Here is a 144,179-nt window from a genome sequence, read left to right as displayed (position 1 = left end):
TTCCTAAATTGTTTCTGCAAAAAAACATTGCGGAATATGTTGGACTGTTTCTCTCTCCAACTTGTAACTAATGAAAGGAAAGGATGTAAGCTTTAGGTGAGAGAAAGGAAGCTGTTGGAATACCTGACAACAAATCATCAGGTTAATCCAGACCTCCAGGCCAAGGTTTTTCATGCTTTCTATATAATTTATGTTATTGATGATTGCGTGGAGGACCTTCTCTAAAACAGTCAAATAATCAATTTTAAAGGAAATACTCTCCCTCCTGTCTCTCACATTGTCTATTGAAAAACACGTGTGAACAAATGTTATTCTAAATAATAAATGCAGCATATTCACTTAACAAGAAATGCTGGACTATATTCCTTGTTATATATTGTTATGTATTGTACTGAATACATTGTATTTCTTGTTTTCAAATGTATTTGAAATGTGCTTCTTTTCAACATTCCAACCAGCATGCGATATAGATGTGAGAGCTGCATATGCCAGGATAAACACTGAGTACATCAGGAATGGGGCTTTTAAGAAATGTGTGTGCTAAAACGAAAAGAAATGGGGTCAAAAATAATGGTTGCCGAAAGTGTGCGGATTGAACACGAAACCGAATGACCAATAAAAGAGAAATATGTTGAGAAAGTTTGATTGCATAGAAAGAATATGTGATTATCTAACAGTAAAATAAAGAAAGAGCGAATAGGTTGAGAGTTGAAATTTTTTTTTGAAATATTTGAAATAAAGAGTTGAGAATTTTTAAAGAATAAGAAGCACTGGGTGGACCATATTCTATTCTAATTTATGGATAAAAGGATAAATTCGGATAATGAAACTGAGTTGGGACAACTGATGGGACGGTGGGACAAGGTAAGACGATATATGACGAGCAGAATCCGAGACCAAGCTACAAGAAATAAACTGGAATCACTCTATAATATGTAAATAGATATATTGCTCTTGGGTCAAGTGGACTATACAAGAACCACCACCACCCCCATCTGGTGGTGGGGAATGTGTTTGTGTCTGGATGGTGGGCACATTTCACTATGCACTGTTTTATGTTGTGTGTAATATAAATTTGTTAAAAATTAATTTGAAAAAAGAATAAGAAGCACTGTAATTAGAATGCAGTATTTCAGGCTAATGTTGGCTGGAGAATTCTGGGGGGCGAAGTCCACACATTTTAAAGTTGCCAAGGCTAAGAAATACTGCTCTAGATCAGGGCTGTCAAACTCCCAGTCCACAGGTTGGATGCATCACACATTGGCTATGCTCATGCCCGGTTTGGGTGAAGGGGAGAAAAGTTCAGATACACAGAGGTGGATTGCTCCCAACCGGTGGCTCAAACCGGTAGTGCTGGCGGTTGGAGGCTCTGCCCACCTGCCTGAGATGCTTCTGTACATGAACCATTTAGCAATGGGTTCTAGAACCCACCACTCTCAATATGTCATGTGATGATGCTGTGATGATGTACATTTGGTACCTCTGCTCTTCTAGATCATCCATTAAAGGAAAGCCTTTCTGGTGGACATTTCAATATCCAATGTCATGTCATTGGAATTCCAACCATGCAAAGTTTAGATTAAATCTGATTGAAACAACCAAAAGAAGCAAACTGTTTAAGAGTGGCTATGCCTGCTTCCGATTATGAAAAAGAGATAACGATGTTCTGTCTCTAACTCCACTTAGGCATTAATTATTACATTCTGGAATTGAGAGTTATGTAGATTGCTGGTGATCATTTAAAAGCATGAGTAACTAATTGATTCACATAAAAAAGGAATGTTTGTCCATATTTGTAGGATGCAGTCATATTATCTTTCTTTCCCTTGAAACTGATGAACATTTATTGAATGTACAAACACTGTCATTTGGGCATTGAATTTCATGTGACTAATGCGAAGGTCATATTTCTTAACTGTTGCAAATTTTAGCCCGTGGAACCTTTGACATAAGAAATTGAAATATTAAACCCATAACGTTCAGATATTTTCTTGGTCAACCGATCATATTTCATGAGGTTGAGGATTTTTGCATTCTGAAAATGCTCAATTCCCAAAGTAATTGGTTGGGGAATGGAGAAGAAGCTAGCAGAAAAGTGAATAATAGTTTGAACTGACGTTTGTAGGAGAAGGTACATAATGTCTAGATCTGGATCGTGTTCTACTAAAAATAACAAAGAGTACAGTATTTATTTAAAAGTGAACTTTGTACATTTGGGATGATGTGGTCCCAGAATGGCATCTGATTAATAACACTAAGGCTGACTTGAAAGGGGAAAGACCTAGATAACATATATCTGAAATACTAGGTTGCCAGAGCTGAAAGATGCATGATGCACTCAGAGTGTGGCCTGAAACCTTTATCTTCTCCCACTCTGTAGCCTCCCCGTTGTGGTTAGCTCTGGCCCAGCTCCTGCCCCAAGGACTGTGGATGTGGGGGAGACATCCACATGCTGCAGGCCTGTTTTGCCCCCGGTGGAATCTGATGATGAAGGCTCCTCTGACCAAGAAAACATGAGTGACAGGGAGGAGGAGAGTCTGGCAGACAACTCAGAAGGAGATCAATTATCTAGCTCCTCCTTGGATTCAGAACAAGAGTTAATGATACAGCCACGCATGCGGAGAGCAATGCATAGGCAACAACAACTGAGAGATTATTATCAAAGAAAATGAGGCCACCTGTGGTTGGGTGGGGCTGTGGTACTTAGTGAGGCTGCTATAAATAGCAGCCTGTGGGTTTGGCCATTGTGGAGGATTATCTGATCGTTGTGTTTCGTGACTGCTTTACTGACTTTGACTTTTTGTGTGCTGATTTTTCCCCGCTTTGAAACTAAACCAGAGCAAAGTGTGTTTCACTTTGTGAAAGAAGAAGGACTGTGAATTACCTCACAGCTGCAAGCTAAGTATCACAGAACTGATAAGGACTTGTACAAATTACCAGTTTGTTTGGAGACGAGTGCTCTTTGCTATACCAAAAGAGGGCTTAGTTTAAGTGAATTTTCATTATAAAGAACATTGTTTTGAATTTTCAAATGTGTGTGTGTCTGAAATTTGTACCTGTGAATTTTTGGGAGGAGTCTACCAGAGAGCCCGACAGAACACTCCCCAAATTTCCAGAATAGATTTTGAGTATGCCTGGGGGGTTAAAAACAAATAGAAATTCAAAGAATTGGAAAGGACCATTTAGCTTACAAACCGCTTTGGTGCTGAAATCCACTTAAAATATTCATAAGAGGTAGCTGTTCAGCCTTCATTTGAATGCATCCAGTGTAAAAAAAAATCCACTGTATGCCTGAAGAATTGGTTAACTATCAGAATGATTTTACTATTAGAAAGTTTATTTTTAGCATCCAAGTCAGAATCTGCCCTCCTAAAGCAAATTCTCTGTCTTGGAATTATTTTATTTCATTAATTTTCTTGCTAATTCTCAGAGATTTTAGGAGGTATTCTAATTGTGAAATGTCACATGAGGGTATCATGATGCCATGAGTTCGATTCTTAATGAATTGCTCTCTCTGTCAAGGTTCTGAAGAATCCCCTAATTAAATCATGAGCCTCGAGCCAAGCTTCAAAAGAAATCCCATTATTTATTAGGAGCTTCATGTCAGCATGTTCCTGGTGAAGCCAATTCTGACTCCACATTATTTACACCCTGTTTCTCTTCTCTCCCCCCCCCCCCCCGTGGGTGTGTCATCAATCACATTTGCCAATGGAGCAATTTCACAGGTTGTGAAATGCGCGGAAGCAAAAAAACCCCACCAAAATCTTGCCATAAATAATAAATCCAGAGTCTCAATTGCATTTAGAATAGAATGTGACTTTTCTACATTTGTGTAGCAATGGGATAACAAGAACATCTTTAAGGTATCAGCCCCAGTCCTCGGTTTATTTACTTATCCATCATTTATTTAATTCACTGATGACGGAAGATGTACATAATCTATCAAGTGATGCCCAGGCTTTCCTGCAAAGCCAGTAGATCGGCATATTTTGGTTTCTGAATTAAAGTTGGGAAGAGAGATCTCCACCCTCTGCTTTGTTGCTAAGATTGGCCACTTTTGCTAGAGAGATAGAAATATCGCACCGTTTCAATTATTTAAGAAGCTGTACATTAGTTATTTCCAAATAGCTCCTCAAGCAGACATTGATGCATTTGCATGACTTCCTTGAGCTTTTAGAGACGTAACAAAACATGTTTACTTGTCAAAACCTGAATTCATTCTGACTAAATATGGCAGCGCGGAAGCACTGACATTTCTTTGCTTGTAATAAAAAATAAATTATCAGGTCTATCTGTACGTGAAGCTCGTAAGTAATGGCTTCAAATACAGCTCTCAGCATGTTGCTAGCAAAGGAAATGAAATCCAGTGGATACATTTTTTTAGAAGAAATAATAGTATAGTGGTACCTCTACTTATTAACTTAATTCATTCCGTGACCCGGTTCTTAAGTAGAAAAGTTTGAAAGAAGAAGCAATTTTCCCCATAAAAATCAATGTAAAATTAAATAATGCATGCGATTGGGGAAACCACAGGGAGGATGGAGGCCATTTCCTCCCAGGAGATTCCTAGAGAGGTCCCATGGAGGCTTCTCACCACCTTTTCTGGTCCTGTTTCCTCCCAGGAGATTCCTAGAGAGACCCCACAGAGGCTTCTCCCCACCTTTTCCGGCCCTGTTTCCTCCCAGGAGATTCCTAGAGAGACCCCACAGAGGCTTCTCCCTGCCTTTTCTGGTTACAGTTTCAGAGGCTCGGGTTTGTAAGTGGAAAATGGTTCTTGAGAAGAGGCAAAAAAATCTTGAACACCCGGTTCTTATCTAGAAAAGTTCTTCAGTAGAGGTGTTCTTAAGTAGAGGTACCACTGTAGTAGTATATGAAAATCAGAGTGAAATTGTAATTATTTCACTTTTTCATATAATTTTAAAAATCTGTTAAACTAATGTCGTCTTACAAATAGTCGTGTAATGGCCAAGTATGATGCCACTGAAAAAAAGTAACTTATGACTGGTCCTAACAGCATCCCGTGGATATGTGATCAGTTTTGGGGCACCTAGCAACAGGCATGTATTTACAATGGTTGCTGAATCCCAGACTCACATGGTCACTGTTTGCAATTTTTCCAGACAGCTTCCAACAAGCAAGTCAATAAGAAAAGCCAAATTTGCTTAACAACGGCACAATTCATTTAACAACTGCACCGATTCGCTTAACAACTGTGTCAAAAAAATACTGTAAAATCAGCATGAGTCATTTAATAACTCCTTGCTTACCAATCAAAATTCTGGTCCAATTGTGGTGGTCATAAGTTGAGAACTACCAGTAATTTTTTTCAATTGTTCATGGCATGAAAACAAATGCTAACTTGTTAGGCAAAACCTGACTCAGGAGTTCAAACATAATAATAATAATAATAATAATAATAATAATAATGATAACGATAACGATAACGATAACGATAACGATAACGATAACAATAACAATAACAATAACAATAACAATAACAATAACAATAAAAAAGGAGGAGGAGGAGGAGGAGGAGAAAGAGAAGAAGAAGAAGAAGAAGAAGAAGAAGAAGAAGAAGAAGAAGAAGAAGAAGAAGAAGAAGAACAACAACAACAACAACAACAACAACAACAACAACAACAACAACAACAACAGAGTTGGAAAGGAGGAAGTCTTCTAGTCCAACCCCCTGTTTGGGTGGGTAAACCTACACTACTTCAGACAAATAGTTCTCCAACATCTTCTTAAAACCTTTAAGTATTAGAGCATCTTCTTGCCTTCAACTTCTTCAACTTCTGGAGGCAAGACATTCCACCTATCCATTGCTCTAACTGTCAGGAATTTTCTACTTAGTTCTAACTTACTTCTAACTTTCTCTTTGATTAGTTTCCACCCATTGCTTTTTGTTCTACTCCCGGATGCTTCAGAGAATAGGTTGACTCCCTCTTCTTTGCAACCCCTGGGATATTGGAACACAGCTATCATGTCTCCTCTAGCTCTTATTTTCATTAAACTAGACATGCCCAGTTCCTGCAACTGTTATTCATATGTTTTAGCCTCCAATCCCCAAAGAGCATCTTTGTTGCTCTTCTCTGTACTCTTTCTATAGTCTCAGCATCCTTTTTACATCTTGGTGACCAAAACTGAATGCTTTTGGGTCCACATAATAGTTTGTGTGGTTTGTGAACTGTTGGGGTTCAGTGTAGTTTCTTCAAACCATAGTTTTGTAGCAGTATATTTCAAACTAAGTTTGAGAACTGGATGTATTTTCTCCATTTCTCCTGCTACCTACACCACAGTGGTTTCCATCACTAGTTTTTCTCCATCACTCCTGTCGTCTTTGTTTTGTGCCCGTCTGAAAGCTGAGATCTTCTTTAATATCTTCTTATGTGGAAGAATGTACAAGGGAGAAGGATTCTTATGACTTTTCTTCCCTACCAGAGAAGCCTTGGTTTGTTTGGTGAGAATTTTTTTTACCTTCAATCTCTATTTTAAGAATATTTTCCCCTGCCAATTTCAGCTGATTAGATCCTTAAATACTAGCAAGTGAGCACAAGCAGTAACTCAGAAGCAATACACTCCAGGTTTTAAAATCTCATCACTGCTGTTGACTCTTTGGGTGGTCTCAGCTTCTCCAGAGCTTCACCATCTCCTTCATTTTATAGTACATCTCTCCCTTTGATCTGCAAAGCACTTATATAATCGATCCTCCCATAATGTGATATACAAATACAATAATGTCTCTTTTTTTCTCTTTAACAATCAAACAATGCTTACTTTGGAAAGATGAGATTTGTTTGAAGGGAATGTCTTTTTTTTAAGTTACTTGAAATGATTTATATGATTTATATTCCACTTCTTCCATTTCTTTCTTCATTTGGCTGTAGTTCACCAGTTCAAATCTCACCAGGCTCAAGGTTGACTCAAGGTTGAGGTGGATAAAATGAGTACCCAGATTGTTTGGGGCGATATACTGACTCTGTAAACCGCTTAGAGAGGGCCTGTAAAACACTGTGAAGTGGTATATAAGTCTAAGTACTATTGCTATTGCTATTTGAAGTATTGAGTGGACTTCTTTCCCAACCTGATGGCCATAATTTTTCATACTGCCTGAAATGAGGATAATTGTAATAGCCATTTTAATGATCTCAGACTGACAAAACCTTCATTGCCTTGAGAAGGTTATAGACTAGAGGTCTTCAAATTTGGAAGTGCACAAGTCTTAAAGTTGCCAAGTTTGGGGACCCCCTATTATAGACAGCTGACAGGAATTTTGAATAGGAGAGTTATGCTAAAACAAAAGTGTTATGTTTGTTTGTTTTAACTTGAGTCAGTTTCTTCTGTTTATTTCTAAAACATATTGCTGCTTTCTATATTTAAACATGACAAATAATGCTAGGTGCTTTGCTGAGAAAGTTTTGATAATGACACTTTTTAATAGCATCAGATTTATATGATTGAAAAAGGAGTTAAATATTTGGTTGTGTACGCAAAGGCACACAGAGTTTTATTTGTTTTCTTTGACACTTTTCATACACCCGCCAGCAACCCTTGCAGCTGTTACCTGATTCCGACAGTGAAAAGGCTGATGTGGTGATATGCCAATGGCCTGTGCAGCTGGCACCCAAATTGGACGGTGAGGAGGCTGGAGAGAACTTGGTGCCTATGGGGAGCTTGAGCCAGGGCCTTTAGAACCTCCAGAAGCTCCCATCAGTGATGAGGAAGAATGCATGAGCACACAGAGCTGCCAAAAGGCAGGAATGGTTACTCAGGATGTCTCCTTGGAAGTAAGGCTCCGGGCTAATTGGCCACTCCCCTAGCCTATTTAAGGGATGATGATAAAGGAGCCAATTTGCAGGAAACAACTTTGTTCATATTCCTTTGTGTCTTGACTCCAGAAACATCGGATTGGTTCTTGTTCTCTCTCTCTATCCCTCCCTCTCTCTCTCTCAGCATTTTTCCTGCAAATTGCTTCTGGGCATTTAGCCAACCACCTTAAGATTGCTGTTATCTACAAAACAGTTTACTCAGAATTGAGTTATTATGTTGTGGACCTATTAACTAACAGACCAGACTATTTATGGGACCATCTCCTGCCGCATATCTCCCAGTGGCCGATCAGAGTCTACAGGGTCGGCCTTCTCTGGGTCTCATCAACTAACCAGTGTCAGTTGGTGGGACTGCAGGGGAGGACCCTGGGTCTTTGCAATCAACTACCCCCTGAGGTCCATACTGCCCCCACCCTACAGACTTTCCAAAAGGCCTTGTATGTTGCAAACTTTGGAGACTCCTGTTTAAATTCAGAAGCTGCTTGGAAGGAGCATTTTAATTGCAGAAGAGAGGTGACATTCTGAGTTAGCTGAACAACAGACTGGATAAAAGGAAGGATTCTTATATGGTTCTATGTTTTAGAAGTTTTGGGGTTTGTGCAATATGGGCTTTGGGTTTCTAAAAGGGCTTGGGTGATTCCCATTGTGGCTAAATGACTTTTATCCTGTGTCAAGTCTTGAGTGTGGGGCTGCTTATTCTGATTCTACTTATTCTGTTTTGTTAGCTGCCAAATCTTGCCATGGTGAAATTTCAAAATATCCTGTCTTGAATGGGTTTTCTAGGGATCTGTTTGCCTGCTTGTCTGAATGGAGCCAAATGTCAGGCTTCTACTTTCTATATGGTCATTATCTCATTATCTCTATCGGGCAGAAATGTGGGTTGAGCTTCATGCAGATTCTTTGTTAGCAGCCTGGTTTTTCCTTGTTTTTCTCTAATCCTTTTCTTATGAGTAATATTTTATTTGGGGGGTTGCTTTCCATGGAAGGAAGGAAGGAAAAGGAAGGAAGGAAGGAGAGAGAAAGAAAGTGAGAGAAAGAGAAAGAGAGAGAAGGATGGAGGCAGACATGGAGAGAGGGAAGACTACAGATCTGGCTGGCACTAGATACAGCTTCAGAAGATACTTTGAAAAAGCACAGCAAAAGCTGCAAGGGACCTCAGAGGTCATCTAGTCCAACCTCCTCCTCTCTGGCAAAACGGACTACTAAATTGGCCACACCCAGCCAGTCATATGACCACACCCACCTGAAGCCACACCTGCCTCACCTCCAAGACATGCCTATAAAATAAGCCGCCCTCACAGAACCGGTAGGGAAAAATTTCACCCCTGCTCAAAAGTAAGAATGATAACCAACTATATTATGAATGAATGCCATATCCATTGACCGAGGGATAAAGCAAATTGAATTCAGTTAGATTAATCTCTGAGTAGATGGATATAGATACTATTAATTTCAACTGATATAAATCTGAGTTTGAAACTTGTATTTTAAGTGGCCTTGGATAAAGGCCCACAGTTTTTAGAAATCATTGTATCATTAATTTCAATATATGTAATGCACTATATGAGGAATAATAGTACTGATCTATTCTACATAGTTGTTATAGGACAAGGTAATTTACACACAGTGCTTTGAACACTTCTGTGCAATCCAAGCACTAGGTAGTATTAGTGCTGTTTAAAACCGTATTCTTATATTTTTCTCTGTATCTCCAGATATATAACAATTCAGCAGGGTATATGCAAGTGAAAAAGTCTTCTGAAAGAGAGAGCTGATATGGAAAAGAGGAAGAATAAGAGGAAATCTCTTCAGTATTTAGTTGCCTTGCCAACAATGAATCTCCATAAATTTCACCACGTTAAAAGTTATTGTAGTGTATTCTTTTGTCTCGTAGCATAATAACTCTAACAATGTTTTTTTTTTGTTCTTCTTTAAAACAAGACTTTGCGATAGCCTATAATTAATCATTTAAAGAGCTGATTAACTTCACTGATGTAATCTGCTAACAATTACACACAGTATCTTAAAACTGAAGCATTAATTACACTGTACATTGAGACAGACAGTAATAAGCATATCAGGTAGCTTTGCATATTAGAATCTTTCTTGTTTCTTTGTTTAGAGCAATCCTAAACATGCTTATTTATAAGATATGCTTATTTTCAGGCAAGTTTGCATCAAACCCTCAATCCCTCAAATCAGTTTATAGTTCAATTAAGCTAAAATGCGGTATCTGGATTCTCAAAGATTCCCACTCTTAATGGTTACTCCCATATGATTTATTTTCAGGTAACCAGTCACACTCATTAGCTACCATACTTTTCAGAGTATAAGACACACATGCATTTAGGGGGAGGAAAACAATGGGGAAAATTCTGCCTCTGCTTCCCAGCAAACAGTACAGATAATATACACTGTTTGCTGTGTATTTCCATGCGTGTCTGACCCATAGAAATAGCAAAGAATTGGAGAACTGTACATTATGGCAATATGTTAATGCCAGAAACGTTCGTTCTATAGAAGAAACGAGAAACTGGGGTGTGCTTGAAAAGAAGCTCTAAAATCATGATTTCTGCCTCAAAAGACAATCTGGGTTAGATTTCTGTGCTAGGAAAAGTTTTTGGTGAGCTAATGCATCTGTTTTGAGTAAAATTTTATTTTATTTTATTTTATTTTATTTTATTTTATTTTATTTTATTTTATTTTATTTTATTTTATTTTATTTTATTTTATTTTATTTTATTTTATTTTATTTTATTTTATTTTATTTTATATTTTATTTTATTTTATTTTATTTTATTTTATTTTATTTTATTTTATTTTATTTTATTTATTTTATTTTATTTATTTTATTTTATTTTATTTTATTTTATTTTATTTTATTTTATTTTATTTTATTTTATTTATTTTATTTTATTTTATTTTATTTTATTTTATTTTATTTTATTTTATTTTATTTTATTTTATTTTATTTTATTTTATTTTATTTTATTTTATTTTATTTTATTTTATTTTATTATTTTATTTTATTTTATTATTTTTTTATATTGAGTAAAAAATTATTTATTTATTTATTAGATTTGTATAAAATGAATGGGTGTTATCTAAGGCAGTGTTTCCCAACCTTGGCAACTTGAAGATATTTGGACTTCAACTCCCAGAATTTCCCAGCCAGTGAAGGCTGGCTGAGGAATTCTGGGAGTTGAAGTCCAGATATCTTCAAGTTGCCAAGGTTGGGAAACACTGATCTAAGGAATGGGTGTTATCTAAGGAATGTAGACTGAGTTTGGCATTTAACTGGCCACTAGGATACATGAGGCAGAAGGCGGTCCCATAAGTAATCTGGTCCTAAATCAATGTAGGGCTTTGTAGGTCATAACCAGCTTAAAGTTATTGGTAATTCCTCCCAGCAGAAATGCATCAAAATGTTCCTATCATATAACATTGGCCTAGGTAATATCTTTCCAATTTCACCCCACTCTTTGCTTTGTCCTCCTTCAATGGATTCTCTTTTCAAGAGAAGCAAAAAGCTTTAAAAAACCCATTCATATTTCAACAATATGTTTGTTTTTGTAGCAATATTGGGTAGGTGGAACTGGCTTGTAGTCCTCTCAATTATTAAAGATATTTAGCTTTCACAACCATTCCACTCTTAATGGAATTAAACATTTTGCTCTCCAGGCTGAGAATTATGCTAAATATTGTTCCACTGCAAATGTGCCATTATGCAAAACCTGGTTATTATTAGATTACCAAATGTCTTACTTTGGCAGAAGCTAAAATTTAGAGATCACATTATGCTAAAGCCAAGCCTATGCTATTCTTTTTGCATAGCATGTGTGTGCTGTAGATTGTGTTTCTCAATTTGTCAAAATTAAGATGTGTGGACTTCAGCTTCTGGAATTTTTCAGCAAGCATGACTATTGAGGAATTATGGGAGTTGTAGTCCACACGTCTTAAAGTTGAGAAATACTGCTGAAAATCATTGAGTAGACAAAGACAATTTTCTCCTTTCATTCAGAGCAGGAAAAAGTGACAATTTTACATCTTAAAGTTAGTAAGACACAATATGAATTGATTCAAATACTAAGTAATGTGGATATCATAAAGACCCAAATAACTCCCAGCCATATTTATACACAAAAATACACATACAGTGGTACGTCTACCTAAGAACACCTATACTTATTATTTATTATTATTATTTATTAGATTTGTATGCCGCCCCTCTCCGTAGACTCGGGGCGGCTTACAGGAATGATAAAAACAATATATAATGACAAATCTAATAGTTAGAATCTAAAATAACAATAATACATTTAAAAAGTCTAAAAAACAAGAAACCCCAATATATAAAAACATACATACAGTCATATCATACACAAAAAACTACATAGGCAGGGGAAAATATTTCAGTTCCCCCACGCTTGACGGCAACTTTTCTAGATAAGAACTGGGTGTTCTAGATTTTTTTTTTTTTGCCTCTTCTCAAGAACCACTTACAAACCCGAGCCTCCGAAATTGTAACCGGAAAAGCCAGGGAGAAGCCTCCGTGGAGCATCTCGAGGAATTTCCTGGGAGGAAACAGGGCTGGGAAAAGTGGGAAGAAGCCTCCATGGGGCCTCTCTAGGAATCTCCTGGGAGGAAACAGGGCTGGGAAAAGTGGGAAGAAGCCTCCATGGGGCCTCTCTAGGAATCTCCTGAGAGGAAACAGGGCCTCCACCCTCCCTGGGGTTTCCCCAATTGCACACATTATTTGCTTTTACTTTGATTCCTATGGGAAAAATTGCTTCCTCTTACAAACTTTTCTACTTAAGAATCTAGTCATGGAACAAATTAAGTTTGTAAGCAGAGGTACCTCTGTATGTAGTTTCAACAACTTTCTGTTTTGTATAACCTTTTCTCCAATATAAAGTAAGCAATAATAGATGCATACAAATACTATTTCATCCATGTTCTCTCCATTCCTTTTCTTTATTTCAGCATACAGATTGGGAAATTGTTGCCCCCTTTTCTTATTATACATTGAAACTCTGCATGTATTTTCTCATCCAGTTATTGTTGAGAATTACCTCTCCCAATATCAATCAAATAGATGGAGAAAGTTTGTTATTTAAATGGAGACCAGAGTGTGTAGCATCACTCATTCTCAAAGACTCATCCCAAAAGGTCTCCAAATAAAAAATAGGCAGGAAAGTGCTAGTCCTGTGCACTCTGGATTTAAAAATAAAAGAGTCTTAGAAGCATAAACACTGTGTGTCAAACTGATCTCTCTCTTCTAAAGTACCTAAAAGGGAAATTACATAGAGGTACTGATAAAACTCAAAAAATTAGAAAATCGTGCAAATATTTCTTTCTTTGTTTATTTATTTATTTATTTATTTATTATTATTTATTTATTATTATTTATTATTTATTATTTATTATTTATTATTTATTACTTATTACTTATTACTTATTACTTATTACTTATTACTTATTACTTATTACTTATTACTTATTACTTATTACTTATTACTTATTACTTATTACTTATTACTTATTACTTATTACTTATTACTTATTACTTATTATTTATTATTTATTATTTATTATTTATTATTTATTTATTTATTTCAGTAAGCAACTTAAAAGGTGAAACTTAATATATGAGAGATAGTCATAACATGCAAGGCAAGATAGTTCAAGTCGCGATTTACCATAATTGTGATGATTATGGGGTACAGCTCATGAAAACCCTCAAATCCACCATCTCAGAAAATTAGAATATTACATGAGATCAATAAAACAAGGATTGTACATAGAACAAGATCAGACTTTTGAAAAGTATAAGCATGCATATGTACAAATATTTGTATGGAAATTTATCACCAGAATTAGCCTTCAAAGACTTTTTCTCTACCCTCAGGTGCTTTGGAAAATAGCCTGACTCCGTCTTCTTTGTGGCAACCCCTGAGATATTGGAACACTACTATCATGTCTCCCCTGGTCCTTCTTTTTATTAAACTAGCCATGCTCAGTTCCTGCAACCGTTCTTGGTTTTTTTAATCCTCCAATCCCCTGATCATCATTTTTTGCTTTTCTTTGTACTCTTTCTATAGAGTCTCAACATCCTTTTTGCATTATGGCAACAAAAACGGAATGCAGTATTCCAAGTATGGCCTTACCACACGTATAAAGTGGTATTAACAGCAACATTGTGTTCTGTTGCACTGTCATATGATCCTCAAGGAAGATGAATTGTATAGTAACAAAGTAAGGTTGGGAAAGTTTCTCCTTTTATGGCCACAATATAAAGGTAGGATGCCACAGATAGAAAATTCATGTCAATTTGTATCACTACAGATACCATTCCCCCCCCCACTGGATTTAGTTTAAAAATTTTACCACAGGCCTGCCAGCAAAGAAAAAACTAAACATATTACATTTGCATTTGAGTTATTTGGATCTCCTAGCCATCCTTCCCTCAACTGTCCCTTGGAAAGAGACAGTATCACTTTAAAGCAGAGGTCTTCAAACTTGGCAACTTTAAGACTTGTGGACTTCAACTCACAGAATTCTCCAGCCAGCAAAAAAAAAGAAGAACGGTTGCAGGAACTGAGCTTGGCTAGTTTAATAATTCTGGGAGTTGAATTAATAATTCTGGGAGTTGAAGTCCACAAGTCTTAAAGTTGCCAAGTTTGGGGACCCTTGCTTTAAAGTAACTTTTGCTACATCATTCTACTTAAGTGAAATTTAAAATATGATATCTGATTTATCAGGGACATATTTTATCATTTAAAAATACCTGGGTATAGATGAGAGAAGAGAAGAGGAACGAAGAGAAGAGAAGAGAAGAGAATTTGTAGCATAATATGGTGAGTTCCAAAGTTTCTGAAAACTATAATGCTCAAAAAAAAGGGGAACACCCAAAGAACACATCCTAGATCTGAATGAATGAAATATTCTCATTGAATACTTTATTCTGAACAAAGTTGAATGTGCACAGCAGCATGTGAAATTGATTGTCAATCATTGTTGCTTCCTAAGTGGACAGTTTGATTTCACAGAAGTTTGATTTACTTGGAGTTATATTGTGTTGTTTAAGTGTTCCCTTTATTTTTTGAGCAGTGTATATTATTTCATGCTGCTAACTGAACGTGTTTTAAAGAGTTTGTTAAGAATTGTATTTATTTAGAGAATTCCAACCAGTGATTATGTTTTTTGTAAGAATTTTACTAGCCATGTAGTGTAATAATACTATATATGTCAATCTCTTATATATATGTAGAAGGATGAATGGTAAGATCTGCTAAACCTAAACAGATTAAGGTGCAATCGTATGTCACTGTATCCTAAACTCTATTTTTTAAAAAAGTATATCTTGCAAACTTAAAATCCGACCACCCACTTATCTATAGACACTGCTGTGGAATTAAACCCTAGTGAACTGAGAAGTGCCTAGCTTTTCTGATGTGCTTTGAAAAGTAGTGGGGGCAAGGCAGATTAGGAGGATACTTTTAAGTGGCAGAGATAGAGCGAACTGAGCCTTATACTATGAAAGAAGGGAAGGAATGCAAGCCTCCAGCAAGGCTTAGGATCCTCCCTGAAAGCAAATTGGGGGGAAAGGGAGAGGAGAAAGAAATTGAAACACTGGCTTCTTGAATGGAGAATTTTATGCAATGTCCTTATTAATGGACAACGATGGGAGTTTGCTCATTTGTTATGGCTTTGGTGTTCTTAATGTATTGGTTTTATATGCTCCTTCGCTTTCCTAGAAACATAGAAACATAGAAGATTGATGGCAGAAAAAGATCTTATGGGCCATCTAGTCTGCCCTTATAACATTTCCTGTATTTTATCTTAGGATGGATATATGTTTATCCCCAAATTCAGTTACTGTGGATTTACCAACCACATCTGCTGGAAGTTTGTTCCAAGAATCTGCTACTCTTTCAGTAAAATAATATTTTCTCACATTGATTCTGATCTTTCCCCCAACTAATCTCAGATTGTGTCCCCTTGTTCTTGTGTTTACTTTCCTATTAAAAACACTTCCCTCCTGAACCTTGTGTCTCCCCCCCCCCTTTTCCTTCTGTCCTCCAGGCTATACAGATTGAGTTCATTAAGTCTTTCCTGGTAAATTTTATGCTTAAGACCTTCCACCATTCTTGTAGCCCGTCTTTGGACCCGTTCAATTTTATCACTTTCAGTTAGCAGCATGAAATAATATACACTTCTAAAAAAATAAAGAAAACACTTAAGCAACACAATATAACTCCAAGTAAATCAAACATCTGTGAAATCAAACTGTCCACTTAGGAAGCAACACTGATCGACAATCAATTTCACATGCTGCTGTGCCTTGTGTGCTTTTAATTGCAGTTTTTATGATTCTGGGCTAACTCTGACTAGCCATAAATCTTAGAATGACTTGTGGAATGTTTTAATGATTTTGATGCTGCCTTGCATACCGAAGTTTAAGATTAGTGCTGTCTGCCGAGATGATTCAGTGGGGAACAAAGGAAAGAAAAATAAAGATGATGTGGTGTTTTACAAATATATGCATTTAGCAATCCTTTATTCCAATTATCAGTGGCCTTAGCCAGAGACCAGAACAGTTTTGGTTGAGGAAAATAAGTGAGGAGGAATCTATGTACTATGTATTCAGCTGGCTAACGTCCTTAGTCTGTTCAGTTTCAACACATTATTTTATCCCTGGTTAGGGCTGAACAAGCCTTTTTCAAAGGGAGTAGGAATGAAAACAAGCCTGCAAAGACTTAGGGCAGGAAAAATACCTTCTTTGGAGGGAATAGGAAGCCAGGAAGATCATTAGCACCTAGTTAGGGCTGGGGGGGGGGACTTGGAAAAAGCTAAATTCAGAGTATAAGACACACCCAAATTTCCAGCCTCTTTTAGGGAGTAAAAAAGTGCATCTTATACTCCAAAAAATATGGCAATTGTGGTATACAAGTCAACGAAGCGGTAGAAGTGATGTGCCGGTGCCTGGAGGCTGTTGGGGCCTGGATGGGTGCCAACAGACTCAAGCTCAACCCGGATAAGACGGAGTGGCTGTGGGTTTTGCCTCCCAAGGACAATCCCATCTGTCCGTCCATTACCCTGGGGGGGGGAATTATTGACCCCCTCAGAGAGGGTCCCCAACTTGGGCATCCTCCTCGATCCACAGCTCACATTAGAGAAACATCTTTCAGCTGTGGCGAGGGGGGCGTTTTCCCAGGTTCACCTGGTGCACCAGTTGCGGCCCTATCTGGACCGGGACTCATTGCTCACAGTCACTCATGCCCTCATCACCTCAAGGTTCAACTACTGTAATGCTCTCTACATGGGGCTACCTTTGAAAAGTGTTCGGAAACTTCAGATCGTGCAGAATGCAGCTGCGAGAGCAGTCATGGGCTTACCCAGGTATGCCCATGTTTCACCATCACTCCGCAGTCTGCACTGGCTGCCAATCAGTTTCCGGTCACAATTCAAAGTGTTGGTTATGACCTTTAAAGCCCTTCATAGCATCGGACCAGAATATCTCCGAGACCGCCTTCTGCCGCACGAATCCCAGCGACCGATTAGGTCCCACAGAGTGGGCCTCCTCCGGGTCCCGTCAACTAAACAATGTCGGTTACCGGGCCCCAGGGGGAGAGCCTTCTCTGTGGCGGCACCGACTCTCTGGAACCAACTCCCCCCGGAGATCAGAACTGCCCCTACTCTTCCTGCCTTCCGTAAATTTCTCAAAACCCACCTTTGCCGTCAGACATGGGGAAACTAAACATCTCCCCCTGGGCACGTTGAATTTATATATGGTATGCTTGTGTGTGTGTATGTTAGTATATGGGGTTTTTTAAATTTTTAAATATTTTAATTAATTGGATTATGTATTGGACTGTTTTTCACTTGTTGTGAGCCGCCCCGAGTCTTCGGAGAGGGGCGGCATACAAATCCAAATAATAAATAGGGGAAGGCTAGCTCAGTAGGAAGGCTACTGAGGCTAGCATGTAGAGCAGAGGTCTTCAAACTTGGCAACTTTAAGACTTGTGGACTTCAACTCCCAGAATTCTGGCTGGAGAATTCTGGAAATTGAAGTCCACGAGTCTTAAAGTTGCCAAGTTTGAGGACCCCTGATGTAGAGAGATCACCAGATTCAAAGTAGGACCAAATTTCTACCTTCACACTATGAATGGATTGGATTGTGGATTGTCTCAAGCTCTAACTTACTGGAGGCATCAATCAACTCTTGAGATTGAGATGAGATTGTGTACTAGTTGGGTTTGTGCTGGGGTATGTCCTAATGTTTTTAAGAAAGCAGCAGGAAATGCAATCGCTATATATATTTACCCAAGAGTATATTTGGTGTATCTCAATCACATATCTAGTGCTAGTTAGTCCATTCAGGTATCCCAAAGATAGAGATAACACTTTTCAACCCCCAAAGTTTAACTACATTTCTTGGTTAATATGTATAGAAAAATATATTGGGGAATTGATACTTTCCCTCCCCCTAGGCTTATAATATTTATGCATGGTATGCTAGTATGTATGATTGGTTTTTAAATTGGGGTTTTAAATTAACTTAAACTTAAATATTAGATTTGTTTACATTGTACTATTATTGCTGTGAGCCGCCCCGAGTCTGTGGAGAGGGGCGGCATACAAATCTGATTAATAATAATAATAATAATAATAATAATAATATTCATTTAAAAATTGTTGAGATCTTCAGAGTCCCAAACACACTATTTGTCTGGTTTTTATTTATCATCACTGCTAGTAGTTCTACAATTTCTTAAGCATAACTAGCTGCTGCTGCTGGTGGTGAATCTATAAAGACATTGAATTGGGTAGCTGGGACTGCCTTGGAGGTGAAATCTAGCAGGTTCTGTCAAGTTCTGGAAAACCAGTAGTGGAAATTTTGAGTAGTTTGGAGATAACCCCAAATACCCCCTCCAGATGGCCCCAGATTGGGGTTGAAATAGAGTGGGGAGTGAATGGGGATTTTGCAGTATCTTCCCCCTGCCACACAACCAAGCCACGCCCAGCAATCCACACCAAGCCCACCAAGCCATGCCCACAGAACTAGTAGTTTTTTTAAAAAATGGATTTCACCACTGCCCCAAAACCTTGGCTCACTAGACCTGAAGGATACATATACTCCCTCCTTCTCATGCCTGAGATAAGCATATATCCATCCTAAGATAAAATACAGGAATATAAGGGCAGACTAGATGGATCATGAGGTCCTTTTCTGTCATCAATTTTCTATGTTTCTATGTTTCTATATACTAGCTTGCTTGGTCCAAATCTCAAGCTAAATCCTTTATTGTAAATCTGTAAGTGCATCCAAGAAATTTCAATCAGTAACCCACCAGCTCAGGGGTCTCCAAACTGGGTAACTTTAAGACTTGGGGACTTCCACTCCCAGAATTCTCCATCCAGCTATGTTCCATCCAGTTCTCCATCCAGTTCTCCATCCAGCTATCCAGCATAGAGTTGAAGTCCACAGGTCTTAAAGTTGCCAAGTTTGAAGACCTCTGGTGGTGCAGTGGTTAGAGTGCAGTACTGCTGGCTACTTCTGCTGATCACTAGCTGCCAACAGTTTGACAGATCGAATCTCACCAGTCTCAAGGTTGACTCAGCCTTCCATCCTTCCAAGGTGGGTAAAATGAGGACCCAGATTGTTGGGAGCAATATTTGCTGACTCTGTAAATGGTTTAGAAAGGGCTGTAAAGCCCTGTGACTTGGTATATAAGTCTAAATGCTTATTGCTAATTGCTAGCTTGGGAGCCAGTGTGGTACTGTGGTGAAGGCTGAAACCCATAGTCAACCCATCTCAGGCACAAAGCCAGCTGAGTAAAAAGGAGACAATAGCCAACCATTCCTGAAAAACATTTATTTATTTATTTATTTATTCATTCATTCATTCATTCATTCATTTATTTTTATGCTGCCCTTCTCCTTAGACTCAGCAACAGCACTGTTTAACAGAGCCAGCCTATTGTCCCCATAATCCGGGTCCTCATTTTACTTACCTCGCAAGGATGGAAGGCTGAGTCAACCTTGAGCCGGTGATGAGATTTGAACTGCTGACCTACAGATCTACAGTCAGCTTCATTGGCCTGCAGTACAGCACTCTACCTACTGCGCCAACTCGGCTCATTTGCCAAGGAAACTGCAGGAATTTTGTTCAAGAAGTCTGCAAGAATCGGACAGGTTGACTCAGCCTTCCATCGTCCTGAGGTGGGTAAAAGGAGGACCCAGATTGTTGGGGGCAATATGCTGATTCCGTAAACTGCTTAGAGAGGGATGAAAAGGCACCACGAAGCGATATACAAGCCTAAATGCTATTGCTATTGCTGTTTACTTGGAGATTCGGCTTGGAACCCAATGGCAACTTTTGCTCTTTTAAAAGTTGCATCTAACAAGAGTAACACAAAACTATTGGTTATGGTGACCATGATATTGATACTGATGATAACAGGATTACTAATAAACTGTACCACCATGGGGGGGTTTTCCCAGTTGAATTTTTTTAAAAAAAAGTTTGCTTGAAAGAAAGATTAAACAACTGGCCGATAACAGCCACTTCGATTTAAAGGAAATTCTCCTTTTTGAGCATTTTTATCTGCCCACTATGGGCAAGTATCCTTTCAGAGATAACTTAGAACTAAGGAGAAATTTCCTGACCCTTAGAACAAGTTTTTAAGAAGATGTTGGACAACCATCTGTCTAAAGTAGTATAGGGTTTCCTATCTAAGCAGGGGGTTGGACTAGAAGACCTCCAAGATCTCTATTTTTATTTTTATTATTATTATTATTATTATTATTATTATTATTATTATTATTATTATTATTATTATTATTATTATTATTATTATTATTATTATTATTATTATTATTATTATTATTGTTGTTGTTATTGTTATTATTATTATTATTATTATTATTATTATTATTATTATTATATTGTTGTTGTTGTTGTTGTTGTTGTTATTATTATTATTATTATTATTATTATTATTATTATTATTATTATTATTATTATTATTACAGTCCCATCTTTAACCCTAACTTGCGTTATCCCGTCCCTAATTTTTTCCGTTGTCCTACTGGCCTTTCCGACTTGCGGTTCTTCTTCCATTCGGGATGCGGGATGCGGAGAGGATGCTATTTCCTTTTCCCACTCAAACTCCCAACGCGGTCCTTGCTCCTGAGCCAAAACCGTTATCAGATTTTTTTTCTACCAGGGAAACAAAAAGGGAGGAGACGCTTTGTATGGAATAGGAAGAGTTAAACCCTCCGATATTCCCTCCTCCACAGCAGAGAATCGCTTCGAGGTGCCCGCGTTCACCCCCCCCACCCCCCCACCGCTAGCAACTCTACGAATCACTGAAAACATCAACGAAAGCAACAATATCCGCTTGGCTGGTGGGTTGGTTGGTTGGCTTTGATTCTCAACGTCGGTGTAGCAAGCTGAAAAATTCTTTTTTTTTTAATCCGGAGGAGGCAAAGGGACTTTAGAAGGTCTGTTTCGGAGAGAATGTGCGTTTAGAGACTTCCTTTCATTCCATCCTTCCATTCTCGGCGCAAATGTCTTTTTTTTTTCTCCCCTACCATGGAGAAAGGAGAGGAAAGAAAAGGAAACGTTTAACGTTTAGTTTCTTTTTCTTTCTTTCTTTCTTTCTTTCCTTCCTTCTTTATTTCTTTCTTTCTTTTTCTTCCTTCCTTCCTTCCTTTCTTCCTTCCTTCTTTCTTTCTTTCTCTTTCTTTCTTTCTTTCTTTCATCGAGTGATTGGATTTATATGCAGCCCCTCTCCGAGGACTCGGGGCGCCTTACAACATACAAAAGACAAATAAAAACATCTGAAATCCAATTTAAATTTAAAACTAACTGGTCTAAAACCCAACCATTTCCAATTGTAACTTATCTGTCTGGTTCCGGAATCTTTCCCCACGAGCAAAATATAGTTGCATTTGCTCTGAACGTTTCTTTTCTTTTCTTTTTTTCTCACGTTAATCCCCGAAAAATCCTGCGTTGCGCTAACATTTTTTCCCCTGCGGTCTCTTCGTCAAAAGGAATGAAAAAAAGGGGGGGGAGCCGTAAGGGGAGGTTGGAGCAACAACCGTCCTTCGGACACCCGAATCCTCCGTTCTTGCTCATCCTTTCTTTACATTCATCTATCAAAGCTCGCTTCCTTCCCCCTCTCCCGTAATAAGTCCTTGAAAGTATAGAAAATAACAGTCCGAAGGTGGAGAGAGAGAGAGAGAGAGAGAAAGGAAGAAAGAAAGAAAGAAAGAAAGAAAGAAAGAAAGAAGAAAGAGAGAGAGAGAGAGAGAGAAACGGCGACGTGCTGGCAATCGGCGGAAGCTTTTTAAAAAATCGTCTCGTTTCCAACCAGCTCGCTCCAAGAACAAGAACACACTTGGTTCGTTTCGGCCAGGCAGAATAGAAAAAAAAGAGAGAGAGAAATTGCAGAAAATTCGCACAGGCGTTTCCCATACATATTGAACGCCCGTCGATCGTTATATATCACCGTCGAGCGTCTGGTCAAAAGCTTCGAGGTCTCCGCTTTTGAAAACGTACTACCCGTAAAAAAAAACCCGAAAAAACTCCTTTCAACTCTCGGTACCCTGGAAGGAAGCGGTTCGTTTATCCAGTGTTTTTAATGTTTTGGTGAAAATAGCGGGGAAGGTAGATCAGGATTGCCTCTGGGTTTTATGCTGACGGATCAAGAGGACCGTTCCCCTTTCGGACACAAGGAGTCGCTGTTGCGATCGCATGAAGATCTAACTTTTAAAAAAATCACACACATACACACACAGAGAGAGAGAATAAGGATGAGAGAGAGGAAGACAGAATGAGAAAGAATGAGAAAGAATGAGCGAGAATGAGAGAGAATATGAGCGAGAAAGAGAGAATAAGAGAGAGAGAGAGAATAAGGATGAGAAAGAGAGAGGAAGACAGAATGAGAAAGAATGAGAGAGAATATGAGAGAGAAAGAGAATGAGAGAGAATGAGAATGAGAAAATGAGAGAGAGAATGAGAGGATGAGAGAGAGAATCAGAGAGAATCAGAGAATCAGAGGGAATTAGAGAATTAGAGAGAGAATGAGAGAGAGAATGAGAGAATGAGAATGAGCGCGGCTATAGCAAATGCTGCCCGAGGTGGTGGAAGAATTCAATGCACCTATAGATAATATGCACCACGGAATAAACACGATGCAGAAGTCATGGGGAAGGTTGAGGCTCGCAATACTATAAAAGGATGAATCCAAAGAGTCCCTTGTAAAGACCTGCAAGATCTCAGAGGCGAGTGCGAATGCAGAAACATCCTGCACAGACGCAGAGATGCTACACTTAGCAGGCTTTTTTTTTTTTTACAAACCTGTGTTATTTACCCCCTAACCGAGGAACCGAGGAAGGGGAAAAAATGGAGCGCTCTGCTAAGAAACAAGGCAGGGGCTTCTTAAAGGAGAATCCGTTAAACTGCTGAAATGTGATCGCGGGAATATGGGGCTGCTAGTCATTCTTGAACCAGGTTTTTTTTGGGGGGGAGGTGAGTTAAATAAAGCAAAGGCGCTTCCCTTTCGAGAAGCCGGACGGCTGGCGTTTTCCCCCTATGGTGCCTTTCAGCCGCCCTGAGCCCCACGGGATTGGGCGGCATATATAAATCAATTACATTAAGTTAAATTAAATTTTGAAAGGAGATGGCGGAGGGCGAGATATCCTGCCCGCCTCCACATTATTATTATTATTATTATTATTATTATTATTATTATTATTATTATTATTATTATTATTTATAGGACTTGTATGCCTCACAACATACAATGAAAACAATACGTATACAAATCTAATAGTTAAAAATATAAACTAAAAACCCATTATTTTTTTAAAAAAACAGTCAATTTACTCAATCACGCCCACACTAATGGTCAGAAGGGGGGGGCATATACTATACTTTGTTTCTATCTATCTATCATCTATCTATCTTTCTTTCTTTCTTTCTTTCTTTCTTTCTTTCTTATGCCGCCCTTCTCCTTAGACTCAGGGCGGCTCACAACATGTTAGCAATAGCACTTTTTAATAGAGCCAGTCTATTGCCCCCACAATCCGGGTCCTCCTTTTACCCTTGGAAGGATGGAAGGCTGAGTCTACCTTGAGCCGGCGGTGAGATTCGAACCGCTGGCCCGCAGATCTAGCAGTCAACTTTAGTGTACTGCACTCTACCCACTGCGCCACCTCGGCTCGGTTTTAATACCCCACCCCTCGGTGTTCATCTGCGGGGCTTCCAGGGGACTTACAAGGTTTACACCCGTTTCCCCACCTTTGCCTATTACGGAATCCCTGCTGGGGTTCAGCTTCCTAGTCAGGGAATCCGAAGGGGCCGTTTCTGCACGTGGAGTTGAAAGCTTGTGGGTGGGTAAACTCAGCTGGCATTTATTTTGAGTGGAATTATCTGGCACGAAAAGCCCCTCCTTCTTTGGCAGTGTCAACGTACCAGCCCCCTGGATGTGAGTTCTCCCCCTCCCTCGCCTAAATCATTAGGGTTACTCATCTTGCTGCTGTTGCTTTGCAGACTGAGGCTAGTAACGTGGGAGTAAGGCGGGGGGGAGAGTGTAAGATACTATGGTCCTGTCCCCTGGATGCGGATGAAATTCACCACGACTGCCTGGCCCCCATCCGCCACCGTGGATGCTGAAATCTTGAAATACACCAGCCATAATTTGTTTATAGCCCAACTTCGCCTTCTGACCTTCTCCAAGGATCATTTTCAAAGACGGTCAAAACTGAGTGAGCTCTGCCGCTGGACGCTTAAATTCTTCCTCCCCCTTTTGTTTTTCAAAAGCCGAAGTTTGAAAAGCGGGTTAAGCTCTCCACTGCTTACAAAACCTCAGTAAACAGCATCCCAAACGATGCTGTTGATTGTCTTTCGTTTCGGTTTTAGAAGGTGTTTAAAATTCAGGTGCATCAGTCACAACGAAGGTTGGACCTCACCTACGCATATTATATATACTCCCCCCCCCAAATAAAGGGAACACTCAAATGACACATCCTAGATCTGAATGAATGAAATATTCTCATTGAATGCTTTGTTCTGTACAAAGTTGAATGTGCACATCAGCGTGTGAAATTGATAATCAGTGTTGCTTCCTAAGTGGACAGTTTGATTTCACAGACGTTTGATTTACTTGGAGTTATATTGTGTTGTTTAGGTGTTCCCTTTATAGCAGTGTATATATTACATACTATATCTATCTATCTATCTATCTATCTATCTATCTATCTATCTATCTATCTATCTATCTATCTATCCATCCACCCATCCACCCATCTATATACACACACATACAATATTAGTGTGTCATTAGTGCATATGCTCTCAATGTACATAAAAGAAAACATAGGGAATATATATATAGTTATATATAACATTTAGGTTACTGGAAAACTTTGGGAGTACTGTAGTTGGTAAATTGTGTGATTTTATTTTCTGAAGCTGGACATGAGCTGGATTACCCCGATTTCCCTTCAATCAAGCTGACCCACTCCAGAAAGAAACCCTATACCGACTCTATGCTTTCCTTCTTTGTGGATTTTGAGAAAACTCCTTTGAAAGATAGACAAGTAAACGAGATTGAAAGCACAGATCTTGAAGTCTTGTCCAACCCCTGGGTTGAATCACGCAACTTTTTTTTTTAAAAAAAACCCAACCCTAAACACATTAAGTGTTGTACCTCATGATTCTTGACAAATGTATCTTTTCTTTTATGTACACTGAGAGCATATGCACCAAGACCGATTCCTTGTGTGTCCAATCACACTTGGCCAATAAAGAATTCTGTTCTGTTCTATTCTATTCCATTCCATTCCATTCCATTCCATTCCATTCCACTCCATTCCACTCCACTCCACTCCACCCCACCCCACTCCACTCCATTCTAAACTTTTAGTAATCCAAAAGTCTGCTTAAGACTGAAATCGTTGAAGGGAAGGGAGCCTGGGAGCAAATTGTGTGTGTACGCAGGGGTGGGCTACTTCCAGGACGGGGGAGGGGGACGCAGTGGGGTAGCAAAAATGGAGCACCACCCCAGAGCACCCAATTTGCACTGAAATATGTTGAAAAAAATCTATAAGCCACGCCCACGGTGTGGTAGTCAAAAATTTGGTAGCCCTTCACTGTGTGCACGCATGTATCTGAGTGCCCGCAGGAAAGAGTCGAAACTTAGAATATGAGCTAATACACTTTTATACCAAGGAATTGTCATTTCACTTCTTGCACACTTGCAGGGTGATTCTATGCCGTGTCAGGAGAAATCAACGCCCACCTTCCCAAGGCGAATGCTGGCACTTCCCAATGTAGTGATTTATAAAGTCTTTATAGTGTCACCCAACCATCACTCTGTTCATAGAACAATAGCGCCGACGTGCTTTGTACTTTATCACCCAAAAGGGTCCATCACTATATTTCATTCCAACACGAATCGGCATAGCACCGCGTGTATTTTTCTACCCGTGTTTAGGATCAGGTGGCATTAGCCTTACTAAGTGATGAAGGTTAGATCACTAGCCTCGATGTAAGACGCCAGGGGTGTTTCCACACGTAGACATAAACACGGGTTCACACATTGTCGAGAAGTCAGTATTAATTATGGGGACAGAAACAGTCTTGCAACATATTCACCCTCCCTGATGCAGAGGGGTCCCCAAACTTGGCAACTTTTTAAGACTGGTGGACTTCAACTCCCAGAATTCTTCAAGTTTCCAAGTTTGAAGACCTCTGTTCTAATGGGAAGCAGAAATGGTGAGAGTACTTCCAGGTTCCTACCGCCGGCAAAAGCAATAGCTGGGAAACTAGAAGTACCAATAATATGTTTGGTTGGGGAAAGGAGCCGCCAGGTTCCAGTTTTCCTTCAACGCAGGAAAGTCAGCGAAGGCAATTTTTCAGCCTAGTTTTTTTCTCTTCGTCGATCTTACTCTTACACCATGAGTAACTTCTATTGAAATTCACAAGGAGGGATTGTTACCTGCATTAAAAAGAGTTAGGGGGGGTAGAGTGGCAGGGAGTTGGTGGGGAAACGCACAACTTCCAAGTGCTAAACACCTGCGAGCAGCTGCGGTTACTCCCACCTTCCTTTTGATGTCCGCGCCGCTACTACGAGAATGGGGAAGCCGCAAGGAAGAAAGGAGGCAAAACTGAAGCCTGGACGGGCAGCAGAATCCAGCCGCTGTCAATCGGAGTCTTCGCCTCAAATAATAATTAAAACAAACAAACAAACAAAAAATACCGAACCCGCCCCCCCCCCGGAAAAAAAAACAGCGGGCGAAAAATCTAAGCGGCTCTAAGCCTTGATCGCCCTCTTTTTGCGGCATAAATCAGATTGCACGGCTTTTAATCCGCCGCCCCTCGTCCTCCTGCTCTTTTCCCCTCCCACAGTATTTGATCAGTCACCTGATCCATGTTTCCTTCTGCTTCCCCCCACCACCACCTTCACGGCCTGCCTAGTTCAAAAGGAGAGGAAGCTGTGCGGAGAAGAAACGTCTCGTTTCTTTCTTTTTCTCTCCCCTCCCTCGCTCCCCCCCCGAAAAATAAAATAAAAATCCTGCCCGACTTTAGGAAGGGTGGGGGGAGTGAGAACGAGAGAGAGAGAACGAGAACGAGAAAGAGAATATGGGAGAGAAAAAGAGAACGAGAGAGAGGGAGAAAGAATGAGAAAGAATGAGAAAGAGAGAAAGAGAATGGGAGAGAGAGGAAGACAGAATGGAAGGGAGAAAGAGAATTAGAGAGAGAGAAAGAGAGAAAGAATGAGAGAGAATGGGAGAATGAGAGAGAGAGAATGAGAGGGAGAGAGAAAGAATGAGAATGAAAGAAAGAAAATGAGAGAGAGAATGAGATAATGAGAGCGAATGAGAAGGAGAATATGAGAGAGAATGGGAGAATGAGCGAGAGCGAGAATGAGAAAGAGAGAAAGAGAGAGAGAATGAGACACAATGAGAGAGAATATGAGAGAGAAAGAATGAGAGAGAACGAGAAAGTGAGAGAATGAGAGACAGAATGAGAAAATGAGAGAGAATGAGAGAATGAGAAAGTGAGAGAATATGAGAGAGAGAGAATAAGAGAGAGAATGAGAGAATGAGAAAGAATGAAAAAGTGAGAGAATATGAGAGAGAAAGAGAGAATGAGAAAGAGAGAAGATGAGAGAGAGGGAATGAGAGACAGAATGAGAGACAGAATGAGAAAGAGAAAGAGAGAGGCAGCTGCTTGCTTTAAGCCAATGAAAGGGGGGTGTTGATGCAAAGTGGGGGGGGGAGTAGAAACGGATTAAGAATGTGTGTGCGCGCGCGTGCAAGGGTGGGGGAGAAAAGAGAAATCAAAAGTTGTCTCCGGTTCGTTCTTCCTTCCTTCTCCCCTTCCCCCCAGTACTTCTCCGCGGTCTGTCGCGGATCTCTCCAGCCAGCCGCCCCGGAGGCCGGGCTCGCCCCAAAGCCCCCCCTCCCTTTGAAACACGATAATCGGAACAGCTGCTTCTGTGTTCCCCCTCCGGCCAATCAGAAGACGGCGTGTTTTGACGTCCCCGCGGCCCACGCCGGCCAATCAGGAGCGAGCGGGAGCCGGAGCGGAGAAGTTTTTGAGCGAAGGGATCAGGGAAGGAGGAGAGGCTGGCGGCGGCGGCGGCGGAGGCGCGGAGAGTTGGCCACGCACCGGGCAGAGCTCTCACTCTCACTCTCTCTCACTCACTCTCACTCTCTCGCTCTTACTCTCGCTCTCTCGCATCGTGGACGGCGGGTTCCTTTCCCACGGAGCCGTTTCTCACCGTAGGGCAAGAAAAGAAGGGCGTCCGTCCATCCGCCCTCCCCCGAGATCGATTCCCAGCGCGGCAGAGGCGGCGGAACGAGCGAGCATCTTCTTTGACAGCATCTTCTCTCCACCCACCCCCATCATCACCACCGCATCCCCGGTCTCAGCCTCCACGGGGCAAAGAAAAAAGAAAAAAAAAGGCAGAGCCGCCGGTTGATTTGTTGATTTATTCTTATTCTTTTTATTTTTATTTTCTTCCACCCTCTCGGAAAAGTTCCCCGGCGGACGCGGAGCAACCATTTCACGGTGGACACTACTATACCCTCCTCTGGCAGACATGGGCGATATGGGCGACCCACCGAAAAGTAAGGGGGGGACCCACGGTCGCCTGCGGGGGCTTTGGGATCGGTTCTTAAGCGCTTTTAAAAGAATATATTTTATTTGATTTCTCTCGCACTCGTTATTTTTTTAAAAAGGCGAAAGCAGCGAAACGTTTTGGAGCGAGGAAGGCAAGGGGTGGCCCAGCGCCTGTTGCCGAGCCCTTGGCCTCGGGGGTGATGCTTTGGAAAGGGATGTGTGTTCCCCAGTGGGGGCTTTTGGTTTCCGGGGAGGAAAAAACCCGGCGCTTCTGCAGCCGGGGGTCATAAGGCGTTGAAAACCGAATTGTGGCGGGGAAAACGCCTCGTCCCCCTCCCCGGTGCCGAAAAGCTGTGGAAGATCAATGAGATCCGCAGAAGGATCTGGCGGTCTTGCCTGGGGTGCGCAGAGGGTAGTCTTGCCTGGGGAGAAGAGGGGAGCGAAAAGGATCCCTTTGCAGTCACAGCGTCTCAATGACTTTGCCAGCTTTCGGATGTCTAAACACCCCCCCCCCTCCAAGTATCCCATTTATTTTTATTTATTTTTTCCCCTCCCCAACAATGGGAGATTTTTCTCCACCACCCAATTTGATTCGGGACCAATTCCGGGCTGCGGTCGTACGCCACAGCTGGGAACTGTTGTCCGACGCCTCCCACTTGAATCCAAGACTTTGGACCCAAAGGGAGAACAAATTGTGGGGTGGGGGAGGGAGCAAACCCCACAAATCAAAGCGTTCGGGCTGGGTTGTTGGCTTCCCTGGACTTGCGAAAAGCCTATTGCCCGGGGTTTACGTGTTCCCGACCCGCTCGTCTCCTTCTTGTCCCCCCCCCCGCACCAGCCCCGAGTCCAAATCACCGCCGTTTGAATTGCTTGGAAAGCGGGGAAGAGGCTCAGCCTTATTCACACACACTGAGGGAGAGAGAGAGAGACAGACAGACAGACAGACAGACAGACAGACAGACAGACAGACAGACAGACAGACAGACAGACAGACAGACAGACAGACGGGTCTTTGCAACTCTACTTTTAAATTTTGCGTCCCCCTTTCTCTCTCGGCCAGGAAAGCGTTTGATGGAGACAGGCAGGCAGGCAGACTGACAGACGGACAATTCTTTGCAAATCTACTTTTAACTTTTGCGCGCCCCCCCCCTCTCGGCCAGGAAAGCTTTTGATGCAGACAGACAGACACACAGACAACCGCATCCCGATTGCGCTCCTAAAACGCCCTTCTCCTCTTGCACCCTCCCCTCCCTCTCCTCCTCTTCCTCCCCCCCCCCTTCTCCTTGCCCGAAAATGCAACGCGTTTCCTAAAGACCCAGCTAGCCAGCCAGGCTCAGACACGGCGGGGTTGACGGGGGACTGAATAAAAGGCGTTTATCTCGGTGGGGGAGAGAGAGAGAGAGAAAGAGGGAAAGAGAGGGCGAAGGCTCCGTCAATTATGTCTCTTTTCTTCCTGCGCCTTTCAGAAAAGCGGCTGATTTCCTTGTGCGTCGGCTGCGGCAACCAGATCCACGACCAGTACATCCTGCGCGTTTCCCCCGATTTGGAATGGCACGCGGCGTGCTTGAAGTGCGCGGAATGCAACCAATATTTGGACGAGACGTGTACGTGCTTCGTGAGAGATGGGAAGACCTACTGTAAGCGGGACTACATCAGGTAAGGGGGTCTTTCTTTCTTTCTTTCCTCCTTCCTTCCATCCTTTCTTACCCCTTCCCTTCTTCCCTTCCCTTCCGTCCCTTCCTTCCCACTTCCGTCCCTTCCTTCCTTCTGTCTCTCCTTCCTTCTGTCTCTCCTTCCTTCCCTTCCTTCTTCCTTCTCTCCCTCTCTCCTTTTCTTCTTTCCCTTCCTTCCTTCCCTCCCTCCTTCCTTCTGTCCCTCCTTCCTTCCTTCCCTCCTTCCTTTTCTTCCTTTCCTTCCTTCCTTCCTTTCCCTCCCTCCCTCCTTCCCTTCCCTCCCTCCCTGTTTCCTTCCTTTCTTTCTTTCTTTCTCTCTCTCCCTCCCTCCCTCTTTCTTTCTTTCTTTCTTTCTTTCTTTCCCTCCCTCTTCCCTTCCGCACCGCTCTGGGAGTTATGGCGACTGTAGATCCGGGGAGGGGGCGGTTGGGTGGGGGAAAGAGGTCGGGCGACATCCGCGCTCGGTTCGCTTCCAACCAAGGCTTTTGAGATTCTCCGGAGGTTCTTGCAGGCGAAACCTTGAGTCTTAACGGGGGGGGGGGGGGGGGGGGGGGGGGGGGGTTTGTTGTTTCTTGGGGCGAAGCGACTTCTATTTTATCCCTTCGGAAGCCTGGAAAGAATGTGTTGAGCAAGGTACACGCAGTCCCTCTCTCTCTCTCTCTTTCTCTCTCTCACACACAAACACACACACGAGAAGTCTGAGGCATAAGCATATCCCGTGGTTAGAGAGGGGGGGGGATAGTAAACAGTGAGGAAGCAGGAAGATAAAGAGATGCAGGTAATTATAGAGTGATGGGTTTCTCTTCCTTTTTTATGTTTTAGAATTTTTTTAAAAAAAATCTGTGTGGGGTTGTTTAAAACGTCCCCCCTTTTAAAAAGAAGCTCTCTATCAACAGGCCGCTTTGGAAGCGCCTGAGTAAATACGCCTGAGTAAATAAGGATTTTAGGGGATCAGTCAGACGCCGGTTTGTAGGCAGCTCTCAACCTGGAGATCTTAGCCTGCGTTGTGTGCATTGACTTCCTGGGTGACTGAAGGAAGCAAACTCGAGGCCGGCTGCTTTTTGCCGTCGTCAGGATTAACTCCTCGGCTTTTAAATGTACGAAGGTGGGGAAATAAATTGATCCCACCTCGCACCTTCAAAAGGGGGAGAAAAATTGATAATAATAGGCCTCCTGGGTGGAACGAGCCAAACAAAAGCGTCCTAGAACTAGTCTACTTCGGGTGTTATATTATTTATTATTATTATTTATTATTATTATTATTATTATTATTATTATTATTATTATTATTATTATTATTATTATCAACACAGCAAAACGAGATCAGTATTTTTCGTATTTCATCATCCGTGGGGCACTTCCAAAAGCACCTAGAACTGCGTGATGTAGCGGCTTATTATTATTATTATTATTATTATTATTATTATTATTATTATTATTATCATTATCATTATCATTATCATTATCATTATCATCGTCGTCGTCGTCGTCGTCGTCGTCATCATCATCATCATTAATATTAATATTATTATTATATTTCCACCACCACTAAATTGGCTGGAAAGGTTAATGTACGAACAGGGGCAGCGCTGTCAGAGAAGAGCTACTGACACTGGTGGGGTTTTGGCCCCCAATCTTCATTTAATAAAAGAAGACCCAAAGACCCACCAAATATCTTGAGAATCCGAATATGATGAGAAAGACGTTGGGGTTTATTTTACTCTGCCCGGTTTTTTTCTCCCCCGACTGTTCTGATGAGGTCTAGTTTGAGGCGCGAGTAATATTTAGGAGTTGGGGGGGTGTAGCTGCAATTTGTCGCCCTTCGGATGAATCCAGCCCCTCCCCTGAACTCTCGCTAATTAAGTGTATAATTGAAATGAGGTGGTAGTGAGTAGGAGGAGGGAGGGAGGATGTAAAAGGTTCTTCCCGCGAGGGAACTGGGGGCGGATTTTTTCCCTATTTTTCAGGAAAGGGCATTTAAGGGAAGGAAAAAAATAATAACAACCACTTCCCTCGGTATCCATTCTAGCCAGGCCCCTTCTTTACCTTTCTAAATAATAATAATAATGATAATGATGATAATGATGATAATGATAATAATGATGATGAGAATAATAATAATAATAATAATAATAATAATAATAATAATAATAATAATAATAATAATAATATAACCACCGATGCGGAGGATGTTTCTTCCCCCAGCCATTTGGAAGAAAGGTAGAGGACAGTAAAAACCCCATTGGTCGCGAATACTAAATAAAATAAAATAATTTCATTAAATAAAAGTCAGCTCTATGCTATAAAACGTAGGGGTGGCTGGAGAATCCCACACAAAGACTTCGTTGGCAGGAAACCCCCCCCCCCCACCTTAGGTAGGTCTACTCGGGAGGCGGACATTTTTTGCGGGGTTTACTCTCAGGTAAGCTCCGTTGGGTAGGGTTACCACAGGCCTTCATCTTTTTAAATATTAACCCTTTGGGGCGCTTCTGGGACTGCCTCTCCTCCCTTATCTTATCTGCCTTGATGAATTGGACAGAGGAGATCAAATTGCCCCTCAGCTGTTAGCGAACAATCGCTACATTTAGATAATGGAAGCGGCTTCCTTTCCTATACCTACCCTGGGGGGGGGGGGCGGGAAGGGAAATCTGGGAGCTGATTATTTTTTTTTTATAAAGAGAAAAATAAATTCCTGCTGTTCTGGCCACCGCTCAAACTGACAGGTAAACTGACAAATAAGTAGGATTTTTTTTTCAAGAGAGAGAGAGAGAGATAAAATAAGGAAGGAACGAAGGAAGGAAGAAGGGAAAGAAGGAAGAAAGGAAGGAAGAGAAGGAAGGAAGGAAGGAAGGAAGGAAGCTTTTATTTTATGTTTCAGGGATTATTATTTTTTTTTTGGCGATCGAAGGGCAGGGTGAGGGGGTGCGGCTGGGATGAGGAGGAGAGGCGAAGCTACTGTGTACCCTCGGTTGGGTTTGATCTTCCAGGAGGTGGGGGGCAAAGGTTGGCGACTTGAGACGGGCCTGCGGGCCGAGGACACAATCCAGACGGATAGGAGGGGGAGGGGGCTGTTTAAGGTTCCCTAAACCAGAAATGGCAGCAGGAGGAGGAGGAGGAGGAGGAGGAGAGGAGGCGCCCGGTGTTGTTTTTTTTAAACGGCGCTCAGCCTTGGCGGTGTGCGTATTTTATTTTTATTTTTTTCCCCACCCCCCGGTAGCGACTTTTGGCTGGGTCCGAACTCTTCTCTCGGGGTTTCTTTTTTTAGATTCCCCACTCCTCCCTACAGTCTTCCACCGCCCCCCAACCCCCCCCCCCTCGCTTTACGACTTGGAGCTGCAATTCTGAAAGACGAAAAGGGAGGTCGCAGGCGAAAAGTTCTCCCCAGCCCCGACATTCGCCTCCAGAAAGGCCGGTTAGAGAACGAGGTCCAGTTTCCTCGCTTGCCCGCCGCGCTTCCCTCCCGAAAGTCGGCTATAAAAAAAGCCCCAGGGCTTCGTATGGTCGTCTTCTTTTGGAAGGCTACGGCTGCATAAGGCGTCTTCAGAATCCGGGTCTTTCGGAACCGGGGGGAGAAAATAAAATAAAATCCGGCGCTGGACAAAAGGGAATAAATAATTTACGGAACAGGCGCGGTTATCTCCCGGCTATCTATTTGCTTGCTTTAATAAAAATAGAAACATAGAAGATTGGCAGAAAGGGGCAAGAAAAAAGACCTCATGGTCCATCTAGTCTGCCCTTATACTATTTCCTTTATTTTATCTTAGGATGGATATGTGTTTATCCCAGGCATGTTTAAATCCAGGGACTGTGGATTTGCCAACCACGTCTGCTGGGAGTTTGTTCCAAGGATCTACCACTCTTTCAGTAAAAAAATATTTTCTCCCGTTGCTTCTGATCTTTCCCCCAACTAACCTCAGATGGTGCCCCCTTGTTCTTGTGTTCACTTTCCTATTGAAAACACTTCCCTCCTGAACTTTAATAAACATAGAAACGTAGAGCAGGTTGAAATCGGAAGTCAATGCCCCCGGAGCCTTCGGTAGTAGGATGGTCCTAATTCCCTTTTTTGGCTCGGGATTTACAGCATTCAATTCGGTCCCCTCTCTCTTTTGCAAAACTCTTTTTACTTGAAAAGCCAAAAACCCGATTTATCTTTCCAACTAAGGCCAAAACACAGGCACACGCCAACAACCAATCCACACGTTATTTCGGAAATGCTTGCTAAAGTGTTAAGTCAAGTTCAAGGGTCTGGATTGAAGCCCATTTGCTTTAAGAGGCTTAGTTGGTGGACTTGGAGGGTCTTGCCGGCTCCCAAGAAACGGTTTCCGACGTGGGAGGGTGAGGGGTGGGGGTTTCCACTCTTTTTTGCTCTTTCCAGTAGTTCATTCCTGGCCCAGGGACGAAGTGAGTTGTGTCAAATCTTTCTTCGCTAAGCGGGGGAAAAAACAGCCGATAGTTTGGAGCTTTGTTAATTCTTTTATTATCCATTATTATTATTTTTCTCTCTCCTTCGGGTTTACTTTTAAGGAGAGAGGTTGCACAGTGATAAGATAAGGAACGGCTGAGAGAGATACGAGAGCAAAATAGCTTGAAATAGATCTATACCAGTCTCCCTTCTTTTTCATTATCAGCAAAAACACACAAGCATATAAGACATGTATATATGTAAATGTATATGTATGTGTGTGGATAGATAGATAGATAGATAGATAGATAGATAGATACGATAGATAGATAGATAGATAGATAGATAGATAGATAGATAGATAGATAGATAGATAGATAGATGATAGAGGGATATACTGTATAGAGAGAGGGAAGGAAGGGTGTGGGCCTGTGAGTAAATTGAGCAGCATTATATAAGACCAACTATGTCTTCAATGGGGATTTTAATATTCTGACGACGTTAGTTGGGGATTAACGAGAAAGTTTAGTAATTTTAGTAGTTTTTAATAAATTTTAAAGGTTCTGGAGATGGCGATGGCTGCTGCCTCTTCATTTATAAATACACCTGGAACTCACATTTTTAGGACGATTCTTGGCATATATATCTTGGCATATATATCTTATAAGTAACTATGTATATAACTATATACTGTAACTATATTATATGTATATAATTTTCAAATTCAGCAAAAACATGTGACACTATATATATGTATATATATATACATACTATATATATATACAACTTAAATATGTAACTATATGTGTGCATGTATGTGTGTGTATACTGTATATATATACATATATAGTATATATACTGTATATATATATACATACATACACACACACACACATAGACACACACACACACACACACACATACATACAGTTACATATTTTTGCTGATAACTGAAAAGGGAGGTGAATTATAAAGTGAAATATATATATATACTGTACCTGCGCCCCAGATCTACAGGGAAATTATACTCAGTGGCGAGCAAAAGGTTGCCTTTGCAAAGCACTCCCTAACCCCATCGCTGGGTTGAGCGGTGCTCCAAGAGGTTTGTTCCCTGCTCTGGAAGCGCTTCGGATCTATTTTGGAGGGAAACTTCGATAAGATTCGGTGTATGGTTTTTCTCCTCCTTTCTGGAATATAAACTCAATAAATATCGGCGCCGAGGCAGAGAAGGCTGAGCTAAACTCCAGATTCGTTTGCGCTCGCGGATTAGTCGGGAGCTTTAAAAAAATTTAAAAAATAAAATATATGAAATATAGAAAGAACCGAATTTGGATGGGTGGGTGGGAAGGCTGGTGGGCGGGCGTCCTTGAACTCGCGGAAGGAAAACCTTAGCGAAAAAGGTAGGCCTCGCCACTCGCTTTGCCAAATCCAGAACCAGGAAGCCCCGAGAGCCGCCACAAATCTACAAATTAATAAACCAACTTCAGGATTTTTTTGGGAGCGACAAATCAAACCCATTCAAAAAGGTCAACCATAGCGCTTTTCCTACGAATGGCCACGTTCAGACCTGGTGTTTTGTTTTGTTTTTAAATTATCCCTCTTGAGTCTTAATCTCCAAAACAAAGCATTCCCCCAAATACACGCGAATGTCTGGCCTTCAAATCCCGTTTCTGGCCCCATAAAACAGGAACGTTTCCGCTTCGGGATTTTTGGTGCCGGCGCGAGGATCTTGGCGAGGATAGCATGGAAAGGCTTATGGTTTCTGCGCGTCCTTATAAAAAGAGGGTGAATTAGAAGCTCCGCAGAGTTTTGCTTTGACCGGGGTCGGCCCAGCCAGAACCAGCATGTTTGCGTGTTTTTAAAGGATGGGGTGCGTTTTTAAAAATATATATAAATAGGACTCTACACTTTAATCTCCCTCGGTCTTCATCGGTCTAGACCAGTTATTTTCAACATTTTTTGAGCCTCGGCACATTTTTTACATTTACAAAACCATGGGGCACATTGAGGGGGGGTGGCTAAAAAAAGTTTGGACAAAAAAATCTCTCTCTTCCTCCCTTTCGCTCTATTTCTCTCTCCCTCTTTTTTTCTCTCTCTCCATCCCTCTTTCTTTCTCTCTTCCTTCTTTCCTCTTTTTTGCTCTTTCTCTCTCCCTCCCTACTTCCCTCTATGTCTTTCTCTCTCTCTCTCTTTCTTTCTTTCTCTCTTGTTTTCTCTCTCTCTCTCTTGCTCTTTCTTTCTCTTGTTTTCTTTCTCTCTCTGAGCTTCGCGGCACACCTGACCATGTCTCGCGGCACACTAGTGTGCCACAGCACACTGGTTGAAAAACACTGGTCTAGACTCCAGAATTAACCTTTAGGTGATTCCCTTCCTTGCCACTCACTGAAGAAGATCCTAGATTCCAGGAATCTGTAGAGTAATTTTCTCCACTGTTGGAGAAAGAGACAGGCACACAAATAAATTACAACATGTGTGTGTGTAATACTACATATATAGTACTATTTTACTACATGGATAGTCAAATTCTTACCAAAAACATAATCACTGGTTGGAATTCTCTGATTAGGTGTCTAAATAAATACAATTCTTAACAAACACTTTCAGTTAGCAGCATGAAACATGATTCACTGCTCAAAAAAAATAAAGGGAACATTTAAACAACACAATATAACTCCAAGTAAATCAAACTTTTATGAAATCAAACTGTCTACTTAGGAAGCAACACTGATTGACAATCAATTTCACGGGCTGTTGTGCACATTGGACTTTGTACAGAACAAAGTATTCAATGAGAATATTTCATTCATTCAGATCTAGGATGTGTTATTTTTTTAGCAGTATGCGTGTGTGTGTGTGTGTGTGTGTGTGTGTGTAAACAGTATATATGTGTGTGTACAGTATATATCTACAGTATATATATATACATGCATACATACATAGACATAGATATACATAAACATATACATATACATATACATATGTATATGTATGTGTACATGTACAGTATATGTATATGTATATATGTACAATATATATTTAATTTGTTTTCCCAGATTTTCATGAGTATATGTATGTAGATTGTTGTGAGTTCGGGTTTTTCCCCCAGTATAATATTTTGAGTGTCTCTTGTGTGTCTAGGAAGGTAGACTACTAAGATACATATATGTCTAATCACCCTGGTATACATATATGTAAATGTATTTTTTTTAAAAAAAAAAATCTTCCCTGGTACAAGCTGTGAGAAGGAAAACCTGTAGTCTCTAGGGGTTAATAGGAGACTGCCCAGGTTCAAACCTTAGTAAGGGTACAGCTAGCTGATGAAAGCAAAATAGTTTGAAATAGAACTACTGTATTCTAGCCTCCCTACCTTTTCATTATCAGCAAAAATATGTTATACATATACAAAGACAAATTCCTTGTGTGTCCAATCACATTTGGCCATTCTATTCTATTCTGTTCTGTTCTTTAGATAATTAATTAAAATTGCAACCCCTTTCCAAGCTTTCTTTCCTTGCCGGGAGAGCAGTACATCGCCGCTGGGTGCTTTCTTCAAGCATAGAAGCACATCAGCTCCAAATCTGGGTTGGGGTCCACACTTTGCCCCCTCCATTTAAACAGGGGAGAGAGTCAGCTGGACGGATTTAATAGAAAAAGGTTGCTTTGGACGAACGCCTAAAAAACGCGCGGTGTGATGGATCGGGTCAAAAATGCAAAATAAAAAAGGAGGATTGTTTCGAACAAGGGTCTGAAATAAATTAATTTTCCTCCCTCTCTCCCTCCCCCCCCCTGTTTCCTTCCCACCTTCCCCCTTCCCTCGCCTCTCCCCCGGCGGAACCCGAACCTCAGACTCTACGGCATCAAGTGCGCCAAATGCAACATCGGCTTCAGCAAGAACGACTTCGTGATGCGCGCCCGCTCCAAAGTCTACCACATCGAGTGCTTTCGCTGCGTGGCCTGCAGCCGCCAGCTCATTCCCGGGGACGAGTTCGCGCTTCGAGAGGACGGGCTCTTCTGCCGGGCGGACCATGACGTGGTGGAAAGAGCCAGCCTCGGCGCCGGAGACCCCCTCAGCCCCTTGCACCCGGCCAGGCCGCTCCAGATGGCAGGTACCCCGTGGGGATCCTTCCGGGGACGAGCTGGGCTGGTGCTGCGCGCCTTTGGACCGACTGTCTTGCCAGGCCCAGCCCTGACCCTGAGCTGCCCGGTTTTCTACTGTATTTTAGCTTCTTGCAGAAAAAACAAAACAAAACACGACTTTTCTGTGGTTCTTTGGCTCTGCAAAGCCATGGCTTGCTTGCTTGCTTTCTTTCTTTCTTTCTTTCTTTCTTTCTTTCTTTCTTTCTTTCTCTCTCTCTCTCTCTCTCTTTCTTTCTTTCCTTCCTTCCTATCTTCTTTCTTTCTTTCTTTCTTTCTGCCTGTCTGTCTTTCTGTCTCTCTCTCTCTTTCTTTCTTCCTTCCTTCCTTCCTTAATTCCTTCCTTCTTCCTTTCTTCCTATCTTCTTCCTTCCTTCCCATGTATCTTCTTTCTATCTATCTGTCTGTCTGTCTGTCTATCTATCTATCTATCTATCTATCTATCTATCTATCTATCTATCATCTATCTATCCATCTATCTTTCTTTCTTTCTTTCCTTCCTATCTTCTTTCTTTCTTTCCTTCCTTCCCATCTTCCCTTCCTCCCTCTATTTTTCTTTCTTTCTTTCTTTCTTTCTTTCTTTCTTTCTTTCTTTCTTTCTTTCTTTCTTTCTTTCTTTCTTTCTTTCTTTCTTGGACTTTTATGCCACCCCTGTCTTAGGACTCAGGGCGGCTTACAACATGTAAAGTGACAATACTGTATATCACACCCTGAATCCAATCAATAATTAGTAATCTAAAAACCCAAAGACTGTAAAAGCACTCACACCCATTCAATCCACTAACTCCCATATCTTTCCTTGGCCAGGGGCAGAAGTCTAAAGCCCCAAGCCTGGCAACATAAATGAGGCTAGAAAGTCTTACAGAAGGCAAGGAGGGTGGGAGCAGTGCAAATCTCTGGGGGTGGGAGCTGAGTCCAGAAGGTCGGGGCCACCACAGAGAAGGCTCTTCCCCTAGGCCCCACCAAGTGCCATTGTCTTGTTGAAGGGACCTGGAGGAAGCCGACTCTGTGGGACTCATGCGGCAGAAGGTGGTCCCACAGGTATTCTGGTCTGATACTTTATAGTCCAAGCGGACTTGGGCTTCCTTAAAAATTAAGACACTTCATTGCGTCCTAAGCTTCCATTGTTTACCGTCTTGATTTAATCAAAGGTGTGAAATTAGAGGTATGGGATTAAAGGTATGGAAGGAAAAGGGCTATACTTTTCCACCCAAAGTGGGGAAAGCTACAGTTCTAGTTATTCAAAAGCAAATTCCATTGCCCTCTGAGCTTTAACTTAAGACAAATAAATGAGATGAAACTACACTGCTCAAAAAAATAAAGGGAATACTTAAACAACACAATATAACTCCAAGTAGATCAACTTCTGTGAAATCAAACTGTCCACTTAGGAAGCAACACTGGTTCACAATCAACTTCACATGCTGTTGTGCACATTCAACTTTGTACAGGACAAAGTATTCAGTGGGAATATTTCATTCATTCAGATCTGGGATGTGTTATTTGAGTGTTCCCTTTTATTTTTTTGAGCAATATATTTCTAAGCAGAATAACAATATAGTTATGTAAATGAAAAGGCCTACACTAAAGGTTTAGGGTTAAGGCAGGAAAGTTCGCTTAGTTTCAGCTGGCTATGTGCCTTAAGCAAGCTGCACTTGAAAAAGGATAGAAAGGAATAAGTTCTGCTTGAATGTTGGGCTCGCTTTCATTCAAGTCAATGAGATGTGCAACAGAATTCTTTGATGTATATTTTGTGTATATGTGCTTACACATTTAAATCATTTATAGGGTCACTCACTCTCACAGCAGAGATTTTGGGTGGCCTTTAAAATTAAGTGTTCGGCTTCTGGTGTAATGCTTGCAGTTTTCTCAGCAAGATTTTTGGAATGTTACCCTGGCCTTCCTCTTAGTCTTAGGACTCTCTCTCTCTCTCTCTCCCCCTCCCCCCATCTCTCTCTCTCTCTCTCTCTCTGTGTATGTGATTGGTCCAAGGTCACCGACCTGACTTTGTGCCTAAAGTAGAACTAGAACTTACAAGCTCCTGACTTTTAGCCCAGCACCTTTAACCTTTACACCAAATTATTTTCTCCAGATTAAATCCCCACCACCACCATATACAGTAAAAGTTTATTTGTTTGTTTGTTTGTTTTTCTTTCTTTCTTTCTCTCTTTTTCTTTCTTTCTTTCTTTCCTTCCTTCCTATCTTCTTTCTTTCTTTCTTTCTTCTTTCTTTCCTTCCTTCCTTCCTCCTTCCTTCCTTTCTATCTTCTTTCTTTCGCTTTCTTTCTCTCTCTCTCTGTCTCTCTCTCTGTCTCTCTTTCTTTCTTCTTTCCTTCCTATCTTCTTTCTTTCTCTCTCTGTCTCTCTCTCTCTCTTTCTTTCTCTCTCTCTCTCTCTTTCTTTCTTTCTTTCTTTCCTTCTTTCTTTCTTTCCTTCCTATCTTCTTTCTTTCTTCTTTCCTTCCTTCCTTCCTCCTTCTTTCTTCTTTCTTTTCTTCCTTCCTATCTTCTTTCTTTCTTTCTTTCGCTTTCTCTCTCTCTCTGTCTCTCTCTCTCTCTCTCTCTTTCTTTCTCTCTCTTTCCTTCTTTCTTTACTTCCTATCTTCTTTCTTTCTTCTTTCCTTCCTTCCTTCCTCCTTCCTTTCTTCCTACCTTCTTTCTTTCTCCCTCTATCTTTTTCTTTCTTTCTTTCTTCTTTCCTTCCTTCCTATCTTCTTTCTTTCTCTCTCTCTTTCTTTCCTTCCTTCCTATCTTTTTTCTTTCTCTCTCTCTCTCTATCTTTCTCTTTCTTTCTTTCTTTCTTCCTCCCTCCCTCTCTTCCTTCCTTCTTTCCTTCCTTCAAATCTCCTGACTTATAGCCCAGCATGTTAAACCTTTACACCAAATAGTTTTCTCCAGATTAAATCCCCATCACTACCATATAGAGTAAAAGTTTCTTCCCTCCATATCTTATGGAATCCAATGAAAATTATTGGCAAAATCCAAAATCACGGTTAATCAAATACCATTGTTATATTTACATAAGCCTCAATCAAACAAATTGTCTTTAAGTTGAATGTCTTGTTTCCATGAATACTGAACCACAGGCTTATCAAGTTTATCTTACTCCTGTCTAATATACTAGATTCATTAGACCGGACAACTGTTGGCCAATAATCAAACTCTGTTTTTTTTAATCGCAACTTCCCAAGGCCTGAATTGACATGGTATTTGGTGCCAGAATTTTGGTGGAACCAGTAACACAATTCTAGATGTGTTTACACAGAAAAAACAGGACAGGAAGGAATCTTGTGGTATCTTCCAAAACTAACATGTTTATTGCTGCACGAGCTTTTGTGGATCACTTCATCAGGAAGTTAAGTTCAGTAGGATTTATTCCCAGGAAGAGTAAATGTAGAGTTGCCGTCTAATTTGACTTATCCCTACGATTAGGCACTCTGCCTGACAAACTCAAACACTTGCAAATACATTTTGAATTATATGAAATTTGCATTCACTCCCCCCCTGCAATTGAAGCCTCTTTGCGTTTGCTTAGAAAATGTTCCAGTGATTTTTTTAAAAGACTTTTATTCCCTACAGAGAAAAAAAAAGAACATAGTTTTTGTTACAGAAGTTTCTGAACAATCGGTGGGGTTTGTGTTTTGGGGGTAACAGGTGCAGATACTAGCACTGAAGTGAGTATCTACACCTGTTGAAGTTAGTGTATCAATCCCACTTATCCAGTATGTTTGCAACCCCTTTTCTGTGGAAGTAATTTACACTTGCTTAGTTAAAAGAATAAGTTTTATTAAATATCCATGAGATTTATTTCCACATGAATTAAATGGCAGCCTTAGCTCCCCTGTATCTAGAAGACTTTCCTTATGAGAAAATACGATGGGGATCACAATTCCTCCAGTAAGTGTATTTAGTATCTACAGATGAAACATTGTTTATATTAAGTTAACCTGTGAACCTGAAGGTATTCAGGAGACACATATTTCAATTGGTATAGTTTGCTTGTCAGAGACAGGAGATTCAATCCATCTCATGTTGAAGTCAATACAAAACTTCAGTTGGCTGATGTGAATCAAACGTCTGCTATAGTCCAAAGGTAAATAATGTGTTATCTTTGGTAGCTTATCAACTGATTATTAAGCTACTAGGTATATTTTAAATGGATAAACAGACATGTGTGTGTGTGTGTGTGTGTGTGTGCTTTCTTTCTCTTTGTTTGTGTATCTTGTGCTGTCAGGTATATAGCGTAGGTTAATCAAACACTAACTGTAGAGGAAAACTATATTGGTCTCTATTGGAGTACTGTACAATTTCCTTAGATGTCTATTCAAACATTAGTTTCAGTGAGGTCAATAGGGCTTCCTAGAATAGCTGCCTAAAGAGATTGCATGTATGTGTGTATATTTTTGCTGATCATGAAAATGAAGGGACACTAGTATAGATCTATTTCAAGCTATTTAGCTCTCATCAGCTATCCATACCCTTACCGGGGTTTGAACCGGGGCAGTCTTGGGCAGTCTGCTGGTAAGGCAGCAGCTTTAACCTCTAGGCTTTAACCTCCCCCCCCCAAAAAAAAAAATCACACATAACCCTTCCCTGGTACAAGCTAAAGGCAGAGGCTCCAGGTTCAAATCCCAGTAAAAGGGTGTGGCTACTGATGAAGGCAAATAAGCTCAAAATAGATCTATAGTAGTCACCCTTACTTTTTATTATCCGCAAAAATATGTTATGTATGTATGTATGTATGTATGTATGTATGTATGTATGTACAGTATGTATGTATGTATGTATGTATGTATGTATGTATGTATGTATGTATGTATATCTTTAACCTTAAAACTTAATACAGTTTTAAATCCCGGTAAGGGTATAGCTAGCTGATGAGAGCAAAATTGCTTGAAATAGATCTATACTAATCTCCCTTCCTTTTCATTATCAGCAAAAATATGTTGCATGCACAGAGAGAGAGAGAGAGAGAGAGAGAGAGAATTATAGATAGATAGATAGATAGATAGACAGACAGACAGACAGACAGACAGACAGACAGACAGACAGACAGACAGATATAAAGAGTTTTATAAAATAGATATAAATCTATTTCAGCATTCCCCCAATGGGAGATAGGGGGGATTTAGAATGCACCCCCAGTGGGATGCTGCCAATATGTCAACTACCCACTGTTCTCTTCCCAAGATGTTTCTTTAGAATAAAGCTTTGGGATGGAGAAAGTTGCTACAAACAGGGAAACTCATAATATGGGAAAAACTTTTCAATGTACAACTGCCAACAAGCTAATCTTTGGTCCTTGTTTTCCAGAAGATCCCACTGCCTCTTTCCAAAGCCATTTTTATGATTTGGGAAGAAATTGTAGCTGAAGGTTTTGAAGTGAGTTTAGGAAGTTTAGGCATTATTTTGCTTCACTTCTCTTTCTCCTGGGCCTGATTTCCCACCCCAACTCCAGGTTTTTTTGGGGGGGAGGGGAGGAGAACTTTCCAGCCTCTTTGTTATCATCCTTATTTAGGATGATCTATAGAAGGCATTTGCACCATGAATAAAACCCCTGAACCAACCTTTTCCCCAGTCTGTTGGCAATAGAGCGAGTTGAATGGCCAATACAATTGCAATCTACATCCAGAGGGCCCTAAATTTGGGACAGGGTGGGGGGGATTAGTAGGCAAAGAAGGTGGTTCAGGTTTTAAGGCCTTACTGTTGTTTTCCTTTTAGAAACATAGAAACATAGAAACATAGAAACATAGAAACATAGAAACATAGAAGACTGACGGCAGAAAAAGACCTCGTGGTCCATCTAGTCTGCCCTTATACTATTTCCTGTATTTTATCTTACAATGGATATATGTTTATCCCAGGCATGCTTAAATTCAGTTACTGTGGATTTATCAACCATGTCTGCTGGAAGTTTGTTCCAAGGATCTACTACTCTTTCAGTAAAATAATATTTTCTCACGTTGCTTTTGATCTTTCCCCCAACTAACTTCAGATTGTGTCCCCTTGTTCTTGTGTTCACTTTCCTATTAAAAACACTTCCCTCCTGAACCTTATTTAACCCTTTAACATATTTAAATGTTTCGATCATGTCCCCCCTTTTCCTTCTGTCCTCCAGACTATACAGATTGAATTCATTAAGTCTTTCCTGATATGTTTTATGCTTAAGACCTTCCACCATTCTTGTAGCCCGTCTTTGGACCCGTTCAATTTTGTCAATATATTTTACATGCCCATGACTAACTCAAGACATGACAACAGTGTGGTACAATGTATTCTCAGGCAGGCTCCTTTAAATGTAAAAATAGCAAGCACTCCTCCTGGCCTTTATAGGCTTACTTGGAAGTAAGCCTCGCTGGTTTCAGCACAATTTCCTTCCCAATAAATGTACCTTAAAAACCACAAGTAAGCTCCACATTGGAACCACATTCTCTTTGTTTCTAGACCAGGACACCCTGCTTTGAGAGGAATAGACAAAGCTGAGAAAAGAGAGGTGGGTATTTGAAAGAAGAAAGAACCCCCCACATGTACAGTGATACCTCATCTTACAAACGCCGCGTCAACAAACTTTTCGAGATACAAACCCGGGGTTTAAGATTTTTTTGCCTCTTCTTACAAACTATTTTCACCTTACAAACCCGCCGCCGCTGCTGGGATTCCCTGCCTCTGGACTTCCTTTGCCAGCGAAGCACCCGTTTTTGCGCTTCTGTGATTCCCCTGAGACTCCCCTCCATGGGAAACCCCATCTCCGCACTTCTGTGTTTTTGTGATGCTGCAGGGGAATCCCAGCATCGCAAAAACGGGGTGCTTCGCTGGCAATGGAAGTCCGGAGGTGGGGTTTCCCATGGAGGGGAGCCTCAGGGGAATCACAGCAGTGCAAAAACCAACGCTTCAGCTGGCAAAAGGGGTGAATTTTGGGCTTGCACGCATTAATCGCTTTTCCATTGATTCCTATGGGAAACATTGTTTCGTCTTACAAACTTTTCACCTTAAGAACCTCGTCCCGGAACCAATTAAGTTTGTAAGACAAGGTATCACTGTATAGGCCGGATCCAAACCTAGGATAGTTTATTTGATATGCAGTTATTTACTGGAAGGTTTGGTTGTTTTTAGAATCTCTTTGTAGTCTAAAATTAGAAGCAAAAAATATCTCAAGAAAAAAGTTGGTGGGAAGAGGTTTTATGGCTTTCTGTAGCATTTTCTGCCAAGGGAAAAGAATATAAAACTGGGACTTTTCTTCCTCAGGGGATGATTTACTGATCAGCTGACCAAGGAGAAGCCATTTCTGAATAAACACTGTATAGGGATGGAACGTACTTTCCCATGAATAGAATTGTTCTAAAAAATGCATTTATATGTGTTCAGTTAGAAATTACAAACCAGGATTTGAGGTTAGTTGGGGGAAAGATTAGAAGTAACGGGAGAAAATATTATTTTACTGAAAGAGTAGTAGATGCCTGGAACGAATTTCCAGCAGACGTGGTTGGTAAATCCACAGTAACTGAATTTAAACATGCCTGGGGCTAACACATATCCATCATAAGATAAAATACAGGAAATAGTATAAGGGCAGACTAGATGGACCATGAGTTTTTTTCTGCTGTCACTCTTCTGTGTTTCTATGGATGTTCATGAAGGGCATATACAGGCCGTTCTCGATTTATGACCACTTTTGATCCCAAACTTTCTGTTGTTAAGTGAGACATTTTAAAAAATGAGTTTTGCCCCATTTTGTCATCTTTCTTGCCATGGTGGTTAAGTGAATGCAACTGATCAATTAATAACCCAGTTGAGCTTCCCAAATGTTTGTTTTTGCTTGTGATGGGGTCGCAAAAAGAGGCTCACATTACTTTGGGACATAGCAACAGTCCTAAATATGAAACTGTTACCAACCACCTGAATTTTGATGACATGATCATGGGGTTGCTGCAGTGTGAAATGTGAAAAACGGCCATAAGCCACATTTTAGTACCATTGTAACTTTGAAAAGTCATTATTTTATTTATATATTTATTCAATTTTTTAATGTTGTCCTTCTCCTTAGACTTCTATTCTATTCTATTCTATTCTATTCTATTCTAAACTGGTAGCAACAGGTTTTAGAACCCACTACTGCTGAAGTCTAGGTATGTTAATTGACACACATTGCCAGAATCATATTCTTTCTTTCTTTCTTTCTTTCCTTCCTTCCTTTCTCTCTCTCTCTCTCTCTTTCTTTCTTTCTTTTATTCACTCACTCATTCATTCATTCATTCATTCATTCGATTTTTATGCCGCCCTCCTCCTTAGACTCAGGGCGGCTTACAACATGTTAGCAATAGCACTTTTTAACAGAGCCAGCACATTGCCCCCACAATCCGGGTCCTCATTTTACCCATCTGGGAAGGATGGAAGGCTGAGTCAAGCTTGAGCTGGTGATAAGATTTGAACCACTGACCTGCAGATCTAGCACTCAGCTTTAGTGGCACTCTACTCATTGCACCAACCTCGGCTCATTAAATGAACTGTTGAAAGTCGAGGACTTACCTGCACTAAAAGGATGCCAGTTGAAAATATTATCTCTTAAATTTTTAATTAACCCCTGCAGGATTTTTGGTTTAGCTGGTTGGGTTGGTGAAATTGCTTTTCATTAAAAAAAAAAAAGCTAAACGAACAGAGTTTTCTTAAACCTTTCTTTCCCATTAGCAAGGGACAATGATTGGCATGGGGGAAAAAACCGCCCTCATTTTCAATAGATATTTCTGAGAAAAATCCAGCATGCATAACTGGGTGTGGAAGAGCCATCACAACAGTGAAAAGGAAGCATGGGATTTTATAACAAAGCAGCTGGATCATTGTCTTGGTATTCCCCTGGTTGCATTCCACAGACTTAATTCCTTGTTTACTGATTTAACCCAATTGCTGAAGGCTGCAAAATGTATTGAAACCATAAGAGGATTCAACCTATCTGGCTTCACACAATGTACAATCTAACTATCCACAATTAAACAAGGGTGTGTGTGTGTAGGGGGAGGGAGTTGTGTGAACTCAGCCTTGGCCTGCATTGTACCTGGGAAGAAAAAAAAAATTCTGAGTGTTAGGAGTAAGGCTTAAGGGCCTCAACCAAGAGATAGATGTGGTAGCAGTTTTATTCCCCCTTCCTTGGAGTTTTTCAAATCCATCTGCCATAGATAAAAAATGAAATATCCAGCAATTGCCTTTTAGATTCTTACAACTCTCTAAACCCCCCCCCCCCACTCTCTCCCTCCTTCCCTCTTCCTCTCTCCTTCCAGAAAGATTTGGGGTGGGGCAGTGGTGGTGATAGCTGGGACTGAGCTAATATGCTAAAATTTTACTTTGATGAGATGCCCATGAAATGGACGATGAGCTCACTAAGAAAAATGCATGTCATTGGAAACATTCCCAAGAAGTTAACGAATCTGTTTGCTTGCAAAGAGGGGTATTGCCAGAGAGTGGGTGAGAGAGAGAGAGAGAGAGAGAGAGAGAGAGAGAGAGAGAGAGAGAGAGAGAGAGTAGTTGTGTGTCTGCCATCTTGACATCTTTGACCCTATCTCTGCTTGTCAACACTCTAATAGTAGTGCTCAACTTTTATTTTATCTATCTATCTATCTATCTATCTATCTATCTATCTATCTATCTAATCTATCTATCTATCTATCTATCTATCTATCTATCTATCTATCTATCTATCTATCTATCTATCTATCTATCTATCTATCTATCTATCCATCCATCCATCCATCCATCCATCCACCCACCCACCCACCCACCCACCTACCTACCTACTTATTTATTTATTCATTTTATTTATTTAATTGGATTTGTATGCTGCCCCGCTCAGAGGACTCGGGGTGGGTCACAACATATATAAAGAGAGAATAGTAAAATCAATCCAATTAATACATAAAAACAATCCATGAAAATCTACATTAAAAACTCCCATTACCATTCATTCAACAATCGTTCTATCTATCTATCTATCTATCTATCTATCTATCTATCTATCTATCTATCTATCTATCTATCTATCTATCTATCTACCTACCTACCTACCTACCTACCTACCTACCTACCTACCTACCTTGATTTCACAGAAGTTTGATTTACTTGGCGTTATATATAGTGTTGTTTAAGTGTTTTATGTATTTATGTATGTATGTATGTATGTATGTATGTATGTATGTATGCATGCATGCATGCATGTATGTATGTATGTATGTATGTACTGATTGATTGATTGATTGATTGATTGATTGATTGGTTGATTGATTGATTGCAGTGTAGTTTAGTCCAGCCTGGGCAACTTTTAAGACTTGAGGACTTCAACTCCTAGAATTTCTCAGCCAGGAATTCTGGGAGTTGAAGTTCACAAGACTTTAAAGTTGCCCAAGGCCTGGTTTAGTTAGTATGGAAGCCTAAAGGTGAAAGAGATTTTTAAAAAGGAGTGGTGCTTGGCGGGGGGGGGGGGGGAGCACCTTTATTTATTTATTTGTTTGTTTGTTTTGTCAAATACATATTGGTGGTATGCAAAGATAGAATAATATTCATACTAGTAAAAAATAAACATTAGGACAGGGGACAGAAGGCGCTCTGGTGCACTTATGCACACCTCTTACTGACCTCTTAGGAATCGGGAGAAGTCAACAGTAGATAGTCTAAGGGTGAAGTTTTGGGGGTTAGGTGATGATACTACAGAGTCTGGTAGTAAGTTCCATGCAAGGATGGGCTGCTGCCCGGATGGAGTGGGGGGAATGCAGTGGGGTAGCGAAAATGGAGCTCCACCCCAGAGCATCCAATTTGCACTGAAAGATGTTGAAAGAAAATGCAGGGCATCCTACATAAGCCACGCCCACATTGTGATAGTAAAAATTTTGGTAGCCCTTCCCTGGTTCCTTGCATCAACTATTTTTCTGTTGATTGGCCATTTTGGATCCTGCCCTTTTCTGAAGTCGGCCATTTTGGATCCTGCCCTTTTCTGAAGTCGGCCACTTTGGATCCTGCCCTTTTCTGAAGTTGGCCATTTTGGATCCTGCCCTTTTCTGAAGTTGGCCATTTTGGATCCTGCCCTGGTGGGGGGAATGAGGGAGAATCCCATCTTTCTGTTCTAGTGAGGCAGAAGACCTCCCAAAAGCTTCAGGGTTGCTCTTTGTCTGTCTTCTGGTCTTTTCATTGACCAGGCACCTCTCCCTCCCTCCCTCTCTTACAGCAGAACCTATCTCTGCCAGGCAGCCAGCTCTCAGGCCCCACGTCCACAAGCAGCCGGAAAAGACAACCCGCGTCCGGACGGTCCTCAACGAAAAGCAGCTCCACACTTTGAGGACTTGCTACGCCGCCAATCCCCGGCCCGACGCCCTCATGAAGGAGCAACTGGTGGAAATGACCGGTCTCAGCCCCCGAGTCATCCGGGTCTGGTTTCAAAACAAGCGTTGCAAAGACAAAAAACGGAGCATCATGATGAAGCAGCTGCAGCAGCAGCAGCCCAACGACAAGACGGTAAGCAGGCCCAGCGCCTATCTCTTCCCCGGCCTCTAGGGGGCAGCCGTCCTTGAAAGAGGCCCACCATTTTGTGCGGAGCTGAGGTACTTTGGATCCAAACTTGGCAACTTTAAGACTTGAACTGCCAGAATTCTCCAGCCAGCTATGCTGGCTGGAGAATTCTAGGAGTTGAAGTCCACAAGTCTTAAAGTTGCCAAGTTTGAGGATTCCTGGTCCAAGGTATCGTGGAAACGCAACTCTTCTGCAGTTCAGTGTCTCAGGTTTGTAGCCCAGCTCTGTTGAATTAAATTATGTGTTTCCTTAGGAGGTTCATTAAGTTAGTAAAGAAGTTCCTAAGGAAAAACTTAATGAACTTAATGAGTCCATTAAGTCTTTCCTTATCAACTTTCCTTATGAACTCAATCTGTATAGTCTGGAGGACAGAAGGGGAAGGGGGGACATGATCGAAACATTTAAATATGTTAAAGGGTTAAATAAGGTTCAGGAGGGAAGTGTATTTAACAGGAAAGTGAACACAAGGACAAGGGGGCACAATCTGAGGTTGGTTGGGGGAAAGATCAGAAGCAACGTGAGAAAATATTATTTTACTGAAAGAGTAGTAGATGCTTGGAACAAACTTCCAGCAGACGTGGTTGGTAAATCCACAGTAACTGAATTTAAACATGCCTGGGATAAACATATATCCATCCTAAGATAAAATACAGAAAATAGTATAAGGGCAGAGTAGATGGACCATGAGGTCTTTTTCTGCTGTCAATCTTCTATGTTTCTATGTTCCTGCAACACACTGAACCACAAATGACCTTCGTCCATTATTATAGAATAGAATTCCAAATGCAATTCAATGATGAGAAAAGCAATGTTTTACACTTTCGTAGGCAAGGAAAGCCCAATGTGCAGGGATAGAATAGGCGGTGCCAATAAAGGAGAATATTTGTAGACAGGGGTTGAGACAAGGGGCCCTGAATGCTCTCTAAGCTTAAATTATTATTATAGTTGGAAGGGACCTTGTAGGTCATCCAGTCCAACTCCTACTCTAGCAGGAGACCCTTTTATTTTATTATTATTTATTAGATTTGTATGCCGCCCCTCTCCGTAGACTCGGGGCGGCTCACAACAATAACAAGAACAATGTAAAAAACAAATCTAATAATTTAAAAAACACTAAAAATCCTATTATTAAAAGCAAACACACACACAAACATTCCATGTATAAACTGTATAGGGCCGGGGGAGATGTGTCTGTTCCCCCATGCCTGATGACAAAGATGGGTCTTAAGAGCTTTACGGAAGGCAAGGAGGGTGGGGGCAACTCTGATATCTGGGGGGAGTTGGTTCCAAAGGGTCGGGGCCGCCACAGAGAAGGCTCTTCCCCTGCGTCCCGCCAAATGACATTGTTTAGTTGACGGGACCCGGAGAAGGCCAACTCTGTGGGACCTAAGTGGTCGCCATTTCAGAATAGAATAGAATTCAAATGTAGAATAGAATAGAATTCTTTATTGGCCAAGTATGATTGGACACACAAGGAATTTGTCTTTGGTGCCTATGCTCTCTTTGTACATAAAAGAAATGATTGTCAAGAATCATGAGGTACAACACTTAATGATTGTCATAGAAGTCAAATAAGCAACGAGGAAACAATATTAATAAAAATCTTAAGAATACAAGCAACAAGTTACAGTCATACATTCATAAGTGGGAAGAAATGGGTGAAAGGAATGATGAGAAAAAACTAGTAGAAATAGTAGTGCAGACGTAGTAAATAGTTTGACAGTGTTGAGGGAATTATTTGTTTAGCAGAGTGATGACATTCGGGGGGAAAAACTGTTCTTGTGTATAGTTGTCTTAGCTTAGCTTGGTGGGGACGAACCTGCCTCTGTGTTTACTAATAGTGTGGATAGTTACAGTTCATTAGGTTGTGATAAGCCATTGATTACTCTAAGGTAGGTCTATCTAAAATAAATATGTTGGTAACGTAGCCATAAGCTAAGATCGCCTGCTTCGTGTTCAGTTATAGGATGGCTTGTTCAGTTTTGATTTAGACTACAGTGTGGTTTGGGTGTAACCTGTTGTATGTGTGGCTTCAACCATAACTAAACTGCCTAAGGCAGTCTTTCTCAACCCTGGCAACTCTTTAAGATGTGTGGACTTCAACTCCCAGAATTCCCCAGCCAGTCAAATCCACACAATTTAAATATTGTGCCAAGATTGGGCAAGGCTGCCTTAGGATGATTTATACATAAGATCTTGATTTCCCTACTCATCCCCTTTTTTATTTTTCCGTGAAAACCCCTTGAGATTTAGGGGTGGATATTGTGAGCGTGTGTGCATGATGTTGCTTCAATGGGTGTTTTGTTTGGCTGAAAACATTCTGAGTGCCAATTAATTATGCTCTCAATCCCATTAAAAGGGGGGGGGGGCAGGGCAGTGGGGAAAGGGAGGGAGGAAGATAAAAGGTTGCTACCAATTTTTTTTCCTTGAAGGCGGTCCTCTGCTTTTTATAATAGCTCCAGTAGCAAAGAGATCGGCTAAATCCATAGGAAAATGGGCCTTTTTCTCCCAGGTAATTTTGAGGATGGGGCTTGCTTTGATGATAGGAGGCTTTACAAAAATGTTTTGGTATGTTTCTGTTTTACACTTATTTTTAGAAATGTACTGATTTGCACTGGGGAGAACAGAATGCAACAACACAAAATAAGTTAGAAAATAAATTGATATAACTACAGAAATTGTGCCATTGTACCTAGTGAAGTACCCAGTGAATACCCTTCAACAACCAGTGCTAGCTATGGAGTTGAATAAATCCTAGTTGAGACCAAAGGCGTTTATAACATATTCCTAGTTATAATGTTAATTTAGAGGCAAAATAATGTCAGTAATCATTGGTATCGGTGTGTTATTCTCTCCAGATAGAGGCACCTTTGTGAATAATTTTTTTAACTCATTCCCTGGATATAAAAGGAGTTGGCATTTTATTTATTTATTTATTTATTTATTCATTCATTCATTCATTCATTCATTCATTCATTCATTTATTTATTGGATTTGTATGCCACCCCTCTCCGTGGACTCAGGACCGCTAACAACAGTGATAAAACAACATGTGACAATCCAATAGTAAAACAATTAAAAACCCTTATTATAAAACCAAATATACGTACAAAACATACCATGCATGTAAAGGCCTAACGGGGAAAGAATCTCAATTCCCATATGCCTGACGGCAGAGGTGGGTTTTAAGAAGCTTATGAAAGATGAGGAGGGTGGGGGCAATTCTAATCTCTGAGGGGGGGTTGGTTCCAGAGGGCCGGGGCCGCCACAGAGAAGGCTCTTCCCCTGGGTCCCGCCAAACGACATTGTTTAGTTGACGGGACCTGGAAAAGGGCCACTCTTTGGGACATAACTGGTCGCTGGGATTTGTGCAGCATCTTTCTTAACCTTTCTATACTGCTCAAAAAAATGAAGGGAACGCTCAAATAACACATCCTAGATCTGAATGAATGAAATATTCTCATTGAATACTTTGTTCTATAAAAAGTTGAATGTGCACAACAGCCATGTGAAATTGATTGTCAACCAGTGTTGCTTCCTAAGTGGACAGTTTGATTTCACAGAAGTTTGATTTACTTATAGTTATATTCTGTTGTTTAAGTGTTCCCTTTATTTATTTATTTTGAGCAGTGTATATTTTCCTGCTTTTTCCATTGCTTTTCTTTTAGACAGAATTGATTCAGGAAACATAGGAACATTAGATCTGTAGTGAGGCCCATTTTGTTCAGCAGAACTAAATCTGGCTGAATGTTCACTCTGAAGTAGGTGCCAGAAAATTGGAGAGGCTGTACCCCAAGTTATGCCCCACCCACTTGGAGGATTTATATATCCTTATTGGAACCAGATGGAACCGAAATAAAGTCTAAAATGGTTATCCTAAATCGCATTGGCACAGGTTCCTTGCCGAGCAGGGAGGCATTTAATAAAGGAATAAGTCATGGGACAGAACTTGTTTAAATCAGTAGTTGCAGTATTTAAGTGAATACTGTGAAAGGCTATTTATGAATCAAATAGGAAAAGTAGATTATTTTCCCCAGTTCTATTTCCACTTTCCCTTTTAAATTTTCATGAAGAAACCCTAATTGTTGCACACCTTTGTACTCAAATGTGGGAAGCAGTTATAAATTTGTTTTAAAGGCTGAAAGGCCTGGTTAAAGAATGGATTTTCACTACTGCAGAGTGTCATAAACGCACAATTTAAAGGAATGTAAATGGTTCTGTATTTGGAAGCTATTTTGGATGCAAGTCCTTTAAAATACCTACAGGATTTTGGTCTTTCCTCCCATACAGAAACAACACATAAAAATAAACCTTCGCAGGCATGATCCTGACTTAAATTAATGAAATAAAGGGAGCCAATTTGGCCTATCAGGCTAGAAAACAAGGAGCCAAGTTGAATTCAAGGTCCACCTTAGTCATAAAAGCCGGTCACTCTTTCTAAGCCCAACTCACCTCTTTGGAGGAAGATTTGTTAGTTATTATGTTTTAATGCTGCCTTGAATTATTAATAGTTATTATTAATAATAATAACTAATAATTTATAATTTTAACAAATAAAATAATAATAATAATAATAATAATAATAATAATAATAATAATAATTTATTAGATTTGTATGCCGCCTCTCTCCGAAGACTCGGGGCGGCTCACAACAGTAATAAAAACAATATAGCAGTGGAACAAATCTAATATTAAAAAACATATAAAACCCTATCATTATTTAAAAAACCAACCAGCACATTCATACCAAACATAAAACAAAGTATAAAAAAGCCTGGGGGAAAGGTGTCTCAACTCCCCCATGCCTGGCGGTATAAGTGAGTCTTGAGTAGTTTACGAAAGACAGGGAGGGTGGGGGCAGTTCTAATCTCTGGGGGGAGTTGGTTCCAGAGGGCCGAGGCCGCCACAGAGAAGGCTCTTCCCCTGGGGCCCGTCAAATGGCAAATTAATAATGGCAAATTAATTACAATCAAGGTAATAATCTTTAATAAAGATAGTATATACTTATAAGTAAAAACAAAAACAAAAAACACATGATTAGCCTAAAGTGCTCGCTTAAGGCTGTAACATAAGGAATCAAGCACTGCTTAAATCCAGACTGGTGTGGGCTGTTTTAGAATGGTACAATTGGCTATTCCTGCATTTATAATTTAATCACCAGAGCGGCAGACTCTACTGGAATTGTACTGCCTTTTTAGACTCTCATGTTTCCAAACATCATAAGTCAGTTTTGATGACCGTCGGGTGACGTCTTCTGAATGAAGAATTCTGCCCCTAACTCGAGGCCTCTTGTGATCCCTCTGTATCCAGCTGCTGCTTCTCACAGCCAAGGAAGGACCAAAAATGTCACTTTGCCCAAGGGATAATAGTAGTAAAGCAGTGGTGAAATCCATATTTTTAACTACTTGTTCTATGGGCGTGGCTTGGTGGTTGTAGCAGGGGACAGATACTGCAAAATCCCCATTCCCTCCCCACTCCTGGGGGAAGGAGATTGCAAAATCTCCATTCCAACCCCATTCTGGGACCAGTAAGAGGTGGTATTTGCTGGTTCTCTGAACTACTCATAATCTCCTCTATCTGTTCTCTGAACTAATCAACATTTCTGCTACGGGTTCTCCAGAACCTGTCAGAACCTGCTGGATTTCATCCCTATAGTAAAGGCAGGAGAGAAACTAAAATGTCAGTCTCTTTCTCTTTTAGGGTGGCCTTAAGATAAATGCCACTTATTTGTGTGTTCAAAATGGTTAGGAATTAAGAGTATACTAAAGCTATCCCGTGGGCCTCATCCAGAATCAGTGTATAAAGAGGGAAGAGAGAATTATGGTAATGCCAAACATGTTCAGATTTAATTTAATTAATTAATATTTCCATAATTTTTACTTCTAGACACTTCTAGGAGTTTCCAACTACGGCGACTTTTAAGATGTCTAACTTCAACTCCTATGGCAGGCTGGGGAATTTTGGGAATTAAATAACTCTTAAAAGTTGCCATGGTTGGACATCCCTGTTTTAGAGTAAACCTTGAAGTCCTTTTCTACTCTTTTGCCCTTCCCCTCCCTCTCCAGTTCCCAAACAGTTCAGAAAACTTTGCACTTTGCTTATTCATTATTTTATTTCCGCTTTATTTAGACTTCTGGTTTATCATTCAGGTCACAAGTTGAGATCTGACGCATATCTTTTCCGGGTCCCGTCAACTAAACAATGTCGCTTGGCGGGACCCAGGGGAAGAGCCTTCTCTGTGGCGGCCCTGGCCCTCTGGAACAACTCCCCCCGAAGATTCAGAATTGCCCCCACCCTCCTTGCCTTTCGTAAGCTACTTAAAACCCACCCCTGCCGTCAGGCATGGGGGAATTGAGATCCTCTTTCCCCCTAGGCCTTTACAATTCTATGCATGGTATGTATGTATGTATGTTTGGTTTTTTATATTAATGGGTTTTTTAATCGTTTTTAGTATTAGATTACTATTGTACACTGTTTTATTGTTGCTGTTAGCCGCCCCAAGTCTCCGGAGAGGGGCGGCATACAAATCCAATAAATAAATAAATAAATATGCCGGATTGGCAGTAGCTGAAAAGTTCCTGTATGATTGTAAAATTTTAATTTTTACAGCTTTGTTTTTGTTTGGACTTTACATACAAATGTAACCAAGGGCTAACACCTGACATGCCTTGACATAGTCTCAAATAAGTGAACAGGTCAAAACTGTGGTATAGCTACAGTATGCTTCCTTCTGATTAAATTAACTAAGCAGAGACATAAAAAGAAAATGGAAGGGGATTGAAAGAGGATGTCAAAAAATAGTGCGTGTGTGTGTGGGGGGGTAAGAGGTAGCATGTGTGTTTGATTAGTAGAGATGGAGGATTCACCATTGTTCAGCCTTTGTCTCCTCCATCTCTCTCACCCCCCAAACCCAAAGAAAAAAAAAGGAAGCTGAAAGGAAAACAACAAACAAGGATTTTCAGAATCTGGAGAGCTGCTATGTTGCCCTTGAATCTTAATGCCTTTTCAATGCATGGTGGCTGGAAAGCCTTCCTTACTAATAATTTACTCAAAAGTAAGCCTCTTTAAGGACAGGGGAGCTTACTCTCAGGTAAAAGTGTATCCTAGAATGCGATTTCAACAGCTCTCATCTCTGGGTTCAAAATCAAGAGGAATCTTTTAGCTCCTCTTTTGACTAGTGAATTTTATTAACTGGTATACTGCTTTTGTGATTATGACCTTTAATAGTTAAAGTTGGAAAAGGTGCTACCAAACTCCTGATTTTTATTTTATTTTATTTTTTGCTGACATTTGACTATCATGGTGCTCTCACTGTAATGCCTAAATGCATTTGCTCTGAACTGCGTTTTTAAAGGAAAGGACTATGTTCCCATGATTTATGTTTTAAATGGGCAACTGGTTTAGATTCTCTGACAATATTGACAAGGATTTCTCTCTGCCTTTCCGGAACTGGAACAATCATCTTAAACTCCCTGGTGACATTTTTTTTTCTTTAGTCGACACTTTGTCCTACAGATCTCTGAGAACAATAGCTTTCTCTAGATTGGTTGAGAATTGGGGATGTTTGGGGATATATAGACATAGATTGCAGATCGAGAGAGGGTCCTTCTGATACTAAATGCAACTGGAAATTTATGTGGAATGGGAGCTTTGCATGTGCTCTTTGGGGTTGTTTCATGTTAGAAATGGGTATGTTTCTAAGTACAGTGGTACCTCTACTTACAAACTTAATTTGTTCCGTCACCAGATTCTTTAGTAGCAAAGTTTGTAAGAAGAAGTAATTTTTCCCATAGGAATCAATGTAAAAGCAAATAAAGTGTGCGATTGGGGAAACCATGGGGAGGGTGGAGGCTCTGTTTCCTCCCTGGAGATTCCTAGAGAGGCTTCTTGGAGGCTTCTCCCTGCTTTTCCGGCCCTGTTTCCTCCCAGGAGATTCCTAGAGAGGCCCCACGGAGGCTTCTCCCTGCCTTTTCCATTTACAGTTTCGGAGGCTCAGGTTTGTAAGTGGAAAATGGTTCTTGAACACCCGGTTCTTATCTATAAAAGTTCGTAAGTAGAGGCATTCTTAGGTAGAGGTACCACTGTAGCACTACTTTCATTAAAAGGAATAAAATAGAAAGCCCTCTTGTTCCAATTGCTATGGAAGATTGAAGGACTTAGAAGATCGGGGGAGGGTGTGCATTGAAGCCAAGCACAGCTGATAGCTTCTTCTTTTTTTAATGCGCCAGGCATTTAAGATGCCTTTAGTATGGATGCTCATTGCCTGTGCTGCCTTGTTTGCAGAACATCCAGGGGATGACGGGCACCCCCATGGTGGCAGCCAGTCCGGAGAGACACGACGGCGGTTTGCAGGCGAACCCGGTGGAGGTGCAGAGTTACCAGCCGCCCTGGAAAGTCCTCAGCGATTTCGCCTTGCAGAGTGACATAGATCAACCGGCTTTTCAGCAACTCGTAAGTGTCAATTCCCCGCAGCTATGAATGGCCCACTGTGTATACAAAAGCGAGTCCTGGCGCTCATTCCTTTGAAACACTTTGGTATCCTTGTTTAACCCTCTCCCACCCTCCTGGGCTGCCACATCTTCAAGCCCTGGATACCAATCCCCCCTGTGTTTCCCCTTTTCTGTAGCAGGAAGCAGGTGCTTTGCTATCTTCATCTCCATGTTCTGCCTTTGCCAACATGCCTGGATTCGTCACTGCTGCTGCAAGGCATCCTGGGAGATGGAGTCCAATCCATGTGGAAGGGCACCCAGGTGGGGAAGGTTGCTCAGTATGAAAGGCATGGAGTAGGAGTGTCTTATTAGCCATTTGACATTATGTCACAGCAAACATGCCAAAGGCAAGAAGGCCAGAAATCTAGGATCTGGTGGTGCTATTGAATGAATAGACTTTGTCTTTTGTTACTGTTGGTTATTTATACTTGAGTCATGGCCATTGCCAATTCATTCATATATTATAATAATAATAATAATAATAATAATAATAATAATAATAATAATAATTTATTAGATTTGTATGCCGTCCCTCTCCGCAGACTCATATATGAATGAATTGGCAATGGCCATGACTCAAGTATAAATAACCAACAGTATACATATAAAGTATATATTTATGAGTTGAATTATATATAGAATTATATATATTGCTCAAAAAAATAAAGCGAACACTCAAATAACACATCCTAGATCGGAATGAATGAAATATTCTCATTGGAAACTTAGTTCTCTACAAAGTTGAATGTGCACAACAGCATGTGAAATTGATTGTCAATCAGTGTTGCTTCCTAAGTGGACAGTTTGATTTCACAGATGTCTGATTTACTTGGAGTTATATTGTGTTGTTTAAGTGTTCCCCTTATTTTTTTGAGCAGTGTGTATATATATTCACCATATACCGGTAATTCAATTCATATACTGTATATATAGAGAGAGGTTGAATTATATATAGAATTATATATAGAATATGAATGGAGACAGAAGGCAGTTAATTTTGAAAATATTCTTGCAAATGAATTTTTTTAGAAATGATAGACAGCGGATAATATCACAGAAGAACCTTTCACCTTCACTTTCTTCCTTCGCTGCCCCTCTAACATTGCAAGAAGCTCATCCTTCTTAACATAAGGCCTGCTACAATTCTAACAGATAAAAGATGCCTCTTGCCCCATTTCCAAATTAAAATGTATTTATGTTCATAAGGGATAGGCTCCTTGGGTGGCTTGAAAGAAGGCTTAATTTTTTTAGCTGAAAATTTGATTGTTTATCTAATTGATCAATAGGGCTCAGCAGTTCAAGGGCATTTGGCAAATTGCTCTTGTTATTCTGAAAAATCACCATACTTTTTTCTAGTATTAAAGCTTTTAGGGACCATCCTAAACATATACATGTTGCTAGTAGAAATATAGTAGAGAATCCTGGATGTAATTAGAATATGTTTTACTTTATTAATTTCTTTGGTATTTAAGAAACCTAGCTTTGTGCTGTGTTATAGTCTTTTCTCATCTTATGTTGATTGTTAATAATTGTTATTATTTATTAATATAAAACCCTGGTGGCACAGTGGTTAGAAAGCAGCACTGCAGGCTATTTCTGCTGTCTGCTGGCTGCCTGTAGTTAGGCAGTTCGATTTTCACCAGGCTCAAGGCTGACTCAGCCTTCCATCCTTCTGGGGTGGGTAAAATGAGGACCCATATTGTTGGAGGCGATATGCTGACTCTGTAAACTTCTTTTAAAGCACTGTGAAGTGGTTTTATAAATCTAAATGCCATTGCTATAATGCTTTAATACACAACTTCCCATTCAAAACACCAAAACCCACCTTCCTACTTAAAACTATATTTTTATAATTTTTCAAATCCGTTGCTTCTGTTTAAATGTAAGATACATTTCCAGAAGTCAACCTCCATTATAAATTAAAAATCTGAGAAATTCCATTCTATACTGTATGTCGAGAGGGACCGAAGGTGGGGTGGGAGAATGGACTGGCCAAGTATGTTCAGCACAGGTGATACAGGGATACCTCTCCTGTCCCCCACAGGTCTTTATGGCCAAGAATTGAACCTGCTTTTTCTATAACCAACTCCAACAAAGTTTGCCTGGTAGACGCTCCAACCTGTCAGTGTTTTTGCCTCAGATCTTAAACTGCTTAAGATTATGGGCATTTGTGTGGACATTACGGAATTGTTGCCAAGTTATTTTTGAACCCACCAAGTGAGTACACTGATGAAATGCAACATTGATCATGGAATATAGGTTGATAAGGTCTAGGCCAGTGATGGTGAACTTATGGCATGGGTGCCACAGGTGGCATGCGGAGCCATATCTGTTGGCACACAAGCGGTTGCCCTAGCTCAGCTGCAATGTGTATGTGTGTGCTGGCCAGCTGATTTTTGGCTTGCACAGAGGCTCTGGGAGGATGGTTTTGGCTTCCAGAGAGCCTCCAGGAGGGTAGGGGAGGGTGTTTTTACCATGTCCCGGCTCCAGGGAAGCCTTTGGAGCCTAGGAAAGGCGAAACATAAGCCTACTGGGCCTACCAGAAGTTGGGAAACAGGATGTTTCCAGCCTTCAGAGGGCCTCCGGGAGGTGGGGGAAGCTGTTTTTGCCCTCCCCAGGCATTGAATTATGGCTGTGGGCACTTGTGCATGTGTAATAGCATGCAAACATGCTGTTTTGCCACCCGAGGGGAAAAACGGTTCGCCATCACTGGTCTAGGCTATGTGTGCAGAATATAGAACAAATCTTTAATATTAATTTTGGGAGTATATTTTCTTTTCTTCATATTGTTTTGATGGTAGCAGTATTATCATTATTTTTTTTTTTACCAAATATCCACAGATGTTCATTACTATATTTTTATACAACTTAATCCCTTTCATTTATCCCAAATAGTCAGGGATTACATTCTATATATTGTCATATTAGCCAGTGTAACAGTTTATTCAAATGAATAGTTTTTTCAAGTGTCTATGACTTTCTTTTATGTATAGTGCAGTCGTGTACATTCCTACTCAGAAGTAAGCCCTGTTTTCTTCAATGGGACTTACTCCCAGATAGGTTTTGTAGGACTGCATTGTTAAGTAATATATTGTTTACTTTCCATTTCCACTAGATCCATTTCTTTAAAAAAAAAGAATCATATTTACATTTGATACATGTAGAACATATAATATCAACATAATATTAATGGACCAGTTTTAACTAAAAAGGCAATAGGAATTTATCAATGTGTTCTATTCTTAGCTCCCTTTCCTAATGTTTAATCATTTGATAGTTTATATGTAACAATATTGTCTGCAATACTTATGTCAACGTAAGTGATTTAAGGACAGAAGTTTAGCCGTAATTCAATTTCCTGCCCTAGGTGTGTTAAAACCAGATCTTAAATATAGGAAGATGTGTTTTATTTAATGTTTCTAAGTGATTGAAATTCATAGTTGGAATGGTAGACCATTGGAGAATGGGTTGGTGTAGTCTTACCAAATTCAAAGAAAACATCTAAGTTTTTGTTCCAGAAATATATCTTCATATTCCAAGCTTCTTTTAATGAATGGATTGTTTCAAGAACAATAATAAGTTTTATAGAATTATTGCGACATAGTTTACACCGCAACACTTGACATGAAAAGACCTATTTAACTTTGACAAACTGGTTAAGAAAGATATGCACTGAATCTACTTTTAAAAGAATTAAAAGGTAAAGGCAGCATAAAGGGCCCCCCTACAAATGAAAACATCTATAACACATTCCGGAAAGGCCCATACTAGTTACTAGTGTGGAATAGGCTTCCTATTTCCTGGGAGGGAAGTTTTAGTTTTTATATTCTATTTCCAAGGCTGTATACACTTAGATGGGATTATACTGACATTTCAATGCTTCTTTCAAAGATACAAGTGACTGATAGAATTTTATGAGAGGAAATGAGACTCAAAACAGTGGAAGATTTCATGATATAGTACAATGTGAACAATATACTGTATATCAGTATAACAAAAATAGAGAAAAAGTCTTCAATGGAAGAAAAATCCATATGGAATTATTCATAATGAGAATCTGGTGTAGGAATTTTTTTAAAAAATGTAATTTGTCAAAAGAGGGTTTAACTACCCGTAGATGGTTTTCAAACTTGGCCAATTTATGAGTTTACTCCCAGAATTCATGTTGGCTAGAGAATTCTGGGAGTTGTGATCTACACATCTTAAAAGTTGTTCAGGTTGAGAAACACCGTTCCAAACTTTTGATCCTGGTGACATTGAGCCCAAGAAAGGTACATCTTAGCATTCATATCGATGTTGTGCTAAACAAAAACAGCTTCTTGAGGCACCTAAGTTTGATTTCAGAATCCTTTCTGATACCACAGAAGAGTCTGTGATATGTCTTTCAGGAAATGAATCTTTTGAAGTTTGCCACCTTATTGATGTTTTTTAATTTGAGTGGTTCATAATGGAACTCACTCACAGTAGCTCCAATTACTGTGACAAAACAAAGCCATGGGCATCTCTGGATGCATAGTTTACAAGGAGTTTTAATTTGATCCAGTACAGTTAGTTTCTTCTTTCTTTCTTTCTTTCTTTCTTTCTTTCTTTCTTTCTTTCTCTCTCTCTTTCTCTCTCTCTTTCTTTCTCTCTCTCTCTTGCTTGCTTGCTTTCTCTCTCCTTCCTTCCTTCCTTCCTCCCTCCTTCCCTCCCTTCCTCTCTCTCTTTCTTTCCCTTCCACTCTCTCTCTCTCTCTCTCTCTCTCTTAGACCACATGCAATTACTTCCTTTTCTGAATTCTGATGACTTGCCTGATTTTGGTTTGAAGCAAAAGAAGTCATCCCCTGCATTTTCTGTTTCAGAAATAGCTTTTTTTATGTATAAAATTTTCCTTCCATCTAACTGGCATCTGGCTTTCAGTCTTTGAATATCACTTTTCCCCTTTCAAACCTGATTTTCTATTCCATACCCAGGAATTTTAGAATTACCATCTGTGATGCTTTAGATTTACTCTAATGTTATGCACAGTAGATAGTTGGTGGTCTATTATAAGTGTCCATATCTCTCTACAACTTCTTTGACTATCTGGGTTTTCTTATCAGAAAACTCTTTGTGCGATGAGTTTCTTCATAATGTTTTCATCTGGGATTTCATTGATGTTTGGGCCAAGGAAGCTACAGACAATCAGAAAAAAAGTTTGCCAGATGAAAGACACACATGACATTAGATTCTCCCATCATCTCCTAACCAAAAAAAAAAAAAAGTAAAATCTAAGCACTCCATGGATTGGAATTGTACTAAAATTTTTGTGTCCCTTTGGGGGAAGAAGGGAGCAACATCCCCCCCCCAATCAAATTGAAGAAGACTGGCAAAATAATTTTTATCTTCCAGGGACTCTGGTGGATCTAAGACAGCAGTTTTAGGCCGAATTAAATGCCATTTTGTTCAGCAGGACTCATTTGAGTAATACCCTTACGACTGCTGTGTAAGATTGTAATACAACACCATAGTTCCCTCTAAGCTGAGCAGTGAGCAATCGCTCACTTAAAAATCATCATCAACTCAGAATTTTCCAAACCTGCCCAGAAGCCGAGAGGGAAAGAGTGAGAGGGAAGGAGAGAGAGAGGAAGAGAGAGAAACAGATAGAAAAAAGAGAGGAAGGAAAAGAGAAAGAAAAAGAATGGTAGTAAGGAAGAGAGAAAGAAAATCAAAATCTAGTTTGAAACTAGCTCAACTATTTAAGTGGCATTTTGATATTGATAGAGTTGCCCTATTATGAGCTCACTGTTATAGACACACAGTACAGTATTTTATTTTGAAATTATCTGAGGCAAAACAGGGTGGGTTTTTTATTTGTTTGTTTGTTTGTTTATTATTTCTGTGCTGCCCAGTCCCGAAGGGACTACCACTCAGACACTATACTTTTCCGCCCACCCCCCAAAAAAATTAGAGGGAACACTGTACAACACAACCAGTATTGGCCTGCTGTCCCCAGGGGAACAAACACATTTTAGGTTTAAAATTTTGCACACCTCAGCTTTATACCATAACGAGTATATGTGCAAAGTTTCATTGCAATTGAAGATGGGTCGAGTAGGGGCACCTGATCCACTTGACAAAGAATGACCCAGATACATTTCTGTGGGTTCTTTTTTTTTTCCCAGGAGAAAAGTGGTAGGAAAAATGTTTTTCTTCCCCACTAAGCATATCCCTAACAGTTCTGCGACAATGGTGGGTTACTGCTGGTTTGCAGCAGTTCTTTACAACTGGTAGAACTGCCGCTCACCGAACTGGTAGCGATAAGCGATGGTCCCCACTCCCGAACTGGTCCTCCGGTCACCGCTGCTTGTAAAAATACCCCCTGCGCATGCACAAAGGCTTCTGTGCCAGTGAAGGGCTGCTCATCTTTGGTGCTACTGGTGCGCTCTCCAGGACTGGAATGGGTGCATGCGCATCAGCATGAAATTTGGCTTCTGCTCATGCTCCACAAGCAAAATGTCATGTGAGGATGCTCATGGGCATGAAATTTTGCCTATTTTTGGCGATTTCTTTGCTTCCGTGCATGTAAAAATAGGCAAAATCTCATGCAACTGCAGCACACCACGGTTCTGTGCATGCACAAAGGGTAATTTCCGGATGTTTCATGTGATGTGATGGGGGAACGCTTCTGTCGCGATGCAAACCACTAGGGAAGGTAAGTAGAACACACCCCTGTTCTGCGAGATGAGTTAGTATCTGTCTGTCTGTCTGTCTGTCTGTCTGTCTGTCTGTCTGTCTGTCTGTCTGTCTGTCTGTCTGTCTGTCTGTCTATCTATTTGGATTTGTATGCCGCCCCTCTCCGAGGACTCGGGGCAGCTCACAGCATATATAGTAGACATAACAATACAATAAATCCAATTAATACAATTCTTAAACATTAAAAAAAACTTTCATTAACATTTACTCAAAAATTACACTAAATCTATCTATCTATCATCTATCTATCTATCTATCTATCTATCTATCTATCTATCTATCTATCTATCTTATCTATCTATCTATCTGCAGTATCTATCTATCTATCTATCTGCAGTATCTATCTATCTATCTATCTATCTATCTATCTATCTATCTATCTATCTATCCATCCATCCATCCATCCATCCATCCATCCATCCATCCATCCATCCATCCATCCATCCATCCATCCATCTATCTATCTATCTATCTATCTATCTATCTATCTATCTATCTATTTGGATTTGTATGCCACCCCTCTCCGAGGACTCGGGGCAGCTCAGAGCATATATAGTAGACATAACAATACAATAAATCCAATTACATTTTTTTGAAAATTCTAAAACATTAAAAAAAACATTCATTAACATTCACCCAAAAAATTATACTAAAAACATTTGTTGGTCATGGGGAAGATCTAATTACCCCAAGCCTGGTGACAAAGATGAGTTTTTAAACTCTTTCAGAAGGCAAGGAGGGTGGGGGCAGTGCGAATCTCCGGGGCGAGCTGATTCCAGAGGACCAGGGCCCCCACAGAGAAGGCTCTTCCCCTAGGCCCCGACAACTGGCATTGTTTGGTTGACGGAATCCTGAGGAGACCAACTTTGTGGGACCTCACTGGATGCTGGGATTCGTGCGTCCGGTGAGGTCCCACATGACTGGATGATAATTTCTCACTCACAACTAGTTTATGTAGCATCTTGGGCCTACTGTATTTCCCTTAGAGAGGAAGTGGTTCAGGGACTTGTGTAAACCTCCTGGCTTTCATTCTGCGATCATCTCTTCAGTGTAAGGCAGCTCCCCTGGTTGGTTAAACATCAGTTAAAATATTCCAGAAGATTGAATTGGGCTTTTTTTTTTTTAGATAGGAAATTGAAGGGAGGGGATAATGGGAAGAAAGGAGAGTAAGAAAGAGTTCTATGACAAAGACAAAATAGGAGCAGTTTGCTTTGCAAGTTGCTCAAAACACCACCAATTTAAATTTTAGAATAGCTTGAAAATAAGACCGGAAAAGATAAAGCACTTTTTCAGCAGAAGAAAATTTTCAGAAAATTATAGCACGGCATTACTTTGAATGTGGCTCTCAGTCATCTTAGCATGAATTTTGTCTTTTTAAAATGCTGCCTTATTCCATATTTGTTGATCTGCAGATACCTAAACATAACATGTAGACTGATACAGTATATATCTGTATGTAATGTATGTATGTGTGTGTGTGTGTGTATGCATGTATATAACATATACAGTGTGTGTGTGTGTGTGTATGCATGCATGCATGCATGCATGCATGCATGTATGTATGTATGTATGTATACAACATATTTTTGCTGAATTTGAAAATGAAATACAGAATATAGTTTGTAGGCTATGAAAAAATTAATTAATTGCCTTGGATATGGCTCTGGGTTGGGCCAAGAGGCAAAAAGGAAGCATTAAGCTCCTCCCATATTTGGGTATGCTAGGGTGATTTCACAGGAAAAAACATTCACACACACACACACACACACTGCTAAAAAATAAATAAAGGGAACTCTCAAATAACACATCCTAGATCTGAATAAATAAAATATTGTCTTTGAATACTTTGTTCTGTACAAAGTTGAACAGCATGTGAAATTGATTGTCAATCAGTGTTGCTTCCTAAGTGGACAGTTTGATTTCACAGAAGTTTGATTTACTTGGAGTTATATTGTGTTGTTTAAGTGTTCCCTTTATTTTTTTCAGCAATGTATATATATACATACATACACACAGAAGTTGTATACACAGTTGTATGCACTGTTTGAAATGTGTGAGAGAAAGGATTGCTATTGCTATATATAGAACACCAACCCATTGTCTTTGCACTTGATTGCAAATATAGAATATCTATAAAATTTATTAATTTCACGTGCTCTAATTTCTGGGGGAAGTGAGAGGAAATAACTGATTAGCCTCTAGGAGAATTGCATTAATTTCCAAACTGGTCCCAAAACTCTTTTAAAGTAAACTATTCAATAAAAATCATTTCATGGTGCTTGCTTCCCATTTGGATTGAGGCCTTAGGACAGGGCTGTGAAACTCGTGGACCACGGGCTTTACACGTGTATTACACGCCAGCCACGCCTACTCCTGGTTAAGTGAAGGGGGAAGTAATATGCTGTGTGATGCGGCCGTGATGATGTGAGTTTGACACCCCTACCTTAGGATTTTGTGCAATTTGTTATCAATAAATATTATCTGTAAGGTGTATACAACTGGAGAAAATCTCATAGTCTGTAGTTTGCCAGCCCAGCGATTGTATCTTGGATGTGCAGTAATAAAAATAGAAATATGCAGGACTGCCTTATATGTGTGTATAGATAGAGACACATACACAAAGAGACAGGGAGATGGAGAGACAAAGACAGAGAGAGACAGAGATACAGTAGATCTTAGATAGGCAGCTTTAAAATTGTGAGCAATTATTATTATTATTTATTAGATTTGTATGCCGCCCCTCTCCATAGACTCGGGGCGGCTTACAGCAATGATAAAAACAATATATAATGACAAATCTAATAGTTGGAATCTAAAATAACAATAATACATTTAAAAAGTCTAAAAAACAAGAAACCCCAATATATAAAAAACATACATACAGTCATATCATACACAGAAAACTACATAGGCAGGGGGAGATGTTTCAGTTCCCCCACGCTTGACGACAGAGGTGGGTTTTAAGGAGTTTATGAAAGGCAAGGAGGGTGGGGGCAGTTCTAACCTCTGGAGGGAGCTGATTCCAGAGGGTCGGAGCCACCACAGAGAAGGCTCTTCCTCTGGGTCCCGCCATTATGCTGCTTTTGGGGGTTTTTTTCCCTATTATGCTTGAAATTTAGTCCTTAGTGGCAAAACGTACACTAAAATTAGAATAATTTCACAATTGGCTAGAATTTTAATTTATTATATTGGTGATCCCATCATTCATCTGAAAGCTTAAAGTGGCACAGGTGGGATATGTCTCCTTTTTGATCCCTGGGAAATAGTTATGTGAAGATTGAGGGGAAGCTCCAGAATGACACAGTTTCATGGTCCTCATAGTCCTCATCCAAACACAAATACCTTCATCGCCTTATCAAAGGTGGTTGTCATTTTCCTAGTCTCTGCGAAACTCATGGAAAATGTTAGATGGCAAGGTGACTCAAAGGTTGGTAAGCATGGATGATCTACGGTTTAGATGTCCAAATCTCTCCTGAGTCTAGTTTAGTAGAACTAAAACAGAAGTGTGGATTGAAATTATTTGATAGGTATAATTTCAACTGCCCATTAGTTTATATGGATTTTTTTATTTATCTTCGTTGAGATTTTTTTTTCCATAGACCCAGATAGGGGATAAATTTGTGATAAATTCCATCCGCTGGTTAGTGTAATTCCACATTTATCTACTCTGTGATATCATGGGAGAAGATGTCTTTTAAAGCTTGCAGATTTGTAAAAGAATGGGACCCAGCCTGTGACCAATAGACATAGCATAAAACTGCAGAATTGGTCCAAAATACTTTGTGACTGAGGATGAGGCCCATATCTTTCCTACTCAGATTCTTCATGCACCCCTAGGTAGAAAACTTCTTCCTGGCTCTGTTAATAATAGTCTCCAAATGTTTTCTGCCATTTTCTGCTACAGTAGCACCTCTATCTACAAATGCCTCTACTTACAAACTTTTCTAGATAAGAACCGGGTGTTCAAGATTTTTTTGCCTCTTCTCAAGAATTATTTTCCACTTACAAACCCAAGTCTCTGAAACTGTAACCGGAAAAGGCAGGGAGAAGCCTCTTTAAGAATTTCCTGTGAGGAAACAGGGCCAGAAAAGGCAGGGAGAAACCTCCGTGAGGCCTCTCTAACAATCTCCTGGGAGGAAACAGGGCTTCCATCCTCCCTGTAGTTCCCCCAATTGCACACATTATTTGCTTTTACATTGATTCCTATGGGAAAAATTGCTTCTTCTTACAAACTTTTCTTCTTAAGAACCTGGTCACGGGACGAATTAAGTTCGTAAGTAGAGGTACCACTGTACTTCCAAATTAGCTAGCAATGGCAGCCCTTTTTGTCCCTGTCTTCTAAATTGCTCTAATATGGAAACATCCAAAATTTTCTCCATCTGCTTCATCTGGAACCATATTTTTTTGGCTGAATAGGTTCCCCCATCCCCTACTGGTATCAGTATATTGTCAGTGCAATACAAACTGGCATTGTTTAATCAGAAATCTGTTCCACTGCATTTAACAATATAACTGACTCAAAGTAAGAATTCACAGGACTGTAGCCTTCCTTTAGAACAAGGGTCCCCCAACTCTTCCATTCATGAACTTTTCCCTAAAGTTTCAGATTCTTCATTGGGCCCCAACCTTTATAATTGAATACATTGTTCTTTCAAAGTACTGTGAGTAACTGCCTGTTACCCTTGGTTGGGTGTCAATATTGACCACTTTGGATAATTCTTTTTTGGAGTCATGCTCCTTCCATCATTCACTACAGTACTAGAGAGCAATACTAAAACTGACATGCTGATTAATATCTCGACCGATGAAATCCAAGGTTGTTTGGGAAAAAAATTACATATCAAATTTAGTGGCTTTTATGGGAATTGTTTAACGTTGCCTTTCCATTTATCTAAATTGTTTAACGTTGCCTTTCCATTTATCCTTATAAAAGGATTTAGGGGTAATGATTTCTGACAGTCTCAAAATGGGTGAACAGTGCAGTCAGGCGGTAGGGAAAGCAAGTAGGATGCTTGGCTGCATAGCTAGAGGTATAACAAGCAGGAAGAGGGAGATTATGATCCCGCTATATAGAATGCTGGTGAGACCACATTTGGAATACTGTGTTCAGTTCTGGAGACCTCACCTACAAAAAGATATTGACAAAATTGAACGGGTCCAAAGACGGGCTACAAGAATGGTGGAAGGTCTTAAGCATAAAACGTATCAGGAAAGACTTAATGAACTCAATCTGTATAGTCTGGAGGAGAGAAAGGAAAGGGAGGACATGATCGAAACATTTAAATATATTAAAGGGTTAAATAAGGTCCAGGAGGGAAGTGTTTTTTAAAGGAAAGTGAACACAAGAACAAGGGGACACAATCTGAAGTTAGTTGGGGGAAAGATCAAAAGCAACATGAGAAAATATTATTTTACTGAAAGAGTAGTAGATCCTTGGAACAAACTTCCAGCAGACGTGGTAGATAAATCCACAGTAACTGAATTTAAACATGCCTGGGATAAACATATATCCATCCTAAGATAAAATACAGGAAATAGTATAAGGGCAGACTAGATGGACCATGAGGTCTTTTTCTGCCGTCAGACTTCTATGTTTCTATGTTTCTATCTTTTTTTCTGGTTGTAACTGCTGATTTTACCTTACAGCTCTCAATTTTCCATTTGAAGTGCGTTCCCAAACCTACTGGCATAGTTTGTGATTAATTCAGGGTAACTTTGTGGATTGGAAAGCAACAAGTAAATAAACAAAAATAATATTTTATTTATGTAAATAAGTACATAAATAAATCAAAGGAGTTTGATTTGGAGATCCCTTGTTTTCCGATTCTTACACTGGGATTTTTTTGCTGGGGAGAAAAATTTAATAATTAACATGTAAAAAGAAGTCGAACACAAAACAGAAGAGGTTCACAGGGGAAGGTTTTACACGACCCTTTTGGGTAATATTTATGTAATGTGGATACTTTTAAGTAAAAATTTGTCCTGAAGAAACACAACCAATGATGTTTTGAAAGCCAGAGAAACAAAGACCTTGGATTTGGTCTAAGCTTTCTTATACGTCATAGATCCATGGCATCCTTGGAAGCTAGTAATAACTGAAGATTAAGATTTATTAGATTTGTATGCCACCCCTCTCCGAAGACTCAGGGTGGCTCACAACAACAACAGTACAATACACAGAGTACAAATCCAATATTAGATAAAAAAAACGAAATTAAAAACCCATAAATAATAAAAACAATCGTTACTGCACAATCATACCATTCTCATGTATTACGGTCAGGAAAAAGGTGGTGGTGGGGGAAGAGATAGTTATCCCCCCCCCCATGCCTGGTGACATAGATAGGTCTTCAATATCTTGCGGAAGGCGGGAAGAGTAGGGGCAATTTGAATCTCCGGGGGGAGTTGATTCCAGAGGGCCGGGGGCCGCCACAGAGAAGGCTCTTCCCCTGGGTCCCGCCAAACGGCATTGTTTAGTCGACGGGACCCAGAGAAGGCCAACTCTGTTGGACCTGATTGGCCACTGGGATTCATGCGGCAGAAGGTGGTCCCCTAGGTATTCTGGTCCGATGCCAAGTAGGGCTTTATAGGTCATTACCAACACTTTGAATTGTGCCAGGAAACTGAAGTCCCATTAATCTCCAGTACAACTAAATCTGGATCCAACCCTTTTCCTTTTCTTCGTTGTAAACTTTCTTTCTTTCTCTCTCTCTTTAAACATGTTTGGCAGGTTAATTTTTCAGAAGGAGGCCCAGGTTCCAATTCCACTGGAAGTGAGGTAGCATCCATGTCCTCTCAACTCCCGGATACGCCTAACAGCATGGTAGCCAGTCCAATTGAGGCATGAGGAACTTCCTTGCGCTGTTGTGGGCCTTGAAACCTTTCGCCCCCTGCTGGAGAGAGTGGGAAAGCTGTCAAGTTTGGGGACTCAAGACAAAAAAATGTAGAAAAGGAAGGAAGGAAAAAAGCAAAAAGTATTTAAGAAGACTTTGTTCATGAACCTAAAGCAAAGAAAACTCCGTGAACTGTCTGGGGAGTCTTGTTCAATTTTTTTTTTGGTTTTTGTTTGTTTGTTTTGCAATGATAAGGTAGCAACACTGTGAAGACAATCATGGGATCTAATAATACTCCAAGAACAAATGAAAATGTTGTTCACGTGATGATGATGATGATAATGATGACGATGATGACAAAAGTATATCCACGCATAGTTGGATCAAGGAAAACCGGAAAAAGATGCCTGAGAAACAGAGAGGATTTGTACCCCCAAGGATCTCCTAGTTTTGCCCCAAATGGCATATTTCGGTGACTGCACATCCTGGAGGAATGAATAAATAAGTAAATAAATAAATAAATAAATGGAAAGAAAAAAGAAAAGAAAGAAAAAAGAAAGAAAGAAAGAAAGAAAGAAGGAAAGAAACTATTAGTAGTAACTGTCCTAACATGAACGGTTCTCTCTCTATACTGGCCTTTCCCTTTGCCAAATTAAAACTAATGTTTAAAAGGAAACCAGAAGGAGCCTTGGTAGGTTGCATTTTCCCAGATTAAGAAGGGACCATCTGTAGCTTCTGCCTTCCCCACTTATAACAGAATGAGCCATTATGAAGCTGTGGAGCTGGGTCTTTCTTTCTTTCTTTCTTTCTTTCTTTCTTTCTTTCGTTTCTTTCTTTCTTTCTTTCTTTCTTTCTTTCTTTCTTTTTCTTTTCTTTTCTTTTCTTTTGTCAGACTTATTCCAACTTTTGGGGTTTCCCCTAGCATGTACTGTAGCTATTTCTTCTTTCCCCTTCCTTTTTATTTTTATTTTTCACCTGCTTGGGGGCAAACTTTTGGTGAGATTCCCTTTTCTCTCTCCCCAAGTGATTTCTTTTAAAAAGAACGCTGGTTTTATTTCTTAAAATCCAGTCAAAAACTTCCCTTGCAACAAGGTATACCTCTCTTTGGCTATTTAAAAAAAAAGTATGTTGGGGTATTGTTTCTGACTGTTCAATAACATTCCCCCTCCTTTCCCCCAAAGATGTGTATAGTTCTTCATTTTATTATTTTTAAAAAAGATTCCCCCCCTTCCCCCCCCCCCCCCTATTTTCTTTGCTGGAAATAAAGAGCAGGGTGGGGTTTTTTTGCCTCTGTCTCTATTTCTTCCCCTCTCTTTCTCTCTCCCAATCCCCCCCCCTCTTTCTTAAACTTTGTTGTTTGTTTGCTCTTGCATTGCAAAAAATATATATAAAGTAATTTATTATTTATTATCCAAAGACTTGCCACTTTTTTATTGTCCTCATTTGTGTTGTTTTGTTTGGCTGATTTTTTTAAAGGGTCAGATTCATGAGAGATAGTTCTTCTCCTCAAGACCTGGTACAAAAAAATAAAATGCTAAAATAACAAAAGATGAGACATCATTTATGCAGGAGAAACTATCGTGGATCGCCCCCAAAGGAAGTATGAAGGGTGGGGAGAGGGGTTTTTTGTCACCCCTCCCTGTCTTTGAATGTTTATGTCAGGTTTGTGGGGCTTTTAAAACTTCCTAATGGTTTGGGATTTTTTGTTTTTGAGTTCTCTCTTTCTTAGCATTCTGTGAAATATATGCGCCATATGTAGAATGATAACTTCAGGAAGTATTTCACTCCGTACACATTTGGTTTAGAGAAACAATAAACTAATTAAGAATTACCAAAGTACGCTCTTTTATATACAGTATATCTATCTATCTTATAAAGAGTTACTATTCTATATTTATATAGGAATGCACTGGAGATGGCTGCTGAATAGTGAATACAAAATATTACCTTCTAAGCTTGGAAGAAACTCTGTGTAATATTTTATGAAGTGCATCAAGAGCTAGCTTATAAATTTCTAGATCAGGAATTTTTAAAAAAATCCAACAAGCTTCTCCTTTTCCCTTTTAAGAATTGTGATCCTGGAAAAAGTCCATCGAGATTATTTTGGACTAAAAATGTGACTAACTTTTTTTTTTTGCCTGCTAACTTCTAACAATTTAAATTCGTAGTAACAATTTTTTAAACAGCAACAACCGAGGACTGTTTCTCGCAAACAACGGGAAGACTTAAACTGAAAAGGAAAGCTTAAAAAGGGACAAACTCGTGTTCGTGTACAAGTCAATGAAGCCGGTTTAGTGCCGGAGTCGTGGGAAATGGTCCTTTCTTATTTCCCTCCCCCCCCCAAGGAAAATGTGAACCTGAGAATGTACCTTCCTCCTCCCCACCCACCACAAACTCAAGGAAAATGTAGAGCTTTTAAAATATATATGCATCTTGAGAAATATCGTGGGCTATCGGTTCATTATTTGTTTTGTGTACGTGATCTTTCTATCTGCCCCCTCCTCTCTGCCTCGCTCTCCCTCCCTCCCTCCCCCCTCCCTCATTATCTGATTATTTCTTTCATTCTCTCATTCTCATTCTCTCTCTCTCTCTCTCTCTCTCTCTCATATTCTGTCTTTCTCATTCTCGCCCCCTCTCTCCCTCTCTCTCTTCCTCGTTATCTCATTCTCTCATTTTCATTCTCTCTCATTCTCTTTCTTTCATTCTCTCATTCTCTCTCACATTCTGCCTTTCTTATTCTCTCCCCCCTCCCCCTCCCTCCCCCATGATCTCATTCTCTTTCTTTCATTTTCTCATTCTCTCTCTCTCCCCCCGTCCTCTCTCCCTCTCCTGGGAAGGGTCTCTACCCGGGTATGGGTGGTGGCTTTTGTTCTGCGGCTAAACAATGACTGTTATTTGTCACTGTCTGTTGCCAACAGACTTGAAAATGCTGCAGGCGGATTCTGGCTGGAGAGGAACTCCGAAGATCCTTGTTTACTGTTTTTCTTTCGACTCTTTTTCTTTAGTTTTGGGGCGGGGTGAGCGGGACAGAGGCTGAGCTCAGGGCTGAAAACTAGGAAGGCGATAAGTGGGTTGGAGATTGGGGTGGAGGCAGAATAACCGGAGCTCTGCGCATCTTGAAAGTTGATGGGCTGTTTCTGGCGCGCGCGCGTGTATATGTTGCGCGCGTATGTGTGTATGTGCGCGTACTTACAGGCGGCCCTTCGCGTCCGATCCCCGGTTAAAATCGTGGTATACGGTGCACGCGCGCTCTGGGCATCCGTCAATCCTTTGGGCCTTTCTAGATTTTTGCTTCTGGATAGAAGCCCCGCTGAAATTGCAGCCTGGGTGAATCTTGGTTTGGGCTCCGGAGGATTCACTGGGGGACACCTGAGATCGCCCTGGTTTTTGGTTTTGTTCCCAGCCCTGGGTAAATCGTCTCCACACATAAACACACACACGCTTACACTGAATTGAAAATCCTGCCCACTTCCCACCTTGCAAAAAAGCGAAGGCGAATTTGGAACCCCCGAGAATGAGCGAATTCGGCGTTTGGGTTGACCGAGACTCTCCAAATTGTTTAGCTGCGTGTGTGTGGCAGGAGATGGTCTGGTTGGAGTTTTGGATTTTGTTGGAATCGACGCCGTTTCCTTTGGTTGTTTCCTGGATTGAGCCTGAAGGCAAGAAAAAGGGGCTTATTTCGGCAACCAGGCGACCCCCGTTGTGAGAACGCGGCTAAACAGGTTGTAGCTACGTACTCTGCTGAGATTGGCCTGGGAGTAAGGATACTTTGCTCTATCTCTCGGGACAGAAGGGTTTGGGTTTTGTTTTGTTTTTTAAACAGCAATATTTCCCTAGCTGGTGCTTTTTCAGACTCGCATGGTTGACCATCTCAGCGGACAAGTGGGTTGAAACCAATGGGACCTGTGGTCCAACACATCTGAAAAATAACACGACGGGAAACCAGTTTTGATAGTAATGAGCATCAAAAGGAAATTTGAAAAAATAAGGAGAGAAATTGGAAGAACCGATGGACCTTTAATATACACTGCTCAAAATAAATAAATAAAGGGAACACTTAAAAAACAGAATATAACTTCAAGTAAATAAAACTTCTGTGAAACCAAACTGTCCACTTAGAAAGCAACACTGACTGATAATCAATTTCATGTGCTGTTGTGCAAATGGAATAGTTGTGTAAATGAAATATTCAGTGAGAATATTTCATTCATTCAGATCTAGGATGTGTTGTTTGAGTGTTCCCTTTATTTTTTTGATATGTATATGTGTATATGTGTATATGTGTATATATGCATATATGCATATATGTATATATGTATATGTTTTCCTAGATTTTCACGGGTATGTGTATGTAGATTGTTCTGAGTTCGGGTTTTGCACTCAAAATATTACACGGGGCAAAACCCGAACTCAGAACAATCTACATATATGTATATGCATATATAGTATAAAAGTACGGTATATACCGGTAATATACACTGCTCAAAAAAATAAAGGGGAAACTTAACACAATATAACTGCAAGTAAATCAAATTTCTGTGAAATCTAACTGTCCACTTAGGAAGCAACACTGGTTGACAGTCAATTTCACATGCTGTTGTGCACATTCAACTTTGTACAGAACAAAGTATCCAATGAGAATATTTCATTCATTCAGATCTGGGAGGTGTTATTTGAGCGTTCCCTTTATTTTTTTGAGCGGTGTATATAACAGCGAAGTGGTATTTCACCCCAATCCCTATTTTGCGACAGCGGTCAAACAATACTCTTATTTTGAATTAATCCATTTTAGAGGTTAGCACAAGTCACTGAAAACGAACTCAATTGGGAGTTGGGTCCTCCCGCGTGCCAGGTTAGCAACGTTGTGACAATCCGACCGCCGGGTTTTTCAGCCGGATTCGGTTAGAGACGAATCGTGTGAAACCTACCACGGAATTGAAAGTGTCTTCAAAAAGCTCCCACCTCCCTTTTATCTCGGAGATTCCCAAGTTGTGTCTATCTGCAGCGGAAGAGTTTTGGACTCTCGTGGTGAGTGGTGCGCCCTGGTGAGAGAAAATTATTTATTTGCTTTTTGCAGGAATTTTTGTTTGGCCGTTCAGGTATCTCAGCTGACTTTCCTCGGCTTGAGATGACTTTTGGAGAGTCGCCAAAGAGGTCCTGGTTTAGCTCGCCCGACTACTGCAAACGGCATTTCCGAACAATATTCGGAATATTGCTGGTCAGTGGCCTCCGGATTTTTTTGGGGGTGGGGGGTGGCTGTTTGTGTGCCAGCATTTATCTCACCAGCGTTAAGTGGAAACGGTCTCATCACCCGTGGGGGATTCAAAGCGCATTTTCACACGGGGAGAAACGGAGGTATATAAGGAGCGAAACACCGGGAAATAAAAACCTTCACATTTAAAAAGCGTTTTTAAAAAATGAGAAATTGGTGCTATGTTCAACTCGGCGGCACATGATGGACGTGATGTTCTGCTTGGGGGGGGGGGATGGTTGAACTCCGCTTCTGACCTCCAACTTTTGCACGGTGAGAAATGCAGTCCGGGGTTCGCCCAGGCTGAAGCAAATCCTACTGAACTCTTTCACACTGTGTTATATATCGTGTGTAACTTTTTTCTTATTACAAAAAGTAATTAAAATTATATATATATATATATATATATATATATATATATATATATATATATATATATATATATATACACACATATATATATATATATTATATATATGTGTGTGTGTGTGTGTGTGTGTGTGTGTGTGTGTAATAAAACTATGTAACACATCCTAGGTCTGAATGAATGAAATGTTCTCATTGAATACCTTGTTCTATACAAAGTTGAATGTACTAACAACAAAATGAAATTGACTGTCAATCAGTGTTGCTTCCTAGGTGGACAGTTTGATTTCACTGAAGTTTGATTTACTTGGAGTTATATTCTGTTGTTCAAGTGTTCTATTTATTTATTTTTTTGAGCAGTATAGTATGTGATTTGTGTTCACAAGTTGATTCTTTTCTCTGTAAAAAAACTAAACAAAACCCACGCTCATTTTATTGCGGATAGCTCGGATAGATAGTTTCTCGCTGGTCAATTAACCAGAGTTTTTAAAATAGATTACTGCAACGGGGCTATCCAATTTTGTATTGATATTTTACACGCACTGGCTCAAATAAGCAGGGGTTTCTTTCTTTGCTTCTTTACCTGTCACCTTGATTGACAGCGTAATTCCGGACCCCGAGCTTTTGGAGGCTGTAGTTCTATTTAGCGCCTCATACATACGGGCGCTTTCCTGCGAACCTCATTGAAGCTTAGAAAACTTCTTTTTAGAATCGCGCGTTCGGCTTCGCTTTCTTGTCTCTCCTCTCGAGTAAAACCTGGCAACTGGCATTGAAAGTAGGAAAAAGTTGAGCTGGGCTGGAGACTAAGGATTTGGTCCCCTAAAGTTAGCCCTTCAACGGAGGCATGCTCTCAGCATCTCAGGTAGAGCAGAGCAAATGGGCTAGGCTTCCTTTTGAGAGGATCTTGTACCTTCCCGAGAGATGTACTCGAACATTCGGGTATGCAGCGTTTAACTGGTGAGGCGGACGGTTGGGATCGGAGGGGTTTGAGCAGATCTAAGAGAGTGAGGGATTGTAAAGGGGAGAATTTATAAAACGGATGTAAACATTGGAGCGTAAAAGGTGATAACTTTACTGCCTAGACATCTTGTCTTGAAGGAGGGACGCGTTGGAGAGAAAACGCAATATTTTTTAGTCAAAACCAAAACTTAACAATTGCTCAATGCATAACACTTCTGTTTGTCTGGAGGGGAGAAGAGTTGTGTACATATGTCTGGATTGACAAAGATAAACCCCAAACACAGATAGATGGATAGGTAGGTAGGTAGGTAGGTAGGTAGGTAGATAGATAGATAGATAGATAGATAGATAGATAGATAGATAGATAAATAGATAGACACACTACTATGCCAGAATGTAGTGCCAAAAATTTGGGATAATTGAGTAACTGGTTAAGCTTGTGGCATGATCATAACCTTTTAAGTGGAAAACACCCAGATTTTAATTATCTGTTGTTGTTTTTTAAGATGGGAGCAATGATAGCTTTCTCTTGGAAATCAAACAGGGCTATCCACTATAATGCATAATTCACCTTAGTTGTTTTTAACTATTTGCTCTGGCATTGAACCAACAACCTTGTTCTAACCTCTCAAGGTTGTAACCTGTCCAATTCAATCCTTTCTCCTGAGATTATTCGTCCTAAGTCTTCCAGCTCCACCAATTTCTGGAGCTGTAGTTGACCTCTTTGTCTTGGATATTATTGACTGTAGACTTCACCCTTAAGGGAGGAGAGATATGCCCTCTAGGTATGCAAGGAGAAAAAAGGGATGTGACTCATTGCATTTAGAAAAGGTGCTCACCCAGGTAGAACTTGGAAAACTTAGCAAGCTTTAATCATGGTTAAGGCTTTCCCGTACACTTAATGTGTAGATATCTGAGGCCAATCGAAATTCAAGACATTGTGCAGCTCAGTGACTTAATCCAAAGACCAGGTAAAGTGTCTTGTGTGAACCTTCAACATTTTCCTGGTAGACATCTGAGTGTGGGATGTGCAGGGAATTCTTCCAAAGGGAAAAAAAATGCCTCAAGCATCCTTCTAGCATAGCTCTGAAACAAGAAGACTACAAGAAAGATTTTTCTTACAGGTAAAGCATCAAACAAACTACTGTATTATCTCATGAGCATACCAATGAACCAACATGTTGCCAGAGAACCTATCTGACACAGGGGACCTTTGGCTGCCTGCTGTGACCTTCCACAACTCCAGGTTTCTTTTGAGTCTCTCAGTTTTGCAGCAAGTAGCTCCAAGCTAGGTTGCAGCATTAATGTCATTGTGCCCCTGGGCCTTCGCTTCAGTGTTGGGTTCTGTTGCAATGAATATTTCATGGCCTTCGGATTCTCCCATTCCTCCCTGGCCCAACGGAGTGGCTTCCATTAAAAAAAGAAGCTTGAAACTTGGGTTTTTAAAGAGGTTTCCTTTGTTTTGGTTGGTGTGGGCATGCATGCTCTGCAATTGATCTTGAATGGGTATGATGCTAGCTAGTGCTTTTTATTTAGACACACAATCAACCTCTGAGGTTTGGTGCTAGATATCTGCTCTGTAAGGCAGTGTTTCCCAGCCTTGGCAACTTGAATTCTGGGAGTTGAAGTCCAAATGTCTTCAAGTTTCCAAGGTTGGGAAACACTGCTGTAAGGTGAAGCACATTTTGGTCTGGTGGCCAGGAAAGATCTTTTCTGTCTGCTTTTTGTTGATTTATTGGAGGGATTGCATTCCCTATTTTTCTGTTTAGGTAGTTGCTAAATGTTGAAGATTTGATGGTGGAATATTATTCCATTTTCCAGAGAAGGAGCATTAGCTTACCCAATTGGGAAATTTAGTTGGAAGATCTGAAGTTGTGACATCTGGGCGCACTTCAGACTAACTTCTGAATACTTTTATGTACATACCTGATACATGGTTTAGACCTGCTTAATAATTCAATGACATGTCATTTGGAATCCCCTAGCTTATAGATGAGGAAATTGAAAACTCATCTAGGAGAAAGCATGAGCAAGCCAGGAGCTTGCAAATCATAGCTTCCAAAACTGCATTAGCTTGAATTCAGTCTGAAAACATTCTTATTTTATTTATAATCAGTATTTTGTACTGAAATGCTAGGGAGAGAATTAACAGCAAGGGTCCTTCCCAGTGTATTCATATGGCTTTATGGTCCCTTATTCTTTTTTTAGATAAATAGAGTGGGTTTCTTTATTTCAAAAGAATTCTGCTGAATTCTAGGGAATTTATTGTAGAAAAGTAATTCTAGAATGATAATGCCATTAAATAATGAAGATTATTCTGAATACATAGGTGGTCATGAGATAATACAAAGGTAGTCATATGAAAAATTCAAGGAAAAAGGCAGAAATTAAAAGGGGTTTCGGTTTTAAAATAATCTTCTAAAGCTGGACTACTTGACCATGTGTTGTTGAATGGAAACTATATTTATTGCAGTTTCAGGTGACTTGTGTATTGGATTCATCAGCTGCTGTTTCCCTGTAGCGAAGCCTCATGTCCTTTCCTAGAAAAGAATTCATTTCATTTCATTTCAACCACCAAAGATCAATGTCATTTATAATTATGGTTCCAGTACAGATATTGGTTATCTAAAGCTGTAATGCTGTGTTCACCTATGTGGAAGAAGTAATCCCCCCAGAAAGTACTTAAATTCAGTGTAGAGACATAAAGAGAGTAGAAACCAAAGCTACTAATCTCTCTCTGTTCTGGACAATTTTTCATTGTGTGCCACAGCATTTGCTCTCAAAGAAGTGTGCTTAGAGCATTAGTCAAGCTTGGTAATTAACTCCAAGGAAGCTCCTTCAGACATGGTGTCCCCTGAATCAGGTCAAGCTGTTAGCTTTGCCTGGGGGGAAAAAAGCATCTTGAAAAAAAAACAAGTCATAGTATACATTTATCTAAGACCATCTTAAGCAGAGTAACAAATAGCAAAACAGTCCTAAGGAGTCAATAGCAATAGCACTTAGACTTATATACCGCTTCATAGTGCTTTTCAGCCATCTCTAAGCCAGCCCTTTCTAAGCGGTTTATAGAGTCAACATATTGCCTCCAACAATCTGGGTCCTCAATTTACCCACCTCGGAAAGATGGAAGGCTGAGTCAACCTCCAGTCTGGTGAGATTCCAACTGCCAAATTGCAGGCAGCAGAATTAGCATGCAGTGCTGCATTCTATCCATTTAGAATTGGGGTTTCTTGAAGATATATTTCTCTTTAAAATAAAGCAGCAGGGCTAGAAACTTGAGGATTTGCCACTGCAATTTACAGTATCTTTGCCATAGGGTGGGTGGGTGGGAACTAAAGAGATTTCTAATTGAATAGAACACCTGATTTCCCTATTTAAAAATCATGATCTTTTTCCTTCTTCCTCTCCTTCTCTTCTCCTTCCTTCCCAGCATCGTATCTATTTCTTGAGGATCATGGTTGGGGGTTAGCCCAATCTGTCCCAAATCAGGATGCTTTTGAATGTTGGATGACTTGTTCCCCATTATTATCTTGCTCATTCCAATCACGGGAGCTGGGGTGTGGGGAAGGGCAAGGGTGGAGAAGATAGGGCTTAGAGTAGGCTGAGGCTACACATGCCAATAAGTTTCTCAAGCAAGTTTGGAGACAGATCTCCTGCTGAGCCTTCCATTTTCACAGTTATTACAACTGGCTATTTTATCTCGGTTTCAAGGACCTCATTTTTTTCGGTTCTAACTTCAGCCCACTTTAATTGTAGGCGAACTCTTGTTTGCTTTGCTGTTCTTAATGTGTCTTGCTCTCGGCATAAATTGGATAAATAATGCAATTTATTTAATTTCAAAGAGCAAGGGATTGTCACGAACGCCAAGTACTCTATAGATGGGAGTTTCTACAGCTTGGGGGTCTGCAAGATATTGGACTCCTCAGCATGCAGTTTTATTTTAATCAATTTTCAATAAGGCCGAAATAGATCTATCCTAGTCTCCCTTAATTTTCAAATTCAGCAAAAAAAACAACAACCATGTGACACACACACACACACACACACACACAAATCAATATGTTTTTTTCTGTTGGAAAAAAATAGCGCTATCCTAATCTCCATTAATTTTAAAAATTCAGCAAAAACATGTGAGCTATGTGTGTGTGTGTGTGTGTGAATATATGTATATACAGACCAATGAAAACTCTTCACTTAGAATTTGATCTCTGAAGTTTCTCGGAAAGAAATATATATATATATATATTTCTTTCCGAGAAACTTCAGAGATCAAATTCTAAGTGAAGAGTTGGTCTGCAGTTCCATTACAATCAATACAATATTTTCGCCGGATATTTATCACAAACAACTGTAGGTTGTACAGTTTTTCCTCGATCCTTTTTCAAAAACGATCAAAAGCAAAAAAAAACCCACGTTTAAACTCAATGGTGTTTGGGACCGATGCCTAACAAGCTGTATCTGTTTGACACAAACGAGAAAGAAATATTTTTTTCAGTCATAAAGGCTTGAAGAAAAGCCACTGCCAGCCGAACTAGTCTCGTCCGAGGCAAGGAAGCGCAATGGATCCACGGCCTCGCCTACTCGCCTTGCTTTCGGGCGGGGGAAGGCAGGATTTATCACCCTCGCCGCCCGATCAAAATAAAAATTAGGGGGGAGAGAGAGTCTTTCGAAGAGACCAGGCCAATGGCTCGGGAGGGAGGGGCTGGAGGCGAGGCCGGACGCCGAGGCTTGAAAGCGAGGCGCTGGGAGAGGAGATCCGCTTCAGCGCGGCTTGTTTTCCTTCGCGTCGTTATCTTGATAACAGAGCTGAGCGACTGCAAGGAGTCCCAGGCGCCACAAACGCCGTCCCGAGCCTCAAGCAGCGTCGCAGGCCGCGGGACGAAGAAAAGATCTTTAAGCTTCACCAGCGGCGGGGCGGGAAACCAGGGAGGCGGGTGACAAGGACGAGGGAATCAGGGAAGGGATCGGACGGAACTCTAGGGGCTGTAGTACCCCCGCGGCAACCCCGGTGTTAAACGCGAAAAAAAGCCCTTCCAAAAATAGCCGGGTTTCCGCTGATTCTGCTCGCTGATTCTAATCCCAAGAGGCCCTCTACTGGATTCGTATTATAGGCCGTAGCCCGCCAAGATCCAAGACTTCAATTCCCATCGTCCCCGGCTATAATCGCCTCGCATCCGGAGTGTCAATCCGGATAGGAACATTTCTGTCGCACGTCTTTGGGTTTCATTTTAGTGATTAAGGTGACTGACAATCGACGCCCACGTAGGGAAAAGGAAACTTTAGGCCTAGCGTGGTCGGGGGTTCGCGCTGTTTCTTCTCGGTGGTTGCATGCATGAATCCAGTTCGTCGTAGCTTAGAAATCGCGGTTCCTTATATTGTAGAAACTCAGCCAATCCTGTAAAACAAATGGTTTAGGCCTTGTCTGTTCTTGGAATTACGAGGTTCAACAGTGGCGCTTCTGCTTAGATTTGATCTTTATTCCCCCCCCCCCCTTTCGTCGAAGCGAGGCTTATTTTCCGGCCTAGTTAAAAAGGACGTGCGAACAAACCCTGAAGGAATTCAAACCGTGCGCGTCTTTACTATCACCGTGGATAAAAGTTTAAACAGTTTGTCCTCTCTTCATTTTTTCCCTAGCGTCTTTATTAGAATTATATCAAAAACAGCCCTGGCTCCGTGGTTTCAAAATGAGGGGAGACATAGTTGAAAAGGCTTCATTTTAAAGCTATCCTCCCCCTCTCAGGGCTCGCGACCTGCTTGGGTTTGCCCGCTCTTAATTCCCTTTAAAGTTTATTCCGCTTTATTATAATCCAGTCATAAATTTGCGGGTGGCTTTGTCCCGAAACGTTTTTCAACCCATCTGGTTATTTAGTCACCGTCATCTCGGCTTGGTTTTGTTTCCATTTGTATAGGCCTCCTAAACGTGTCTCCCCATCCCGCCTTCTCTCAAGAGAGATTCTCCTCAGACTTCTCTTTTCCCGGCTTTTTCTTTCCAGGCACCCCTCGTCTCGTCTGAACGGAAGAAGTCATGTGTTGTATGTTTGTGTGTGTGTGAGAGAGAGAGAGACTGACTGACGGGAGCGGGTGGGTGGTGGGCACAGAAGCCGGCATTTCCAGACCCGGCGTGATGGCCCTCCGAGTCCGCAGACGCCGGAGCAACTGTGGGGGAAGGGCTCGCTCAGGTTGGTTGATCTCCGGGCTAATCCAAACAGCTCCGGTTTGACTGGTGTGAGGTCCAAAGTCTAGACAGCGCCGGTGACTCGGCGGCTCCTTATCTCGCTTTGGGATCGGCTCTTCGAGAGACTGTCCCCACCCCCTTCGCCTTCCCTCCACCCCCCCTGGGTCCCTTGGCGGCTCTCGGACCTGCCAGGCCGGGAGCCGCCACACCTCGCAGACGGGGCCCGACAACAAACGCGCCACCTGGACGCTTGAAGGCCTGGCTCGGCTGCTTTAAAAAGGGAAGGCGCGGGGATCAGATCGCCTCCCTTGCAAGATACCTTTTTTTTTAATTGTTCCTTCTCGGGGATAGTGGGGGTGGAGAAGCGGCGGAACTAATCCTTGAGGATCCACAGTAGGCTTAATTCGCGCGCTTTGAATAATTGAGTGATCCCAACGGCTGGGATCCACACCTCCCGCGAAACCTGGCAAAACGCAAAACTGAAGCTGATCCCGCCTTATTTATTTATTTATTTATTCACCCACTCACTCACTCATTTGATTTGTATGCCGCCCTTCTCTGAGGACTGGGGCGGCTCACAACCCATTAAAAAAAATCAGTATACAATATAAAATACTAAAATACAATTAATATAACTATTCTAAAATCCATTCTCACTAGGAAATCTTACTAAAGGCCGTAAATTGCTCCCAATAGTTGATTTTTTTTTTTAAAAAAAAATTAATCTGAAAAGGTCTTAACAGATTCATTCAGTGTTGTTGTTTTGGCCAACATAGACTAATGTGGCTCTTCTATCTCACGTGCAAAACATACATACAAACATAAAAAGAATTTAGTGTAGTGCTATCTAAGTTTAGAAAATACAGTAGAATAGAATAGAAAATAGAATAGAATAGAATTCTTTATTGGCCAAGTGTGATTGGACACCCAAGGAATTTGTCTTTGGTGCATATGTTCTCAATGTACATAAAAGGAAAGACACATTTGTCAAGAATCATGAGGTACAACACTTAATGATTGTCATAGAGCAGTGTTTCCAAACCTTGGCAACTTGAAGATATTTGGACTTCAACTCCCAGAATTCCCCAGCCTGCAAATGTTGGCTGGGGAATTCTGGAAATTGAAATCCAGATATCTTCAAGCTGCCAAGGTTGGGAAACACTGTCATAGAGTACAAATAAGCAATCAGGAAACAATATTAATAGAAATATAGATTGCATACCGGTAAGTCTTTAATCAAGCTGGTTAGGAGAATTGTGGGAAAGGATGGCTGCTCTGTGGTGCCGTATGCCTTGGGAGTAGAGAAACGAAATAAGTAATAAATAAATAAATCTTGGCTCAGTTAGGAAGAGACCCCTTTGGCTACTTAGATGAGGTCAAAATTGTGTTATTCACTTGGCATCAACTCTTATCTGTCAAAAGATAAGGGGGCTCCCAAATCAAACAACTTGATTGAACTCCACAGAATGTAGTTCTGAGAAGACTCGAGGTAGTCCTCTACTTATGACCGCTTGAGCCCAACATTTATGTGAAGTAAAAAATTTGTTAAGTGAATTTGTCCCATTTTATGACTTTTCTTGCCACATTTGTTAAGCGAATCACTGCAGTTGTTCAATGACTAATCTGGTGGTTAAGTGAATGTGGGTTCCCCGTTGACTTTGCTTGTCGCAAAATTAATCCTGAACACTGCAACTGTCATAAATGTGAATCCGTTGTCAAGCATCTAAATGTAAATCACAAATCTGTGGGGATGCTGCAGTGGTCATAAGTGTGAAAAATGGTGATAAATACACTATTTTCAGTGTTGTTGTAACTTTGAATAGTACCTAAGTGAATAGTTATAAGTTAAGCGCTACCTGTAATGCTTTTGTTGCAAGTGTCAGCTTCCATAAAAACATTTTTATTAAGGTGCATGTGTTAGTTCCCTGCAATACGGAAGGGAAGAAGGCAATTTGAAGTAGGTTGTGACACTCATGTATCTCCTATTTCTCATCTTTCCTATTCCTCAGAGTCAATAGCTGCAAATTCCCCTGCCCCCAATGTGGAACACAGACCCTAGATCAATTTCTGGCTCTTTCCCTCCTTCCCCATTTGCTGGGAAGAAAGAAATTTTAGGTCCTCCCTTTGCATCATCTAAATGGCAATCGAACCAATTCAATTAAGAGGAGAGGAGACATGTCTGGTTAAGACAAGAGATCTTTGGTAACTGGAAATTGCATTTCCTTGGATGGACTTCTTTATCCTGGAGGAGATTGCAGACTGCTGAGTGTGCTGGATCAATAACAATATATTTGGGTTGTCTTTTTGTTTTGCTTCGGCCCCCCCCCCCCCCATGTGTGTTCTCAAGTAGTAACAGCACAGTCCTTGGGAAAAAAATAGAAGTTGGAAAATTAAGTCACTGGCTAGCCTTGCAGTGCAGCATCATTGGTCATCCCAGCTGTGAATTTTAGTCCCATGACATTTGTGGGGGTACAGGTTGAAGAAGGTTGAGTTAGTGCGGTAGCGAAAATGGAGCTCCACCCCAGAGCACCCAATTTACACTGTTGAAAGATGTTGAAAGAAAATGCAGGGCATCCTGCATAAACCATGCCCACAGTGTGGTGGTAAAATTTTGGTAGCCCTTCACTGACCCCAAAGATACTCCTGTGTCTTTGAAATATAAGTCTAGTGGTCACTATATAATCTTCAGAAATCAAACTCTATTCGAAGGAGATTTTGTTTACATTTGCTTTGGAGATTCGGTTTTCTGGAAGTATTGTTAAGAGTTTTCATGGATGGGAGATTTCAGCCAAGGCTTTTTGCTAGAAGATGGGACTCTAGAACATAAGAGGAGGAAGAGATAATTTCAGATCATCTACTCCAATCCCTATTCTGCTTCATACACGGACCTGCATATGATCCATAGAAATATATGTGGTGGGGGACATAATGTTGGGGAAAGAGATAGAATATCCAAAAGAAGTCATTTAGCTCAACTCTGTGTTGATTGTAGCAGCACAACTACATACCTTCCAGTTGTCCTCAATGCTTTTGTTTCCTTTGTGTACATTGCAGGTACAAAAACATCAAGTCCTATTAAAAAGAGAGAGGGAGGGAGGGAGGGAGACAGAGAAAGAGAATACTCAGAAAAAGAAAGAGCTTAGTGGCAGATTGTATAAAAATAGAAGTACAGTATCCTTTTTCTTGTTGAGAAGAGCCTTTAAAACACATTTCCTTTACCTAACTTCTTGAAAAATGCATATGATCTGCCAGATGTCCAATGAGGAATTTACACAAATGCTTCATTTCAGCTGTTTGTCCCACATCCATCACTGACTACTGCACTTCCTGTGACTTCCTGCCAATAGAGGAGAAAACCAACAATAAAATTAAACTGATTTTCATCCATCATAATTCCCTCTCAGTCACACGTCTGAAATTGTGCTGGTTTCTTAATGGAGGTTGAATGTCATATGCATAAGAAAACGTATCTTGAGACAAATGTAAAAAACCCAAATAAACTAAAGGATAAATGTGAACAATTCATGTGGAACTTTTGCAGAGTTGGTCTCAGAAAAAGTTTCAGCAATTTTAATCACGTTTGCTCAGAAATATATGAGCCAAACACACAAAATTGAGAAAAAAAAATCCACAATATTTTAAAAGTGTTTAGTATATGTAGGTGTACATATGCACCTTAATTTTGTAGGCTTGATGTTCTTAAGCAAAGGAGATGTCTGAATTTTGTCAAATAGAAAAAAACCCTCTACAGTCTTTTCTTGAGTCCCAAATTATAGCAAGCTCAATTGAAAAGAAAATGACTGATCATTCATTTGCCAAATCATGATTTGAAACAATTTGAATTTTTTTACATGCAAATATCCTACTCCCCCCCCCTCCCAAAAAACCTGCACTTATGCTACCAAAGTTATAAACCAGCAGCATTCTAGAAGCAAACTCCCTTAACAACTTTTTCCAATTGGGGAAAAAGAAAACAAATAGAAGTGATCCACAAGATGGTAAAGTGAACCACTTTGAAGCTCACTGGCTCAATTTTCTCTCCCCCCCCCCCAACTTATCTCAAAGGGTTGTGTGATAAAAAAAGTGAAAGGAAATTTCCCTGTAAACTACCCTAATTGCCAAGATAATAGATGAGTTATCAATATAATAAACAGACGGTCAGAACGATCAACCAGTGGAACAACCTACCAGCGGACGTTGTGAACTCCAATACTCTGGACATTTTAAAGAGGAAATTGGACTGCCATTTGGCTGGGATGCTATAGGGTTCCTGCTTAGGCAGGGGGTTGGACTTGATGACCTGCATGGTCCCTTCCAACTCTAACAATAAATAAATAAATAAATAAATAAAATATAACAAAGTATTTCATAGTGTTTGGTCACCTACCTACCTACCTACCTACCTACCTATCTATCATCTATTTTATTTTATTTATTGCTTTAGTATTTTTTATAAATAACTCAAAGTGCCAAGCATACATAATATTCCTTCCTCTTCCTATTTCTCTCATAACAACCACCCTCTGAGTGAAATAATATGACCAGCCCAAGGTCACCCAGCTTACTTTTGGGGGTTTTGTATTTTGTGTTGACTTCTAAGGATTGTTTGAGATCAGGGGTGTCAATGTGAGATAGATCTGGTCCACTGGATGCTTAGATCTGGCCTGCTGGGCTGCCCTGGAAACAGCGATGGACCATTCCATAGTGCCTCTGTCAGTGAAAATGAGTTTGGGGAGGCCTGTAGAGGGCTCAGAAGGCCGTCGTGGCAAAAAATGGAGGCTTGCCAAGCTATGTGCAGCCTACTCGTGATCCATTTTCACAGGCAGAGGGCTGCAGGAAGCTGTGATGGTCGAAAATGGAGCCTCAAGAAGTGATATCAAGCTGGCCACACCAGCACCTGCCCACACCAGCACCCTCCCTCCTCTGAGGTCAAATACAACCCTGATGTGGCCCTCAATGAAATCAAGTTTGTCACCCCTGTCTTAAAAAGTATTTTTATTGAAAAAATTCCATAGTATCTACCTGGGTTGGAAGGTTTCTTACTTTCCACTGCTGCTGGGTATGCTAACTACCTGAAATGTGAACTTGCAATTGGGACAGCCATTGTTCATGGCTCAGAGAGGGGCGGCATACAAATCTAATAAATTATTATTGTTGTTATTATTATTGTTATTATTATTATTATACTTGGAAATCATGGTTTCCAAAATTTAATTCATCTTCAATTTTTAATTGACAACGATGATGATAATAATAATAATAATGTACTAAAACTAGATGTTCAATCTTCACGTACAGCCCACAAGTTTGTTATTATCCCTGACAAATCCATGACAGCATCTGTAGAAATCTCAGTTGGTGATGATGTTCTGGTAGATAGATCCATTAAAGACTGATTCATGGACTTGGCATCCATGTGGCTCAAGGTCATAATGTACTCATGCTGAGACATGCTGCTTGTCTCTGGATGGATTGCCCCCAAAATAACTGTCATCACTCTCTGGATAGGGAATCTTTGTTATTGGCAATGGATATAAAGTAGCTTTAACCTTATCATGGCAATTCCCCAGCTCACAGGGTTTCACATAAGCAGTTAACATCTTTCCCCTATCCTTACTAGAAGTTTTAGATGGGTCTCTGGTTTTATTCACTCCCACATGTCAACTTGGGTGGCCATGAGCCAGGCTTAGCAGTCTCAGGTGAAACTGGATAAATGCTACAAACTGTGCCATTCCACCAGGAGATATTCTCTGAAGAATATCTATCCATCTTGAAGAATATCTATCCATCATGACTCTTGTTCTCCTTGTGGGGTGATGAGTCAGTCTCCACGAATTCCCAGATTATTATTAGGTTTATGTCACATTTCCGTACCTCATAGTAGGCATCCAACTCATAAATATTAACCTGTCTCTCAGGCTGCTCTCTCTCAGAGGTGTTCTAATATGATTTTCATCCATTTTCTCCAAACTCAAGAAAAATTGTCCCTGGGACAATTGTCCCCTTTTCTCTATCAGTGCCATCTTGGTCTTGGGGGCTGTCCTTTTCTAGATGTTCAACCTTTCAAGCCGTATACAGTGATCCCCCGGTTATTGCGTTCCCGACCATTGCGAACAGGCTAATTTGCGATTTTTCAACCCGGAAGTCAAAACACCATCTGCGCATGCGTGCCCTTTTTTCTATGGGCACGCATGCGTAGATGGCGCCGGGCAGATCAGCTGCTGGGCGGCTTCCCTGGGTCTTCCCCCTCTTGCTGGCGGGAGGGCGAAGCCCCCCCCAGCACCCGCTCGCCCGCCGTTCGCCCGGCCACCCGCCATTTGCCGCTCGCTCGCCCTTCGCCCGGCCACCCGCCCTTCGCCCGCCCTTCGCCCTTCGCCCGGGAAGTTCGCCAGGAGTCAGCGGAGAAGCCGCGCGCCTGTTTTAAAAGATCGGAGCCGGCCTGGGGGGGCTTTCCAGCAACCCCCGAGCCCCCAACCTGGGCTCAGGGGTTGCTGGAAAGCCCCCCCAGGCCGGCTCCGATCGTTTTAAAACAGGCGCGCCGCTTCTCCGCTGACTCCTAAAGCGGGGAAGTTCGCCAGGAGTCAGCGGAGAAGCGGCGCGCCTGTTTTAAAACGATCGGAGCCGGCCTGGGGGGGCTTTCCAGCAACCCCTGAGCCCCCAACCCGGGCTCGGGGGTTGCTGGAAAGCCCCCCCAGGCCGGCTCCGATCATTTTAAAACAGGCGCGCCGCTTCTCCGCTGACTCCTAAAGCGGGGAAGTTCGCCAGGAATCAGCGGAGAAGCGGCGCGCCTGTTTTAAAAACGATCGGAGCCGGCCTGGGGGGGCTTTCCAGCAACCCCCGAGCCCCCAACCCGGGCTCGGGGGTTGCTGGAAAGCCCCCCCAGGCCGGCTCCGATCTTTTAAAACAGGCGCGCCGCTTCTCCGCTGACTTCTAAAGCGGGGAAGTTCGCCAGGAGTCAGCGGAGAAGCGGCGCGCCTGTTTTAAAACGATTGGAGCCGGCCTGGGGGATCGGAGCCGGCCTGGGGGGATCGGAGCCGGCCTGGGGGGGCTTTCCCTTTCAGGGCGGGCGAGCGGCGGGCGTGGCAGCAGCGAGGAGTTTGCGTGGGCGGCGGGGAAACCCCAATCTTCGGCTCCTCGCTGCTGGGAAGTAAAAACACCATCTGCGCATGCGCAGATGGTGTTTTTACTTCCGCAGCGCTACTTCGTGAAAACCCGCTCATTGCGGGGGGTCCTGGAACGGAACCCTCGCAATGATCGGGGGATCACTGTATTTTTAAATCTGGCTTTGCTGTGCACTCACCCAATTCATACTATATACTCTGCATCTCCCCTGTCAGCTTTACATGCCCGCAAGCAACTATTGCTGGACTGTGTGTTGGTGCTTTCCCTGGATCAACATCCCGATTTCTCATTTCTCCTCAGTAGGAGGAGAATCCTGGTGCACACCACCAACCAAAATGACACAAAATAACACTCTAAAACACTCTCCTCTCTTTTTCCATCCGTCTCTCTCCCCCCTTGTGTGTGTGTGTGTGTCTGTAGAGTGAGGGCTGGGGTTTTTTTTCTCTTATTCTTTGGGTGCCTTTTATCATATGCTTTAAATCAAGAGTCATTTCTCTCTCTCTCTTTCTCTCTCTTGCTGTCTTTCTCTCTTGCTTTCTTTCTCACTCTCTTGCTTTCTTGCTTTCTCTCTTTTTTTTCTCTCTCACTCTCTCGCTGTGTTTTTCTCTTTCTCTCTCTCGCTTTCTTTCTCTTTCTCTCTCTTGCTTTCTTTCACTCTCTCTCTCTTTCTCCCTCTTTCTCGCTCTCTTGCTTTCTTTTTCTCTCTTTCTCTCTCTCTCTCTCTCTCTTGCTGTCATGCTGGCGCCTCTGTCCCGGCCCAGCCAGCAGTCCAGTGCCAGCCCCGCAGCACCAGCATGTTCGGCGTCCAGCAACACGTCCAGCCACCGCCGTCGGTGCCTCCATCCTGGAGCTGCTGTTTGCAGCTGACCGCCCTGCCGCCACCCCAAGACTACTGCCCATTGTTGCTGTTGCCGGCATGGTGTACACTGTTGCCGACCACTCGCAGCCGCCCCCCACGCCCTCCCGCCAGGCCCCAAAGCTCACCTGCTGCCACCTCCAGGGAAGTTCCAGCCGGGCAAGGCGCTGCAGCAGCTGCCGGAAAACTTGGAAGGTGTGAAGAAGGAAGCTCAGCTTCTGGTCTTGCAACTTTTTGCTCTTTGCACCCTCAGCAAAAAGTTGCGAGACCAGAAGCTGAGCTTCCTTCTTTGCGGCACACCTGACCATGTCTCACAGCACACTAGTGTGCCGCGGCACACTGGTTGAAAAACACTGCTGTATAACCTGGCTTCTGACATTTGTTAGTTGCAATATACGACAGAAAGAAGAAAAGGAAGAAAACAATTTTTAACTTTAAAAAGGAATGTTTAGTCCAAAGGGACATTCCAAGCGAGAAAACAAAATGTCGTCCCAACAAATGAACAATCACTGTGAGCTGTATTGGTTGCCAATTGGTCTCTGCACGTAATTTAAAGTATTGGTTATGACCTATAAAGCCCTACATGGCTTAGGACCAGGTTACTTACAGGACTGTCTTCTGCCTCATGTATCCCAGCGCCCGGTCAGGTCCCACAGAGTGGGCCTTCTCCATGTCCCGTCAGCTAAGCAATGTCATTTGGAGGGGAAGAGCCTTCTCTGTGGCTGCCCCAGCCCTCTGAAACCAACTCCCACCAGAGATCCGTTCCACCCCCACCCTCCTGGCCTTTTGCAAGGCTCCAAAAATTTTCCCTCTGCTAGCAGGCTTGGGGCCATTGAGCTTAACCTCTTGCTCCAGTCGCAAACGTGATTGTGTGATGGTTGTTGAATGAATGCTTTTTATACTATTGGGGTTTTAATTACCTATTATTTTTAGTGTTAGGTTGGGTTTCACACATTGTATTGTATTTTATGCTTTTGTTGTAAGCCGCCCTGAGTATGCAGAGAAGGGCGGCGTAGAAATCCGACCAAATAAATAAATTAAAAAATTACATTCAAGGAACTGAAGAGTTCACTAAATTTTGGGTGCTAGTTAAACAAAAAGTAATTGTTAGTGTTCTGTCTCTCTGTTGGCCACACATAAAAGAACACGTTACATATAAGAGCACACCTGCTTGGGAATGTCATGTAATGGAGCCCCAGCCTCCCGAAGGGGTTCTTTACATCTTCTTGCACGTTCTCATATTCTTAAGGAAAATCTCTTTCTTATGCCGCCTCCTTTCACCTCATTCCACAGAAAATCAATCTATGCTTTGCTTATCAGGAGGAAGAAAATCCCGGTCTTGGCTTCCCTCCAGACTTTTCTGTAGCTTAGTGGGTTACCTAGTAAATTGGAATAAGAGTACTGATTTAAGAAGAACACACAGGTGGATTAAGGTGAAAGGGAGTTGAAGACATTGGGGAAAGTGTGTGTGTGTATGTAAATGTGTGTATGTGGGAGATGAAAATATAATACAGTGGTACATCTACTTACAAACTTACGGTAATTCATTCTGTGACAAGATACTAAAGTAGAAAAGTTTGTAAGAAGAAGCAATTTTTCCCCATAGGAATCAATGTAAAAGCAAATAATGTGTGCGATTGGAGAAACCAAAGAGAGGACGGGGGTCCTTTTTCCTCCCAGGAGATTCTTAGAGAGGCCCCACGGAGGCTTCTCTCTGCCTTTTCCGGTTACAGTTTCGGAGGCTCAGGTTTGTAAGTGGAAAATGGTTCTTGAGAAGAAGCAAAAAAAATCTTGAATACCTGATTCCTTTCTAGAAAAGTTAGTAAGAAGAGGCGTTCTTAGGTTGAGGTACCACTGCAATTACTTGCAAACTTTAACTCCTTGACAGCTCTTCCATGTACAAATTTATATCCACATAGATATTTTGTATAATACTTCAATTATACAAAGATAGACCTCGGTAACATTCAGGCCAACTCATAATCTAAACAAACAGACACAAATTCTTATCACATTCCTTTATTCCCTATTGCTATTTTCTTCAAATTCTTCAAACCTCCAGCTTTGTATTATTATTTATTATTATTTCTTTTATTCATTATGTTAATAATTCAAGCTCTCAATGTAAAAGTTAAAAGAAACAGTTTTTAATCAAAAGCAAAACCACAAAATACACATTACCTTTCTGGTTCACCACCAAAATAACTGCAAAGAAAAAGGTCCCTTTCCTGTCAATCAAAACATTCTAAACAAGTGGGCACATAATGTGCCATCGCGTGTGTGCAGTAAAAAAGAGAGGAGAAAAAAACCCAATAAAGTGAAGGCAGCAAACTAAACTTAAATACAGTAATCACAGGTGGGAGGGATTTTAGCCGGACCAAAAGGGAACAACAACAAAAAAAGATAACATTTTAAACAAACATAACACCGTTTCCCAAAGTCCAGACATACAGAGGTGACTAGTTCAACACATTAAACATGAAACTCAGTCAACTGTACATTTTAAAAAGTGTAACAAATTACACTGACTTGTGCTAATGGTTGATATGGGTTGCTGCCAGCATCCTAGGTATCAACCAAATATCTTCTTAAAATATATGATGTTCCGAATAGCACAGGTTTTTTGCAGTTCTCCTGGTGTTATTGCAGGAAGCTGCTGTTTCTTGATGTGTTTTGTGATAATCTTGAACATGGTACCAAATGCCCCAATGACAATGGGTATCACTGTTACATGTTTCATCCATAGCCATGTAGTTTCAATGGACAGGTCATGATATTTCATAATTTTTTAACAATTTTTTTGCTTCAACTCTGGCATCTCCTGGTACAGCGATATCAATAAACTGTACTTTTCCGCCCTTGAAAACTATGACATCTCTCATATTGTGTTCCAAATGATGATCTGTCTATATTCGAAAGTCCCATAAGGTCTTCACCATCTCATTATCTGTCTGTCTGTCTGTCTGTCTGTCTGTCTGTCTGTCTGTCTGTCTCTGTCTCTGTCTCTGTCTCTGTCTGTCTATCTATCTATCTATCTATCTATCTATCTATCTATCTATCTATCTATCTATCTATCTATCTACCTACCTACCTACCTACCTACCTACCTACCTACCTATCTAGCCTTCCATGTCGCCCAATCCCAAAGGATTCAGGGCAGCTTACAAGATAAAATTACCGTATAGAATTACAAATAACAATAATAAAGAAGTCAAGAAATCTAAAATCTTAATTAAAACTCATAACAGAGCGGCTCAACAACACTCATATCATTCATGCAGAGTGGTCAGTTGGTGTTAATTTAGGGTCCCCAAGCTTGCCGGCACAATCAGGTCTTCGTGGCCTTACGAAAAACCAGCAAGGTGGGAGCAGTATGGAAAAACCAGCAAGGTGGAAGTTGATTCCAAAGAGCCGGGGCAGCAACAGAGAAGGCTGTCCCCTGAGGTCCCGCCAGTCTACGTTGTTTGGCTGATGGGATCTGGAGGAGGCCAACTCTGTGTGCTCTAATTGGTCTCTGGGAGGTATGTGGCAGGAGACGGTCCCATAAATTTTCAGTAACCTTTTCCACTTTGTGCTCCCGTGACTTTTTGGAAACAGGTATGTCGTATTTTTTACATAATGACCAATGGACTAATTTAGCAATCTAGCTTTGTAACCAGTTTGCGCAATTTTGCTGCACTCCCATATTAAGTGTGAAACAGTTTCAACTTTCTCATTGCAAAGACAGTAGTTTTGATTGTCAGTGGATTTTTGCTTTCTTCACTTTCATGGCATTAATTTGTAGTGCTTGTTCTTGAGCAGCAAGTATTACAGTGAAGGGCTTTACTTACCTTTTCCTACTGGTACTGGGATCCGAGGCCGGCATGGGCAGGCATGCGCCCCACATGTTTGCGTGCACCTCTGTGTGAGATTTCGCTTCTGCGCATGCGCCTGAATTGAAAGGATGTTCTGTGGGTGAGATTTTGGCACTTTCCAGCTTTTTTTCCCTTCTGCGCATGCACAGAACCAAAAAAGAAGCAAAAATTGTCGAAATCTTGCCCACACAACCATTCTTGTGTGATATTTTGCTTTGGGTGCAGGTGTAGAAGCAAAGTCTTGTGTGGGGGCGCATCCACCCATGCCAAACTCCTGGAGCTCACTGAAAAGTCCTAACCGACCATCGATCCCATTTGTACTGGGTGGGACCCATCACTGGAGTATTAAACCTTCTGTTTCTTTCTTGATAGTTCCCATTTTAAGCCATGTCCATGTAAGGTTGTCATCACATTTTTCAAGTGTTGTCCATGCAGAGCTTTGGTTTTCCATTTATTTAATCTGTTATCCAGCTGTTTTTTTTAAAATATTCTGCCTTTGTTTCTGTTGTTTTATAATGTTCTCCATTTTCACAGTCTGCAGCAATTTTTCTCTACGGTTCACCTAATCATTCAAACTTCATTTTTGTTCTTCTTCTACGGTTTGATGGATTTGCAATAGCCCTCTACCTCCTATTTTTCTTGCAGGTACAACCTGTCAATGTCACTTCGTGGATGTAAGGCCTTGTACATATTCAAAAGTTTTTGTTCATGTTTTCTGGTCAAAGTTTTCCAGTTCAGCCAAAGCCCAGTTGATGATTCCAGCTGAGTAGCGTATCACTGGAACTGCCCATGTATTAATGGTTTTAATTATGTTTCCAGCATTCAGCTTTGATTTTAATATTTTGCAGACCCTCTTGATGTATTCCTTTTGTGTTGACTCTCAGACTTTTCAATATCAATTCAAGATCTGCTTCCAATATGCCTAGATATTTGTAACTGTTATCCTTTGCTAATGCTTTCATTATGCTTCCATTTTCCAGTTATATTCCTTCTACTTTTTTTTTTTCATTTTTCCTCACTGCATGGATAATATAGCACATTTTTCAAGTCCAAAGTTCATTTTTATGTCACTGCTGAACAGTTGAACTGTGTTGAGTATTGATTTAAGTTCAGTGGGGCTTTTTGCATCTATTTTTAAGTCATCCATGTAGAGTGGATGGTTTATCTTGCCATGTTGGCTTGAGATTTGCTATCCCAGTTTTGTGTTTCAGAGGATTATTGTCAGTGAAATTAATGTGAAGTTGAAAGTGAGTCGCCCTGGAAGATTCCTTGTCTGATGTTGACTTCACCAATGTTCTCCCCATTTGCTGTTAGAACTGTTTTCCATTTTTTGCATATTTGCTTTCAAAAATGTACATTTTTTATCTGAAAATAGCTTGCCAAATTGGTTGTGTTTAACTGTGATTGTATAGAATGAGAACAATGCATTTTATGTATACCTTAGATGAAATGTTCACAAATCTTTGCATGGCTTTTCTTATAGGCTCAGCAATAACAACAACAACACCCAAAACACTTTAAGGTTAATTCCAAATTTTGATTGTACTGTATGTGAGAAATGTGTGAGAAAAGGAGAAACAGAGTAAAATTAAACTTGACAACTTTAACCATGGAGGAAAGAAGTATTTTGATAACAATTTAATGGGCGTATGAACATTTTTTAACAACAATATTGAACCTCCTTGATGGGAAAGTTATCTTGGTCTTACAGAAGAAATTCTAGATACAGCAAACACTAAGAGAAAAGGGCAGCTTGTTTCTCTTTCTGTACAGTCAATAATAATGATGACAGATAATTTCATGAGGCACAGTTGGGGCTACCATAGCTAGGTTGCAAAAATCTGAGTTGAGTACTACATGGCAGCAAAAAGGCTTTCTTGTATGCCGCTGATGCCATCTAGGAATCATAGACCTGTGATGGTGAACCTATGGCACGGGGAGCCATATCGGGTGGCACGCGAGGCATTGCCCTATGTTAACTCCAGCGCGCATGTATACACTAGCCCAGGGGTAGGAAAAGTTGGCTCTACTGGGACATGTGGAATTCCTGAGCTACCATAAGTGGCTCAGGAATTCTGGGACTTGAAGTTCATAAGTCATAGAAGAGCCAACTTTGCCTATCCCTGCAGTAGCCAACTGATTTTTGACCTTGTGGAAGGCTGTTTTGCCCTCCCTGAAGCCCCAGAATGTAAAAAAAATCCACCCAACGGGCAAACTGGAAGTTTGGAGAAACGGACTTGTGGTTTGCCAATTGTGCTGGTTTTTGCACTCCGAGGCTTCAGGAAGCTTCCCTGAAGCCTCCAGGCTACAAAAAACAGCACAATTATTATTATTTATTAAATTTGTATGCTGCCCCTCTCCGTAGACTCGGGGTGGCAATAGGAAAACCGGAAGTCCGTTTTTCCAAACATCCAGTTTGCCCATTTTTTAACTGTCCTAGGCTTCAGTGAGGCCCGTTTGCATGTGTTAGGACAAAGGGAGGGGGGATTGCGTGCATGCATGGTGGCAGCATGGGGGATTGCACATGCTTGGGGGGAGGGAATGGGTATGTGCACATGTGTTCATGTGCTAGTACATGTACAAACACCTGAACCATGTGGAATGCGGAATGCTAAATTGGGCTCACCGCCATGGCTCATGAGTGCTAGTAGGGCCAGGGCAATTTTGCTTCTGCACCTGTGGAGGTAGCAAAATCATGCACAGAGCCTGAGGTGCACCCATATTTCGTCATGCTCAGAAGCAAAAAAACCTCGCCGAAACACAGTCACACCTGCGACTCCATGCACGATTTTGTTGCTTCCACAGATGCAGAAGCAAAATCGCACTGGCCCTGCTAGCACTCACAAGCTGTGGCGACCAGCCCAATTTAGCGTTCTGACTGGAAGCCCAGCTCTGGGCATGTGGCACAAGAACCAAATATAGGTTCGCCATCACTGATCTAGATTTATCACTATCTAAAATGAATCAGAAGGCTTAATTTCCCACTGAACTGTGGGAGGAAGATTGCAGCATTCAGATAGTGAATTTCTCCGGTGCATGTTTTTAAAAATCAGGCTTCTGTGGATCTATTAAATGGATCTTTGTCTGATACCACATAATCAATTAAAAATGAATTTAAATTTGGAGTAATTTTAGTTAGAACCTGTTTCATATGTTATGTAACAGTCTACATAATTATTGCACGAGGGTCAATTTTTAATGCACCGGAAGCTTCTGGTTAATATAGGGAATATTATGAAATACTACTCTAACTTCATCCAGGAGAAGGATGTGTAGCATTTTGAACTCACAAGCAAAAATGTGCTTCAGAATTTGTGAGGAAGCTTGCACAACATCTTCAGTTAAGGGCATCTCTGGGGACAATGAGAGTCACAAAAGAAACTCCATCCTTTCACCTTCTCATTATGGCCTGCATAGAAAAAAGTTTGTGTTGTAACCAGTAATGGGCAGCCAAAATTTTTACTGCCACATTGTAGGTGTGGCTTATTTTGTGGGTGTGGCTTAATGGTCATGTGACTGGGTAGGAGTGGCTTGTCAGCCATGTGATCAGGTGGGAGTGGCTTGAACAATCATCATTGGTCAAGTGAACTGTTAAGTCCTCGACTTACAACCTTACCAGTGTTGCTCGCTGGGGTGACAATTTATTTATTTATTTATTCAATTTTTATGCCGCCCTTCTCCTTAGACTCAGGGCGGCTTACAACATGTTAGCAATAGCACTTTTTTAACAGAGCTAGGCTATTGCCCCCACAATCCGGGTCCTCATTTTACCCACCTCGGAAGGATGGAAGGCTGAGTCAACCTTGAGCCGGTGATGAGATTTGAACCGCTGACCTTCAGATCTACAAGTCAGCTTCGCGTTTCCTGCACTCTGCTTCCTGGGTCGCCCCCCCCCCGCCTCAGGCTGGGTAGCTTGGCGAATGGATGCTGCCAGAAGCATAAATGCTGCCAGTGCCTCTTCCACCCACACCTTCTGCTTGCACCTGAGATGGGAGGTGACCACGTGAGGCCGGAGGGGAGCTGAGCAGGGGAGAGGGAAGCTCGTCCGAGGCCAGGAAGGAGGAAAGAAGAAAAAAGCAAGGAGCACAGATGCAGCAGCAGCAGCAGCAGGGGGGGGGGGGGGGAAAGGAGAACTGAGCCGAAACCAGTAATCCAGGAAGTGACAGCCACCAATCAGCTGCGCACGCATCTTCAGTTCCACCCCGTCCTGCCTGCTGCCCAACCCTGGTTATAACATATTTTGGCACAGAGCTGCTTGCCTGCAGCTCTTTAAAACAGCTATATCTTTCCCGAAAGCCGTTTTTTGTGTTTGAATCTAAAATTATCTATATTCCATTTTTTAAAAAATGAATACACTTGTGTTCTTTAATGAGAAACGATGTAGCTGCAGCTGTTGTTTTCCATTATTTTGCAGCCTCCCTGGCTATTACTGCTTCCCGATCTGAAAAAACTGCATGGGTGGCATGATAAATCCTACAGAAATCCTTTGGGTTTTAACTGAAGTGAGCGATGTCAGAAAGGCAGCAGATCATGAAGAGAGTGTTGCGCAATCATAGAGAGAAACTCTCACACACATCAGACCTCTTGTAAATAAGGTAAGTGTGTGTGTGTGATGTGCCCGGTGAAATTTTATATTGGTTTCTTCTTTTATAGTTTGCATGTCTGACCTGCTGAAGTTACATGGTTGTTGGGAATTCAAGATGGTATAACTCAACAGCCCCAGGCCTGCTGTAGAGCCAAGTTTTTAAAAGCCTTCCGGAAGGCCAGGAGGGTGGGGGCAGTGCAGATCTCTGGGGACAGTTGGTTCTAGAGAGTTGGAGCCACCACAGAGAAGATTCTCCACGCTGTTCCGCCAATCAACATTGAATGGCCGATGGGACCTGGAGAGGGCTAACCCTGTGAGCCCTAATCAGTCACTGGGAGGTATGTGGCAGAAGACAGTCTCATAAGTAGTCTGGCCCTAAGCCATTTAGGGCTTTATAGGTCATAACCAACACCTTAAATTGTGTCCGGAGACCAATTGGAAGCCAGTACAGCTCGCGGAGTTTTGGAGTAATGTGGGTATACACCCACAACAGCTTGCACAGCTGCATTCTGGACTAATTGTAGTCACCGAATGTATACACAAACTTATAAAAAAGAAAATGGATATAAGATATATATTTATATATAGAGAAAAAAAGGATTACATATATATAATCAATTGCTGAGCCATCAAACCACACCCAGCCACTAGTATTTATAGAAGGAAGGCAGCTCAGGTCTCGCTGTGTTCGCCCTAGAACAAGGACAGAAACACCAGCCTGAAGATGACGAGTGGGACCTCGTCGAAATGTCGCCAGAAATTTCCAAATCCTACACGGGAAGAAACCCGAATATACCAAGACCATCATACCTGTACCCGTGAAAATCTACGAAAACATATATATATATATGAGCATATATATCAATCAATCAATCAATCAATCAATCAATATTATGATTCATTACAGTTAACACAATTGGAATACAAGAGCTAATAATCCCAAAAGATTCTAAAGTCTACCAATTACTCCTAAATTACTGTCCTACGTGGAGTGTGTTTTGTTTCAAAGACATTGAGTTGCCCTTTGTTTTGTATCTGAATAAGGAATAGAGGTTTTCAGGCTGAATCTGGTGTTTCTTGGCAGATGTTGGACATTAAGCATTGATGGGGAAACTAAAGTTTTCTTGCACATCCAATTAAGTGGGAGTGTGTTATATAAGAACACAATAGTAGATGGTGTTCTTTCTTCAAACTTGGCTTATTTTGACAAGCTATGAAGTTTGGTACTTTTCAAACAATCATCAGAAACGCAGTGTAAGTAGTTATTATTTCATCATTTCCTAAATGAAAAAAAATATGTGAAGGAGAATTATCTTTAATGGAGATGTATGTGTGCATGGGAGAAGATGACAGTGTTTTGATCTTTCTGACTAGTATATGCCCTTTCCCTGCACCTGTGTGAATCTAGAATGCCACCCAAATTTAGCAACATCATGCTCCTCATTACAGTGGGAACACTTAACTTTGACTAGATTATCATCTCCCTTTTTTTGCAGGCATAATATTCTCTCTTCCAAAATAATTACCAGTTAAAACCATCTAAACTTATTTTATTGTAGTGTTTCCTAAGAATGCATTTCAAAGCAGATACTTTTTATTTGTAGTATTTTCTCAGGAGGAATTGCCTTAGGAGGCAAATCATGTCAGACTAATCTCATTGATTTCTTTGACTATGTCACAAAGGTGGTGGATGAAGGTGGTGCCGTGGATATTGCCTATCTGGACTTCAGCAAAGCCTTTGATACGGTTCCACATAAAGAGCTGATAGATAAGTTAGTGAAGATTGGACTTAATCCCTGGATAGGTCAGTGGATTTGCAGCTGGCTGAAGCGTAGACATCAGAGGGTTGTTGTTAATAGCGAGTATTTTCTGAACAGAGACAAGCGGTGTGCCACAAGGGTCTGTTCTGGGTCCTATTCTTTTTAATATGTTTGTGAGTGACATAGGGCAGTGTTTCCCAACCTTGGCAACTTGAAGATATTTGGACTTCAACTCCCAGAATTCCCCAGCCACATTCGCTGGCTGGGGAATTCTGGGAGTTGAAATCGAAATATCTTCAAGTTGCCAAGGTTGGGAAACACTTACATAGGGGAAGGTTTGGTAGGGAAGGTTTGCTTATTTACCGATGACTCTAAAGTGTGCAATAGGATTGATATTCCTGGAGCAGTCTGTAATATGGCAAATGATTTAGATTTATTAGATAAATGGTCAAAGCAATGGAAACTGCAGTTTAATGTTTTGAAATGTAAAATAATGCACTTGGGGAAAAGGAATCCTCAGTCTGAGTATTGTATTGGCAGTTCTGTGTTAGCAAAAACTTCAGAAGAGAAGGATTTAGGGGTAGTGATATCTGACAGTCTCAAAATGGGTGAACAGTGCAGTCGGGTGGTAGGAAAAGCAAGTAGGATGCTTGGCTGCATAGCTAGAGGTATAACAAGCAGGAAGAGGGAGATTGTGATCCCACTATATAGAGCGCTGCTGAGACCACATTTGGAATACTGTGTTCACTTCTGGAGACCTCACCTATAAAAAGATATTGACAAAATTGAACGGGTCCAAAGATGGGCTACAAGAATGGTGGAAGGTCTTTAGCTTAAAACTTATCAGGAAAGACTTAATGAACTCAATCTGTATAGTCTGGAGGACAGAAGGGAAAGGGAGGACATGATTGAAAAATTTAAATATATTAAAGGGTTAAATAAGATTCAGGAGGGAAGTGTTTTTAATAGGAAAGGGAACACAAGAACAAGGGGGCACAATCTGAAGGTATTTGGGGGGGGGGGAAATCAGAAGCAACATGAGAAAATATTATTTTACTGAAAGAGTAGTAGATCCTTGGACCAAACTTCCAGCAGACGTGGTTGGTAAATCCACAGAAACTGAATTTAAACATACCTGGGATAAACATATCCATCCTAAGATAAAATACAGAAAATAGTATAAGGGCAGACTAGATGGACCATGAGGTCTTTTTCTGCCATCAATCTTCTATCTTTCTATGTTTCTATGTAATTTTTACACACTGGCGTAATATTATGGAATGGCCCCCTGGTTTTGCAAATGTTTTGTTTTGTAGTTTCCTAGTCTTTTTACAGGCATAGAATATTTTCTTTCAACTCACCTGTATAGCCTTCATAACAGGCAATAGTTCCAAAGACTTCTTGTATGATTTATTCCCTCACAAACTAAATCCATATTCCAAAAGATTACACAATGCACACACAGAGACTCTTTCATACACACACACACACACACACACACACACCACACTACATACACACAACACACACCATCATGCTTCCCTAATCCTGCTCCTCCCCCAATCACCCAAATTTCCCTAATGGTGCCTCTTGTGTTACTCATTTACTGACCCCCCTTTCTTTTCTCATGGGTAAAGCTCGCTGTTTATTTTGATTTGTCACAAATACTAGGTGTTGTGTGAAAAGTGTTGAACTTAGCAGGTCCGTACAGATAATGTGAGATGGGTCACTGGCTGTGATAAAGAGTAAGATATGCTGGGAATTAATCTGAAAGGTTTACTCGCCTCTCTGAGTCTCCTCATTTGCAGTCTACCAGTTAAGGACACTGTAAGTATATGATTCAGTATTAAGATGGCGCTTTAAAAATAAACTCGTATTCAGAGGCCAAACATTTTTTGATATTATTATTATTATTATTATTATTATTATTATTATCATCATCATCATTATTTATTCGATTTGTATGCCGCCCCTCTCTGCAGATATGTTTGAAGCCCAAACCAGGCTACTGATGAAAACTTTTATAAATGTCACTATTATAGAATAGTGACATTCAGCAACGACAACCATGTATAAAATAATTTAATTTTTATTTATTTATATTTATTTATTTATTTATTGTTAGAGTCATCAAGTCCAACCCCCTGCCTAAGCAGAAACCCTATAGCATCCCAGCCAAATGGCAGTCCAATTTCCTCTTAAAAATGTCCAGAGTATTGGAGTTCACAGCGTCCGCTGGTAGGTTGTTCCACTGGTTGATCGTTCTTTTTTTTTTTTTTTTGAAAAATACTTTATTTATTTACAAGAATAATTAAAAACAGGGAGGGGGATTGGGGGGAGGGGGGACAGAATGAAAGGTTGGGGGTAGGATAGGGTAGGGGGGGGAGAATTCAAAAACAAAACATATGATAATAAAATTGTAATACAAGTGAGTTATAGTACACAAGTGTTTTAGAAAAAACGTAGTAACTCTTATTTTCTTAATCTTACTATTTATATTTGGAAGTAACTCAAATATAGTGTTCCTTAGTATACATATGTTGACATTAAAGTTTTAGTTGTAAAGAAGTGGAATAAAGAAAAAGAGAAAGGGAGAAAAGAAAAGAAAAAAGGAATATAAAAAAAAGAAAAGAAAGAAAGAGAGAAGAGTCTGCATTTAATGCAGACGTTTTTATGGACGACTTTTGTTTAATTGTGGGGTGGGGAGTATGTGGGTGATATGATGGGTGTGTATAAAGATTGATTATTTTAAAAGTAGTTAGTATGTTTGTAATGTGTGTTAAGTTAGTTAGAAAACAGATAAAAAGAGATTTGATATATTTTCTTGTTGCAAATTTGATTAGTTTTTGGTGCTTCTTTTCTAATTTATTTTAATATTAATTTAAGTGTTGAAGGTAGTTTTGGGTATGGTAATGTATAAACTTTACAATAAAAATTTTTTGTATTTTTTCTGAGAAACCCATTTATGCCAACTTTCCCATGCTTCGTAATATTCTGAGTCATTTTTGTTTTGTGCTTCCATTGCTATTTTGGACATTTCAGCACATTCGTTAATTTTCGTAATTATTGTAAAGAAAGAGGGTACTTGGTCGGATTTCCAAAGAGAGGCATATGATATTCTGGCAGCAGTTATTATTTGTAGTATAAGGTATTTTTGTGTCTTAGTAAGATGTTGTCTGAATATCCCCAAAAGATAGAGCTCAGGTTTGAGTGGTAATTTGATTGACATGACTTGGTCGATTAGGGATTGAATTGTTGTCCAGTATTTTTGTGCAATTGGGCATGTCCACCATGTGTGGTAGTAGGTTCCAGGTTTGATCTTGCACTTCCAGCAGGTCGGTGAGAAGTTGGGAAACATTTTGGATATTCTTGCTGGGGGCAAATGCCAACGATAAAACATTTTAATTTGGTTCTCCTTATAGGACATTGCAGTTGTCATTTTATAGTTTGATGTCCATGTTTTCTCCCACTCAATTAAGTTAATCGTATATCCAAAATTCTGAGCCCAAGCTATCATACAACATTTCACTTGCTCTTCGGGATTTTCTTGAATTAGTAAGTAGTTGTACAATTTTGAAATCATTTTTGTAGAAGGGCCGAAAAGAATCGTGTCTATTACATTATTATTTTGAAATCCAAATTGCTTTTTGTGTTGTTCGTATTTTAGTTTAATTTGTAAATATGTTAACCAGTCTATATTAATTCCTTGATTGTTCAATTGTTGTTTAGAAATAAGAGCGTCTGATTCATCAAGTAGTTGTTGGTATCTCAGAGTTTTGGAGTACGAGAAAAGATTGGGAAAAGTTATTATTTCATTGGGGGATATCCATTTTGGTATTGAGGTGTAGTAATTTTTTTTTATAGTAAACCAGATTGTTATTAGTGTTTTACGTAAGTAATGGTTTTTAAAGTATTTGGGTATTTTGTGGTAGTCTGCTATCAAGAAAGTATGCCACCCAGCAAGAAGATCAAATCCTTCCAGAGTTAAGAGTCTTGTGTTTTGGAATGTAATCCAATTTTTAATCATGGTTAAAATGGTAGCTTGATAATACATGTAAAAATCTGGAAGTCCAAGTCCACCCCTGGATCTAAGGTCTTGAAGGTTTTTCAATTTTATTCTGGCCTTCTTCTTGGTCCAAATAAACTTCTTTACTTGTTTGTGGAGAATATTAAAAAAAGTTTTATTCAAATTTATTGGAGCAACCTGAAATAGGTAAAGAAACCTTGGAAGAATGTTTGATTTTATGGCAGCTATTTTTCCCATAATAGATAAGTTTAATTTTGACCATCTGTTAAGATCTTGTTGTATTTCTTTAACTAATCGTTCATAATTGTCTTTTTTGATCGTAGCATAATTCGAAGTCATCCAAATTCCTAAATATTTAATTTTTTTTGTGGTCTTTATTTTAATTAATTCTTCCAAGGTAAGTATCTCTTTTGGTATCATATTTTTTGTCAAAATTTGTGTTTTGTTTTTATTGATTTGTAGGCCAGATATTTCACCAAATTTATAAATTTCGTCAAATAGAATGGGTGCTGTTCGAATTGGATCTTGTAGGATGAATACAATGTCATCCGCAAAGGCCTGCAGTTTGTAATGTTCTTTTTTAATCATAATACCGTGAATTTGTGAGTTGTTTCTTATAGTCTTGAGAAAGGTCTCGATGGCCAGAATAAAAATAAGTGGGGACAGAGGACATCCTTGGCGTACACCCTTAGTTATAGTGATTGTGTTAGTAATATCATTGTTAAAAAGAATTTTGACCGATTGAATAGAGTAAATAGTTTTGATTAGATTGAAAAATTTGGAGCCAAAATTCATGAATTTAATTTGATTTATAAGATAATGCCATTGAAGACTATCAAAAGCTTTTTTGAGATCCATAAATATTAATGCAGCTGCTTTATCATAGTTTTTGTCATAGTATTCCAAGGCATTTAATATAGTTCTTGTGTTTGTGGAAATATTTCTTCCCGGAAGGAATCCGTTTTGATCAGAATGAATAATTTTATTTAATATATTTTTTAGTCTGTCCGCAATTATTGATGCAAATATTTTATAGTCAGTATTAAGTAATGCAATCGGTCTATAATTCTCCAAATGGTGTCTGTTTTCAATGTCTTTAGGGATAAGGGTTATATAGGATTCAAACCAGGACGCGGGCAGTTTTGCATGTGAGAGCGCATTGTTATAGATGTCTAAGAGTATGGGAGCCATTATATCCATATGAAATTTATAAAATTCAGATGGGATTCCGTCTGGTCCTGGGGTTTTATTGTTTTTTTGTTTGTTTATTGCAGCCTCAATATCCGAAATAGAAATTGGTTTGTTTAGAAGAGTTCTTTGGTCATCTGTTATCATAGTTGTTTGTTCATTTGTTTGTAAATATTTTGATATTAAATCGGCATCCAAATTTGAGACTTGGTAGAGTTGTTGATAAAAGTTTTGAATAATTTGTTTTTTTTCAGAATTGGTCGTTTTCAGTTGTCCAAAAGGATCAACTAAAGTATCTATGTTTCTATCGGATTTTTGATGAGCTAATTTGAGAGAAAGCCAACGTCCTGGTTTATTGGCCGCTTCAAAATATGTTTGTTTCGCATTTTTAACCTTTTGGGCAATATGTTGTTGTGTTATTAAATTTATTTGATGTTTGATCGTATTTATTTCTAATAGGGTTATGTTATTTTTAGGATCATTGCAGAGTAGCTTTTCTGCTTCTTGAAGAGAGATGTTTAGTTTTTGAAGTTGTGCATATTTTTCTTTGTTTTTGTTTGCTGTATATGAGATGTACACACCGCGTATATATGCTTTAGTGGCGTCCCACGCTATTTCGTTGGGTATCTCGCCATTAAAGTTAATTTGAATGAAAGGGGGGATATCATTCTGTATTTTATGTTGAAATTGTTTTTGGTTTATCACTGTTGAGTACATTGACCATCTATGCGGAATATTGTAAGTGTTGTCTTTTATTGTGAGTAGGAGGGGATTGTGGTCTGCCCAAGTTGCATTGAGTATTTGAACATCAATTATTTGATTTATTATTTCTATATTAGACCAAGCCATGTCAATACGTGAGCAGGTTCGATGGGGGGGAGAGAAAAAGGTATATTGTATAGATTTAGGGTAAAAGTATCTCCAAATGTCTTTTAAGGCATATTCATAAATTATTTGTTGAAAAGTAGAGGGAATGATGTTACGGGTACGGCACTTGGAGTTACCTTTATAATCCTTATTTACATCAACTATTGCGTTGAAGTCTCCAATTATCACAAAATTGTTTAAATCTAATTCTAATATTTTTTTGTGTAAATTTTTAAAATAGGAAGATTATCTAACAGATGGTGCATATATTGATATTATATTTATTGTTCTTTTATTTTGTAGGGTTATTTGCACAATTAGTAATTGACCATTTTCATCGGTATATATTAATGTTGGAGAATAAATTTTTTTAACATATAGAACTATGCCTCTCTTTTTTTCGGAAGCGGAAGCACAAAAGAGTTCAAACTCAGATTTAATTTTAGGGTTGGGAATAGCTAAAAGAGTAGTATCTTCATTTTTAATGTGGGTTTCTTGTAGTGAGATTACATCATAGTTGTTTTCAAATAGTTTATGGAATATTTTTTGTCTCTTTTTATATGAGTTCAGACCATTTATGTTTGTTGAAAATAGTGTGATTTGAGGTTGTTTATTGTTGTGGTATTGGTTCCTTAAATTTCTCCTTTCTTGCCTCAGCTCTTGCCCGGGTGACTGGTCCATGTTTGCTTGACTCATCATTTTGACTTTGTAGTTCTTGATCATTATTTATCTGATTGTCATCAAGGGTAGCTTCTTCATTCCGGGGAGTGTCTCTAGTGTCGAATTCTTTAAGGGCAGATTGATCCATCTTCAAGATGTGGGCGTAGAAGTCTCTTGCATCTTCAGGAGTGGAAATTTTATATTTTTTATCCAGAAGTGTAATCGTCATTCCTTCTGGAATCATCCACCTAAACTGTATAGATTCTTTATTTAATTTAGTGGCTAGCGTTTGATAGGGTTTGCGTTTCTCCCTTACTCGCTTCGGGATTTGGCGTAAGATTACTATGTCTCGACCTTGATGAGTAGCTGGATTATCCTTAGAGGCATTATAAATTTCGTCTCTAAGTTTCCTTTTGAGAAAACGTACGTGGACCTCTCGTGGGAGTCTGTTTCGTCTAGCGTATGAAGTTGTAAGCCGGTATACCTCGTCCATTTGTGCTAAAATTTCGTCCGTTGGTTTATCAATAATTTTAGATATTATTGTCGCCACCGTGTAAGGAAGGTCTTGTTGATCATTTTCTGTGATATTTTGGAAACGCAAAAAAAGGCTGATTTCTCAAGCTCCAGGTTCATAAGGGACTCTTCCAGGGATTTATTGTTGTATTCTGCCTTTGCTTCTGAAAACTGAAATTTGGTCTCCATCCTGTTGGTTAATTCTTCGATATTGTTTATTTTTTCTGTGTTCTTGGTGATTGTTTCACAGACAACTTCCATTTGGTCTTCCAATTTAGTCGTTCGCTCCTCAAGACAACCCGCATGTTCTTGAATTTTCTTGATGTCTTGCTTCATTTCTCCCATCGTTCCCTTTATGGATTCGAAATTAATATCTAGTGTGTCTTGCATTTTGTTCATCTTCTCCAGTAAGGCATTTAGTGATATGTTAGGAATTTCTTGTGTTTGTTGTTGGAGAGATGCTTTGTCTGACAAATCCGCTGAGCGTTGCTGGGTTGAATTTGGTGTTGCAGGCTGATTGGGGTTTTTCTTCCAAGATTTCATAAGGGTTGGTTGATTTGAGGCAGACATTTTGTATTAAGGAGAAGTCGTTAGAACAGTATATAAATGGTGTGTATGTTATAGTAAAAAGATGTATGTGGTGTAAAGAAGTATATGTAATGTTGTCGGAAGTAATAAGGTTAGAGTAATTAAGATGATATAGAAAGTTGCAATATGTGTAGTAAAGATTTTTTGTTTTTGTTTTTAAAGATACAATTAGTAGAGAGCTGTTAAAAGAATATCAGAATTTGTTACAGTTAAGAAGTAACAAGGGAAAGACAGTTTATATTTAGGGTTCAAGTTATCAATAAAATAGCATTTAGATCAATATGACTCCAGTAATAATATCTCAATGTATGGAAAAGAAAAGGGAGGGAAGAAGAAGTGGGAGAAAATAATAGTTCAGTAGTACAATTATTCAATATTCAATATGAGGGGAAAAACAGTCAATCAATCGGGGGATTACTCTATTAAGGAATTAAATCAGTTGATTAAGTCAGTTGATTAGATCAGATAAATCTTAAACATTAATTTACTATAAGTTATAAAATAAAAGAAAAAAAAGTCCTGTTACTATTTGGTATTTAAAGTTAATTAAGGATAAATAACAATAAAGTCTAAGGTTTAGTATTAGTCAAGATAATCTATCAGTATATTCTAGCTAAGTATAGTACAGTCTATCTTAATATAATATAATACAATATAATTTATATAAATAGTTCTAAATAGTTATAAATAGTTCAGCAAGTAGAGTAGATATAGTATTACACAATTGGATAAAGAAGTTTTGCCGGTATATATAGTCCAAAGATAGTCCAAAGATATCAAAATAAGATTTAAGTAAATTAAGTAAGTTAAGAAGAATTCAATCCAAATCAATCCAAATCAAAGGGTTCGTGATTCGACAACAGTATGGTGCTATTGAGTTAATCCAATTCAGTACAGTTCAGTTCAGTTATATTGAGAGTTTGATAGAAGGATATTGCTGGGGTATAAATTCAAAGAGTAAAGTCAATGGTTTCAACTTTTGTTTGTAGTTAATGAAATAAATTTAATGACAAAGTTCCAGGAAGGATGAGAAATAAAAGAGACAGTCGAGGATTAGCAAGTTGTCCAAAAGTCCGGATCTATGAACGTCCAGAATTCAAGTGTCCTAATATCAAATTGTCAAATTGTCCAAGTTGTTTAAATTCCAAGTATCCAAAAGTAATCCAATATATGTAAAGATGTCCAAAAAGAAAGGGAGTAATACTAGTGAGAATTAAGAGAGAAAAAAAAGCAAAAATATCTATCTATGCAAAGTTTATTTATTTAATATTAAAGGAGGGAAGTGAAAAGTAATAAAAATTAAGGCAAAATTGGGGCAGAATTAAGGCAAAAAGGGTATGGAAAGTAAGGTAAATGGTAGGTAAAAAAAAATTGGGTCGGGGTTTTCCGGTTGCTGTTTTAACTCTAATCTGCTTTATTTTTTTTTTATTTTTTTTCCCACTAATCAAGATGTTATTTCAAAGACAAATAGCAAAAATATCCTTGTTGGGGGGGGTTTGAACTTTCTCCTACCTTCAAAGCACGTTACTTAAACCTTCTCTCCCTGCGAGAATTTAAAGTGTAGCTGATAGTTCTAGGGCAAGTCAAAATCACAGATAGACGTGGCGAAAATTCATTTTAAAAACCTTCAAGTAAATTCCGCCGAGTCATCGTCGCCATCTTTGCCAGGATCGTAACACTCACAAATCGAAGTCGCCGCCTCTCGTTCTTCAGACTCAAAAAAAGGAGTCGAGATGTCTCTTTCGCAGGGAGTAATCCAACACGTAATCCACAGATCCAAAAACCGTTCTCAGTCCTTCTGCAGCAAGCAATAACACCCCCAAAGGTATTTGTCGTTACCGCGGCTTCCAAAATAAAGCAGAGCGCAGCGCTTCCGGATCAGCAAAAAAAGCTGATCTCTTTGGTTGATGATTTGGAGGATCTCCCGTCCCCCGGGGGGGGGGGTCCGCCGAACACCCCCGGGTGCACGAAAACTTCCCCTCAAAGACCTTGGGCTCTACGGGTCCGCGGTCGCCCGATAGGGCAATCAATCAACGCAAAAGGCCAGATGAAACCCGGAGGACCGGGAAACACACAGCGACAGCACCGCACCACAACCGGAAGTCCTCCCACTGGTTGATCGTTCTGACCATCAGGAAGTTCTTCCTTATTTCCAGGTTGAATCTCTCCTTGGTCAGCTTCCAGCCGTTGATCCTCGTCCGGCCCTCCGGTGCCCTGGAGAATAAAGTGATGGTAGAGCCAGACAGTGGCTGAGGAGACTCAATCTTCTAGAATAGAATAACAGAGTTGGAAGGGACGTTGGAGGTCTTCTAGTCCAACCACTGTTCAGGAGGTAACCCTACACCAACTTCAGACAGATGGTTATCTAACACCTTCTTACAGCATTGGAGCAACTTCTGGAGGCAAGCTGTTCCATGGATTAATTGTTCTAACTGTCAGGAAATTTCTCCTTAGTGAATTTTTTTGGGTGTAGTATCTCTGCTCTATCTAAAGAGAAGTTCCTAGAAAGTCCCTGCACCTTTTCCAAGCCAGCAAGATATTTAAACCATTTTTCCTTCTGTTTAACTGTGTCCAAGTCTCAAAGGGGTCCTATCCTTGGAAGATTTAAGAGTCTCCTAATAGCTTTTCATGAGGGGAAACTGAGAATACCCCATTTGAATAAGGAAGAAGAAGTTATTGAAAGTTATTGAAACAAGGTGTGCTTTGTTACACTGCCCTTAATACAAAGATGCCCAATTAGAGCTAATATTTTCCCTTCTAGTCAGACTTCCAAGCCACACAGATTCCTTCTGGTTACAGTACTTGGTGTCCCATCAATGCAATTTTATTTATCTGAATACAGTGTTGTTAAGTTTTATTTTACTATTTACAAAATGCATTGCACTTTCCCAACATCAGTTTTATAAAGTAGTCAGTTTTGTTCCAATTGTTATTTCCCATCTCATAATTTCTTCTTTTTCTCCTCCTTTTTTAAATTGACAAATAACTCTAGAATAAAGTTGATTGATTGATAGATTGAATGAATGAGTGGGCCTAGTGTCAAGGAAGCAGGACATGGGGATTGATCATAAGCTTCCAAGCTCCAAAGATTCCTTTGGGAAGACATTTGGTTTGCCAGCTCAGCAATCACTGTGGGATTTATAGGACATAATTCTGTATTAAAGCTACATGTGAAAAACTCTATGTATAAACCTTGGTTTACTATCTGTCTGCCTGTCTGCCTATCTGTCTGTCTGTCTATCATCTACCTACCTACCTACCTACCTACCCACCCACCCACCCAACCCCCACCCACCCACCCACCCACCCACCCACCTATCTATCTATCTATCTATCTATCTATCTATCTATCTATCTATCTATCTATCTATCTTCGTCTGTCTGTCTGTCTGTCTGTCTATCATCTATCTATCTATCTATCTATCTATCTATCTATCTATCTATCTATCTATCTATCTATCTATCTATCTATCTATCTATCTATCTATCTATCTAGCTAGCTAGCTAGCTAGCTAGCTAGCTAGCTAGCTAGCTAGCTATCCAGCCTTTATATTATTATTTTTTAATAAATAAGGTGGTGAACATATCTGGTACGCCTTCCTACTATCTTTCCCACAACAACCCTGTGAGGTGAGATGGGCTGAGAGAGAGAGAAGGAGAGAGAGACAGAGACACAGAGAGACAGAGAGAGGGATGGAGAGAGATGGCCCAAAGCCATCCAGTTGGTTTTAATGCCTAGGGCAGGACTAGAATTCAAAGTCTTCTGGTTTCTAGCCCCATGCTTTAAAGACAAGACCAAACTGACTATCATCTTTTATCTTCATTATCTGTGATGTGTCAGCTTTCAACCGGCAAGGATCCTGCAAGTAGAAAGCTAATCTACTATCAGATACTCCTTTATCACATGCTTCTGCTGAAATCTTTGAAATGGTTTGGATAGAATTTTTTTTCTTTTAAGTACACGCCCTTGCAAAGACATTATTTTATTCCTGTACCTTTTATTCTAGACAAGACATGCGATGCATATTTAAGAGCATCCCTAATTCAGATTCCAGTTCAGTTCAAATAAGCTTACATATCTCAGTTCCAGACACCTTGCTCAGTTTTTAATGCCAAGCTGACATAAAATAAACCCACTCAGATCAGCTGTGCCAACTGCCATCCGCTGGTCAGGATAAGCCCCTAAATTTCTATCGCACCCTTTAAATGTAAACAAAGCGTGGCTTAAACATATTCTCAATCTTTATGAGATAGTAAGTCCAACTCATATGACCGGTGTAGTCCTTACAACCTTAAATAAAAGTGAGATGATCTGTTTTAATTTCCAGGTTAGTGAGGTTAAAATTTAGCAGCTCTCAAGCTTGTAACCAGGAGTCCTAATTCTGCCCATATGTTCTTGCAAATCAGCACTATAGATTCAAGAAAAGCTTCCTTCTGAATAAAAATATTAAGGATTACCTTATTAAGCAACATAGGCGAAATGCTTAAAGGAACCACTATATGCATGCTGAGCTAAATCATCTACCTTTATTGCAAAGCACTGTGAACAACCCGAAGGTATTTTTACAGGTTGGGCTAGACTCCGAAGTCAAGAAAGAACAGAATAATACAATCTGCTTCCCACTGTGTCCCCCAGTCCAGCTATTACATTTGTAAAGCAGACATTTTTGTTCTTCCGAAGCAAATTTGTTCTTTTTCCTTTACATGAAAATGTGTCTGTTTTGCACTGATAAACAATCCATGCCATCCAACCTTGTCAACCAATCAGTGCATTGCCAAACAGCAATTTGTTTGGGAAAGAGTAATTAGAAATATGAGCCAATCTGCTGAAGGATCAAAATGCTACGAACAAAACATTCACTGGCCTTCTGGTTTGTAACTCTCCTAGCAGAGCAATTGTATAAATTACTGTACCACAAGCAAGATATAAATCAGTCCTCTTTATGAAACTTGCCTGCGTACTGATTTAAAAGGAAATGGAAAATCACTCTTAGGTTAAATATACAAAGGGAATCTGATCAAACACTCAATTTAAATTTCAGGCTCAGGTTAGTTGCAGGGGAAAAAAAATCCAGACCGAAGTGCCATGCTTCGTGGGCACTGTCATTGTGATTATTTGTTTATCTTGCAGTGTTGCATGAATTCATTTATGACATACGGCAAACCAACAAATTATTTATTAAGTGGGATATATGTAGCAAGATGACGTGTATATTGCAAGTGGCTAATGAGGATTGTGTGGCATGTGAAATGGGGGACACGAAGTAGTGTTTTATCTCCCACAGGAAAGAATTAAAAAAAAACCCACTTCTTGGCAGGGGAGGGGAAAGCAAAGGAGAGGGTGGAGACAGGAAAGGAGCAATTATCTAAATGTGTTCTTTCAGCTTGATCCTTGCAGCCTTTGGAACTTAAAACCTTCTGATCCTGTGTTCCATATTCACACCACCATGGAATATAATGCCACGGCAATATCCACCATCTAATTTTTCAGACTTTTCTTCTGCCAAAGAGGCTTCTGTTCTCCTCAAAAGACTGTCATGAGATACATGTCAAGTACTCCATTTGATGTGTATTTGAACTCCATTTATTGAGGCAGGTGACAAAGAGTATGCTACCACTGCTGATGGCATTTTCTGTTACCTGTCTTCCTATCATCCTGAAGATTCCCTGGCTGCCTCAATCTCCCATTATTATTTTTGGGGGAAAGGAACGGAAATAATTATTTTCTTAGACTATAACCAAACAAATTTCTTGTCCTGTGAAATAAAATACAACAAAACCCCCTTTCAATTTCAATAAGAATATAGGCAAGGAATTTATCTCTCTCTAGTATTATTTATTTATTTACTTACTTACTTACTTACTTACTTACTTACTTACTTACTTACTTACTTATTTATTGGATTTGTATGCCGCCCCTCTCCGTGGACTTGGGGCGGCTAACAACAGTGACAAAAACAGAATGTAAAAATCCAATACTAAAAACAGCTAAAAACCCTTGTTATAAAACCAATCATACATACAAACATACCATGCATAAATTGTAGAAGCCTAGGGGGGAAAATTATGTTAGTTCCCCCATGCCTGACAGCAGAGGTGGGTTTTGAGGAGCTTATGAAAGGCAAGGAGGGTGGGGGCTATTCTAATCTCTGGGGGGAGTTGGTTCCAGAGGGCCGGGGCCGCCACAGAGAAGGCTCTTCCCCTGGGCCCCGCCAAACAACATTGTTTAGTTGACGGGACCCGGGGAAGGCCCATTCTGTGGGACCTAACTGGTCGCTGGGATTCGTGCGGCAGAAGGCGGTCCCTGAGATAATCACATTACTGTGTTTTCAGAGTATAAGAATCACTGGAGTGGAAGTTTTGGGGAGGAATATAGGGGGGGAAATCTATCTAACAGGTATTCATCAGGCTAGTGTTCTTAGTTTGGTCAGCTTCAGCACATTATTTTATCCCCTGGTTAGGGCTGAAAAAAAACACTTATTTGGAGGGAGTAGCAATGAAAACAGACTGCGGAGTGTTGGTGTAACATGGGCATACCTTGGGAAGTCCATGATTGCTCTCGCAGCTGCATTCTGCATGATCTGAAGCTTCCGAACACTTTTCAAAGGTATGTAGAGAGCATTACAGTATTATATTTCTTGGCCTGACCAATCATCATAAATTACTGGGGCTGTTTTTTTAGAAAGATGTCAATAGCTGATTTGCTTTGCACAAAATTATGCCAAGCAGCATGAGACATTTGAATGGACAGTAGTAACTATTAACATGCCAAGCACAATTATATTTCTTCACCTCTCTCCAGCCATACGCTTAGATCTTTTCACCCAGGCAATCCACAGTTCGTTCGTTTGTGACCATCTCAGCTAATGACGACAGAGTCGTCTTCTTCAGATGCTGGCTGAGAGGCTGGTTCTGGTTCCCTCAGGGGGTTTGCAAGCCCCCCCCCCACATCCCAGACAGGTGCCTCTCTTCTTCACTCCTCCTCCAGGGTAGATCTGACCTGGAACTGATTGGTTCCAAGGTCTCCAAGCAGTTGAGAGTCAGGATTTCCCACAGAGCGCAGGGAGCTCCATGCCACTGGGATGTTGGCCCTTCCCTTCCCTACCAAACACAATTATGGGGGACACCAATGCATGTCTGTATATTAAGAACAAAAGCTATAATGCAATTCAGCACGGTTAAAGCATTTACCAATAATCTCTGTTAAAGTTAATCTCCAAGAAGAAACAGAATTTTATAAAACTTGGCAAAAGGTCTATAGTTGGTGGAATAAAAGAAATGCTTAAAGATGTTAAAATAAAGAGTTTAATAGTTAAATTTATTAGACAGAATATATTATATAAAGACATTTTATAGAAATGTTTACTTTTCTGAATTGATCTAAACTATAATTAGTTTTTCCTTTTTGTATTAAGAAGACTTCAATGCTGAGTGGAGCAACTGTAGTTCCTTTTTATGTTATGTGTTATGTTTTGTCTATTTTATGTTTGCTTGACATGTTATGTCTTTTATTTTGAAAATAATAAAAATATTTTTTAAAAAATAAAGTTAATCTCGGAATAAAGTTAAACTTTATTCTGGTTGCCTGGAAAACAAACAAACTAATTATTGAGGACGCAAAACCCAATACAATCAATACAATTACAACAATTGCATAAGGCATAAACCCTTTGGTGGCGAACCTATGGCACATGTGCCAGAGGTGGCAAACTCAGAGCCCTCCCTGTGGCTGCTCTTCTGGTTTATGGCATGCCAGAAAACAGCTTGAATATGGTCAAAAATGGCCAAAAAAAGGCATGCACACTGGCCAGCTGGACTTCGGTTTCCAGCGCTCCATTGCGCACACATGTTCCGGTTTGGGCACTTGGTGCCAAAAAGGTTTGTCATTTGTGGAATAAACTATAAGGCAGAGGTCTTCAAACTTGGCAACTTTAATTCTTGTGGACTTCGACTCCCAGAATTCTCCAGTCAGCTATGCTGGCTGGAGAATTCTGGGAGTTGAAGTCCACAATTAATAATAATAATAATAATAATGATGATGATGATGATGATGATGATGATGATGATAATAATAATAATAATAATAATAATAATTATTATTATTATTATTATTATTATTATTATTATTATTTATTAACAAAAACAATATAATAGTAATACAAATCTAATATTTAAAAAAGTATATATAAAACCCCAACAATTAAAACCATACAACACATGCATACCAAACATAAAATATAAAAGCCTGGGGGAGGTGTCTCACTTCCCCCATGCCTGGCGATATAGGTGGGTCTTGAGTAATTTGCGAAAGACAAGGAGGGTGGGGGCCGTTCTAATCTCCGGGGGGAGTTGATTCCAGAGGGCCAGGGCCACCACAGAGAAGGCTCTTCCCCTGGGGCCCGCCAAACGACATTGTTTTGTCGACGGGACCCGGAGAAGGCCAACTCTGTGGGACCCCCGCTATAAGGTATTCCATGACTCTTCCTTGTTTTAGCTGCAAAAGATGAGCCTACTTTACATGGAAAGGCAAGTGAGGTAAAGCAGAATGACCACTTTCCCCTTAGAAGAGAACCTGCATTGCATCATGAAACAGCTCTTAAAGAAAACTCTCAAATTGTCACCAAAGGGAAGCCTCTCCTTTCAAACATCTACACAGCTCTAAAAGCTTTCGAGTAAGACTCACCTTTAAATTGTGCCATAAGCCACTTGGGATTACTGAGATACCTATCTGAATTTACTCTAGCCTCTTGACTTCCGTTAAAATATTCTCCGCCAAGCATAAGGACCTTTCTGAGAGCTATTAAGTTATAGCACATTAACGTTAACATCATTTTGGGTTATTAACCGAGCAATTCACCATTTAAAATTTGCCTGGATGACAAACATGTCATGGAAGGTCTTGGGAGCAACAGCGTTTTGTCTTTTTAACGATGGGTTACATCATTTTGAAATGGACGAGTTTGCACTTTTCATCCCATTTGGGGCATTTGCTCAAAACCTTTACAAAATGTGTGACAAGGAATGACATAATGACATACTGGGGCCATTTTGATTATATCAATCTTATTTTTTATAACTTTCAATGGAAGTAAATGTTAATTTTATTTAAGATACATATCTACTTAGTGATGCAACAAAATAATTTACAATGGAAGGTGAAATTCTAAGCCTGTAGAAATTCTAACCCTTTTTTGGCTCAGGTGCCAAAAGGGTGTGGCATGCACAATAGGGTGCATGCGTGTTTCCACACCCATAATCAGTAATGGGCAGCCAAAATTTTTACTGCCACACTGTGGGTGTGGCTTATTTTGTGGGTGTGGCTTGATGGTCATGTGACTTGGTAGGAGTGACTTGTTCAAGTAAACTGCTATTGCCGCACAATGCCTTTTCATCTCAGCTGTGGGTAGAGTGAGGGCTTCGTGAGGAAAGACTGCAGCCAAGACTGCTTAGGCACAGCTCTCCTGGCCTTGGGAGGTGGCCGTGTGAGGCTGGAGGGCAGGAGAGACGGAAGCTCGTCCGAGGCCAGGAAGGAGAAAAGAGGGGAAAAGCGAGGAGCGCACATCAGCAGCAGCAGGGAAAAAAAGGAGAGCCGAACTGAGATGGGTAATCCAGGAATTTACTGCCGCCGGTCAGCTGGAGCTGTGCATGCAGCTTCATTTCCGCCGGTGGAACTGTGTCCCACCCCGTCCTACCTGACCACCCCTGCCCATAATGCAATGCCCTCCCCCGTGCATGTGCACAATCCCTGCACTGCCCCCTTGTGCATGCACACAACCCCACCCATGCTACCTCCTGCGCATGGGCACAGGCCTTACTGAAGCCTCTGGATTTCCTGTAGGCCTGTTGGGCTATTTTTCGCTGTCCCCAGAGTTCAGTAAAACCTCCTGAAGCCAGAGGATGGCAAAAAAATGGCCCAATGGGCTAACTGGGAATTCAGAAACAAAAAGGAAGTGGAGTTGCCCTACTACTTACTTTCAGATAGTTGCAGCCCATTCCTTCTGTACCTGCCAAGGCTTTCCTGAAGGCCTCTGTAGCCAATAACAGAGCTCTGGATCGATCTGGAGCTTTGCTATTGGCTGCAGAGGCCTTCAGAAAAGCCTTGCCGGCTGCAGAAGAAATAGGTTAAGGTGTGGGAGATCTGGTGGCAACTGTCCAATGCTGGAGAAGTTCCTGAAGACCTTTGATAGTGAAAAGGAGGCTGGGAGTGAGCACACAAGTGAACATAAGTCACCCCTTAAACGTCGTCTTTCAATCCTTGTTAACAGGAGATGTTCCTGAGGATTGGAGAATGGCAAGTGTTGTGCCTATCCACAAGAAGGGCAGTAGAGAAGAAGCTGGTAACTACAGGCCAGTTAGCTTGACATCAGTTGTCGTTAAAATGATGGAGACTCTACTGAAAAAGAGGATAAATCAGCACCTAAAAAACAATAACTAATTGGACCCAAATCAGCATGGCTTTACTGAAGGCAAATCATGTCAGACTAATCTCATTGATTTCTTTGACTATGTCACAAAGGTGTTGGATGAAGGTGGTGCCGTGGATATTGCCTACCTGGACTTCAGCAAAGCCTTTGATACGGTTCCACATAAAGAGCTGATAGATAAATTAGTGAAGATTGGACTTAATCCCTGGATAGTTCAATGGATTTGCAGCTGGCTGAAGCATAGACACCAGAGGGTTGTTGTGAATGGCGAGTATTCTGAGCAGAGTCAGGTTACAAGCGGTGTGCCACAAGGGTCTGTTCTGGGTCCTATTCTTTTTAATATGTTTGTGAGTGACATAGGGGAAGGTCTGGTAGGGAAGGTTTGCCTATTTGCCGATGACTCTAAAGTGTGCAATAGGGTTGATATTACTGGAGGCGTCGGCAATATGGTAAATGATTTAGCTTTACTAGATAAATGGTCAAAGCAATGGAAACTGCAGTTTAATGTTTCCAAATGTAAAATAATGCACTTGGGGAAAAGGAATCCTCAATCTGACTATTGTATTGGCAGTTCTGTGTTAGCAAATACTTCAAAAGAAAAGGATTTAGGCGTAGTGATTTCTGACAGTCTCAAAATGGGTGAACAGTGCAGTCAGGCAGTAGGGAAAGCAAGTAGGATGCTTGGCTGCATAGCTAGAGGTATAACAAGCAGGAAGAGGGAGATTATGATCCCGCTATATAGAATGCTGGTGAGACCACATTTGGAATACTGTGTTCAGTTCTGGAGACCTCACCTACAAAAAGATATTGACAAAATTGAACGGGTCCAAAAACGGGCTACAAGAATGGTGGAAGGTCTTAAGTATAAAACGTATCAGGAAAGACTTAATGAACTCAATCTGTATAGTCTGGAGGACAGAAGGAAAAGGGGGGACATGATCGAAACATTTAAATATATTAAAGGGTTAAATAAGGTCCAGGAGGGAAGTGTTTTTAATAGGAAAGTGAACACAAGAACAAGGGGACACAATCTGAGGTTAGTTGGGGGAAAGATCAAAAGCAACATGAGAAAATATTATTTTACTGAAAGAGTAGTAGATCCTTGGAACAAACTTCCAGCAGACGTGGTAGATAAATCCACAGTAACTGAATTTAAACATGCCTGGGATAAACATATATCCATCCTAAGATAAAATACAGAAAATAGTATAAGGGCAGACTAGATGGACCATGGGGTCTTTTTCTGCCGTCAGACTTCTATGTTTCTATGTTTCTAAGGCTGGTTTCATAAGGGAGGCGCTCCATTTCCTTGATTCCTTTTGATGGATGGACTAGGATTGTCTTTCCCCTGTTTCGTTTGAAAGTGTTGAATTGGGGCAGTCTGCGTTTGGATCAGTGTCCTTGTCTTTCCCTCCACCATCATCTCCCCAGTATCCTGCCACTTCCTGGCTTCCTTATTATATTTTACGGAAACTTCTCCTTGTGTTGAGTTTTTTTCCAATAGCAGTATTCTTGTTCTCATTAAAAAGGAATGCTCATTCTCATAAATGATTGGAGAATTTCATGTTCCTTCAAAGAAGTTTGTCGGAGTGTACCATTAAATTGCTCTGTCCTCACATTTGAGAGACTATTTTGAAAAGCCACATCTATCCAAACTCTTTGTTGGACAAATAACTGTAGAAACAAGTAGCCTTGTAGCCTTGTGTGTTATGATCCTTCTCATCTGTAATGAGGAGTTGGAGACTGAAGGTTTACTACTCTAGTTCTTGAATGACATTCAGGCCATAAGACGTTGCATGTTCATTCAGAATAAGAGGGCTTAATTGTCTGCTTTCAAAGTGACGAGAGACTGAATAAAGGTAGTTTTGTATTCCCACCATTACTGTTAATATGAAGCATGTCACATCGCTCTGGTTTGAAGTACATTTTTAGAAGCATAAACCATAGAGGGATTACCTTGGAAACACACTCTGAATTTCCAGAGGTGATTGGACAGGTCACTAGACATTCAGAAAAAGGAGGCAGGAGAGACAAAGTGAGGCAGCATAGCCCTCTTACATAGTTTTCCAATGCATGGGGATGAGTCTTATTAAACATATATTTTTTTAAAAAGGAGGTTTATACACCATAATACTTAGGGCTCCAAATACAGGCTTGCAACCCTAATCTGCTTGTCCAAGAGAAGAATAAGGAAGAAACTTGGATGATGCTGATCTGCATAATAAATTTATTATGCTTGAATCCAAAATAAATGCTTATATGTTCTGCCGGGCTCTCTGATAGGAGCCTCCCGAAAATTCAAGGATACAAATTTCAGACACACACACGTTTGAAAAATCAAAACAATGTTCTTTATCACAAAAGTCAAAATAAACTAAGCACTCTTTTTGTATTGCAAAGAGCACTCTTCCCAAAACAACCGGGTAGTCTGTACAATTTCCCTTAAGCAGTCATTAAGTACTTAGCCAGCAGTTGTGGAGAACCTTCACACCCCTTCTTCTTCCAACGAAGTGAGTTGCTCTGCTTTGGTTTCAAAGGCGTGAAAAAGCAACAAAGTCCAGCACACAAGATTCCTGACAACTGCTAACAGATATTCTTCCACAATGGCCAAACTCACATGCTGCTATTTATAGCAGCAGCCCTAATAACTGGAGCCCCACCCAAACACAGGTGGCCTCCCTTATTTCCTGTAATATGTTCTTACTTGGTCTCTTCTACGCATAATTCTGCGCTTGCGTGGGTCCAAAATGTCATCATCTGAAGCAATAGAAGATAAGGAAGATTGACTGCCTTGGCTGTGTGCCAAGCCCTCCTCTGCCGAGTCACTCCCACCTTCTTCTTCGTCCAAGGAAACTAAACTCTGAACTGATTCTGTCGGCAATAACACAGGCCTGTGACATGTTGAAGTTTCCCCTGCATCCACCTCCCCATTCCCTGGGGCATGAGCTGGGCCAGAGCCAACCACAACAGGGATGAGTCTTATTAAACATATTTTTTAAAAAAGGAGGTTTATACACCATAATACTTAGGGCTCCAAATACAGACTTGCAGCCCTAATCTGCTTGTTCAAGAGAAGAATAAGGAAGAAACTTGGATGATGCTGATCTGCATAATAAATTTATTATGCTTGAATAAATGCTTATATAAAACGGTAGATATTTTCCCTCTGTCTCTGCCAATGGGCAGGTAACTTCTACAATATAAATTTTAAGACACAAACGATGAAAACATGCAAAAGTGCAGAATTTTGCTTACCCCTCAGCAATTCATAAATTAAGAATTTCAAGCTAGGGGTGTCTACAGAAAGGCTGGGAAAAATCAAGAAGGCAACCAGGGCCATGAAATCCAAACTCCACAGCTTTGTGCATAAGTGGGATGTTGGGGTACATAGGAAAAAAACGGTCTGTGAGATTTCAACCAAATACTTGAATCTGCTCTGTTGACTTTGATATCCATGTAGATGTTGCAGTCAACACTTTGTAACTGCAAATATAATAAATATATGCAAATCACCTCAAATGCAATTTGCATCATTAATTTGATTCAGACTACTGAATTGATTCAATCTGAATGGTTGAACATGAAATGAAATCAATCAGATTTAAATTATCAATTTGGAAAAAGGTGCTGTTTGTACATTGCCAAATGAATATTGAATTAGCTTTAGGGTGTCTAATATAACATTTCAACTTGATGCACCCTTTTGATTAGAATTACGGTAGGAATGATTTGTGAAATTATTTTCAAATAGTCACTTCAAATTGAATCTCGACACAGATATGCTATAAGGCAGTGATGGCAAACCTTTTTCCCCTCGTGTGCCGAAAGAGCATGGGCATGCACTATCATGCTTGGGCAATGTGCCCACACCCATAATTCAATGCTTGGGGAGGGCAAAAACAGCTTCCCCCACCCCCTGGAGGCCCTCTGGAGACAGGAAACGGGCTCTTTCGCAACTTCCGGTGGGCCCAGTAGGCTCGTGTTTCGCCCTCCACAGGCTTCAATGCCTTCCCTGGAGCCAGGGGAGGGTAAAAATGCTCTCCCCCACCCCCTGGAGGCTCTCTGGAAGCCACAAATGCCCTCCCAGAGCTTCTGTGTGAGCCAAATACCAGCTGGCTGGCACACACATGCATGTTGGAGCTGAGCTAGTGCAACGGCTCGTGTGCCAGCAGCTATAGCTCTGCGTGCCACCTGTGGCACCCGTGCCATAGGTTCGCCATCCCTGATATAAGGCATCACAAAATCTCTCTATCCTCTTTCCATTTCTTTATCATTTTAACAGTAAAGTCCAAAGTTAGACTTAAGCAACATGTAATCTGGAAATGAGTTTACCCAAACATGCCTGCTAAGGTGAAATGGGTCAACTAACCACGGCCAACTTACCATGGTGTATTCGCTGTGGAATAAGTCAACAATTGAATTTAATTATTTTAAATAATCTTTAAAAAAATAATTTTTGTCATTCACATTTTAAAAGTTTGTAGAGATTCTTATTCATCCAGGTCATGGTTGTCCCAAAGGTGCTTTTTCAGGAGGTAACTGGACTTGCTTGGTTTTTTTTTCTTTGAAGATGTTTCGCTTCTCATCCAAGAAGCTTATTCAGCTCGTGACTGGGTAGTAGGGAATGGAAAAAATTATATTCCTTGCAGACAGCTAGAAATCTGCATCCTTTTAGAGGGTCTACGGAGAGGGGCGGCATACAAATCCAATAAATTATTATTATTATTATTATTATTATTATTATTATTTCAAAAGGAATACAAATGATTAGATGTCTGCAAGAAATATAAATAGGGCTGTCACAAGGATTGACTGTAAGTATATATGGGTTTTTTAAAAATGATATTGTAGATTTTATTGATGTATTTATTGCTCTTTTTACTTGTATTGTATTTTTGACTGTTGTTAGCTGCTCAGAGTCTGTTTTGGCGTGAGCAGCATATAAATGAATGAATGAGTGAATGATTCCGTCCATCCATCCATCCATCCATCCATCCATCCATCCATCCCCGACCATCCAGCCAGACGGAATAAACTTCTTTGATGAGAAGAGAAATGTCTTGAAAGAAAAAATAAGGAAGTCCAGTTGTCTCTTGCCACTCAGAGTCTGTTTTTGGCGTGAGTGGCATATAAATTTGTATTTGTATTTATTAGATTTGTATGCCGCCCCTCTCCACAGACTCATTCATTAAATGAATGAATGAATGAATCCGTCCGTCCGTCCGTCCATCCACCCATCTCCAACCATCCAGCCAGACTCAAGAAGCTTCTTTGATGAGAAGAGAAATGTCTTGAAAGAAAAAACAAGAAAGTCCAGTTGCCTCTTGAAAAAGCACTTTTGGGACATTCACATTTTACTTTGTCCCTCCTTTTGCATCCTTTCTTTCATGATTTATTCTATCATTTCTTTGATAGTAGCGTAACTGTTTCGTACAGCAAGTTTCTCACAGTGCGGTGATTGTAGCATACGCTCCCATGGCGATTGAGCATGGTGAGTTGTAACAGGTTCTCCAATTGTGGCAGCAAGGTTTCTTGAATTGACTCAATTCTGTTTTAACATTTTGCTTTATAAACAAACAAACAAACAAAGCATACCACAAAGCAAAACAGAAGTCTAACTTATTTATTTGCACAGGTCATTCTTTGAACATTAAAAACAACAACCCCAAGTAGATTGTTATAACTCAATCTGTATTTCCTAAGAGGACCTGGAAAGAAGCCAAAGAAGTGGTGGTGAACAGAATTCTCACCTTCTTGCCTTTGGGCTAATGGATGCTTTCGCTCGCCCACTATAGCAACCACTTTGTGAATCTCTGGCATTCCTTTAAAATTACAAGCACACCCCCTGACTGTAAACAGAGTGTACTGACAGAGACAATGGAAAATAATATCCTCGTTGTTGAGAATGAAAGTGTCAAATTTCTTCAGTGAAATCTGACCTGTCTTGATGTCCCTCACTCTATAGACAAGGAATAAAGCAAAAGTAATCTTTCTATGGAAGGAAGGAGTAATAGCAACCAGCATCTTACATGGCAACCATTCTTGTTTACCAACAATTAAATCCAAATAATGAGATGATGCTAGAGTATAAAGTTATTTCTGTTGTTTTGTCTTTCATTTGTTGAATTTAGAAGGAAGGGTTTATGGATGCCAACAGTCCAACAACCTCACCTGTTCTTATCCACATGTGTAACAATGTCATTTTCATTTGGCTTCAGAATATGTTGACTTCACCTTCCAGTATTTTCAACAATGAACTTATTGGCTGCAGCTGAAATATATACACCTGGATGGAGCTCAAGTTGAGGAAAGGATGTTGCATTTTGTAATACTTTCACCTCACACAATTGCATGCACAGAGAGAGAGAGAGAGAGATCATGTTCCTATCAGTTTTCACATGTAATTTTCACACAATCAAATATTTTTCTGACAATTTAATTTTCAGAAACTACTTTGGGTAGACCAAACTTCCTGCTTTCTGCTATAGCCTGCCAAATTCTTTTGGAAAACTTGACATATTTTTTTAAAATATATATGTTTAGTTTCTATAATTGCTTTTCAGATAGAGAACTAAAGTACCTCAACCTTTGCTTTGCAAAATTACCTTGCTTTTTGAATTCTAATAAATTACAATTTTAAAAAATCCTGTTATTTGCGTCAAGCAACCTAATCTTGGTGCCTTTATGTCAAAATTAATTGTGGGTTTCACTCAGGAGATGTCAACTATTTTATACAATTCTTGTTTTGTTAAATTCAAGTAAGAATGAGTTTGGATATACTGAAGTGTATAATATGCATTCTAATTATCAATGTACATAGTACCGGTATTTGATTATTGTTGTTACATAATTATTGCTATAATTATTATGAATAGTGAATAAGATTTAATTAAAAGCTCAATGATTTGAAGGATTGGCTGTACTAAACAAAGTTACAAATTAATTGGTGGAAGAAAGTATAATCTTTTAAGCTATCGCTCTTGCATATGTTGGTTATAATGTGAATAACTTATGAACTTGATATAACTTAATGAAAGATTTTTGATGAATATGGATGTTAGCGAAATAATAAGATGATTATTTATATTTTTCTTTCCTTTTTTATATTTTAGTACTATGATATATAACATTGTCATAATTATCACTAATAGTGAATAAGATCTAATCAAAAAAATAATATGATTGAATTTAGGAGGCACAAGCTTGGATTAGATAAATAATATGATTATGGAATTTTAGAAAGGATTGTTTACTCAATCTCTTATTTCATAGGAGATTGATGTATTACTATTAAGAGAACCTATAATATAATTGTTGGAAGTAAGCATAAATTGTACAGTTAATGTATTCACATATAAAGTTTTCCTGATATAAGATAGGAATAATATATAAATGTGAATAAAACACAATGTAAAAATTACAATGATTATTGATGTTACTAATGCAAAATAAGTTATAAGAGAATAGTATTATTGTTAATATGAGACCACAGGATAAGTTGATAATTACATTTTGATTTTTTAATTGGGCATTTAGAAATGGTTGAAAAAGAAAAAAGATGAGTTAAGATATTAAAGAAGGAGAGGAAGCAATAAGGACTAAAACTAAGAAGCACAGGCTAACAGTCTTTTTTGTTATTATACAAGAAATTGGAAAATTCTTATTATTATTTTTGTTCAGATGTCAAATGTTAAGGAGGTAGCATTCTTTAAACTATGTATACCGAAATTGTAAAAATGATATATTGTAATATAACTTTAAATTAATGGTATTTTCTTTTTTCTCTACACGTGATTGGAGAGAAAAATTAAAAAAATATTTACACACCCACCCAAAAAAATAAAAAATAAAAAGAAGCACAGGAAACAACAATTAGCTTGTAAAATTTAGCTATAGCAACTAATCTGGAACAAAAATTGAATTGGTTGGTGGCAGACCCAGGAGACAAAACTAGGTATAAAGGAAGTAGCACGAGTTAAAATACATATACCGAAAGTTAAGATTTAAATATAACAGATAAGAGATTTAGAAATAAGAGGGATGATCATGAAGGGTAAGATCAAGAGAAGCATTCTAGTCTACCATGTAATTGTAATAGAATTATCCACTTAGGAAAGGATTTTTAGGATGGATGAGAAATAGGAAAGAAGGAGAGAAGGGGGAGAGATTACAGGAAGAGTCAGAGAAAGGAGGAGGAAGGAGAAGGGAATGATAGTAGAAGGAGGGAAAAGGATTAATAAAATAGGCAGCAAAGGCAGAATAGCCGCCTGAGATCGAAAAGAGGGAAGTGGAGAGAAGAAAGATTGATACAGATGAAACAATAAAAAGGAAAATTGGAATGTGATCTAGTTTATTGTATTTCCCAGCTGGATTCTGACAAGCCAAATCAGTTTTTGTTTAATGAAATTCATTTAACAACTGCAGTGATTCACTTAATAACCAGGGCAAAAAGCAACAAAAAGTGGGTGTGACTTGCACAGCAATGTGCAAATTCTGGTCCCAGTTGTAATCATAAGTTGAGGACTCCCTGTAATTTCCACTGATTGCAGAATATTGTCTATGAATACACTTTAATACAAGACGAACAGGCAACATATTCATTGAAATATGAGATATGAAAAAGACTGCCAGAAATTATATAATAGAACTTACATTTACTGGAACTGCAGCTCTCAATTTGCATCCCACATTTTGAGGAGTAAGTGTAGTAGTGCCCATGGGGTTTAAATTATAAATTTAGAAGGTTCTATAAAATGTTATATTAAAGAATACTAAAGAGCTAGCGTGTATTTCTTTCGTACAGCTGTTCTAATTTTCCAGTAATAATAATTTTTAAAAAGTTTCCTTTTAAAATAAACAAGCACAGAAATAGCTCACTAACTTTTGATGTTTTTGCTGCATAGGAAAGTCATCGGTTCTTTGTTCTTAGTTTGATGCCTGTCTGTATTTGTTACAAAAATAAAAATAAAAAGGGAAATATGCTCATTTCAATTATAAACTTGTGCTTGAAAAACCATCCATTTGGATAGTCTTAGTCTTCAGATTTATTTCCTTATCGTTTCAGAAATGGACAGCAAAGATTAGGCAACAGATATTAGGTTTTGTAATTTTGTTTCTAATGTTAGCTCTAGAAATGATTGAAGCAGTTAAGTTATAATTTCCAATATCTCCCCCTATTATGAATTATGAAATTGAGATGACCTTAGAATAGTCTCTTTAACTCCCGGGGAGAATAAAATCTCTTCACCATATAACAACATGTTTTACATTTGGGATGACTGGGATGATTAATTTAACAGAGAGGAACTCCTATTAATCTTAGATACCAGATAAAGAGAACATTCATTCATATTTTCTGATGAAAAAAAATATTCTATTATTAAAACGAGGGAACATGCAAAATGTTGTGATGGGAACTGGTGGTGAAGTTAAGTGGAACCCACCCCTGCTTCCAGCCCTATGATTCTATGGCTCTACCTTTTATTTTATTTATTTATTTTGTCCAATACACAATGAGGGTTTTAGTGGGTGTGTATGTATATATATATACATACACACACACATAGTAAAATACATGATGAAGGTTAAAGAGGAGATACTCAGTAAAATATATCTAAGAAAGAATAGAAAAGAAGATATAGTAATAGAACATGTCAATGAAAGAATAGAAGAAGATATATAGGAATAGAAGAAAGGTATAGGAGAGCAATAGGACAGGGGACGGAAGGCACTCTAGTGCTCCTTACTGACCTCTTAGGAATCTGGATAGGTCAACCATAGATAATCTAAAGGTAAATTGTTGGGGGTTTGGGGATGACACTATGGAGTCCGGTAATGAGTTCCACGCTTTGACAACTCGGTTACTGAAGTCATATTTTTTACAGTCAAGTTTGGAGTGGTTAATATTAAGTTTAAATCTGTTGTGTGCTCTTGTGTTGTTGTGGTTGGAGCTGAAGTAGTCACTGACAGGCAGGACGTTGCAGCATATGATCTTGTGGGCAGTACTTAGATCTTGTTTTACCTTGGTTTTAAATAGAATAGAATAGAATAGAATAGAATTCTTTATTGGCCAAGTGTGATTGGACGGACACACAAGGAATTTGTCTTGGTGCATATGCTCTCAGCGTACATAAAAGAAGAAACATGTGGTGCAACACTTAATGTTCGTCATAGGGGTCAAATAAGCAAAGAAAAAACAATCAATATTAATAAAAATCTTAGGATACAAGCAACATGTTACAGCCATACAGTCCTGAGTGGGAGGAAAAGGGTGATAGGAATGATGAGAAAAAATGAGTAGAAATAGAAGTGCAGACTTAGTAAAAGTTTGACAGTGTTGAGGGAATTATTTGTTTAGTAGAGTGATGGCGTTCAGGAAAAAACTGTTCTTGTGTCTAGTTGTCTTGGTGTGCAGTGCTCTGAAGCGACGTTTTGAGGGTAGGAGTTGAAACAGTTTATGTTCACAGCCCTCTTTTTGACTCTTGCAGTATACAGGTCCTCAATGGAAGGCAGATTGGCAGCAATTGTTTTTTCTAGTCTGCCCTTATACTATTTCCTGTATTTTATCTTAGGATGGATCTATGTTTATCCCAGGCATATTTAAATTCAGTTTCTGTGGATTTACCAACCATGTCTGCTGGAAGTTTGTTCCATGCATCTACTACTCTTTCAGGCAAATGTTTTCTCACATTGCTTCTGATCTTTCCCCCAACTAACCTCAGATTGTGCCCCCTTGTTCTTGTGTTCACTTTCCTATTAAAAACACTTCCCTCCAGAACCTTATTTAACCCTTTAACATATTTAAATGTTTCAATCATGTCCCCCCTTTCCCTTCTGTCCTCCAGACCATACAATTTTCAACATTTCAAAATCTTCAATTTTTGCCTGGCCCAATAAACCTAACTGCCCAATTACAGAATTTATATATTTGAACAAACTTACTTTACTATACTTGCCTGCCTTGAGATCATTCTCATTAATGCTTTAATTACACACATCTGTATACACATATCCAAAACTTTCAATAGCGACAAACTCTGGGGAAATGGACCGTTGAACTTACCTGAACGGTCTTCTCGATGCACTGCAAGGAGAGTCCAGGATGGGCTATTCTCAGCCTGATTGGCTGGGACTGAGTCCAATTTAAACATTTAAATATTAGTCAGGCACCGCCCCCTTAGCCCTCCAGTCTAATAAGCACAAAGGAGCAGTAATGTCAAATTAAGGTTTATTAAACTCGGATCAACCCTCAAATTCCAACCAGAACAACAACAAATAAGTGACCCTGGTCCCAACAACCGGGTGGGTCTGGACTCTCCTTGCAGTTCATCGAGAAGACCGTTCAGGTAAGTTCAGTTCTGATTTATTTATTTTTATTTATTTATTATTTAGATTTGTATGCCGCCCCTCTCCGCGGACTCGAAGTCCTCTGAAGTCTGCGTTGGTCTTGTAGAACCAAACCAGACAGATATAGAGGTGCAGCTGACAGACTCAATGATTCCTCTGTAGAACTGTATCAGCAGCTTCTTGGGCAGTTTGAGCTTCCTGACTTGACGCAGAAAGAACATTCTTTATTGTGCTTTTTTGATGATGTTGTTGATGTTAGGTGACCATTTGAGGTCTTTTGAAATATGATAGAACCTGGAAAAGTGAAGGTCTCTACTGTTGAGCTCCACCAACTAGATCTAAGTGCCAACAGTCTAATCACAGTTTTAATAATGGGATATTTTTTTCATCAGAAAATATGTATGAATATTGCACCTAATCCAGATGCACCATTCCATTATTTGCTTATCCAAAGCCCAGTTTTTCCATTTTTTCTTACAGTATCCTGTGCAAGTTAGGATTCTTAATCTGGGGACTGCCTTCAAAGGCAACATATGTTGCGCACAACTCAACAACTCAGAAGCACAGGCAGTATACTAACTTACACTCAGCCTATGTTGAATGTTTATAGAGGGCTGTCTGGTAGAATCCTCCCAAAAATTCACAGGTACAAATTTCAGACACACACACACGTTTGAAAATTCAAAACAATGTTCTTTATAATGAAAATTCACTTAAACCAAGCCCTCTTTTGGTATAGCAAAGAGCACTCGTCTCCAAACAAACTGGTAATTTGTACAAGTCCCTTATCAGTTCTGTGATACTTAGCTTGCAGCTGTGAGGCAATTCACAGTCCTTCTTCTTTCACAAAGTGAAACACACTTTGCTCTGGTTTAGTTTCAAAGCGGGGGAAAATCAGCACACAAAAAGTCAAAGTCAGAAAAGCAGTCACGAAACACAACGATCAGATAATCCTCCACAATGGCCAAACCCACAGGCTGCTATTTATAGCAGCCTCACTAATTACCACAGCCCCACCCAACCACAGGTGGCCTCATTTTCTTTGATAATAATCTCTCAGTTGTTGTTGCCTATGCATCGCTCTCCACATGCGTGGCTGTATCATTAACTCTTGTTCTGAATCCAAGGAGGAGCTAGATAATTGATCTCCTTCTGAGCTGTCTGCCACACTCTCCTCCTCCCTGTCACTCATGTCTTCTTGGTCAGAGGAGCCTTCATCAGCAGATTCCACTGGGGGCAAAACAGGCCTGCAGCATGCAGATATCTCCCCCACATCCACAGTCCTTGGGGCAGGAGCTGGGCCAGAGTTAACCACAACAGGAACAAGCTTTATAAGCTGGGGTGACTTTTTCTTTAAAAAAAGGGGGAGGAGGGAGGCATATGAGTCTCATTTGAGTTGGGGGGCATTTCAATACACGAAAGTTTGGGATACTTTAACTCTTTTGCTTCCCACCAATTTTATCTGCAGGCAAAATTCCGTGTGATGATTCGACAGGAAACTGATAACTGCAAAAGCATCAACATTACCATCATGATCATCACCATCTCACGGCATTACTTGGATAATTCCTGGATTCCTGGCTGGGACTCGAATTTCTAAAGAAGTCAGTCAGAGATATGACTCATTTGGTTTCTTCTTGCCCTATGTTACTCCTTGAAGAATAAAAACTGATCACAATCAGGCAATCAAATACAAATTAAAGAAACAGCAGCAGAAATTTCAGGACATGATAATATGAGGTTTTAACCCTGTTTCAACATCAAAATTTGTGTGTTTGTCTGCTATGGCACCTCTGTGGTGTTACAGAGGGGATTCTGAACAAGAGTGGTATGCAGTCAAATGCAGAATAAGAATAACAGAGTTGGAATGCAACCGTTCTTCCATTCCTTATATGTTTTATCCTCTCATCCCCTAAATCAGTGATGGCGAACCTTTTCTCCCTTGGGTGCTGAAAGAGAGTGCACATGTGCTATCGCGCATGCACAAGTGCCCACACCCATAATTCAATGGCTGAGGAGGCTTCCCCTGCCACCCGGAGGCCCTCTGAAGGCTAAAAAAATGGCCTGTTTCCCAACTTCTGGTGGGCCCAGTAGGCTCGTATTTCACCCTCCCCAGGCTCCAAAGGCTTTTCTGGAGTTGGGGGAGGGTAGAAACGCCCTCCACCATCCCCCCAAAGGCTCTCTGGAACCCAAAAATTGATTTTTTATTTGATTTGATTGGATTTGTATGCCACCCCTCTCCGTAGACTCGGGGCGGCTAACAACAGTAGTAAAACAGCATATGACAATCCAATATTAAAACAGTTAAAAACCCTTATTGTAAAACCAAACATTCATACAGACATGCCATGCATAAAATTGTAAAGGCCTAGGGGGAAAGAGTATCGCAGTTCCTCCATGCCTGGCGGCAGAGGTGGGTTTTAAGAAGCTTACGAAAGGCAAGGAGGGTGGGAGCAATTCTAATCTCTGGGGGGAGTTGGTTCCAGAGGGCCAGGGCCGCCACAGAGAAGGCTCTTCCCCTGGGTCCTGCCAAGCGACATTGTTTAGTTGACGGGACCCGGAGCAGACCCACTCTGTGGGACCTAACTAGTCACTGGGATTCGTGCAGCAGAAGGTGGTCCCTGAGATAGTCTGGTCCAGTGCCATGAAGGGCTTTATAGGTCATAACCAACACTTTGAATTGTGACCGGAAACTGATCGGCAACCAATGCAGACTGCGGAGTGTTGGTGTAACATGGGCATATTTGGGAAAGCCCATGATTGCTCTCGCAGCTGCATTCTGCACGACCTGAAGTTTCTGAACACTTTTCAAAGGTAGCCCCATGTAGAGAGCATTACAGTAGTCGAGCCTCGAGGTGATGAGGGCATGAGTGACTCCCTCCCAGAACCTCTGTGCAAGCCAAAACTCAGCTGGCTGGCACACACATGCACATTGGAGCTGAGCTAGCGCAACAGCTTGCGTGCCACCAGATATGGCTCCGTGTGCCACCTGTGGCACCTGTTCCATTGGTTCACCATCACTGCCCTAAATCATCTTTGTTGCTATTCTCTGTACTCTTTCTTAACATCTTTTTTATATTGTGGCTGCCAAAACTGGATGCAATATTCCAAATGTGGTCTTACCAAAGCATAATAAAGTGGTATTAATACATGTGATCTTGATTCTATCCTATTAATGCAGCCTAGGCAATATTAAATGCAATGGCATTTTTTTTTTTGGCGAGTCAAAGCTTAGGCTTTTTTTGGGGGGCAATTACAGTTATTCTTGGGACAGAAATCCTAAACAAGCAACGTTCCTGCACAGTCAAGATTCCCGATTCTAAGCAGGGCTGGAAATGAGCCCCAAAGCAATTTCTCTTCATAGTCCAAATCTGAAGAGGAGTCTGCAAGTCTATATGTTGGTTCAAACTTCCCTCTTTTTTAGGTGCTTTCCAGAATTTAAAGAAAGTCTGCAATAGAGATGGGCTGTATCAATATGAGTATCTTTATCTTACCTTCACTTTTCTACTTTGTGACCAAAACAGACACAGCCTTTTTCTTTAATAACATTGGTCATACTGGCAAGGCAGAGATTAAAGAGGGTATGTTTACTGTTCACTCAACACCGTTAAAATGAGCACTAGAGGGCCAAACTTTTTACTACCACACTGTGGGCATGGCTTATTTTGTGGGTGTGGCTTATTTTGTGCCATGTGACCAGGTGGGAATAGCTTGACGATCATGTGACTTCACCAAGGATTTTCCAAGAACAATACCCATATCAATGGACTCAAACCAAGCAGGTCATCAAATCCACCCACATCCTAGAAGTGAGCAGCTATAGAGCAGTGAAATGACAGAAATATCTCACTTAGAATTTTGAAAGCATATTTTGAGCATTGTCATAAGGGTACCTTCATTATTAAAATGGATACTCACAAAATACATAATCACTTACTTAAAAGCAACAATCTAAAGTGTTCCTTGCTACTTTCACAGCCTAAGTGAACATCCCAAAATGCTCCATTCCACATAACAGTCTTACCCCCCCCCTTCTTGCAGACTACCAAACAAAATCAAGGTTTCTGGCAAAACATTAGATTTCAAGCATTATTCATTTTATTTTTTAGAGCAGGGGTCCCCAAACTTGGAAACTTTAAGACTTGTGAATTTTAACTCCCAGAATTCTCCAACCAGCTATGAAGACCTCTGTTCCAGAGCCATTCGGAAAGGTTGGTGAGGCAAAAACCCAGATCACATAGAATTAATTCCAGATCTTATCTCCTTATACTTTTCCTAGACAATTGTGTTTGTAGCTGAATCGCCGGCTTTGGGGTTTTTAAATGCTTTCGGAAAGAACGCAGAGGCTGCCCAAAGTGGACACCCTGCATTTTCAGTCTGGATTCATAAACTAAATCCTAGCTGACCCATAAGGCAAGAGGGAAGTAACAATACCCACAAATCCAGAGTTCCAATGTCCAAAGCACAATCCAAGAGTATGAACTCTGAGAGCCAAGTCCAAACACCACGAGAGTCTAAGGTTCAGAGTCCAAACGTCTAAAGTTCAAGAAAGAGGATCCAGGATAGCCAGGAAGATGCACATCAAAACAAGCAGGTGTTCCCAACAAACACACCTTCCTTCAGCATCTAGTTAAATCTCCCTTTCCCAGCTGTTCCTTGGGAGAGGAGCAGAGCTGCTTTCTCGCAAGCAGCCTCACTGACCTCCTGTGTGCCTCTCCCTACTCTGTTCTCCTTGGCCTTGGATTGGGTGGGAAAGGGAGCTGTCCATTGTCAGAGGTGGTCTAGAGCAGTGTTTCCCAACCTTGGCAATTTGAAGATATTTGGACTTCAACTCCCAGAATTCCCCAGCAAGCATTCGCTGGCTGGGGAATTCTGGGAGTTGAAGTCCAAATATCTTCAAGTTGCCAAGGTTGGGAAACACTGCTCTAGAGCTCTCATCTCTGATGGTCTCTAATCAGCCTCCCCTCCACCAGATGGCCCTGGGATTGCCTCATCCTCTGAACTCTCCACTTATTTGGAAAGGATCATGTCCTTCCCATTGGATGGTCCTGGTTCCAACTCCTTCTCCAAATCAGGATCCAACAAAACCATGGCAATCATGCACTTTATACAGACATGGATAATATTTTATTTCCAGAACAACAAACAAGTACAGTGATACCCCGTCTTACAAAGCCTCGTCTTACAAACTTTTCGAGGTACAAACCCGGGCTTGCCTCTTCTTACAAACTATTTTCACCTTACAAACCCACCACTGCCGCTGGGATGCCCTGCCCCCGGACTTCCATTGCTAGCGAAGCACCTGTTTTTGCGCTGCTGGGATTCCACTGAGGCTCCCCTCCATGGGAAACCCCACATCTGGACTTCCATGTTTTTATGATGCTGCAGGGGAATCCCAGCAGGGGAATCCCAGAAGCGCAGAAACGAGTGCTTCGCTGGCAACGGAAGTCCGGAGGTGAGGTTTCCCAGCAAGGGGAGCCTCAGTGAAATCGCAGCATCACAAAAACACAGAGGTCTGGAGGTGGGGTTTCGAGGACTTCGGTGTTTTTGCGATGCTATGATTTCACTGATGCTCCCTTCACTGGGAAACCCCACCTCCGGACTTCCGTTGCCAGTGATGTGCTTGTTTTTGCGATGCTGGGATTCCCCTGCTGCATCACAAAAACACGGAAGTCCATAGTTGGGGTTTTCCATGGAGGTGAGCCTCAAGGGAATCCCAGCAGTGCAAAAACGGGCGGTTCGGCTGGTAAAAGGGGTGAATTTTGGGCTTGCACACATTAATCGCTTTTCCATTGATTCCCATGGGAAACATTGTTTCATCTTACAAACTTTTCCCCTTAAGAACCTCGTCCCGGAACCAATTAAGTTTGTAAGGCAAGGTATCACTGTATCTGAATGCCAAAGAAACTGGCAGTAGGCAGCGCTCTTCATTTTGGATATATTTGTCAGCCATGCTTTGGTTTCAAATATTTAAGGGTTTGTAGGTTGAATGCATGAAGGATATGTAAGGATTGCTAGTACAGTACTATTCTGATTTATCTTCCAGGTTTGTGTTTTTTGTTTTAATGTTTTATTATTTGCTCTTCAGTTCAATTAAAACTATTGCTTTTAAGCAATTATAAACGTTCAAAATATTTTACAAGAAGCTGTGTATCATAAATAGACTATAATGTCTAGATGTTGATGCTTTGTGGTCAGTGATTTGCACTTGAAATCCTTTCATGTTCTAAAACCTTCCAAAATTGCTATCAGATGGACCCTGAAGGAGAAGCGAAAACTGTGGAATACATTTTCATCTAATTTTTCTCGCAGCTAATTTAATCAAGAAACAATGACACAAACAAAGGCACAGCCTTGCCTTCATTTCGACTTGTTCGACTTGTTGCCTGATATGCTCACTTTCCATTTGCAGGAAACGCAGGGGAAGAAAGCATTAAGAGATTGGAAAATGATCTTGGCTTCAGGACTCTTCAATGTTTTATATTGATCACTTGGACAATGAGATGGAGGGAATGCTCATCAAATGTAAACCACTCTAAACTCGATTGTAAAATAATCAATTTTTGAAACAAAATTGTCAAAGTCTGGAATATGTTAACCCGATTCAGATGTATCAGCCATTAAGTTTCACCATTTTAACTGTAATTTAACTTCTATGGACCTTACTCCATATTTAAGAGGTCCTTAAAGGGGGGGGGGCATGCATACATCCTCTACCTTGCCTATTGTTCCTACTACATTTTGATTTTTTTATTTTGCTTGTTGGAGTTTGTAATGTTTGGCCGAACATGATTCAGCAATATTGGAAAGATATAAATAATATAAATAAATAAATAATATAAATATAAATAAGGAGCTGTGATGTTCCTTCAATATACCAGGGTGATTTGACACAAAAATATGTAACCCTTCCCTGGTGCAGAGCTGAAGGGATTAGATACTGTAGCGTAGGGGATAATTCTCTGCCTTACAAGGCAAAGGTTGCAGGTTCAAGTCCCAGTGGGTATGGCTAGCTGATGAGGCCAAAATAAGGCCGAAATAGATCTATCCTAGTCTCCCTTAATTTTCAAATTCAGCAAATATATATATATATGGGGAGAGAGAGACAGAGATAGATAGATTGATAGATTGATAAATAGAGATAGATAGAGATAGATAGATAGATAGATAGATAGATAGATAGATAGATAGATGATAGAGATAGATAGATAGAGAGAGAGAGAGAGAGAGAGAGAGAGAGAGAGAGAGAGATAGATAGATAGATAGATAGATAGATAAGCAACTAAATATGAGCCAGCAATGTGCAGCAGTGGCTAAAAAGCCAACACAATCTTAAGCTGCATCAACGGGGATATGCTCCAAGACTAGGGAAGTACTAATACCACTATATAATGCCCTAATCAGACCACACCTGGAGTATTGCATTTAGTTCTGGTCACCATACCTCAAAAGAGACATAGAAACTCTGGAATGGGTACAGAAAAGAGCAATCAAAATGACAAGGGACTAGAAACCAAGACATACGAAGAGAGGTTGCTGGAACTAGGCATGGATAGTCTAGTGAAAAGAAGGGCCAGAGGGGACATGACAGGAGTATACAGGTACTTGAAAGAAAGGAGGGGGGTCACACTATTTTCCAGGCACCACAGGGCCAGACGAGGAACAATGGATGGAAGCTAACCAAGGAGAGATTCAACCTGGAAATAAGGAAGAACTTCCTGACGGTCAGAGCGATCAACCAGTGGAATGGCCTGCCAGTGGAGGTTGTGAATGCCCCAACTCTGGACATTTTCAAGAGGAGATTGGATTGCCATCTGGCTGTAGAGATGTAGATTTTCCTGCTTGAACAGAGGGTTGGACTTGATAACCTGCAGGACCTCTTTCAACTCAACTCAACTCAACAACTCAAATAAAATAAATAAAATAAATAAAATAAATAAAATAAATAAAATAAATAAATAAACTAAAATAAAATAAAATAATATATATATATAATAAAATAAATAATAAAATATAAAATATAAATAAAATAAAATAAATAAAATTATATATATATATATATATATATATATATATATATATATATATATATATATATATAATAAAATAAATAATAAAAAAATAAAATATAAATGAAATAAAATAAAATAATAAAATTGGCTTGGGCCAGTTCTAGAGCCTGGGGAAAGTTCTGATGGATGCTCATCATTGGATGCAGAGATAGAGCCAGGGCCGCCCAAAATTTCCCAGCCACTGGAGAAGCAGTTGCCTTTAGAGGCTCGTATGAGTGAGGAGAAAGAACATCTGGGAAATGTTCCAGATGCACGTATGTGCAGAGCAGTTAGGACAGGTGAGCAATAGAGGACAAGGAGTCAATTTGGGAAGCAAAGCAAACGTGAATGCCGAATGTCCCCTCCCTGACTGGGGAATAAATAGATTACATGATGCACTGGGGTATAAGATGCTCCAAGATTTCAAAGAGGTCAATAAGAAAAAAGAAAAGGAATCCTCAATCTCAGTATTGTATTGGCAGTTCTGTGTTAGCAAATACTTCAAAAGAAAAGGATTTAGGGGTAGTGATTTCTGACAGTCTCAAAATGGGTGAACAGTGCAGTCAGGCGGTAGGAAAAGCAAGTAGGATGCTTGGCTGCATAGCTAGAGGTATAACAAGCAGGAAGAGGGAGATTATGATCCCGCTATATAGAATGCTGGTGAGACCACATTTGGAATACTGTGTTCAGTTCTGGAGACCTCACCTACAAAAATATATGGACAAAATTGAACGGGTCCAAAGACGGGCTACAAGAATGGTGGAAGGTCTTAAGCATAAAACATATCAGGAAAGACTTAATGAACTCAATCTGTATAGTCTGGAGGACAGAAGGAAAAGGGGGGACATGATCAAAACATTTAAATATATTAAAGGGTTAAATAAGGTCCAGGGGGGAAGTGTTTTTAATAGGAAAGTGAACACAAGAACAAGGGGACACAATCTGAAGTTAGTTGGGGGAAAGATCAAAAGCAACATGAGAAAATATTATTTTACTGAAAGAGTAGTAGATCCTTGGAACAAACTTCCAGCAGACGTGGTAGATAAATCCACAGTAACTGAATTTAAACATGCCTGGGATAAACATATATCCATCCTAAGATAGAATACAGAAAATAGTATAAGGGCAGACTAGATGGATCATGAGGTCTTTTTCTGCTGTCAGACTTCTATGTTTCTATGTTTCTAAAAGTTTTTGTCTTCCCTGGTTACAGGAGCACACTGTAAGCCTCTCAAACCCTTTGTGCACACCATTTTTTATAAATATGTAATATGTAAATGTGTATATTTTTTTAAAAAAAAATGGGGTGGGCAGAGGGTTTAGGACGCCTGCAGAGAGTGGCTGGGGAAAGGCAAAAACACCCCAATTTTTGCAAAAAAATGATTCATTTTTCTTTTTTTCTTTTTTGCAAAAAATGCTGTGGGCAGAGGGTTTGGGAGGCCCACAGAGAGCTCCTGGGGGCTGAGGGAAAGCCCCACCAAAAAAAGTAATCGAAGAGAAAAGCAACCTGGAATTAAGGAGAAATTTCCTAACAGTGAAAATAAATAAATAAATAAATAAATAAATAATAATAATAATAATAATAATAATAATAATAATAATACCACTGGTAGATGGTAGTTCTGGCACAAGTTCCAGTGGATCATCTGTGCCACAGCATCGTGTCTATGCTTGTAGTCAGTCTGTGCGATCCTTTTGCAGCAGCTGAGTATGTGATCGATTGTTTCATCTGTTTCATAATAATAATAATAATAATAATAATAATAATAATAATAATAATAATAATAATAATAATAATAATACCACTGGTAGATGGTAGTTCTGGCACAAGTTCCAGTGGATCATCTGTGCCACAGCATCGTGTCTATGCTTGTAGTCAGTCTGTGCGATCCTTTTGCAGCAGCTGAGTATGTGATCGATTGTTTCATCTGTTTCATAATAATAATAATAATAATAATAATAATAATAATAATAATAATACCACTGGTAGATGGTAGTTCTGGCACAAGTTCCAGTGGATCATCTGTGCCCCAGCATCGTGTCTATGCTTGTAGCCAGTCTGTGCGATCTTTTTGCAGCAGCTGAGTATGTGATCGATTGTTTCATCTGTTTAATAATAATAATAATAATAATAATAATAATAATAATAATGTATTAGATTTGTATGCCGCCCCTCTCCGAAAACTCAGGACGGCTCACAACAATAACAAACAATGTATAAATCCAATATTTTATAGCGCAATTTAAAAAACCCTTATTATAAAGTAACCACAGAACCCAATCAGACCATACATATACCAAAATACTTAGGGGATATGTCAATTAACCAGTGCAATACCTGGCCTTTAGAAGTTCTGCATGCTTCCATCACTGGAGATTTTTAAGGAGAGACTGGACAGCTCCTTTTCTGAAATGGTATTGATTTAGGGTTGGACTAGAAGACCACCAAGATCCCTTCCAGCTCTATTCTGAATTGATTAAAAAAAAACCCACCAAACCACAACCCTGTGAGTTAGGCCAGAGGCAAAAGGAATGGCCAGCCAAAAACATAGGATGTAGAAAATGTTCCAGAAGAGAGAGAGGGAAATTTTACAGCTTAACTAAAATAGCTTTTAAAAAGAAACTTGCTTCTTTTACAGTGAGTATGGAAATTAGCAGCTTTGTGCAGTGGAACTAAACAAAACACCCTGTTCTAATGTTTTCCTGCACTTTGGGCAAAAGCCAGCATTTTCAGGAGGAAGAGAACTTGGCAATTAGCCTAAACACCAGTGGAGAGAGGCTGATATTGTGTCTCCTGGATTTATATTTTTTAAATGCTACCTTAT

The 144,179-nt window shown here is 40.2% G+C and overlaps 1 protein-coding gene across 2 annotated transcripts; it reads left to right on the top strand.

Moving 5' to 3' along the window:
- The first annotated feature begins 28,471 nt into the window (after positions 1 to 28,471).
- ISL1 (ISL LIM homeobox 1) lies at positions 28,472 to 136,454 on the top strand. 2 transcript variants are annotated; one of them, XM_070736381.1, is made up of 6 exons: positions 28,472 to 28,979; positions 30,438 to 30,627; positions 38,893 to 39,152; positions 50,385 to 50,671; positions 59,009 to 59,176; positions 72,659 to 72,775. In XM_070736381.1, the coding sequence occupies exons 1-6, from the start codon at positions 28,952 to 28,954 to the stop codon at positions 72,773 to 72,775; spliced, it is 1,050 nt and encodes a 349-aa protein (XP_070592482.1). In that variant the 5' UTR covers positions 28,472 to 28,951. The 2 variants fall into 2 exon arrangements, 1 of the variants encoding a protein (XP_070592482.1); XR_011557796.1 differs by lacking the exons at positions 28,472 to 28,979; positions 72,659 to 72,775 and adding exons at positions 101,760 to 101,940; positions 134,772 to 136,454 and having other exon boundaries at positions 30,372 to 30,627.
- Positions 136,455 to 144,179: the final 7,725 nt, after the last annotated feature.

Source organism: Erythrolamprus reginae, chromosome 2, assembly GCF_031021105.1.
Source record: "Erythrolamprus reginae isolate rEryReg1 chromosome 2, rEryReg1.hap1, whole genome shotgun sequence".
NCBI classification, from domain to species: domain Eukaryota; kingdom Metazoa; phylum Chordata; class Lepidosauria; order Squamata; family Dipsadidae; genus Erythrolamprus; species Erythrolamprus reginae.
Note: the sequence above shows the minus strand (reverse complement) of the source record. Positions and strands in the feature narration are given on the sequence as shown.

What these genes read in the sequence shown, in the direction of transcription:
- ISL1 (XM_070736381.1), top strand. Translation starts at nt 28,952, where the DNA reads ATGGGCGATATGGGCGACCCACCGAAAA. An exon ending in TATGGGCGACCCACCGAAAA is followed by an intron (nt 28,980 to 30,437) that starts GTAAGGGGGGGA and finishes TGCGCCTTTCAG; the next exon opens with AAAAGCGGCTGATTTCCTTG. An exon ending in AACCGGCTTTTCAGCAACTC is followed by an intron (nt 59,177 to 72,658) that starts GTAAGTGTCAAT and finishes CATGTTTGGCAG; the next exon opens with GTTAATTTTTCAGAAGGAGG.